The 141,359-nt window shown below is 42.2% G+C and overlaps 1 protein-coding gene and 1 long non-coding RNA gene across 2 annotated transcripts; one reads left to right on the top strand and one right to left on the bottom strand.

Moving 5' to 3' along the window:
* Nucleotides 1-27,895: 27,895 nt before the first annotated feature.
* On the bottom strand, nucleotides 27,896-56,659 carry LOC133367073 (uncharacterized). The gene is made up of 3 exons (XR_009758510.1): nucleotides 56,252-56,659; nucleotides 49,767-49,887; nucleotides 27,896-28,035 (listed from the first exon to the last, which is right to left on the bottom strand). It is a non-coding gene; the product is annotated as an uncharacterized LOC133367073 (long non-coding RNA).
* Nucleotides 56,630-120,342, top strand: DUSP22 (dual specificity phosphatase 22). Its single transcript, XM_061590781.1, has 7 exons — nucleotides 56,630-56,872; nucleotides 67,779-67,812; nucleotides 77,017-77,099; nucleotides 92,638-92,687; nucleotides 105,946-106,020; nucleotides 108,413-108,584; nucleotides 118,715-120,342. Exons 1-7 carry the CDS (start codon nucleotides 56,852-56,854, stop codon nucleotides 118,889-118,891), a joined length of 612 nt encoding a protein of 203 aa, XP_061446765.1. The 5' UTR covers nucleotides 56,630-56,851; the 3' UTR covers nucleotides 118,892-120,342.
* Nucleotides 120,343-141,359: the final 21,017 nt, after the last annotated feature.

The raw sequence follows: 141,359 nt of genomic DNA, 5'->3' as shown, positions 1-141,359 counted from the left end.
CACCTGAAGAAGATGAAAAGGAGAAATAGAGCTGCGTATCATCAGCATATTGCTGGAAACGCACTCCATAACTCCTGATGACCTCACCCAGCAGCTTCATATAGATATTAAAAAGCATGGGGGACAGAACTGAGCCCTGCGGGACCCCATACTGGAGCACCCAGGGACTCGAGTAGTGTTCCCCAAGCATCACCTTCTGGAGACGATTCTTAAGATAGGAGCACAGCCACCGCCAAGCAGTGCCTCCAACTCCTAACTCCACGAGTCGCCCCAGAAGGATACCATGGTCGATGGTATCAAAAGCCACCGAGAGATCAAGGAGAACCAACAGAGTTACACTCCCTCTGTCTTTCTCCCGACAGAGGTCATCATACAGGGCGACCAAGGCTGTTTCTGTACCAAACCCCGGCCGAAAGCTGGATTGAAATGGATCCAAATGCCTCACATTAGCAGCAGCACTCAGCAAAGACACTCGGAGAGCCTTGGGTTTCAGAGCATAACATGCAGTGGCGTCACTAGGGGGGTGCGGACCGCACCAGGTGACATCATCAGAGGGGGGTGACTCTCAGCTTTAATTTTAAAAAAATTAAGTTTCTAGGTGGTCCGGTTCCCGAGATATACATAAAAATGTCAGCTGTGCCCCAGTGGCGTCACTAGGAGGGTTCGGGGGGTGCGGACCACACCAGGTGACATCATCAGAGGGGGGTGATTCTCAGCTTTAATTTAAAAAAAAAAGTTTCTAGGTGCTCTGGTTCTCGAGATATACATAAAAACGTCAGCCGCCCCCGTTAAATCTTTTTTTAAACTACTGTATAGCACTTGTAGCTTTAACCCCGCCCGTTCAGGATTGCAGCCAATCAGTGAAGTGTTTGGTTGACCTGTGGCAGTGTCTAGTAAACCTCATTGCAAGGCCAGAAAATGCTGGTTCCACCCCACCCCCCTGTTTATCTGAAAATCTCATAAATTGGGTAAGTATATACATTTCAGTTTTTTCCCCTCTTGTGTGTAGGAGTCAGATCCTGGGCAGTGTTTTCAAAACCTTCCCAATACTTGCTTTTGTGGGGGTAAAAGCATTGCTAATCCCATGTCTCCAGAGTAAATCCCATTGAATTCAATAGGATTTACTTTTGAGTAGACATGGTTATGAATGTGCTGAAAATCAATGGGACTTTGGAGTGAATGTAAAAAAGAATTGTGTTTGTGTTCTCTTTCTGCCCCCCCCCCTCCAGTCCTATTTTAAAGCAAGTAGGCAAGGCTTACTTAGGTATTACAGTTTTTATTCTGTAGGAAACTAATACTGATTTTTTAAAAACTAATACTGATTTTTCTGCAATGACCAACTGGTTCGCCAATAAACTATTATATGGGCTGTATGTATTTATACATCTGCAGTGTGTGTGTGTAGTCTTTCCAACAACCCTGTGAGGTAGGGTTGGAAACCAAGGCAGCTCACAACAAGAAATAAAGCCATTTAAAATCCAATAACCATAAAGCAAGAATAAACAGTTGGAAAACAGCCTAAAGAGGCATGATTCTGAATTTTGGGTTGGGTGAATGAAGTTTATTTATTTATTATTTGATTTATATCCCGCCCTTCCTCCCAGTAGGAGCCCAGGGCGGCAAACAAAAGCACTAAAATCACTTTAAAACATCATAAAAACAGACTTTAAAATGTATTAAAACATCTTTGAAAATAATTTTTAAAAGCTTTAAAATTTTTTTAAAAAAAAAATAAGAAAAGGCTTAAAAACATATTAAAAAGCAATTCCAACAAAGACTCAGACTTGGATAAGGTCTCAACTTAAAAGAACAAGTTGAAAGAACAAGTTCCTTATCACTTGAGGCTGTAGTTCTCCGCACACTTCCCAGTTTGAGTAAGCCCCATTGAATACATTGGGACTTGCTTCTGAGTAAACAAACATTGGATTGCACTATAAATATATTTAAAGATTGTGTAATTCATACACATATTTGATAGTCATGTTTATATAAATATTTCTTCATACTGTGTCCCAATAAGTATTTGATTTCACACTATGGTTGTAGATGATTTTTTCCTCTACATTTTAAGTGTGCCCTTCTTCCTGGGGGTGGTCATGGTTCTCCGTTGTTTTCATCCTGAGGGGAGGATAGGCTGAGAGATGGTGAGTAGCACATTTAAGGTCTCTTCACCTCCCCCCCCCTTTTTTATTTGTATTTATTTCATATTTCTCCAATATCTTCCTCTGGCTGTTTTTATGTATTTTAAATATTTTTAGATTAAATAAATAGGAAATCATAATTGTGAACCTCCCTAAAAGCAATTTACCTATCCTTATGTTTTGGCAAAGTGATGGTGTGAAGGCATGCTGGTAGAACAAGAGACCATGTTTGAGGCATGTTATAAGGTGTTTGAGGACTTTGTGAAAGTACATATTTGGGAATGCCATCAGTGTAATCCTAAACACACTTAATAAATAAAATATCGAACTTGCATGTCACAAAATATATTACGGTCATGTCCATAAGCACCAGGAGGGTAGTCGCCCAGGGGATCTTAGTCCCTCTGCTTTTTTGGGAGCAGAGTCCCTATGTCTCCAAGCATCCTACAGTCAGCATGAAAAGGGAGTGTGTTAGTCACTGAGAAGAGTCTTCTAATAGGCTTCCTTGCCTTTTCTGCAGATTGGAGCCAATCAGAGTGAAAGGAGGTGAGTCAGCCACTGAGAAGACTCTTCTCAGTTGCTAACGCTCTCCACTTTCATGCTGATTGGCTCCTAGACATGTTTGTTGTTGTGAGAGAATGCATTAACAAAGATCTCATTCTTAATCCAGGAGCAAAAAAGGGTGTACGTGGCTGTAACTATCATGAAGGGACCCTGCAGCTCTGAATCTTCTACTAAACAACTGATAAATACCTATGTAACTTTGTGTCTGGAGACTTATTAAGAATCACTTTCCATAATTGTAAGGAGGTGTGTCCACACGCATGCATCCCAGGCACCTAAATGAGGGGAGAGAGCAGCATAGGGACATAAGCAGGTGTCTTATTCCAGGGGTTCCCAAACCTTTCTTCTACATAGACCACTTGAAAATTGCTGAGGGTCTGAAAGTATCTGAAAATTTACTGTGGGCATATGCAAGATAATTAACTCCCATTAGTAATAAGAGCAAGAATTTGAGCTGTGCGTATGATATTGTAATTTAAAGGTGTAATTTTAATTTTGCTAGTTGTTTATGTCACTACTATTGCCATTACATTCAGTGATATATGGAAATTACGATTTACGAGTAACATTAGTACAAAAAACATTACTAAGGATTCCGTATGGTCTGATATGGGAGGAGGTCCATGGGGGTGGCACCATGAGTTACCGCACTGGGTGACACCAACCCTAGTGACGCCAGTGATAACATGCAGCTCCGCGCTGTGAAATCTAATCTCTCGCAGAGGAGTAAAAATCCCCTTAAAAGCCAAAAGAGACTTCATTTCTTATATGATCATTGTTGCTAGATTGTGCTATGCATCGTAGTGGAAAAAGTCTTAGATTTCAGAAAAAGAAGAGTGGGAAGATGTATGGATATCATCATCATCACCATCCCTGTTTATTTGTATGCCGCCTTTCCATAACAATTTATGCACAAGGCGGCTCACAACATGAACAGAAAAAAGTTACACAACTCACTGTAAGAAATAAATTCAAATGGTCAATAAGTTAACAAAAACATCATAAAAACATACACTAAATTGATACATCCTTATAATTCCTAATAAAATCCAACAATAAAATACAGAAGCATAATCCCAGTAACAGCAAAACAAAAAACCGACCATCAGAAATTAAACTTTTACCCTATCAGAAGCCCCTAAACAACACCCCACAGTCAAGGTGGTCTCTGGCATCTTCAGGTAGTGATACCTTTTGCAGCTGCAGTCAGTCAAGGCCCCACCCTTCCAGGCCAGGTAGAAAGAGGCCAGCAAGCAGGGAGAGGGTCTTACAGCCAAGATGGATATGCAATGATGGTCACACTTACTAGTTACTTAAGCAGGAAAGAAGGGAGACAAAACTTCACACAGAGTTGGAGCATGTTTATTAACGTTTGGCACAGTAGAGCACATTCCTCAGGAGACTTAAGGTATTTATTTGATATGCTACAAAGTGAACATAAATAGCATGAATGCAAATCCCCTTTCTGCCAGCAGCAGGCGAGATCAGGGTAATCCTATAATGGATCATCTAGTAGATGCACTCCCACTGTGTGTGCTGCAGAACCAAACCAGCACTGCTATCCTTCACTGGAGAAGAATAACTGATTTCCCAGCCCTAGGTTGGTCTTGAAGTCAAGGAAATGGGTTTACAGGTTCTTTTAAAAAATAGGAATGGTTCATATGGAAATAATTACATGAAACCCAACCTCTGATTCTATCCCGTTTCACTTAGTCCCTGCATGCAAAGATAGTGCAGAGTGAAGAGGAATAATGAAGCCAACAGAAAGAACAACCACAAAAAAGAGAACATTTGTATCACTGATATATTTCAACTATTATTTATAGTACTATTCAGAAGTGCAATTTATAGGTTTCTCTTCCCAGATTGTCTTTAGTCTTTTCACCCAAATAGTCAGCATTTGCACTCGCCCCTCTTCAGCTGCGTACTCTGGTGCATAGCAGATCTGAGGGGCAAGGACACTGAAGCCACAGAAGTGCATGATCCCATGCTGGACTCAAAGAAAAAGCCACAATAGTTGACTTACTGATTAGAGCTGGGGTGGGCAGACTTTAGGCTTATCGGATCTTATTTTGTTCTTCCACCAGAACCCCAAGATTTACCAAACAGAAGCTGGTGCAAAAGGCTTACAGTCAGGTCAGGATGAAATAACAGGGTGCCTCTGAGTACATCATGAGCCTCAGAATTGGTTTTTGGTGCCTGAACTGATCTGAACTCGTCCTTTCACACAGGTGTCCATTCCTGGTTAGCTATCTTCATTTCCGCAGCCTAATTTTTAAAAAGTTGTTTTGTTGTTGCTATTGTTAAACAATTGGGAGTCAGAAGTACTTGCAAAAATCATGTTAGTATCAACAGTTTACAAGCAGCAAATTGTGTTGGTGGTAGCTTTTTTGGGGGGGGGACCATGATAACATCCTAATAAAAACAACCTGAAAAATACATAAATGTCCTCCCAACTCTGTGATCTCAACTAGGCCCAGCTGCTCTCCCTTCTTTCCACCATGACAGTTCTTCCCCCTGTCTTGCCGACAGCTGACTTTGGCCTAGCCTCCTTCAAAACCTGTGGAGGGAGGGGAGATAACAGGAAGGGGAGATTTCACAGCTGAACAGTGGGGAAGAAGAGGCTGTATGTGCAACTGTGTATGGGGTAGGGTGTGTGCATGAGAGAGAGAGAGAGAGAATCAGGTAGCCTTGGCCACTACCAGCTCTAGCCCCAGCCACTTCTTGGCCATGGCATGTGGCCCTTGGAAGGCTGGTAATGAGGGAATGTAGCCCTCAGAATTCAGAAGGTTCTTGCCTCTACTAAGCGATAACTTGTTTTGAGTGTTGTTTTACATAAATGAATCAATAAATGCTCTGATTTTTATATTTAGGAATGTATTCAGTGTGGTGTAGTGGTTAAGGTGTTGGACTACGGGTTTCAAATCCTCACACAGCCATGAAGCTCACTGGGTGACCTTGGGCCAGTCACTGCCTCTCAGTCTCAGAGGAAGGCAATGGTAACCCCCCTCTGAATACCTCTTACCATGAAAACCCTATTCATAGGGTTGCCATAAGTCGGAATTGACTTGAAGGCAGTCCATTTCCATTTTCTTGTCTGGGGAATTGTAGGTTAGTGGATCCCACCCTACATGCTAACTTTGAGTTATTCAGGGTTACATCCAGCTAAGTTTTGCCCAGAGTAGACCTACTAAAATTAATGGATCAAAGTTAAAACATGTCCATTAACTGAAATGGATCTCCTCTTGAGTATGACTAACACTGGATAAAGCCCTCAGTCCTTTTAATTACATAGGTTAATAAAAGGAGAGAGCCCAACCCTTTTCTCTATCAGCAGATGACTGAAGTAGATTAAGGAAAGTCTGGACTCAGTGGACCAGCGAAGTGACTGACTTGGTAACCTCCAGTGGCCAGGGCCCTGCAGAACATCACAGCGACATATTGAGAAACATAAAGGGGTGCTGACTTTTTACTTGCCAAATTACCCTTCTGAGCATTCCTTGAATGATGGCAGCCAAAATAGCAGCTTCCAATTGTTGAGTCACTGTTTGCTGCAGGCAAGGAAAATTGTGTCTAACCATGAGCAGAGTTGGCTACACACACTCAGCGCTACTGGGTAGCTTTGTTCCTACTTCAGGATACCATGCCAGGCAGATGAAGATTTTTCTTTTTTTAAGACAAGCTACATCAGTGCAAAGTAATCAAAGAAATCAGGCCTGAGGCCTGGAGCACAGCCAGCCTTCCCATTAAGGCAGAGGGAGGCAGCCTCCTCAGGCAGCTAATTTTGGAGAGGTTTTTTTTTTTAAAAAAACAGGCAACAAATTGTTATTCAATTTATTAGCGTTGTATTTTAAATTCCAGGGAGAGAAGCGTGGGGGATAGTCTGCTTCAGGTGCCAAAATTATTTGGCAAGCCTTGGGTACGATGCACCTTCATGGGTAGTGGAGAGAAGGAGCACCATTTGCTATTCCACCTCAGGCAGTAAATGTCATGCTCTGGCCCTACTCCTGTGATAGAGGTGCCACATTTATACAGCCATTGCCTGCATGGGCCACAGAAGATAACAGATTTCACCACTTACTCCTCCATTTGAATACATTCTTTTGTCTCCTCCAGTGGTAAATGAAAGTAAGGCTAGTTTATTCTGGAATGAAACAAGAAATAAAGTTTAAGTACACAGTTCACGCACTGTGAAGCATCATAGCCTTCAGACAACTTTCTTGCATGAAAAGGGTCAGGCTGAGGAAGCACTTCTGAACCAACCCACACACCCAAATTCAGTATGGATTGGGTAGATCTTTGCACAGTCTTAACACATGGACTTGTTTGTCTGATGGTAACAGAACATTCTCAGCTTTGGAACTTCCCAGTCAAGCCACACCAATTTCTTCTTTAACTTTCAATAGCATTCATTTCAAATCATTACTGGTTTCTGCTAGTAGTAGGGTATGATCTGCATATCTTAAATTATTGATATTTCTCCCTCCAATTTTCACACCTCCTTCATCTTGGTCCAATCCCACTTTCCGTATGATATGTTCTGCAAATAGATTAAACAAATAGGGTGATAAAATACACCCTGTCTCACACTCTTTCCGATTGGGAACCAATCGGTTTCTCCATATTCAGTCCTTACAGTAGCCTCTTGTCCAGAGTACAGGTTGCACATCAGGACAATCAGATGCTGTGGCACCCCCATTTCTTTTAAAGCATTCCATAGTTTTTCATGATCTGCACAGTCAAAGGCTTTGCTGTAATCTATAAAGCACAGGGTGATTTTCTTCTGAAATTCCTTGCTCCGTTCCATTATCCAATATACGTTTGCGATATGATCTCTGGTGCCTCTTCCCTTTCTAAATCCAGCTTGGACATCTGGCATTTCTCACTCCATATATGGTAAGAGCCTTTGTTGTAGAATCTTGAGCATGACTTTACTTGCATGGGATATTAAGGCAATAGTTCGATAATTACTGCATTCTCTGGGATCCCCTTTCTTTGGAATTGGGATATATATTGAACGCTTCCAGTTGCGTGTGCAACTGCACAACAGCCGATAAAGGTAGGATGAAACAAGGGAATGGCGATTCGAGGATCCTGCCTTGAATTGTGGAAGGGGAGCGCCGGGGCCCCGGGCAGGCTTGTGCCGAAGGGCCCTGGCATGTGTGGGGCCGGCCCTGGGCAAGAACATGGATAAAGGAGGAGAAGGAGGCAGCAGCAGAGTGGAGATAAAGAGCGGTGGAGGTGAAAGATGACAGTGTGTGTGTGTGTGTGTGTGTGTGTTTACTGTGTTTGCACTTGGTACACAAAGTGGCCTCCACCACCCTCTCTGGCTACTGTGCTGCATTTGTAGTATTTGAAATTTTTTGCATCTCGGGGGGAAATGTTTTCTTGGGTGAGTGTCCCTTAGTTGGTAGCAGGGCAGGGTCCAGGAGGTGGTTAAGTGAGAGAGATTGTGCTTGCTAGCTGAAGGGGTGTATGTGTTGCACTTGGTTTGACACGCAAAGATCTGAGTAGTGGCCTCTGCCTCCCTCCTCATCTCCGTTACCAGCGGAGAGACCACTATTGCTATCATATGGATAAAAAGAATCCATTTCATTCATAAGATCCATAAGACATTCTACTACCTCTGTATGTGTGTGTTTATTTTTAAGGTTGTTTTAGGCTACTTAGATGCGCAGCAGCCAAGACCAGCACCTTGTAGGCGGTTTTTTTTAAAAAAAGGAACTGAAATGTAATCGTAGTGATTACTTTTGAGAAAAAGCAAAATAATCAGTTACTTTCAGAGCAATTGCAATTGTAATGGTAATTACTACTTTTTTGGGCCATGTAATTCTAACTGTAATTTATTACTTTTTAAAATAATCTTCCAAGCTCTGGTTGAGCATTCATTCTGATTTGTTTGCAAGGAAGTCCTGGGCACCTGCTGGGAGAAAGGGCGGGATATAAATCAAATAATAAATAAATAATAAATAAATAATCAGAGGTCACTCCAAGCAATGTTTTGTTTTAATATGTCTTGTCTTTTGTTTTTAAGATGATTTAATTTGCTGCCCTGGGCTCCTTCCGGGAGGAAGAGCAGGATGTAGATTTAATAAATAATAATAATAATAATCCACACTTTCAGTTGCATTCTCCCATCACTTTTCCTTAACAGAAGAAGTCCTGTTTGTTTGTTTTTTGTTTGTTTGTTTCTAGACTAGCTTCCAGAGAAGGTTGCTCTAATCTTGAGCTCCTTGGAGGAAGATGGGATACATGCAACAAACAAGCAAATAAATACTGGAATTCCAAATGTACCATTAGAAATATTCATTTGAGCGCTGGGTGAAATATCTCCAGTTACAGAGAGTTAAAGCTGCCACTCTTTCTTAATCTGGCTGCTTAATAAAGGCAGGAATAACCAGCTAGTGTTTTCTCAACAGGAGTGAATGAATGAAGCTGATTTCTTGCATGAATAAATTATTAATGAAGTTTGAAACCAGTGCTCTGCAAGGGTGGGAGGGAAGAAAGTGGCTGGCAGAAAGTGGAGACGGAGGGGACAGAGAAAGTAGATTCTTAGCTGGATTGGAAATGGGGGTGGGGAGGATCTATGCAGCTGCTCTCTGGGAACCTGAAGTAGGGCTGCTGCCTACTTGCTTCCAATACGCCTGTTCTGCTTGTTTATTATTTGAAAAGAAAATAAATATTCTAAAGCCATCCTAAGTCTCCAATGTGCTCTCCCTCATCTAAAATGAAACTGACAGGATAAGGACTCAGAACTCTCCCTATGTTCAGTGGGGTTTGAAGAGGTGGGTGTGCATAAGCCTAAGATCTGTGGTCATATCCCTGCCCTGCACTTCTCATCACCAAGGTTGGGGGGATGGGGAGTGCTTTATAGTCCTGTCTCAATTCCTCCCTTTGTAGTTTTTTTTTTTTTAAATTAGTGCCTCAACACAGGTAAGGAGCTTAAATGCAGTTCTCCAACTAAAGAATGTTTACAAAAATGCACATATTAGGTGAAAATGTACAGAAAATGAATATATTAATGAAAATACCATAAAATGCAGTATAGGTGAAATTGCTTGCAAAAATGTGTACAATAATCAAAACTGCACACAAAAATGTGTTTAGTAGGAGAAGTGTACACTAAAATGCTGAAGAATTTTCATGAGGATTTTTTTTTAAAAAAATGACAAAGTGCTGAAGAAATGGAGAGAAATGAATTTAGAGATTGGAAAAATCAGAAACAGAGAACTGAAACTGACAGATTTTTCCATCCCTAGCCGGAGCTGGGGTTAAACTTGGGACCTTCTGCAAGCCATATGCTCTACCACTGAACTCCAGCCCTTTTGTTTAAAATAAAACAAAAGATGACAGAAGTTTGAGGGCAGACTGAGTTTGGGCCCTGTAAGGAAATTAGCCTGCTGGATGTCTCCTCAAAGGACCTATGTGGGAACAGTCAATGTTGTTGAGTGTGTTTAGGTTGTGTGCCTCCACCGGTGCTCAACCCCTTTGCTAGCAGCGGACAGTTGTTATGGGTATATAAGTACAGCGCATATAAAGCCCTTGAGATCTTTGCAAATATTTGCTTAGTGCCACCTGGTAGCTATATAAAATAAATAAAAAATCAATGGCTTTTCAGTGTTGCTTTATTAACACACCGACTGCTATAAGAACACAATGACAGTTACGCTGTGCCATGCCAAAGGTCTTATCTAGCATTCTGTTCCAGCAATGGCCAGCCAAGTACCTAAAGAAGCCCACAATTGGAACATTTATTTATATTAAAGATTTCTTATAAAGACATAACAAACTGGCTATCCTCTGTATACCTCCATGTCTTCTCTTTTGATTTTATGTTCAAAAATATTTTGAATACAGATACATGTTCAATATACATAAGAAATACTCATTAAAATGAAAGATCAAAATAAATAGATGTCTAAATCTGTTTTCACGAAATGAAAATACACCCACATGGCAGCTTACAAAATAAAATTGAGCACAATCAGCTAAACTCTCCCTCATAATCAAATCAAATAATTAAAAGAGATGTCTTAACCATTCATGTGTTTTTGCAAGAAAATATTGTAGAGTGTTTCTGTTCAGGATGCCAGCCATTCCATTCCCCTTCCCCAACATTCCGTTAGCATTCCATGGCCACTGAGCAACTGGGCTGGTTTTGGAGTTCCCTTCGAGTTTTTTTCCCCTCCCAAACTTTGAAGGTTCCCTCAAGCCTAGTGATTAAGGTTGCCAGGTTCAGGGCCTGAGACTGATCCTGTATCTTTAGGAGAAGAGAAAGTCAGCCAAGTGCAGGTGTTCTTGCAACCCTGTAATGGGAAAAACTACAAGGTGGAATTCTCCCTTCCCCCTGCACAACTTTTAAAAATACAGAAGACCTCTTGGAAGCTGGGCCTGGGTGGTGTCATTTTGACTACATAAATATTTGGCATTCACAGCCTGCACATTGGAACTAGAAGGATTGGTGTCACCAATAGTAGATCTATCAACATTCTCTGGGCATATGATCACAATATACATTGAAAGCACAACAAAGAATCCTGGAAATTGTAGTATGCTAAGGATGCTGGAAATTGTAGCTCTGTGAGGGGTAAATTACACCTTGCAGGGTTCTTTGAGAGAAGCCAATTCCTTTAAATGTGCTTTCAATGTATGGTGTGGATGTGAGTACACTTAAACAAAACCATAAAATAGATGATATTTCTTAATGGAACAACCATAAGTGTTTAAACAGGCTCCTTTTCTTTTAAAAGACAGGCACACACACACAAAATAATAATCACCGATTCTTCCCACATAGCCCATTAGCAATAAGTCACAATATCTATGGGTGCGCACAACTGATTGTCTAGCTATTTTTACTATTTTCTCCTATAATTTTTCTTTTGAAATAAGACTTTCTGAACAACAACAACAACAAAAAGACATAGCAGCTGAGGGAACAGCAGGGTTGAGCAACAGAGGAAAAGGAAGCAAGATGATGGGTGTATGTGGCTTTTTCTCTTTGATTCTGAGGTCAATTGTAAGAGGAACTTTGTGGCAAATATTAGAGTTGAGAAATCCTTAGCTTGGTAAAAATAAGAGTGCAAGCATACAGAGAACACACACACAGAGAGCATAAACATATTGAAACTCAGGAGCCAGATTCCATTTGGAACAGGATTACTTCAGTCTTATACATAGCTATTCAGCTGGTCGTCCAGGTTGAGTAAGAAATGCCTCCAGACAGCCAGGCAGGGAAACATCTGTAAAGTGGGACTGGGAAAGAGTTGTTATTTATTTCTGTTCAGGCCTCTGCATATCACAAATGCATATCGCAGGCATGTGTGGCAGATAGGTTAACAACTCGTATGCTTGGTGGGACTAATGGCTTTATGCGAAATGCTAACAGCATGATCCTAAGCATATTGAAGCTGAGCTTGAATCTTGGCAAGGCTGAGGCACTGTGGGTGAGCGGTTCCCGTGTCCGAGAACTTGGTCAATTGCCTGTCCTGGGTGGGTTCAGATGTAAGGTTGCACAACTTTTAAAGATACATAAGACTTCTTGGTTGCCAGGCCCAGCCCCAAGAGGCCTTCTGTATCTTTAAAAGTTTTCAGGGGGAAGGGAGAATTTCACCTTGTGGTCTTTCCCATTACAGTGTTGCAAGAACACCTGCACTTGGCTGACTTTCTCTTCTCCTAAAGATACAGGATCAGTCTCAGGCCCTGAACCTGGCAACCCTAGGTTGTACTCCCCCTGAAGGAGCAGGTACACAGCCTGGAGGCAACTCTGGACGCAGCTTTGTCACTGGAGGCCCAGGTAGCCTCAGTGGCTAAAAGCACCTTCCACCTGGTGCGCCTGGTGCAACAGCTACAACCTTTCCTGGACTGGGAGGCTTGGCCACAGTAGTTCAGGCACTGGTGACTTTCAGACTGGATTACTACACTGCACTCTATGTGAGGCTTCCCTTGCACTTGACCTGGAAACTGCAGTTAGGGCAGAATGCTGCAGCATGGCTGCTGATAGGAATGAGACCCTATCAGCATGTAACACCTCTGTCCAGGAAGCTGAACTGGTTGCTGATTTGTTACCAGGCTGAGTTCAAGGTGATTGGTATATAAAGCAGCTTGGAAACGGTTTACTTGCAGGATCGACTTCCCCCATATGTGCCCACTCAATCACTTCGATCTGTGCAACTGGCACTGTTAGACGTGTCACATAATATTCATTTTGAACTTGTAAGAAATAGTTCTTTTCATGTGGCAGCACCTACACTTTGGAATTCCCTGCCTATTGACATCAGGCAAGCACCTTTGCTGTATTCTTTTCAGTGCCTGCTTAAAACATTTCTGTTTAGGCAACCCTGTACAGATACATAGATGTTGATGTGTTTTAATCTCTTTTCAGTCTACTGCTGTTTTAATCATTTAAAAATGTTTTTAACTTGTTTTAAACTGTTCTAATTGATATTTTTACAATCAAAAGGTAAAGGTGTCCCCGCACTTATAGTGCGAGTCGTTTCCGACTCTTAGGGTGATGTCTTGCGACATTCACAAGGCAGACCGTATATATGGGGTGGGTTTGCCAGTTCCTTCCCTGGCCTTTCTTTACCCCCCAGTGTATGCCGGGTACTCATTTTACCATGGATGGATGGAAGGCTGAGTGGACATCAACCGCTTTTACCGGAGATTCGACTTCCTCCTTCCGTTGGAATCGAACTCCGGCCGTGAGCAGAGCTTCGGCTGCATTACCGCCTCTTACCACTCTGCGCCACGGAGGATCTTTTTACAGTCAAGTGATATATAAAGTTTGTTAAATAAATAAATGAATATATTTGTCGGTAAGTCCCTCCATTTTCAATATTGTTAACTCCCAAGTAAGATGGCATAGCACTGAAGCCCTAGTTAATGTGTTTCCATCACTGTACAGGAAAAAGTGCATTGCTTCTTTGACTTTTGTATAAAAATTCTTAGTATCTGAGGCTGCATGCACACGATATATTTAAAGGACATATCACCCCCCCCAAAGAATTCTGGGAACAGTAGTTTGCTAAGGATGCTGAGAATTATAGCTCTATGAGGGATAAACTACAGTTCCTGAATTCTTTGAGGGAGGGGGATGTGTTTTAAATGTATGGTGTGTATACAGCCACATGTATAACTCTGAAGTGCTTGGAGAGGTACATATACATGTTATCATTCTAATCTTTGTGGTACACCGGCTGAAATTCCCTCTTTTACACAACTCTTAAAAGGGCAGGAGTGCTGTCCTCTTTTGGATCCGGCCACCCTACTTATATCAACTCTGTAAGGCAGGCCAATATTATTTTATTGGAGATGCAAGGGCAGAAGCTGAGCAAAATAGTGGCATCTTAAGCTGCAATCCTGTATACATTACTCAGAAGCAAGCTCCACTATGCTCAATAGGACTTACTGCTCCCAAGTAAATGCAGACAGGATTGCAGCTTTAGTGAATTTATAGCAGAGATGAGAGCTCTATCAGGATGGAACTTCAGCTGTGCAGTGAAAGGACAATGTACACCTGTTAGACATCTTCCTTCTGCACAGTTATTGAAGGCACCAGAGCCTATGTTTCTGTTATTACGTTCCCCCACCCACCTCCATTCACATGCAGGGCTGCCAGCTTTTGAATTGGTCCCTGTAGCTGAGCTTTCTACAGACACTAGCATGTAATAACGTTTATTTTTATGCTATGTAAAGCTTCACCTAATTCCTGCATAAGGTACAAGAGCACATATAAATGGGAATGTCCTGAAACAAGGCAAGGTCTCTAGCAATTATGCCGTCTTTGAAAAGGGTCAACTTGCTTGCTCTCTTAAAGGTGTTGTTTTGTGGTTTCTGGCAACTTTTAGGGATTAGGGTTGCTACCTTTTTCTACTAGCCTTGATCCTATAGCTTTAACAGCAGCTCAGCACACAACACTTAAGCCAGTGGAGCTTTTCCTGCCTAAGAGTAGGGGAAATTTCTGCTAAATACCTGTGGGTTATTTAGGTAGTAGAGCCATGCCAATAAACAGTGGCAACACCAATAGAGCCCTATATGGTTAACAGATCAAAAATAAAGGTTAGTCTTGAACCTTGAGGTCTGGGTGAAATTTAAAGGAGGCAAATCTGTCACATCTGATATATTCTGGAACCTTTTAAAAGAAACTCCTGGCCACATCAGCCCCACAGTCCACTCCATGTCGAGAATGTCTCCAGAAAATAGAAGATGTCTCCAGAAGTGAGCTCTTTTAAGTGCAGCCTTACCTACTTCACAGGGTTGTTGTGAGGATAAAATAGGGAAGGGGAACCATGTGCATCACTTTGACCTGCTTGGAGGAAAGGTGGAATATAAATGTAGTGATAAATAAATAACAAACTCCTATGCTGAGAGGCACTCTGTTCTTTTGATTCTACCTGCATCGTGGTGTTCTAGCAAAAAGCACATTAGTTCTGGCAAGCCTAAAGTCTGCCCACCCCTGTCTTTGCTCCCCAACCTTCTCCCCCTCAAGGTGGCTTGTAGGCAGCTGGGGACAAAGGGAAGGAAAACAGCTGCGGATAAAGAACTGCTTGTCAGGGTCCCCCTGGACCTTTCAGTACAAAAGGTCATTGAAACTGTGGAAAAAAAACAGCAGCTCTTTGAATGCACAGTGTAAAAAAAAATATGAAAAGCCATCTGGGAAGAAAAAAAAGTTGCTACTGAATCACATTTTATTGCATACGATTGTTGCGGGGACAGTACCATATTGCACCTGTCAAGATTTGAATAGTTTTTTAAGAATGGGGAATCACCCCCTAAATTCCTTTCCCCTTGCATGTGATAGTGTTCTAGAATGCTGCAGTTTCCACTCAGGGCTGCAGAACTGTGTATGCACCACAGTGTTAATGCACACGTGGATCACACAGATCTGATTTTTCTATGTGCGCTTTTGTGAACATTTGTCCACATGGTGCTTTCAGTGGAACGTTCTCTCTATGCTTCCCATCCACATTAGTGGGCAGTGCCTGATGGGTAGTATTTGTAGTGTTTTTTGTTGTCCCCTCTCTTCAATTTAATTGTTTGTTTGTTTATTTATACCCCACCTTTCCTCCAAGGATCTCAAGAAGGCAAACATGGTGCTTTCCTTCCCCATTTTATCCTCACACCAATCCTGCGAGATACAAGTTTCCCAACATACCAGACTTGCCCCAAACAGTGTTTTTTTTTTTTTAATGTGTGTGTCATGCCTGGCTTCAATCATAGCCCACCCTCAGCAAACCTGAGGTCCATTCCAGAAACCTGAGGGCCAATGTGGGTGTTTTTTTTTAATGTGTATGTTGTGCCCGGTCCCACCAGCAGCCTACCAAGGAGTGCCTCACCAAGGGAAGTAAGGGGTGTGGTGCTAGATGGCACCCAGCAAAATGTCACCACATCAGTGGCGGCTGGTGGCTCCGTGTCAGTGGCACACTGGAATCCACTCCAGGTTTTAGCCTGAACTTTCAAGGAGAGCTCCTTGGAAGTTTGGACTAAAACCTGGAGTGGATTACACTGCCCCACTGACATGGAGCCACCAGCTGCCACTGATTCCACACATGAAAACCAAACAAAAAGCGCCCACCCACACAACATGCTTGTTGGAATATGTGGTTCAGCTCCAACTTGTGGGTTGAGGCTGCATGGGGTTAAAAAGGGTAGCTAGAGAGGAGACCTCCTGATTGCTATGCTATCCTTTGATCTCCTGCTGTCTCTCCCTTCCTGCTAGACCAGTGGTTCTCAAACTTTTTTGGTTCGTGGCGCACTGTAAAACATATAAAAATTTTCTGGCGCACTTAATGTACAAACTTAAAAATAATATATTTTAAACTATGAATAAAAATAACTTAAACTATAGAGAACTATTACTTACCCTATACAAATGGGTTTCTTCTCATTTTTAAAATATACTTTCATAATATTTGAGGCACACCTAGCCACCTCTTAGGGCGCACCAGTGTGCCTGGGTGCACCGTTTGAGAATCACTGTGCTAGACTGATATGCATAGCATGTTGACCACATCTCCTTCCTCCTTCCTTCTTCTTTGTCTTGAGAGGGAGAGCAGACATCTTCTCTTTGTCTCTCCCTCTCCTCCAAGCATGAGGGCAAACACTAGGCTTAGTGTTTGCATCTCCAACTTAGCTAGTTAGCTAGATGTAGAACTCTTTCCTATCAAGTATGTACTTCCAGAATGAAGTAGTTATTTCTTATCTTAAAGCTTAAAGTCTCTGTCAGACTAATTCCAGGGAAGGTATAATCTTTAGCAAAGATTCAAACACACCAAGACTCACTCAGACGCCCCATTCCCAGTTTTGCTACTCTGCAACAGCGATTCAGTATGTCCACAGCCGTACAACATGCACTTTTATGTTTGATCTCCCCCTTACCTCGTTATCCATGGGTAGGGAAAATCCAAATTAAACGAGGGAGAAATGCAGACTGCGATTTGAATGAACACAATGTTGTGTGGGGGACGTGAAAAACATGTGCACATGGGATGCATCACATCCACTTTAAATGTGTATACAGCCTAGGACCCCTTGTGGTCTTATTCATTTGGAGATAGCGCAGGAGAAAAATTGGAACAGAGACAGCATAAAGAACAGTGCCTACCTACTACTGAACTACAGTCCTTCCCACAGAGCTGGCACTGAGAGAAAAGGCTTTGCATGCTTTGCACACAGAAGATCTCATGTTCAGTCCCTGGCATCTCCAGGGAGGGCTGGGAGAGACCCCTGCCTGAACCCCTGAGAGCTGCTGCCAACCATTGTAGACAATACTGAACTAGATGGACCAATGGCCTGACTCGGTGTAAGGCCACTTCCTACATTTTTAATATCAAGGGGTTTGGTTTTTTTGGCAGCAGCACTCATGCCTTTTAGGTGTGTGGGTGGGAATTTATTTACATTTGACAAGGAGGCCAAAAGTTGGTTGTGTTTTCCCCCAGTCCCGACACACACACTTTTTTTCAAACATAAAAAAGTCAATCCACTTCTTCAAGTAGTGGGTTGACTGCGCTCAGCGGACTCTGGCCGCCAGTCTGTTTCAAAATGTGCCTCGAATGTCCCTGGAATGCCACTACGTGATGAATGTCTCATTGTTCCTAGGGACATTCCTGGGGGGAGGGGAGGGGAACATGGCCAGCCAGGCGACAGCAGAACTGTCAAAAAAGGCAAAAAGAGAATGAACACTCACTTTAAAAGTTGTACACTTTTTACAGCAGTGGTAGGGGAAGGTAAAAATTGGGCACTAACAGACTTGCTGTTTTCGGGGGGGGGATTCAGTCATATACTGGCAAATTCAGGTTGTGCAGTTAAGGTTGATTTGGAACTCTTGTGCAATAATACCATTACACGGGGGCGGGGATGCCAGGCATGGGAGGGGTGTGTGTGGGAGCTTTCTCTCTGCGATCCCTGGCAGTGTTGGGTTACAGGACCCAACATTGCTACAGATCGCAGAATAGGAACACCACCCTCCCACCCTAAGAAGGGGTCCTTCAGGGGTCCCTCTGGGCCTCAGGGGCCCTCAGCCAGGGCCAACCTGGTCACCCTCTGGCGCCAGGCCTGCACACACTGAACTTTTTGCAATGGGAACATAGGAATCAGTCCTTTGGTCCATGTGGCTCAGCACTGTCTACACTGACTCCAGGGTTTCAGGCAGCCCTACCTGGAGATGCTGGGGACTGAACCTAGAATCTTCTGCATGCATCTAACTTTCCCACAACAAAGCAGCATGAATGGTCAATAAGCAGTCGATATCATCTAGCATCCCTCCAAACTTTGTCCAAAGGTCTCTCTCTTTAGGATCGCACTTTTCAGTTAACTTTGTCATACTAATAGAAACTATAACAGCTGGAGGATTAATCTTCATCTTCAGCAGCCTTGAAAGTATGGAAATCCTAAGAAAAAGAATAGCAATAACAAAATAAGGTTCTGAAAATAGTTGCTTTCTCTGATCTGTCCCTATAATGTAATCATTGACTTTTGATGTGCAAATGATCCCCCCCGCAGGTTATCATGTAAATGGAGAAGAATAGATATATAATAGAAGGATTAAAATAGACAATTTATCCTGGTTTTGTGCAGAGCTTGGAAAAGTTACTTTTTTGAACTACAACTCCCATCAGCCCAATCCAGTGGCCATGCTGGCTGGGGCTGACGGGAGTTGTAGTTTAAAAAAGTAACTTTTCCAAGCTCTGGTTTTGTGTATATAAATAATAAAAAAGTTGGCAACACACTGAAATCTGAAATTTAAGAGTAATTCCCATTATACCACTCATGTACCCACATCCTCACCATGATACTTCACAGGGGTGCTTTGCTGTCTCCCATGACAAGTAGCTTGGTTAAAAAATGAATCTTCATTGATTTTCCTCAGACACTCCTTTACAGTACTTTTCTCAAACGCCAGCCACTAGGGGGAGCTATAAAGCCAAGCAACTGGGCACTTATGTACTTGCTGGAGTATGTAGACCATGCTACTGTCCCCAGTAATACATCAACTGAATGTATATACGGGTTCTTTAAAAATTATGTGTGTGTTTTACTATAGAAAAACACTTCATTGTCTAGCAAAACAGAGCTATCAAATCGTTTAACTTTTAATGTTAGAAGAAGGGATTGCTTTGCCAATTCAATATATCTTTAACTTATAAAAATCCTCTGTTGCAGTTTATTTATGTTACAAATGTAAATTGCTGTGTCATGATTTCCTCCCAAGGGAAGAGAGCAAAGGGAGTTGGCAGGAGATTTGGGGGGCCTTTTGGGGCAGGAGGGTTGGCCCCTGACCTGAAGCTGCTCAAACTTTTAAACCACAGTATATTGGATGCTTCAATTTTTGCAGCAAATTCTTCCTTGCAGGGATTTACACTAGTTTAAATGGTTTTAGCTGCTGTCTTTTATGCTTATTTTAGCTGTTGTTTTCTTGCTGGGCTTTTTGCTGTTGTGATTAATTTTATCTTTGTTTTAACGTACTGGATTTTTTTTTTGTAAACCTCCCAGAGAATGGGCACTATACAAATGGAGGCATAATAATGATAATATTTATTAATTTAGGGGATTTTTCTCCTTTCTCCTCATCACATGTGATCCTGTACACACACACACACAGAGTAAAATATAATTCAGTTAGAACAATTTGAACAAATCCATCTGTTATGTAAACTCCAAATTTACACACATGGCCTATCCAAAGGCCTGGAGGAATAATAAACAAAGTTATTTTGCTGCTGCATTAGGCAAAAATTAATTTAAACCCCCCTCATCGATTTTGTTTTATACAGAACTGTGTGTGAAATGGGAAGATTGAGTTTTCCTCCTAAAAAAGGTTTTCCCCCTGATTATAGATGGTTTTCCCTATTCCGTAATTCTATGGAATGAAGGAAAAGAAACTGTAATCAGGGGGAAATGAAATGTAAATTACCAATACACCTGAGACCATATTGCCTTAAGGGTCTGGGGCAATCTTTCCCAACCTGGTGCCCTCCAGATATTTTTGTCTACATCAACTCCAGCCAGCATGGTCAGTCGTCAGGCAGAGCTTGGAAAAGTTACTTTTTTGAACTACAACTCCCATCAGCCCAATCCAGTGGCCATGCTGGCTGGGGCTGATGGGAGTTGTAGTTCAAAAAAAGTAACTTTTCCAAGCTCTGTTGTCTGGGATAATGGGAGCTGTAGTCCAACACCTTTAAAGGGCACCAGGTTTTGGGCAGGCTAGTTGGGGGCATGTGGGGTGTAGTGGTTAGGACATGGGAAACCAGGGTTCAGATCCCTCTGTGCTATGAAGCTCACAGGGTGATCTTGGGCAGTTACCATCTCTCACCCTAACTGTCTCCCAGTTAACATATCTCAAAGAGTTGTGAGGTGAAAGTGCAGAGAAAAGGAACCATGTATGCACCCTTGAACCCCATAAGGAAAGGCAGGAAATGATTATGATTTGTTTCTCAGTTTACCCAGAGCCTCTGGAATTCTGCTGAAGCAGGTTGGCACTACAGCTGTCTATTGGGTTTGTTTATTTATTTATTTCATTTATATCCCACCTTACCTCCAAAGATCTCAAGTGATGTAGATGGTCATCTTCACAACGACCCTGTGAGGTAGGCTAGACTGAGAGATGGTAGCAATTGACTAAGGCCACCAAATGAACTTCATGGCTGAGTGGGGATGAACTTGAGTTTCCCCAGGACTAATTCCAATATTCTTAATCACTATCCTACATTAGTGCTGTGTACAAACCTGTCCTTGATTTTTTCAAACATTTTCTTCCCCCATGAAAGAGGCTTCTGTTTTTCTGCCTCATTCACAACTTCAGAATTTCTTTTATAATTCTGAATTATAATTTTATAGTACTGGTGGATGTGGAGCTGAGTTTTCCAAGAGTGATGTGTGTGTTTTTCTTTCTGCTTCACATTTCTCCAGTGCTCTGCTGGTAGGGCAGCCACTTACACATCACCCAAATAAGGTAGTTTTGAAAGCAACAAACAGAACTTCACTCAAGCTTGCTCTGGATCCCTATAAGGATTCCATTAATCACCTAAAATATATATATATGAGAGAAAGAGGGCACAGATTTGCATAACATTTCCATATGCTAATTTATATGTATAGATGCCAATTCAGAAATAATAATTATAATTTAAATCTAAATATGATAACCATAGTGGGAAAGACTGTCAGGGCCAGTGCCAGGGGTAGGTATTGTTGGACATCTGCCAAGGTCTCAAACCCTGCAGGAGGCCCACTATGAATGCCCAGAGCTTCCTGGCTCAGAGCTTTGCCTCCTCCTTGCTGTTACTGCCCATTCACAGGGTGGCCACTTATGCATTGCCAGAAAAGAGGAAAGGCATCATCCAAGAAGGGAGCAAAAGAGGGTATAGATTGCATGAAGTGCGGATATGCTAATTGATATCTGTAGATGCACATTTAGAAATGTGATCCTTGTGCCTGCTCATTTGGCTGTCCAGGTGTCAACTGTTGATGGGCAATGCCCAGCCCCTTCCTGCTCTCTCTTCTAAGGGTACTTGGACTGGGAAGCTTTGCAAATACAGGACTGGCCTCTGTAAAGTAGGTCCTATGGCTACCCCATCTGTTCATCTGCCCTCTCTGAGCATAGGGAGGAGACAGAACAGCAACCTTGCTTTGCCTTGCCTTCTTTCTCTGGGTGGTTGTCCATCTTGGGCCTGGAGGAAGAGCGCAAGTGAATGGGCAACAGGGAGAGAAGTGAGGAGAAGGTTGCCTGATTCAGGAAGGGGAGCCGACTGAGGGCATCTTGCTCAAAGCTCCCCCACCCCAAAAACCTTGAAGCTAGCACTGAAGACAACAACCAGGTGATCTGTGTTTCTGCTGACTCTATAGCCCAGGTGACGCTGTTGGCAACATCAAGGCCATTCCTTTCCCTTTTAGGTTTTAAAAAAAATCTTTAAACCAGACATGAATAGGACAACCCTTTCAACAGAGAGTGCTTTCAGCTATAGAACTGTTCTCTGACAGCTATTCAAATGGAGAAAGCCAAGGAAGTGGTCTACCAGATACCTGAGATCTGTGTATTCACTGATTGCGTTTGAAGGAAGTCATTTCTTTTACCTTTTTTTTTTTAAAAAAATGCTCTCCATTGATCACTTTCATTACTTTAAAAGTAAGAAAACCTTCTCACACACAGAACCTTAATATTACTATCAAAACTGAGGGATGGGATGTGCTTTGGTGCAAACCACCCTTTAGGTCTATCTCTGTCAATATGAAAGAGATGCCATTGAAATTACTGCACAGATGGTACCTGACCCTGAAGAAGCTCTCTTATATCTGTCCATGGGGCCTCCCCCACATACTAGACGAAGTGCCAAGGTACTGGCACTTATCTCCACATGTGGTGGGATTGCCACAAGGTACAGAGCTTTTAGGTACATATCTTACAAGAAATTAGCTGAATAATAGGCCAGTGGCTCCACCCTCCCCGCAGCTTGCCCTACTGAATAACTTTATTGTGCAGGATTTGGATCTACATCAGAAAGATCTGATTAGCCACCTTTTGGTGGTGACATGGGGGTTGCTGTTAAACATTGGAAGGACTGTTCAGGGGCCACCATTGTGCCCTGGTACAAAAACAGTGGCACTTAGCCTTTTTACATAAATGTACTAAACAAATACGGGCAGCAAGTGGCCAAAAGAAAAAAGACCCCTTTGAAATCTTTGTACTTTTCATTGCACAATTTTCAGGGGAATGTTATATGTTTTATATGCATTGTTTTTCTGAAATTCAGTGGAAATGGAAATGGACTGCCTTCAAGTCGATCCCAACTTATGGCGACCCTATGAATAGGGTGTTCATGGTAAGCAGTCTTCAGAGGGGGTTTACCATTGCCTCCCTCTGAGGCTAGTCCTCCCCAGCTGGTGAGGGCCTGCTCAGCTTGCCACAGCTGCACAAGCCAGCCCCTTCCTCATCCGCAATTGCCAGCTGGGGGAAAACTGGGCTCCTTGGGACTCTGCAGCTTGCCCATGGCTGCACAGGTGGCAGGGCACGTAACCCCTGAGCCACTCACTGTGGGGGTGATCTTTAGATGGCCCTTGACCTCCAGGAGACATGAGCAGGGATTTGAACTCACAGACTCTGGACTCCCAGCCAGGCTTTCCTCCCCACTGTGCTATACCAGCTGTCATCTGAAACCCAATAATAAAAAAAATACTTTCATACACCCACAAATAACGATGAACAGCTGTCAGGCACATGGTATGCAGCCTTCATAGCTCCTCATGCTTACAGGAAAGCCTAGCCAAGGATGTCATAGGGTTTTTAGGTGTGTGCACCTGGGAAGGCTGCAAAATGTAGACCACTGCAGAGAAGATTTGGAGAATGAAAGGAGGGGCACTTATAACCTCCCTTGACCACCTCAGAAGGTGAGCACAACAAAAATCCTGCACTCGGCTCTGGCTCCACCTACTGTTAGCCTCTTTGCTTTCTTCCTACCAGTCTCAGCTGGCACCACTGCACCAGCCACCACTGATAGTTAAAGCATAACTAATCCTTAGAATGAACTCTTCCTTAAGTATATAAGTGCCTTGCTGGATTGGACCAGAGCCCAGCATTGGTTTGCAATCATCCCAGCAATCAGTAGGCAGTCCAAAATTAGTTGGCTCCACCTACTGTTGGCCTCCTTAACTTCTGCCCTACCAGTCCCAGTGGCCACCAGCCTCCACTGGATGGCCCTGACTACTTTTGGCTCTGGCCTTGTCCACCACTGGCATGTGGTCACTGATAGATTACCCGCAAGGGAAGGTAGCCCTCAACAGACAAAAAAGTTTCCCCACCCGTTCTTGCTCAGCCAGCAATAACCAGAATAGTACTCTGCCTGTATGCTACCAGTCACTGGCATGGACATGTAACCTTCTATAGTGATCCTTTCCTTTCCTTTCCTTTCTGTCAGGTGATTATTGTTAAAAAACTATTAGGACTGAATGGAGTTTCATTGTAAGGCCTGGTATTGCTCAGTAACCTGTAAGCAGTGGAAGTTTTCTTTATCCAAATCACAGGATGACTTACAAAATGTTTGTATAAAGTGGTTCAGTAAAATAAAAGTTTTCGTTTACTCCTCCTCTGCATGCCATTGGTCTCTGGGCCTTCCTCCCAGGCCCAGTTTTAGCAGCCAGGGACCCAAGCGACTGCTCAAGTCTGGTGTGTCAGCTTGGAGGGGTGCCTGTTGTGGGCTGTTTAGTCAACTCTCCACTCAACACCTCAAACAAAAATAAGGCAAGTGGTTCATCTTCACTTGTAAAGTTAGCTATACTGACCAGTGTTGTGTTAAACATTTTTTATTAGCATTTGCTGGGGATGGGAGGAAATCCACCTAAGTGCTGCCAATTCAATCAACTGTGTGTGTTTGGGTGCTTGTGATCAGATTTGCAGGTGCAAATTCAGGACAGGTCTGAAACCAGCAAGGCCAGCCCACATCTTGTGAATGCACAGGATTGAGGGTTCTTGCTTCCTCCCCTTATCTGTATCTACTCACAGTCCATATATGTTAGATGTTAGCTCACCTAAGCTCGCAGGTTTCCAACAGCAGTCTGAGCAGGTGGAATTAATAGTTGGAGACCCGACCCAAGAATTGTTGGGCGGTATCAGGAAAATTGAATGGGGAATCAGACAGTGGAATATTTGTATAATATGCTATTTATTCATGTCTTGCACGCTACAGCTATTAAATGCACTCTAGGTGGCTGCAGCCATCATATCAGAAATAGAAAATAAGAATACAAAATCAGCATTAAGTAGGTTGCTGTATACATACACTTAACATCAGAGTATAAAACCTTGAAAGTACAACAAATCTTAGGTTACATTATATGAATGGACAAAGTCCAGACTTAAAATCTTGCTACAGAGTCAGAGTTACAAAGTATTTGGAAATACATACAATAAGATGTCATAGATGGAATACATCACACTTGCAGTTCTTCGACCAATTCTTCAACCATATTTTGAAAGGAAATATCAATCATTTTAAAGGAATTATTTATATTTTGAAAGGAAAGATCAATAAATGAAAAGAAATATTGATAAAATTGTTGCTATTAATATTAATATTCTAGAGGAAGATTTTATTTTTTAAAAAATCTGTTTTTGAAAATAGCCATAGAAAATCGCTACATAAAAATCTGATCTGCAACAATAGAGAGTAAGCAAATTAATGGAAAATTTGGTACCAAATCGGGCAAAATTCTAACACATCCCTATAGTAATACCACCCTGGTGTTTTTGCAAAAGGGTGGTACAGAAATACTTCTTTAAATTAAAAACAATAGAAATATTGGGAGGTGGGTGGGAGAGAACCTCTTTGTGTAAGAGACCCAGTCTGAAATCCTGGCTTGGCCATGAAGCTGACTGGGTAGCCTTAGGAATGCCTCCCCCTAATCTGCTACAGAAGGTTGTTGTGAGAATAAAGTAGAGAAGATCTGAAAAACACATGTTTCCCCCTTTATCTCTCTCTCTCTCTTTCTCTCTCTCGGTGTCCTCTTGATTATCCATGACCCATGAAATAACTGGGCTCCGGTGAGAAAAAAAGCTGCTTATTACAACGCAGATGGTACTTTCATTCTTCACCATTTGGTTTCACTGTGGCTGAGGTCTCCTTTCTTCTGAGGTTTCCCTGCTGGGTACAATATGACTGATATCAACAGTATTTTGTGTGTAAGCCCGTGTTTCCCAAACTTCTGATAATCAAGGCACACTTCTTTTCTGAGCTTACATGGAGATGCCTATATGTAGGTGCTTTGGAAACATTTATTTTCCAAGCATGGAAGTGTAAAAAATTAGCATGGCCTAAGTAAAATAAAGATCAGATTCAACAAATCAGATTGTGATTTGAGTAAACAATCCATAACAACAACAGGAATAGTAAGAGTTCATAGTGAGAAAACTTTATTATACAGTAAAGCTGGGTTTCTCACTATAGAAGTAATATTGGTTTTCAAGCCTTTCACTTACTCCATTGTTGCAAGCAATATAATAGGCAGCTGGTAATCCATTTTAATTTTGGGGTGGTTTTGATCGTATTATAATTGTTGCAAACTGGTTGACTTTTTTAAAATTAGATTGTGGTACACAAATATTTGTATAAATAAATAAATTATATAAAAAAAACCCAAACTCATTCTGCATAAGAAGATGCTGTATTTAAGCTTGCACTCCAATGCTCCGTGATACATCGCGTTAACGAGCAGTTTTTGAAATTTTCAGTTTTTACACAATTGCTGGAAATGTTCAGTAGGGCTATGGCATGGGGAAAAAAAGAAACTCTCCCCCATAATTGCCAACAGCTTCTCAAAATCCTTGGTGTATTTTTAACAGGTGCCCTTTGGTAATGTTTCTATAGAGGCGTGGTGGTAAAAATGGAGGGTTCTTAGGAGGCTTGGGAAGGATGCATAGAATAAGATTTCTTAAGTGTTTTACACACTACAGAAATGTGACATGACTTCTTAGTAATAGGATACAAACTGTGCCAAAATAAAAGTGCACAGAGCAGGCTAGAGGAGTATGTGTGGTGGCAGACAATGCACTGCCAATCATTTGTCTATTTTTATTTACAATATTTATAAACTGCAATTCCATCTAAAATCACAAGGCAGAATACAGACAAAAAACACCTTATTACAATAAAAAAAATCACATCATCTGGAGCTGATTGGCAAAGAATCAGATTTGAAAGGCTTGTCTAAATAATACAGTTTTAAAAATATGTTTAAAAACAAGCAGGGATGACTCCTGCAGAATTTCCACGGCCAAGGAATTTCACAGGGCAGGAACAGCCACGCTAAAGTCTCAGCCTCTAGTAAAGGCCAGCCAAACTCTCAGGGGCATGTGGGATCATTGGCAGTGCCCTGTCAGAAGACCTCAGCGACTGAGGTGGAGCATAAGGAATCAAGCTGTCCTTAAAGGACTTTGGGCCCAAGTTGTTTAGGGCTTTGTGAATTAACACATGAACCTCAAACCTGGCCCAGTAGCAGATTGGTAACCTCTGAGGTGTCACAAGTTTTCTTAAAATGGGTTGTACCTGACCAGCTCTGTCTCAGAATTATATTGGAAGTGGTGCTGTGGTGAAATCCATGCTCTAATATCTCAAAAGTTTTCTTCCTTTGCAAATGAGACTTCAATTTTTCTGCCTCATTCTCAAGGCCCTTTAGAACTTCTCTTGCATTTCAGTGGGTGCAGGATATCGAGCTTCCATTATTATTACAAGGTGGTAAACATTTCTCCAGCAGTCTTCAGCCTCCTCAGCTACCCAGCTTTCCTGATCAGAAAAAAGCCCCATGGGAGGAGTTATCTCACAATGTCTTCCCCTACCCCTGGGCTTTAATCGAAGTGTGGGCACTGGGGAAGGCTGCAGAGTGCAGACCACCAGTGAGATAATTTGTAGAATAAAATCACAAACATCTGTCAACCACCTTAAAAGTAAGGCAATCACAATGTAAACTCTGCACACCCTACCCATGAGAATTTCACCACCATTTTCTCTCCCCTTTGATAATTCAGAATGGACTTTCTCTTCTTGTTAATTGATAGAGAATGGTAAAACAAAACAAAACGCAGAAGATAAGCTGATTAAGTCTTTCCAGTTCAGAACACAGGTTTATTTAAATTAGGTTAGGTTTATTATTTAACACACAAGAAGAAACCTCACATGCTGTCCTATACCAAATCGGACTATTTGTTCATCAGGCCTAGTACTATCTACTCTGACTAGTAGTGGCTCTATAATGTATCAGGCAGAGATCTTTCACATCCTGCTGCTTGATCCTTTTAACTGAAGATTGATAAGGATGATGATTTACTTGTCCTTCACCGTAAGGTCTGAAAAAGATAACACAATAGAACAGAGGTTTCCAAACTGTGGTCCGTGGACCACTGGCCACAAGCTTCATTCAGGAGATCTGTGGCACGTTTGTAAAAATACAACTCAAAATCATATAGCATCTAGCAAAGCCATTGCAATTGCTACAACAGACAGAAAAATCATTAAGTGGTCCACCAATACCTTCAACAATTTTCAAGTGGTCCATGGGGGAAAATTATTGGGAACCATTGCAATAGAACAAATAAAGCCACTCCAAAACATCATACCATACAATACACACGTATCAAGAAACCAGATGATATATAACTGGAACACTAACAATAAGAGTTCAACAGTCTAAGGCCAAGGAGAAGAGATGAATCTTCAATGACCACTTAAATTTGTAAAGAGACGGTGCATGATGCACCTGGGTAGTTCCCTAGGGTAATGTTTTGTCATCCCCCCAAGAGGATATGCTAGGGATTAAACCTGGGACCTTCTGCATGCAAAGCCTGTGCTATACCACAGCCAGCTCCAGGTTCAAGAGAGCCTTTGACGAAGTGTCCTGTGGTGGGCGCATCTGGTGGCAGGCATCAGCAGCAATGCTCTGATCAGCCCCAGAGGTCTGCCATAATGCTCCCGACACACCATTGCTCTGGGGCATTCGTACCCCTATAGAGGAGGCACAGCTAGGCTTGTCCTAACAGGAAGAGACACGATTGAGATGGTGTGCAAGTGTCTGGAGTTATCGAACACAGTTATGTGCCACTTGGACACTTGGTAACAGAGGCATTCTGACTGATAGACACACTGACTTAACAGGAGGTTATATTTAACACCATCAACTTAAACCAGTATATTCCTTTGTGACACCCTATGTAAGAGGCTAGGACCTGAAGACCCTCCTCTTCTTTGGCTTCAAGGTTTCAACCCACCTTGTGGGTTTCGGTAGTCATGCTTGGATCGTGTGTGTGTGTGTGTGTGCGAGACCTTTCCTCCTCTCCTCCCAAAGAATTCTGGAAACGGTGGTTTTCCCCTCACAGAGCTACAAATGCCCAGCAATCCTTACAAACTACAGGTCGCATGTCAGGTCCAGGATGAGACTGAGGGACCAGACCACTGGGTGAAAGCAATTCAGATTTTATTAGAGTGACATCCACACAAACGCTGCGCCTTCTCATAAAGCGCCACTGACTTACAGATCCTGCGACATGGAAAGATAGTTGACAGAGCGAAGTGCACTTTCCCGCCCAACTCTTAAGTAGGACCCAAACGGGCGCAAAGCCTTTCACTCCGCCTCAATCCACCCTCAGGGGCCACCTGTCTCCCCCTCCCCCTTTCTTGTCTCTTCACTCATCGTTGAGTACGCGGTGAGGGGGGAAGCGCCGGCCCCTCCCCTTCTGAAGATTCCGACTCCGGTATGGGCGTAAGGGGAGGTCCGGGTGGAGGGGGAGGCGTGTGAACTTTCAAGGTTGGCTCTGAGACTCTGGCGCTCCCAGGATCTCCGTTGCTGGGCAACCCTATCTCTGGATATTCCTCTCCTTCTCCTTCGCTCAAGTCTGACAGGGGGCTCCCCTCCCCCTCGTCTTCTGACTCTAAATCCACGGGACCCCAATTCCACGTCCCGACATCATCCCCTCTTCCAGGCTGAGCCCCCCCCCTCTACCTGGCTTGGGATGGTGGGGAAATAACTCATGAAACCGTTTCACTAACTCTGGAGCGTGCACATCGACTTCATTTTCCCAACTCCTATCTGCAGACCCGTACCCTTTCCAATGGATCAAATACTGCAATTTCTTGCGTCTTATTCGGGAGTCCAAGATGTCCTCAACTTCGTACTCCGTCTGCTCATTTACCCTGATCGGAGCCCCTGGAGGTTCCACTGGCCGCAACTCACTGGGCGGGGGCTGCTTTGGTGAGCAGAGATCGATGAAACACAGGGTGTACTTTGAATGAATCGGGTAACTTCAGCCGGTACACCACCGGATTAATTTGAGTCTCTATTTCAAAAGGCCCCACCCTCTTATCTTGCAGTTTTCTGCATTTGCCTGGCATGGGGAGGAAACGAGTGGACAACCATAGCTGGTCTCCTGCTTGAAGGGGGGGGCCTTCTCTCCGGTGTAAATCGGCAGCTCGCTTGTACTCCGTCTTGGCTTCGTCCAGTTGTTGTTTCAGGGTCTGTTGGATGGCTTGTAACTCCTGTAGAAATTCTTCAGCGGTGGGCACCAACACTCCCTCTGAACTGCTAGGAAAGGCTTTAGGATGAAATCCATAATTTGCGAAGAACGGGGTTTGCTGAGTGCTGGAGTGTAAGGCGTTGTTGTAGGCAAACTCTGCAAAATGTAAATACGAAGTCCAGTCAGTTTGTTGATAAGAAACGTAACAGCGTAAATATTTCTCCAAAACGGCATTCAAGCGTTCCGTCTGACCGTCTGTCTGGGGGTGATGGGCAGACGAGAGTTTTAACTCCATCTGCAGCTGCTTCCAGAGCGCCCTCCAAAACTTAGCCGTAAACTGAGTCCCTGTTGGTCAGTGAAGCATGCTGTGAGACTCACAGACAGGGTTTTAAGCAGAGAGAGTGAAACCTGAAGCAGAAGGGTTAAGCTGGAAGAACAGAGCGCCAGGTTTGCCAAGGTCAGCAGCTGGCTGGGAAGTAGATAAGGCACAACTTGCTGTGTCTCAGTGTGGGGGAAAAGCTGTCTGTGAAGAGAACTGTGTCTACTGTCTTTGCCTAGTAAAGACTCTTACAATAAACTTGCCCGGCCTGGCTTATTCCTGTTCTATACAACTCTTGGATTCCATCCTTGTATGATCTATACACGCACGCGCAACAGGGGTTATGGGCCCAGCTTATCATACAAGGTAGCGGGTTCAAGAGACGTTGACGTGACGTTGTTGCAGAGAGAAACAAAGTGCAAGTAAGAGGCAAGTAAGAGTGGGCAACATGGCTGGAAACCTGTTATCCGGGATGCCGATGGAGAGGCTGAATGCTGTAAACTACTCCAGCTGGAAATGGAGAATGAGAGCAGTTCTGATTAAAGAAGAGTTGAATGATGTCGTAGAAATCCCCCCTCCGGCAGCTACTTCAGCAGCGTGGTTGAAGAAAGATGAGAAAGCGAAGGCTTTTATTACTCTGGGGCTGTCTGATTCACAACTGTTGCTGGTGAGTAATGAGCCGACAGCTAATCAGATGTGGGAAAAGCTAAAAGCCGCTCATGTGCAGCAAACTGCGGGGAGCAGGCTGTGCTTAGCATGGAAACTTTATCAGATGCGTTTTACAGATGAAGTGACTATGACAGAGCATCTGGCTGAATTTCGTAGATTAAATGCTGAGCTGCAAGATAGAGGAGTGCATCATAGTGACATTCAGATGGTCTATATCCTGTTATCTTCATTTGATCAAAAATGGGACGTAATGGTATCGAGTCTGGAAACTTTACCTGACGGACATCTGAATTTGGACTTTGTGGAACAGAAACTTCAACAAGAGTGGAATAGAAGACAAGAGAATAAGAAAACAGAGTTAAAAGAGACTGTGGCTGTACAACAACAACAACATCAAGGAAACAGGCAAGAGACTAGAATATGTTACTTTTGTGGGTCCCGAGGACATATACAGAGACATTGTTTAAAGAAGAGAAATAACAGGGACTTTGGAAGTCAGAGAACAAGCGTGAACTTTGTTACTAAGGAGGACAATAAACTCATTAACTCTAAGTGGCTTCTCGACAGTGGAGCGTCTAATTGCCTGATCACAGACTCTAGTTTATTTTACACTTCAAAGCCGATACAGGAGAAGATTTATCTGGCTGACGGATCGACTCAGGACACGATTGCAAGAGGCACACTCAGGTTATGTACTTTGGGAACTATATTAACAGATGTATTATTGGTTTCTGGTTTAAAATATAACATTCTATCAGTGAGAAAATTGGCTCAAATAGGTTGTAAAGTTACATTTGAAGGGGATAGATGTTTTGTGAGAAAGGATGGTGAAATATGCATGCAAGGGAAATTACAGAACCAAATGTTTATGGTTGAGAGCAAGCTTGATAAACCCATGTGTGCCTGGATAGGAGTAAATAAAAATAAACATGACAATTGTTTACATGAATGGCACAGAAAATTAGCACACGCACATTTCCAAAAGATACAAAACACCCCAAAGCATAGTCAAGATTTGAAATTAACACATTGTGAGCATGTAGATGAATGTGAGGTATGCTATAAAACAAAAATGACTGTGACTCCGGTAAATAAGAGCTGTGAAAGCACGACCACTGAACCTTATCAGCTCATACATGTGGATTTGGCTGGACCTTTTCAGTGCTCAAAAGGTGGAGCAAGGTTTTATTTAGTGATTGTGGATGATTTCTCCAGATTTACACATGTGTTCTTATTGAAAAAGAAAAGTGAAGCAGAAGAGAAATTAAAGGCATTTATACAGAGAACAGAGACACAATATGGGGTTGTTATCAAGAATATCAGATCAGATCAAGGGGGGGAATTTACCAGTAATTCATTTAAAACATATTTGGAAAAGAAGGGAATAATACAGAGTCTCACTGCTCCCTTCAGCCCATCCTCCAACGGAACGGCAGAGAGGAGGAACCGGTCATTGCAGGATTCAATGAGAGCCATGCTAGCAGATGCTGATATGAATAACACTTATTGGGGTGAATGTATTCTGTACACTGTTTACATTCAGAACCGTCTCATGCACAGAACAATAGGCATGTCTCCCTATGAGAAACTGACTGGAAGAAAGCCCAGGGTGAAACACATAGAACGTTTTGGGGCAAAATGCTGGGTACATGTTGCAAAACAGAAAAGAGCTCAGGCTGGACGCATTTTGGGATTTCAGAATTCATATTATAGAGTTTGGTTGCCTGAGAAACAACAAGTAGTGTTAAGCAGAAGCATAAAGGTGATAGATAAACCTTGGAGAGACAGTCAAACAGTTATCCTTGAAGGTGCAAGTAAGCAGGAAGCAGCAGATGTTCCTTTTGGGCAGCAAATTCCATTAAGGACTGCATTGACTGATCTTATTCACGGTGGCAAACATACTGTAAAAAGGCTGAGGAGTGAAGACATGGCAATGCAAGATACAGAAGTGCCAGGTACAAGTGCAGACACAGGTGCAGGTCCAAGTAAAATAGAGAGTGAGGAAGAAATGGAAATAGATAATGTTAGAAGGTCAGAAAGAAAAACGAAAGGTCAACCACCTCAGAGATTCACATTTAATGTTACACATAAAAATGATGAGACAGATGAAATTCCAGTAGAATGGGAAAAAGAAGGGCCAATAGATAAAGAAACAATGGATCTAATGTGGCAATTCTGTATTGAAGAATGAAATATAAAAGTGTTATCAAATAAAAGTGAACAAAACATTGTGAAACCTGTGTGAATAAAGAAATAAAGAAACAAGAACTGAACTGTAAATGTAAATAGAAACTGTAAGGAAACAAACCATGTACTGATATGTATTGTATTGAAAAGTTAATATTGTAAAAATGTAATGAAGAACAATGAAGTTTTGTAATCTGTGAGTCTCAGGTGGGGGCTGTTGGTCAGTGAAGCATGCTGTGAGACTCACAGACAGGGTTTTTAGCAGAGAGAGTGAAACCTGAAGCAGAAGGGTTAAGCTGGAAGAACAGAGCGCCAGGTTTGCCAAGGTCAGCAGCTGGCTGGGAAGTAGATAAGGCACAACTTGCTGTGTCTCAGTGTGGGGGAAAAGCTGTCTGTGAAGAGAACTGTGTCTACTGTCTTTGCCTAGTAAAGACTCTTACAAGAAACTTGCCTGGCCTGGCTTATTTCTGTTCTATACAACTCTTGGATTCCATCCTTGTATGATCTATACACGCACGCGCAACAGTCCCTCGGTCCGAGACCACACTGTTGGGCAATCCATGCAACCGGTAAACCTCCTTGATGAATAATTTGGCCGTTTCTTTCGCTTCTAAGGGCCCCGGGCAAGGGAGAAAATGTGCCATCTTGGTAAGTAGATCTACCACGACTAGAACGGCAGTCATCCCTTGTGACTTTGGTAGATCAGTTATAAAGTCCATGTAAAGGTCCTTCCAAGGCTCACTGGGGACCTTTAACGGTTGTAACAGCCCTGCCAGTTTTCCCGTTTGATGTTTAGCTCGCATACAAACCGAACAGGATTTCACATAGTCCTCAACGTCCCGGCGCATCTTCGGCCACTAAAAGTCTTTAGCTATATTCTGAATGGTTTTGTAAATCCCGAAGTGTCCTGCAGTGACAGAGTCATGGCACTGGCGTAGAATTTTGAGTCTTAAGTCTCCCTCTGGCACGACCCTGGCCGTTTTAAACCACAACAACCCATCTCGCCAGTAGAAATTCACCTCTGAGTCTGGATCCTGCCCCGCCTCGTGAATGTACTGCTGCATGCCTGTCCCTTCCCGTTGCGCTCTTTTGAGCTCTTCCTCCCATGAAGGTTGGCATGATCCTAGTGTTAATTTCTCCAGCGGGATCACGTACTGTGGCTGGTCCTGGGGCTCACTCTCCTTAAATTGCGGCTGCCTGGACAAGGCGTCGGCTCTCTGATTCTTGGCTTGGGCGTGATACGTAATCCTGAAGTTGAACCGGGCAAAGAACTGGGACCATCTGATCTGCCTCTGGTTCAGCTTCCTGGCCGTTTGCAGACTTTCCAGGTTCTTGTGGTCGGAACGCACTTCAATTTGATGGGAGGCTCCCTCCAAATACTGCCTCCAGTTCTCAAAAGAGTCCTTAATGGCCAGTAACTCTTTCTCCCAGACCGTGTAGTTCTTCTCTGCAGGCTTTAACTTCCTAGAGAAGTATGCGCAGGGGTACAACTCCTTTCCCTCGGGATCTCCTTGTAGCAAACCCCCCCCGATGGCAAAGTCCGAGGCATCAGCTTCCACTATGAAGGGACGGTTTGGATCAGCGAAGCGCAAAATGGGTTCGGTAGCGAATTTCTCTTTTAACTCCTCAAAAGCCTTCATAGCGTGCTCCGTCCATTGGAACTTTTTCTTTCCCCTTAAACAGTCGGTCAGGGGAGCCGTTCGTTTGGAAAACCCCGGGATGAATTTCCTGTAGAAGTTAGCAAACCCTAGAAACCGTTGCACATCCTTTTTCGTGACGGGTTGCCCCCAGTCCTTTATGCAACTCACTTTCCCTGGGTCCATCTCCACTCCTCCCGCTGAGATTCGATACCCCAGGAAGTCCAAAGACTCGAGGTCAAACCCACATTTCTCCAACTTAGCATACAGGTGGTTTTCTCTCAGTCTCTTTAACACGGTTCTTACGTGTCGGTCGTGATCCTCTTGATTCTCCGAAAACACCAGGATATCATCTAAGTAACAGATTACATACGTGTCCAGTAAGTCTCTAAATACATCGTTCATGAATTTTTGAAAAATTCCTGGACTTCCCGAAAGCCCAAACGGCATGACAAGGTATTCAAATTGACCGTAACACGTGAGGAACCCCGTTTTCCATTCATGTCCCTCCTTCATTCTGATTAGATTGTAGGCTCCCCGCAAGTCCAACTTCGTGAAAATCTTGGCTGAACGTAGCCGATCTAGCAACTCTGAGATTAAAGGCAGTGGATAGCTGTTAGGGGTGGTGATCTGATTCAGTGCGCGGTAATCATTACACGGCCTGAGCTCCCCCCCCTTCTTCTTCACGAACAACAAAGGCGCCCCGGCCGGAGACTGTGACAGGCGAATGAATCCTCGCTTCAGGTTCTTTTCCAAGAACTCTTTCAGAGCCACCGTTTCAGTCTCTGTGAGTGAGTAAATCCTTCCCGCCGGTATGCTGGCCCCTGGCACAAGATCGATCGTACAGTCGTAAGGACGGTGGGGGGGTAAGGTTTCCATTTCCTTTTCGTCAAACACATCTTTGAATTCCTCATACTTCGGAGGAAGCATCGCTGGCATGCCCTCTTGTATGGCTCCCGCTAAGGTGTTCTTGATTCCTTCTGGTTGGCAGTTCTCCTGACAGTACTGAGATGTGAACCACACCACCGCCTCCTTCCAACTTATTTTAGGCTCGTGCATGGTGAGCCAGGGCATCCCCAGAATCACCTCAAAGCTTGAAAGATCTGACACGTACAGTGAGATGAGCTCTTCATGCCCGGGAATTTGAAGCTTCAATTCCTCCGTGGCTTGCGTTACCCCCCCTGACTTCAGGGGTCTCCCGTCAATGGTCTCCATGGAAAGGGGGGTGTCCAGTGTCCAGCTAGAAATGCCATAACGCTTGGCCAGCTTTGCGTCGATGAAGTTGGTGGAGGCTCCACTGTCGATTAAGGCAGTAGAGTTGAACATCACTCCTCTGGCAGTTGTAATCCACACAGGTAGAACCAGCACTCCTTTGGAGGGAGGCTGGGTCATCGGGGGGCCTTTGTACAACGCTGCCCCCAGTCCACCGGCCTTCACGTGGACTGGGTGTTCTAGTTTTCCGACGGCTCCGTCTTCCCCTTCTTTAGCCCACAATCTCGGGCCATATGACCCGGTTTGGAACAATAGAAACATAAGCGTTCTCGGCGTCGTCTCTCTTTCTCTTCTTCCAAGAGCCTTGGTCTGGCCCCCCCCTGCCCTTCGGTCGCACTACCCGTCGTTCCCGAAGTGGAGGGATTCTTGCTGCGAGGCGCCGAGGCGGAGTATCTAGGGGCCTCCTGTCTCTTCTCCAGGCGTCTCCCCTCCAGTCGGTGATCGATCTGCAGGCACAGCCGAATAAGTTCTGGCAGGTCGGTGGGGGGGGCGGTCCTGGCCAGTTCATCCAGGATCTCCGCGTTCAGTCCGCTCCGGTACATGAACATCAGGGCTGCCTCATTATAGCCAGTCTCTTGGGATAAAATTTTAAACGCATTAGTATACTCGGAAACAGTTCCTTTTTCTTGTTTCAGAGCGCCTAGCTGCCGCGCTACAGTTTCCGCTCTTTGTGGGTCTTGAAACATCTCGGTCATTTCTTGTATGAATCCTCTGTGCCTTCCTAGGAGAGCATCCTTTCTCACCAGATACGGAGTCACCCACTTTGCAGCTTCTCCCTCCAGGAGGCTGATCACGAATGCCACTTTAGCCCCATCACCCGGAAATTCTGCATTCCTGACATCCAAGTATAGTTCACATTGAGCCACGAAGGTTGCCAACTGATCACTTTGTCCCGCATACTTTGGGGGTAATCCAATGGGCACCTTTACCGCAGCGGCTGGAGGGGCGGTTCGCATCCGATCGATCGTGGCTTTCAAGGCCTGATTATCCGTTTCCAGCGCCTTGACTGCTGCCAGCAAGGATTGAACATCCGTCTGTAAATCAGCCACATTAGTCCTCAAGAGTCTCACTTCTTCCGTCTCAGAAGTGGGATTTGTTCCTCCCTCCGCTCCCTTTGACATCTTGTCCTCATCCCGTGGAGAGCGATTTAGGTGGCTCTGTCAAGCTGTCAGGTCCAGGATGAGACTGAGGGACCAGACCAGCGGGTGAAAGCAATTCAGTTTTTATTAGAGTGACATCCACACAAACGCTGCGCCTTCTCATAAAGCGCCACTGACTTACAGATCCTGCGACATGGAAAGATAGTTGACAGAGCGAAGTGCACTTTCCCGCCCAACTCTTAAGTAGGACGCAAACGGGCGCGAAGCCTTTCACTCCGCCTCAATCCACCCTCAGGGGCCACCTGTCTCCCCCTCCCCCTTTCTTGTCTCTTCACTTGTCATCAAGTACGCGGTGAGGGGGGAAGCGCCGGCCCCTCCCCTTCTGAAGATTCCGACTCCGGTATGGGCGTAAGGGGAGGTCCGGGCGGAGGGGGAGGCGTGTGAACTTTCAAGGTTGTCTCTGAGACTCTGGCGCTCCCAGGATCTCCGTTGCTGGGCAACCCTATCTCTGGATATTCCTCTCCTTCTCCTTCGCTCAAGTCTGACAGGGGGCTCCCCTCCCCCTCGTCTTCTGACTCTAAATCCACGGGACCCCAATTCCGCGTCCCGACATCGCATGATTAATTCGCATGTGATTTAAATGTATGATGTGGCCTACCCTTCGTTTGCAGGGCTTGGTGCATGCTCATGAGCAGCATTGCCATTGCTTTGGGGTTTCCCCCCTACTCAGTGACTACCTTCGGGCTTTTCTTTTCATTTCCCCCAACAGATGCTGTTGGACTACACTGTGTTGGCTGGGGCAGAGGGGAGGGGTAGTCCAACAACAATTGGGGGGCACTAGGTTGACAAAGGCAGTATAGTGCTAAGGTGTCTTTGCATTTTGGTTCCTACAGAACCTGGCAGTTCAGAATTAGGACTGTTTCACTCCTATTGCTCTCTTTCCCAATTATTATCCAAGACACCTTCAGAAATACCCTAACATTTTGTTCTGCCATAATTTAACAATGGGTAGCATAGTCCTGCACAAGGTTTCTTATGAGATTTCATATTTCAAGCCATGTCTTATAAGTGAAATTAAACAGCCATGATTCTGATACCAAATTAATAGGATTACTATGCCAATTATCATTGATAAATGTATGGTACCCTGGAACATCATATGTTGATTTCATGCTGTTTTGGCATGGGGTAAATGCAATATCTCAACATAGCCTTACTTACTACTCACATTTTCCTAGAAGTAAATGTGACAGATGTTGAATATGTCCTTAATGTGACATTCATCATGCCAGTGCATGATTTTTATTTCCATAATAGCTAGTCCAGGGACCCCCATCCTAGATTGGGACCCTGCTGTGTGGGGTAGGGTGTTTTATCCCTTTGCCCCTGCTCAGCCCACCCCGCACCCTGCAATCGGCACAAAGGAAAAAGCTCCAGCTGGAGCGAGTCAGACGTCTCTGTATTTGGCCTAAGAGAATAACTCTCCCACTGAGAAATCGCCAAGAAGAGAGACTCCAGTGTGTCAAAGTCAGTAGTACAGTGGCAAATTCAGAAGTGCAGGGTGCCTTCATGTTAGCCACAGCCATACCTCCCCCCCCTTATTTTGCTGCTGGGTTGAGAATGAGATCCTTCTTAATGCCTTCTTCCACAATGACATATATCTCTAGGAGTCAATAAGCATGAAAGGGGAGAGTGTTAGCTGCTGAGAAGAGTCTTCTCAATGGCTGACTCCCCTCCTTTCACTCTGATCGGCTTCAATCAGCAGGAAAGGACAAGGAAGCATGTTAAAAGACTCTTCTTAGTGGCTACCATACTCCCTTCATGCTGATTGTGTCATAGGATGCTGAAGACATAGGGCCCCTGCTGGGCCCCTGCTCCCAAAAAAGTAAAGAATCTAAGACCCCCCGAGACCCTGGATGAGTACACCCTTGGTCAAAGTCCTTTTAATTCATGAACCCTTCAAGTGGTTTTCTCTCAGAGTTTGAAATCTTTATGACAACTAATGGCCTATAGCAAAAAGATGGTTTGAAAGAGTTGGGTTTTTTTGCTACTCGCTTAGGCCTCTCTTGGGAAATCGTAAGACAAGTGTTTCTGAGTGACTCTCCTGTGCTGTGGGGAACTCCCCTCTCACTGGGAAATTCAGGTGTAGTAACAAAAAAAGGGGGGGAGTCCCTGATAATGAGACCACAATGCAGAAGACCTCTGCAAAAATGGCCACGTGGATATGGAACTTTAGGAGATGTAAACAAGGACCTTTAAAGTGGTCAAATCTTCTTGCAGAGGATATAGTTTTGAAAAGCGGAGGAAAGAGGAAATTTGTAACAGTGCTCTTTGAAAGTAAAACAACACACAATATCATGTGTATTTCTATCAGTGTGAAAAAACGGTGAACATTTCTCCAAAATACATAAACATGCAATGATCATTTGTACATTACCAAGAATGTGTTCAGCAGACAACACCTTGGTAGCTTTCATTTATGCAGCATTGTTACTTTCATTTATGTAATATTATAAAATATAGGAAGCTGCCTTATACCAAGTTAGACCATTGATCCATCTAATTTAGCACTATCTACACTGACTCTCCTACCTGAAGATGCCAGGTATTGAACCTGGGACCTTCTGCATGCAAGGCAGATGCTCTACACCTGAGCTACAGCCCTTCCAAAAAGTTGTGTATACACACCCAAGGGGGATAGAGTGGAGATGAAAGCATTAACCCATGGTCCCCCATGCTCAAATACATGGCTCATATCCACAAGGAGCCATGTGTTCTGTATTGTGGGCCCAGTTTTATGGTCACATAGTACCCCTCCCTGTTGAACTTCTGGCACCTACTGAAGACTTCTTTTAAAAATTCAAGCAGCCATTTAAACTGAATGTTATAGTGTTAATTCAATAATAGGCAAAAAACGTTGCAGTTTAAGAACGTACCTATAGCCCACAGCTATTCTATCAAACTTTAAAAAGCAGGGAAATTGGGCAGCTATAGTAAATACACCAGGGGAGCAGGAGACCTGACCTCCTCTCTGAGATATTGGACTGCCCTACAAATTGGTCAAAATGCAAACACCATTTGGGTTGGTCTTTCACAGTCCAATCCACTTCCTGTGTAGCTTGGAAGAATTTGGTAACATGTGCCTCTGAGCATATGATGTGTGGTGGCAACACCTGCCATCTCCAAAGATGGAGAATTACATGTTTGTATGTTTGCTGGTGTTCTTACTTTGCTTCTTTCCTGTGTTATTAATGTTTCTACGGAGAATCTACACTAGAAAATTTTATTTCCCTCGTTATTCATCCCAGAAATCTGTGTCAAATTTATTTTTATTAATTTCAAAGTCTTTTTATCGGTCAGTGTCATATGATGGTGAAGACAGCCTTTTGTGTTTCAAATTGGAGGTTATGTTCTATTTCTATTTTGGGTGCATTAACAGTGGAATCTGGACCTGCAGTTTGATGATAAATCAGACTGATTCCAATATGTTGCTACTTCAGCAATGACTCTAGCTTGGAAAAAAGTGCTATGTTTAAACCACTTCATTTAAGGCAAGGTGGGCACAGGCAATTAAAAACATAGAGCACACCTAGAATTTTGCTAGAATATATTTCACCTACCACTGTTTTATCTTGTGCAAATTGAGACACTACTGAGGTCCACTGGAGACTATTCTGCAGAAGTCAGTGCCATTATTCCACAATTATGTTTGGAGTTTTTTTAGTATAAATTTTGCAAAGAGTTGCTGTACTTCCCATATTCACAGAAATAGAAACAAAAGAAAATGATTTCCTATAGGAAAGAGAAAGAGCATCAAAAGTACATAGGTCTCAGGGTATCAAAGGTATGTAGGTCTCAGGCTTTTGAGGTTAAAGTCAGCACCTTGGACTGGATCCAGAAGCTAACCATAACTGCAACCCCAGATGTGAGTATTCAAAACAAATGATGAGGAACATAGGAAACTGCCTTATTTATAGTAGTAGTTGTTATGTGCCTTCAAGTCGATTATGACTTATTGTGACCCTATGAATCAGCGACCTCCAATAGCATCTGTCGTGAATCAATCTGTTCAGATCTTGTAAGTTCAGGTCTGTGGCTTCCTTAATGGAAGCAATCCAACTCTTGTTTGGCCTTCCTCTTTTTTTACTCCCTTCTGTTTTTCCCAGCATTATTGTCTTTTCTAGTGAATCATGTCTTCTCATTATGTGTCCAAAATATGATAACCTCAGTTTCATTATTTTAGCTTCCGGTGATAGTTCTGGTTTAATTTGTTCTAACACCCAATTATTTGTCTTTTTTTGCAGTCCATGGTATCTGCAAAGCTCTCCTTCAACATCACATTTCAAAGGAGTTGATTTTTCTCTTATCCGCTTGTTTCACTGTCCAACTTTCACATCTGTACATAGAGATCTGGAATACCATGGTCTGAATGATCCTGACTTTAGAGTTCAGTGATACATCTTTGCATTTGAGGACCTTTTCTGGTTCTCTCATAGCTGTCCTCCCCAGTCCTAGCCTTCTTCTGATTTGACTGTTGTCTCCATTTTGGTTAATGACTGTGCTGAGGTATTGATAATCCTTGACAAATTCAATGTCCTTGTTGTCAACTTTAAAGTTACATAAATCTTCTGTTGTCATTATTTTAGTCTTCTTGACATTCAGCTGTAGTCCTGCTTTTGTGCTTTCCTCTTTAACTTTCAACAGCATTAGTTTCAAATCATTACTGGTTTCTGCTAAGAGTATGGTATTGTCTGCATATCTTAAATTACTGATACTTCTCCCTCCAATTTTCACACCTCCTTCATCTTGGTCCAATCCCACTTTCTGCGTAGAGATTAAATAAATAGGGTGATAAAATACACCCGTCTCACACCCTTTCCGATGAGGAACCAATCGGTTTCTCCATATTCAGTCCTTACAGTAGCCTCTTGTCCAGAGTATAGGTTGCGCATCAGGACCATCAGAGGCTGTGGCACCCCCATTGCTTTTAAAGCATTCCATAGTTTTTCATGATCTACACAGTCAAAGGCTTTGCTGTAATCTATAAAGCACAGGGTGATTTTCTTCTGAAATTCCTTGGTCCATTCCATTATCCAACGTATGTTTGCGATATGATCTCTGGTACCTCTTTCTTTTCTAAATCCAGCTTGGAGATCTGGCATTTCTCACTCTATATATGGTAAGAGCCTTTGCTGTAGAACCTTGAGCATTACTTCACTTGGGCTATTAAGGCAATTGTATAATTACTGCATTCCCTGGGATCCCCTTTCTTTGGAATTGGGATGTATATTGAATGCTTCCAGTCTGTGGGCCATTGTAGGTCAGATGAATTGTCCAAATTGGCCTAGGATGATCTACTCTGACTGGCAGTAGCTCTCCGGGATCTCAGGCAGATGGCCTCGATCCCACCACCTGTTAGCTGATCCTTATTTAACTGAAGATGCCAGGAACTGAACCTGAGGCCTTCTGCCTGCAAAGCTTGTGCTCTGCCACTATGCTGTGATCACTTCCCAAGAGGCTTCTTTTGTGAAAGCTCTTTGTTTTGTCAGTTTTAGCGAGGGATAAAACAGATGTGTGACATAGCAAAATGGAAAATAAACTGGCCTTTTAGTATCTGCATGTGGTGGGTTCAGTCTACAGACACTGAAACCGATGGTTGTTTTGGCATTCACATCTATCACGTTTCAACAGACTCTGCACATACAACTAGAATGATCTCCGCATCAATGCACCAAACCAGGGAAAATGTTGTGATCTTAAACAACCAAACATGACAAATTTAATACGTGATTGAAATGGAAGCAATAAACTGTCAGAAATAGCTGGGACTTGAACTAGGGGCTTTCTTATCTCTGCCCTGCTATCCCTTTGTGGTGAGCCACTCAAGACTAAAGAGCGAAGGCCTTAAGAAGGTGACAGACTTTTGTCAGAACAGAAAGCAGCAGTTCTACGCTCGCCCACTCTTTCCCTGAAGCTTGGAATCTTCATCAATGCCATCTAAGATGCAGAAAAAGTTTTAATATAACACACACATCAGCTAAGATTCAAGATTCAAAACCCTGTCTACTGCTGTGCCTGCTTAGATCAGTAATAGGAATGGATGTATCTATCTATTTCAGTTTCTCTCAGTTTTGCATTTTTCCAGGCTTTTCACTTCTTCACATTTCTGTATTGGTTGGTTTGTTATTATTATTTTTTTTTAAAAACTCCTCCTGAAAATTCATCAGAATTTTAGTGCATTTTTCCTAATATACATATATTAATGCAATTTTACCACATACAGTTTTGCAAGCAATTTCCCCTAATATAATACATTTATATGTTATTTTCATGAATATATGCATTTTTATGCACTTTACCCTAGTATATGCATTCTTGTACACATTACTTGGCTGGAGAACTGCACTGCAAAATTCAGAGGAGTGCAAAGCTCAGAGGATGGCTGTTTCAGTTCACATGTTGTTTTGGAAAGGGCAAATTAGGTAGGCTTGCATTTTAATTTAAACGTTGTTGTTATGTGCCTCCAAGTCGACTGCGACTTATGGCGACCCTATGAATCAGCGACCTCCAAGAGCATCTGTCATGAACCACCCTGCTCAGATCTTGTAAGTTCAGGTCTGTGGCTTCCTTGATGGAATCAATCCATCTCTTGTTTGCCTTCCTCTTTTTCTACTCCCTTCTGTTTCCCCCAGCATTATTATCTTTTCTAATGAATCATGTCTTCTCATGATGTGTCCAAAGTATGATAACCTCAGTAAAATTTAAATAGGAACCAAATTTCTCCACCAATCCTTGTCAGTACAGGGGGCTTTTTAAAGCATTCTATCTATGCAACTAATTTGATGAGCTAGCCAGAGTGGGAGTACTTAGAGATATGTTCCTGATGGCGATCCAGATTCTTTTCCTCCTGAGATACATCAGAGTGGCTTTAAGGCCATAGTGTTTGGGCATAAGCTGGAAAAGGTGCAGAAGAGGACAACCTAAATGGTCAAGAGGCTTCTGTATTAGGATTGGGACTTTTTAGTTAATAGAAAAGATGACTAAAGAGAGACATGATAGGAGATTTATAAAATTATGCATGGTATAGAAAAAGCGAACAGAGAAGAGTTCTCTCTCTCTCTCAGAACTCTAGGGGTCATCCAGTGAACTGATTTTATTTTATTATTTATTTATTTATTTATATTCCTCCCTTCCTCCCAGTAGGAGTCCAGGGTGGCAACTGATTACCAGGAGATTCAGGACTCCCACAAGATATGGTGCCGGCAACTAGTTTTGATGGCTTTAAAGGGGGGATTAGACAAATTCTTGGAGGATAAGGCTACTAATGGGCTATTAGTCATGAAGGATATATGCAGCCTCAATGTTCAGAAGCCATATGACTTCAATACCTGCTCCTGGGGAGCAACAAAAGGCCTTTATATCCTGTTTATATGCCTTTATATCCTGTTTGTGGCCATCTGGCTGCAGATGGGCCATTGCTCTTGATCAAGCAGGCCTCTTCTTATGTTCTTGAATGAATGAATGAATGACACTTTATTTTTATCCTGCCCTTTTTCCAAAACTGGAACTCAGGGCGGCTTACAAATAAAAACTACACATAGGTAAAAAACATACAAAAATATACAATTAAAATAGAATTAAACTATTCGTAACATTAAAACCATGAAACATACACTTAAGATACTAAGATAATTTAAAACATTACGAATAGGACCATAGAACAATACAACAGACCTTATGAGGTCCTATCTTAAACATCTTCTAGTCCAAAAGCCTGTCAGAATAAAAAAGTCTTTGCCTGCTGATGGAAGCATAGCAAGGAAGGGGCCATTCGTGCTTCCCTAAGAAGAGGGTTCCAGAACCTGGGGGCAGCCACTGAGAAGGCCCTATCTCGCATCCCCACCAATCGCGCTTGCGAAGGTGTTGGGACTGAGAGAAGGGCCTCTCCTGAGGATCTCAACGCCCGGGCAGGCTCATATGGGGAGATACGGTCTGACAAATAACCTGGACCTAGGCCGTATAGAGCTTTATAGGTCAAAACCAGCACTTTGAAATGTGACCAGAAACAAACTGGCAGCCAGTGGAGCTGTCGCAACAAGGGTTTGTATGGTCCCTGTAACCAGCTCCAGTTAGCACTCTGGCTGCAGCTCTTTGTACCAGTTTAAGTTTCTGAACAGTCTTCAAAGGCAGCCCCATGTAGAGCGCGTTACAGTAATCTAAACGGGATGTAACTAAGGCATGCATCACTCTAGTCAAATCAGGCGTCTTCAGGAATGAGCGCAGCTGGCGCAATAGTCTGAGCTGGGCAAAAGCACTCCTGGCCACTGCAGAGACCTGGGCCTCCATGTTCAAAGCTGAGTCCAGGAGCACACCCAAACTGCGAACCTGTGTCTTCAGGGGGAGTGTAACCCCATCCAGCACAGGCTGAATCCCTATTCCCCGATTTGCCTTTCGACTAACCAGGAGCACCTCTGTCTTGTCTGGATTTAATTTCAATTTGTTCGCCCTCATCCAATCCATCACTGATGCCAGGCACCAGTTCAGGACCAGGACAGCTTCCTTGGCTTTAGGTGGAAAGGAAAAATAGAGTTGGGTGTCATCCGCATACTGATGACTGAACCCCAAACCCCTGGACAACCTCACCCAGCAGTTTCATGTAGATGTTAAATAACATGGGGGACAAATCTGGGCCCTGAGGGACCCCATATGTCAATGGCCAAGGAGTCGAACAGGAATCCCCCAGCACCACCTTCTGGGTTTGTCCCTCCAGGAAGGAGCCGAGCCACCGCAACACAGTTCCCCCAAGTCCCATCCCGGCAAGGCGGCTCAGAAGGATACCATGGTCGATGGTATCAAAAGCCGCTGAGAGGTCCAGTAGAACCAACAGGGACAAACTCCCCCTGTCCAGCTCTCTGCGTAGGTCATCCACCAAGGCAACCAAAGCCGTCTCTGTCCCGTAGCCGGGCCTGAAACCAGACTGAAATGGGTCAAGATAATCCATTTCATCCAAGAATCTCTGGAGCTGGGCAGCCACCACACGCTCTATTACCTTACCCAGAAATGGAATGTTGGAGACTGGCCGATAATTACCCATTATAGAGGGATCCAGGGAGGGCTTTTTCAACAAACGTCTTAAGTTACTGGAGATAATTTTAAGTTGCTTTGATCCAGCAATGCTGGGTGGGGCAGGGGAACCTCCTTGCATTCATCACCAAGAGCTATGTGCATGGCAACTCTGGTTGGATTAAGGCCACATCACACTGTGGAACATTTGGTCTTCATTGCCAGCTCTGTCAATAACAATCATAAGGGGTTTTTTTTGGGGGGGGGAGGGGAGAGGGGTGTGATCCCTCTTTCCTACACTTGGCACTTCAGGTGTCATAATGATAGCCATCTGTTAATTTGGCAGGAAATCCTTGCACACAGCAGCTTGTGCTCAGTCTGCTACCATATGTGAGGATCAGGGCCACATATTTTTAATTGACCAATTTTAACCCTTTTTGAAATTTTCTTCCAAGATTTGTTACCTGCACTGAACCTCAGTGGGTGAGGCAGATTACATGCAATATAAACCAATGCACATTTATCTTTGTGTATATTCTCCCATCAATCCTTAGTCCTAAAATGTAAGCCAGTATCATTATCCCTGTATTACAGACAGAGGACTGAGCCATAATGAATTCACAAGGCCACTCAATGGATTTATGGCTAAGCACAGATTTGAACTCGGGCCTCCTTGGCTCACAAATTGTGTTCTTTTCATCACCTACAACGGTTTTATAGTAACACCAAAATTTCATACACAGCTGCTGTTCAGATGTGATATTAACTAATAAAGCTTGTATTACATTCAGGAAATTGTGTAAGAGTCCATATTATTTAAGAGTGCTATAGAGATGGGATTCTGATTTCATTGCACATCTTAAAAGCAGCAAAACTTAAAAAAATGTTACTAACAAAATTCTGAACATCTCTCAAGATGAAGGGGTGAATGGATGCATATTTATAGGGTATTGTAGTCATGTCAAAAGTAGAGATGGATAAGAAATTTGATTTGTTTTGCTTCTTAATGAGAAGCTACTTAATTTACACTTCTGAAACCAATTATGTGAAGTGAAACACAATTATCCTTGAAATTTGCACTTCTCTGAATTTTGCAATACAGTTCTCCAATCAACATGAATGAAAAATGCACATATCAGGGGAAAGGGTGCATAAAAATATATACATTAATGAAAATAACATACAAAAATGTATTTTATTAGTGAAATGTGTATATTAGTCAAATCTGCATACAAAATTATGTACATTAGGAGACATTCAGATTAAAATGCCGGTGAATTTCCTTTTTAAAAAATTCACAAATTGCTGTGGAAATGGGGAAAACTAAATTAAAGATTGGGAAAATCAGAAAATGAGAGAAACTGAATAGGAAAAGATTCTTCCATCCCTAGTTGAAACTGACCTATCTGATACAAACCTGTGACCCTCCAGATATTGCTGGAGAAGAACTCCTGCCACCCATGATCATGCACTAAGCTGCCTGGAGTTGATGCGGGTTGGAATCCAACACACCTAGAGGACCACAGGTTTTCCTTCTCTGTGATGCGGGCAACAGAGTTATCATGGGAAACAGAACTGAATTTGATAGGAAAAGTTAGTTTTTTGTGATTTTTTTGTAATTAGAAAAGCAAGCTCTATGCTTTACCATATACTCTTCACCATTTAATAACCCAATAAAGGGAAACACTTTACATGATCTTCAAAATTTAACAGTCTGCAGAATGTGTTCTAGAAATCCTTGTGCTGATTTTCTCATCTCCCAAGTGCTAAGAAGTAACTACTCTGTAATTTTATAAACCACAGCTGGGAAAGCCAAGGTATTTCTTTCTATAAAGGTGGCTGATGAGTTTCTGCTGAAATGCAAGATAAGCTCTCCTTCAGATGTAATTACCTGTGAATGCCACTTCATTTTCCATGTATGTAATTAATTTTGTTTTATTACAAATGCATTCACTTGAAGTACTATCATTTCTGGTAAACTGATAAAATAGGAACATTGTGACAGGTAAGAATTTCACAGAAACCATTAAAGAATCTTATAAGATAACAAATGTATTGCATATGAACAAATCAGTCAGATTAGTTGCAATGCTGTGCTGCTAAAATCTACCACTTTTTACTACGTATGCTATTCCAGCAACGTAACCCCCCCCCCAGCATTTCTAAACATTGCAGCACAATCCAGCCAAATTTAAGTACTTTAAAGCTACATTAATTTAATGGATGAGTTAAGCACATGCTTCAATTACTCCCACTGAAATATATTGGACTTGGGAAAAAATGAAATGAACTGCCTTCAAGTCGATTCCGACTTCTGGCGACCCTATGAATAGGGTTTTCATGAGGCTGAGAGGCAGTGACTGGCACAAGGTCATCCAGTGAGCTTCATGGCTGTGTGGGGATTTGAACCCTGGTCTCCCAGGTTGTAATCCAACGCACTAACCACTACACCACACTGGCTCTATATTGGACTTAAGACTGCTTAATTTTGACTGGAGTGTGCTCTTGATTTCTTTTATAGGTACTACAAGATGGTTCACATGGTCAGCCAAGCAGAAATCTTGTATGCATGGCTGGGTGTAGATATGTGCACACTTCCTCTAAGTGATACGATAGGTTATATGTGCATAGACTGGATTATGCATTATGCTCAGTTCCTGCAATCTCTCCATCCTTTTTGAGGTACAAGGATCAATGGAATACATATGTACATGGATGTATTATGTGTTCTGCTGTAATCACATTACATCATAGATTTCATGTATGATTCATAGCAGGTGTACATGTGCTCCTTAGACACACCAAATACATAGCATTACTGCTTGGCACATTTTGTGAAATAAGAAAGTACACAAGAAAGTAATTGTAGACAGGTAAGGCAAGTATTACCATGAATGTTGAGCAGATTTACCCTCACATAGCAGTTAGCTAATAAGGAGAAAAGGAGTAGCCAATATGGTACCCTCCAGATGTTGTCTGGACTACAACTCCCATCATCTCTGACCATTGGTCATGACAACTGAGGCTCATGGGAGTTGAGTCCAAGAACATCTGGAGGGCACCACATTGGCTCTCTTGCTCCTCACCCCTCCATTAGATGGTCTCTTGCTTCCAAGTCCCATCTAAAGAACAAACCTTGGCTATCACTTGTGTTTAGTGAGGAAACAGCTTAACCAAAAGACTGGGTTCAAATGACACAATGAGCAAACCTTAGCTCAGTGTGGTGCAGGAGCAAAAAGTACCAAGGAGGAATAAAGCGGCTGTGGGCTCCCCTCTGGGAACCCGCACGTTCATGTGGTCTCAGTAAGTCATAATTTGGCTTACCATGTCAAACGAACCAGGCGATAGTAGACATCCTGTGCTGGACATCAAAGTATGAATGCAAAATCTGTGCAAGTTGGGTTGGCATTCCCTTAAATGTGCTAGTTAACATTCACTGGCATATCTGAAAAGTGGGGAAACGTATAAGCAAATTCATGAAACTGATCTGAGGCTATATGCTCATATAAATGTTAACATTTGTGGCAATTAGAAACAGTCCCAGCAATATACATATTATATCCAGAGAGGTAGACATGTTAGTCCCTTGCACCAAAACCAACCAAGAGTCTTGCAGCATCTTAAAAAGTAACAAATTTGTTATGGCATACATTTTCCATGAATGCTTATGCCATAATCAAGGTGTTAAGTCTTTAATGTGCCACAACACTCATTGTTGGTTATATGTATTATATATGCATCTACAACCACACATACATATTACACTCAGACTGCAGTTCTATACTCTGGGTATGGAGATGCTGCTGAACTACGAGTCACATCAGACCTAGGAGGCATGGCCAGTGATGCAAATATGGAGAACCAAAGGCACCTGCCATACTCACTTACCTGGGAGTACACATCATTAAATTCAATAGGACTCACCTGAGTAGACATGTATAGGATTGTGCTGTAAATCTTGGTGATGGCACCCACGTTTTGGAATGCCCTCCTCCAGCAATCCAAGAAGTACAGCTGGTAATAAGTTTTAAACACCACTTTAAAACATATGTTTATCGAACCTTTCCTGCACTCCGACTCCTACACTTTCAGTTTTTTTGTGCAGTGCTGTTTTACTTTATGATATAGCTTTCCTCCGCCCTTACTTATTTTTTAGGACATTTTACTATTACTATTGTTCTTTTATTTTATATTAATAATTTCCCCTCCGATGTTCATTTATGACTTAAATTTAGTATATATGTAAATATTTCCTTTTCTCCCAGGCATTGTAGCATGTGTTTTTAAATTGTTTTTTATGTTTTAAAATTTGTATATTTGTTTTTATTGTTTTTAATTGCTGTAAACCGCCCAGAGAGCTTCGGCTATGGGGTGGTATATAAATGTAATAAATAAATAAATAACAGATACTGGCATATAAATAGCATATTCTCTGACTGACAACATTTTAACTGTCCCAGCACTCAGAGTACAACACTGAAGAGTTTTCTCTGTGCGCACACTTTGAGTTTTGAGGCTCTCTGTTCTCTCATTTTTCTCCTCTAATTAGACAATACTGTTGACGGGCTGTGCACTGAAAATTGTGTTGAAATGCACAACTGAATAAGCCGGCGAAACACACCTGTTTCACAACAGAAAAAACAGTGAAACTCTGAAAATGGTTCGATATGATTTCATCTCTGAAACTATGACAAGATTTCCTATTTCAGCACACTACTAAACCTACCTTTATTTCTATAGTGGCTTACCCCCAAATATTTGGTGAGATACTATCAGCTTATATTGAACAGCAAAATTACTCAGCAGCAGAAACGTTCCTGACTATGAAATTGCCTCTCTGCATTATAGTTCTGCTCAGAAATTCAATCAGATTAAGATAAGTTTCATTTTCTGCATGACAGTGACAAATAAAGGAACCATCGCAGCAGGTGAAATAACAATAACAATAATATAAAAGGATATTGTGAAATTTCCTGAAGTGTCTGCTTGCTTTATTTACAGAAATATTCAGTCAAGTGATTTGTTTGCTAGTGAAATGACTTAGCTGAGGGGGTGACTTTTTCCAGTGGAAAGCTGTGGCAGAAATTATTATTTTCTGAAGAAGCACCTTTGGGTGCCCTTTGCCATGTTCCATCTTTAGAAGAAGTGCTTCATGTATGTACAAAAGAGAAAGACTTCTCCAAGGTGGGGTCCTGACTGTGGAATACTCTCCGAAGCATGTTAATCTTCTTTTATTTTCCTGAAGCAAGCAGGCATGAGGAACCTCCAGCCTGTGAGCCAAATTAGGCCTGCCAGGGGTCCTATTCTGGCACACATGACATTTTCCTCAAGCCATGCCCACCTATCTCACACCTCACATCATATGACATTAGGTGTGGGGGAGGTAAATCTGTGGTTGCAGAGGAACATTCCAGAGTCCTAAAGGGTGCTCCTAATTCTTCCTTAGCAAATGGGGCTTTTATTCTGTGCCTTTTAAATTTGGCCCCAAATGCAAGCCCCACCCGGATTGGTTCCATTTGGGAGCTCTGGAGAAGAGCCTATCTGTCCTTGAATTTAAATTTAGCACTGACTGCAAGCCCCACTGACTGAGTCAGGAGCTCCCAATTGGAGCAGATCCCTGCCCAAAATGGGAAACGGCAAATTTAAATTTAGCACCGAGTGCAAGCCTTGCTTTCAGCAGGAACCTTTGCTGGGCCAGCTTTGATTCAAGCCGCAAATATTCTTCCTATGCTTAAAGGTTGGGCTGCAAAGGAAGAAGCGGGAGCACCCTTACGAGTGTGTGCTGGATTCTTTGAAGTTTGACAGCTGATGCCATATGATTGACAGGTAAGCGGCCCCACCAACTTTCAAAAGATCCATGCAGGATGGGCCAGATGTGGATCTAGCCTCCCGGCAGGATCCCATTCCCCAGCCCTGTCCTAAAGCATCCTTCTGCATTTTACCGTTGGTTTCTTAACTGTATTAAAACTTACTTAAAATTGGCTTGTGGGGCTGACTTGAATTTGTGATAGGCTTCAGAGAATCTGTATTCCTTCATCCCAAACTGCTCTGCCAGCTGTCTTCACTCATCCCAACATTCCTGACCATTGGCCATGTTGGCTGGAGCTGATGTGACTAGTAATTCAACAGCACTTGGAGGACCCCATGTTTTCTGTGCCTGCCATAGCTTCAATCACTGACACCGGCAGGGTTGGGAAAGATTCCCGCCTATGACCCTAGAAAGGCACTGCCGCTGCTGAGCTAGAAGGGTCTACATTCTTAGGCAGCTCCTTGTAGCGTTGTTAATGAAGTGAAAAGGGTCCCTGCTTTGCTCAGCCCCATCTTGATCACATGAACTTAGGCTATGGTCTGAAGGCATGAGGTGGTAACCTTGAAGCTAAGGAGGTCTGGGTGTGGTCAGTGCCTGCATGGGTGACTGCCTGAGAATCACATGTACACCCCCTTTGGGTTCCATGATGGAAGGTAAAATATAAATAAAACGAATTATATAAAATTATGTAAACCTTGTCAATCCTTTTTGCCACATCCCAATTTGTTTTAGGTGAAGATTAACTTTGGGTTCTTTTTCCAAGATAAAATTCAACACCGGTGAGCTATGATTTAGATCATCCTCCCCTCCAGCCAGTGCCACCCAATGACACAGGAAGGACAGAGGAAGTAACTGGACCATGCTTTGGTTTATGGCCTTTATTTTCCTAAAGGTGGAGATAAGTAGCCACTTGCTTGGCCCTCCCCATCCGCAGTGTAGGCCTTAGCAAGCTGAGGATCTTCACAGGCTATGCAGTCTATATAGTCACAATAACAATGTGATGGAGGTGCATCTCCTCCTTTGACAGGTCCCAAGCTTGGCTGACCTTCCTCTTTCCTTCTGCCCAATTCCTCAAGACAGAGATGTAAAACAGTGGTGGTTCCGATGCTACAATTGGCTGTAGCAATCAAGAGTCTGGCTAGGATCTTTCCTGTTTGGGATAGCACTGTCCCTTGGACTGCAAAAATAAAAGCTGGGTGTACTCTGGTTTCTAAGTGAACTTGGCTTGTACTAAAGAATTTTGAGGCTGGGGCTATAAATCAGAGATAGGGAATGTGTGGTCCTCCAGATGTTCTTGGACTCCAACTCCCATCAGCCTCAGCCAGCATGGCCAGTGGTCAAGAATAGTGGGCATTAAGAGTCCAACATCTGGAAGGCCACAAGTTCCCCTTCCTTGCTATAAATGGACGTGCACACACACACACACAGAGAACATTTGGAAGTCAATCAACAAAGTATTTTGGCTTGTGCTTTTTATCTCCCTTCTCAGCTGGGCAAAATTAGCTACAGTGCCTTTCTTGTTGCTGGAAGAATGCCTTATTCTTATCAGTGTGTGGCAGATTACTGAAGGATGACATTGCTATTTTGCTTAGTGGGCTGAATGTAGTCTCAGCTATCCACTTTGGGGCAGGGACAGAAGTGAAGCTCATTTAGTAAATGGCATTCAATTGGAACAACCATAGGGCTTCCTGAATGTGTTTCTTAATGTATAAAATCTATACCCCTCAGAGATACCTGGTTTCTCTCTAGTATCACCAGCATGGCTGTGCATTGAACCACACATGGTGCAGTGGTTGCTCAACGTGCAGCCAGTTATCTTTGAGCCTAAATTAAATGCAACAGCCCTATGAAACCTGCTTTGAGCTCCTTGGAGGAAAGAGAAGTACAAATATGACAAATTAGTACCTAATACTGGGTCCAGTATCCTAATTATACACATTTCCTTGATGGAATCTGAATAGGGCTTCTCTTGAGCCATCATGCAGTTTATTCCCTGGCTTGAAAATATAAACCTTGGCAGCTTATAAAGATTGCCTCAAATACAGGGCAAACATTCCAGCCCCATAAATTATTCTCTGGCTTGAATTTGAATCCAAGGTGGAGAAGAGGTCAAGTCCTTCCTCTCTCTCATCCACTTATCTTCCTTGTTGCTCCAATGATGGTGGGGCAGGATCCACTTTCCCACTTAAGGTGCTTGGCACCCTGCTACAACTGTGAGCCTGATACACAGGAAAATGTAGTTTTCCTAGTACCACCAACATCCTGGATTTCCAGCACTGATCAGGGAGCTTCTTTATTTAAATGCAGTTATATACCACTTAATATTTCAAAACTCTCCGCTCAGTGTCGGACTAGATGACCAACTCACTTATTCTATGAGTCCCTGCCAGAAGGGAGGGGGAGAGAGAGAGGGAGGGAGGGAGAGAGAGAGAGAGAGAGAGAGAGAGAGAGAGAGGGAGGGAGGGAGAGAGAGGGAGGGAGAGGGAGAGAGAGAGGGAGAGAGAGAGGGAGAGAGAGAGATCTCCCTCCATTTCACTGCAGCAAGGTAGGGAAACACATAGAGGAAGGGCCATAGCTCAGTGGCAGAGCATCTTCTTTTCATGAAGAAGGTCCCAGGTTCAATCCCCGGCATCTCCAGGTAGGGCTGGGAGAGATCCCTGCCTGAAGAGCCACTGCCAGTCAGTGTAGACAATACTAAGCTAGATGGACCAATGGTCTGACTTGTTATGAGGCAGCTTCCTATGTTCCTATGTAAGAGTGAGAGGACTGGTAAGCTCAATGAGGCATGCATGTATGTGCATGCACCTGCTGGGAACAGGATCAGTTTGCAGCTGGGCTCGCAAGAAACCAAGTCTCCTGGGGGAAAAAAATCAGTTTTCCAAATCCAATTCCAAGCTTGGGTGACTCTACTCCATCAGTAAGTGAAATCTGCTTCTGACTTGTCAGAACTCCACAATACTTTGTTGGCACTCCATATCAGTTGGTTCTTGGTCCCTTTGACCAATGCTCTATGAAGTTATTCAAAACAGGGCAGAATAATAAAACGATTGTCAAGAGGAGTGGCCTCTTTTATACTTGCAGATGCTTTTAAACAAAAAGGTAGGTTTATAAACTAGAAGACTGGCTTTAAAATGATGTGCTTCTATAAAGTGCGTGAGGAATCAGTGACCCTCCAGGACTTGTTGAGACTCCAGCTCACATCAGCCCAAGCCAGCACAGTCAACAGACAAGGAGTTGTAGCCCAGCAAGCTCTCCGCTCCCAGCTATAAACTATATTTTGGTTTTAAATAGAGTCAATTTTTTAAAGCACAGCACGTTTTCAAAATTGTTCCTATAATTAAGAGATTAAATACTCTTTGGTATACTAAGGACACCAGACAACCATTAGCAATAGTAAGAGACACAAATAATTTTTAAAGGCTGCAATCCTATGACCATTTACCTGGGCATAAACCCCACTGAATGAAGAGGGACTTAATCCTTTGTAAGCACGCATAGGATAGCACTACACTAAAGTTGAATATTGTATGATACATGAAAAATTGCTTGTGGACTTCCCCACTATTGCTAATGGTAAGCTATTTGGGGGGGGGCAGAGGAAGGATGTGCTAAAACTAATGGGATAACGGGAACATTGTACATACCCCTGCCGGTAATACTACTTTTAACACTATGAGGGCCATTTCTGCAAACCAACTCTCGTCTATCTGCAGTCCTTGAATACACCATTTCAAGGCTTCTGAAACTTTAGCTATAATTGGAACATCCAAACATATGAAATACAAGAAAATAATTTTGCAGACTAGCAATTTACTGGAAAAGGCCCAGTCACGAGGGCTTGAACTACTTTCTTACAAATCCTGTTTTGCATACATAGGAAAAATAGAAACATTTATATGCAAAAAGAAAAATATGTCGCGAAATTGGTCTGTAACTACTCAGAAATCATACAACTGCCTCCACCCCCACAGCGCATACAGAAGTACCAAACGTCGCTTACTCATCCTTCCAGGAATGAAAGTAGGCGGGGCTCTCACGGTATGTAGAGTGCTCAACAAGGTGCAAATGTTTGGTGCTGTGCATGCCGGGAGCGGTAGTTTTTGAGCCACATTTTTGCCTGGTAAGCGGATGAGGGTGAAAACTACGAGTTCCAGAGGAGCTAGCGGAGATATCTGGAGAAGCTTTCTCGGCGCCTGGATTCTAATCACAGGTGGGAGTGGTGAAGGCAGGAGGGCCGGAGCGAGTGAGACACGCAATTCCTGGCAATGCAGGCTTGTAACTAGTTCATCTGGGCTTTTATCCAGTGAAGTCCAGAGGCGGCCAAGCGGAAAAAATTCTGATCATAAGACGTCTAGGAGGAAAGTCCCAGACTCTCAGCCGGGGGGAGGGGCAGGGGGGGAGGGGGAGGGACGGAGAGGAAAAGATGCTTGTTGACTTTCCGCAGAATAATAATTAGCACTATAATATCCTATATATCTAACTGCTAATTCATACGGGGTACATTCTTTTCCCCCTCCCCCAGCATTTTTGATTTGCAGCTTCCCATCTATTAGGCTGCTTCCAGTCTCTGATGCTAAAGTTTCAGATCGCTTAGAGAGCCATGGGGAATGGGATGAACAAGGTAAACGCTGCTTATTCTATTTTTTTTTTTTAATTTGCGTTCGTGCTCGCGGGTGATTCACAAAACCGGCGACGATCTCCACCCTCCCGAACCTTGTTTTGAAAATAGTGCGTTAAGTAACACTTCCTTTCGGGGAACTTTCTGGATGCTTAATGACAAAAATGATCTTTTGGTTGGAAAACGAACTTGGAGGATGTATGCCCGTCTGTGTCTTGTGAAAACTATACGCACGTGCAGCCCAAGCACGTGTAGCCCAAGCACATGTGTGTTTACTCGGAAGTAAGCCGAACTGAGTTCATGAGGCTTTGCTGCAACTAGGCTGCAACTCTATGCGCTGTTAGCTGGGAGGAAGGTGCACTGAAGTGGGGCTTATTTCTGAGTACACAGGCAGAGGATTGTTTTGTGAGCCTGTATAGTACAGCAGCCGCTGTGTTTGGGGCTAGGATTGTCATGCCTGTTTTCGCGAGGAGCCCTTACCCTAAAGATAGGGAGGAGAGAAGCATTCGCCTCAAGTTGGCTCACAGATACGGGTCGGCCCTCCTACAACTGATCAACAGCAGCACATAGGTGTGCATTTTCACGGCTCGTTTCCTCCAGTATCTGCCTATTTCTTATTTGCATATGCAGACGGAAACGCTCCGGATAGTCGAAGAACTTGCAGCTGGGTTATTCGGCAGCGGGGTCAACTTGTGCGTGCTCGTTAAATCGCTCCGATATTCTATTCTTCATAGTTCTTCATTGTTTATAACGGGGGTGGGGAACCTGCAGAGTTCCAGATCTTGCTGGGCTTTCAACTCCCACTCGCCTCAGCCTGCATTTGGCCAGTGGCCAGGAATGATGGGAATTGTAGTCCAGCAACAGCTGGAGGGTCACAGATTCCCATTCCCAGGTGTATAATTCTTGATAGAAAGGAGATCCTGGGCTTGTCTCTTTCAAGACTGCTGATCTTACATGTTGCCAGTATTCTACCCTCCAAGCTGATTGGTGGTTCACATATGTGCATCAACTGCCCCCATTAATATATATTGTGTCGAAGTTGATATGGAACCTGCCTCTGTGGAGTAGCACAATCTCTGATGGCTCTTCATGCTGACATATGATATTGGAGTTACTAAGAGTTTGCCATTTCCAAATTGGAAGAAAAAAGGAAGGGGGGGAGGGAAGCAGAAGAGTTAGGCCGTGTTTCATTGTGTCTGCCTGAAAAGAAGTGGGGTGATGTGCATGTGTGAACTGTGCTGTAATGCCCACCTTACGATATGTTGTGTGATGTCTCTGTTAACGAAAAGAGGATTGTGGGAAGCTGCTTTACACTGAGTCAAACCACTGATCCAACTAGGTCAGTATTATCTGCACTGGTTGGCAGTGGCTCTATAGAGTTTCAGAAAAGAATATTTCCCAGCCCTAACTGGAGATGCTGGGATTTGAACCTTTCCATACAAAGCATATGCTCAACTGCAGTTCAGCTGTAGTTCAGTAGTGGTGGTGGGGAGCAGGTAATCATTAGGACTTTTTTCTGTGAAATTTCTCAGTATAGCAGTCCTTCCAAGCAGCTGTTTACATCAGCAAGCTATCTTAGAACTCTGTTGGTAGGCACATCGTGCCAGTGTAAATCTGGTTCATCAAACAAAGTTTCTTATGTAAACTGGTTTAGGATTGTAATCCATCTTTAATTTTATTTATTATTTAAAATACTTAGAATCCTGCCTTTCCCCCCGCAAAAATGAATTAAATGCACCTTACATGAAAGTACATCTTAAAGTAAATAAGAAATTTAGTACAAGATTACAAATCCAGCAGTATCAAATAAAACATGGATGTGGCTGTCTAGATGTTGTTGACCTACAAAGTTTATCATCCCATATCGTTGGCCATGCTGATTGGGGCTGAAGGGAACTTGAGTCCAACAACATCGGGAGCATCAATGAGTTTTCCATACTTGAAATAAAACCTCAGTAGTGGAAGTGAACATAATTAAAATAACAAGGGGAAGAGAACACTCGATTACAACACTCAGGCTGTGTGCACACCATGCTTTGAAATCCCCCCAGGAATCCTGGGAATTGTAGTTTATGCCATACAGAGATACAATTCCCAACACTCTTAACACCCAGGATTCTTTGTTTGTCTGTCCGTGTGTGTGTGTGTTGAATGTGTTTTAAAAGTATGGTGTGTATTAGTGTTGGAATGCACTGTCAATTTCAGTTCTGTCAGTTTCTAATTTTTCTAATCTTAAATTCGGTTCTCTACATTTCTGCAGCAATTTGCGTTGTTTTTTAAAATGAAAATTCTTTAGCATTTTAGTGTGAATTTCTCCTAATAAATACAGTTTTCCATGCAGTTTTGACTAATGTCCGCAGTTTTTGCAAGCAATATTTCCTAATACATGCATTTTTGTAAACATTGCTTGGTTGAACAACTGGATCACAAAATTTGGATAAGTGTGATTTTTGAAGGATGGCTCTTTTGGTTCTCATAATGTTTGAAGAGTGTGAATTTGATAAATTTGACGTTAAATGCAAACTGAATAGAATTCCTCCCCCATCCCTAGTGAGTACACAGCCTCACTTAAAAGTCTTCTGAAGCAGATGTCTTTGCCAGATTTCTAAAAAAATTGTGTCAGGGCCTGATGACCCTCCCATGGGAAGGCATCCCACAGTGGTGTTGTCTGCTGCTGGTAGCTGTCTGCTGGGCCCATATCTCATTGGCCAATGATATCTGGAACAAGGCCCTGGTGTTGAATGAAGCACACAGGGAGGAACATAGGAAGAAAGGTACCGGGTACCAAGCTGTTTAGGACTTTAAAGGTCAAAACCAGCACCTTGAATTGAGCCTGGTAGTGGATTGGCAACCAATGCAAGTCTGGTAGCAGCATTTCCCTAGGATCAAATGTAAATGAGAGATAGAGCTGGATGTTGGCCTACTTCTTTAGAACTGGCTCCACCTTTTATATGGGTGACTACACAACTACGCTCAAGCTGTACTACCACTCTAGCTTTTATGGATTTTATGCTGTTCTTGATGTTTGTGCATTTTGGGGTGGGTAGAATCTGTAAACTCCAGTGGAGCAGTGAAGCAATAAACTGTAAGTGGAAATGGACTGCCTTCAAGTCGATCCCGACTTATGGCGACCCTATGAATAGGGTTTTCATGGTAAGTGGTATTCAGAGGTGGTTTACCACTGCCTTCCTCTGAGGCTGAGAGGCAGTGACTGGCCCAAGGTCACTCAGTGCGCTTCATGGCTGTGTGGGGATTCGAACCCTGGTCTCTCGGGTCATAGTATAACCCTCTAACCACTACATCACTATTAAATTGTTGAATAGCCATCAACAAAAATTATGAGATGCAGTAAAATATAAGATTGGTTCACCTGTTAGGTTCTCTTGAAGGAAGCAGAGTCTGCGCCACTGAGCTGTATACATAAATTTCAAAAGTGTGGGGTAAGGGGGTTAGATCCCCCCCCAATCCTAGGCATGATCAGGAAACTAACAAATTGCTTTTGCATCAAGGCGAATTGCTGTTCTCTAAGTGCTCCATAATTTTTAGTTTGATTACTTACTAGTTCCTTTAAAAAAAAAATCAAGTGTACGGATAATTGTGAAAACTCATTGAGCGGTATAGTGAATGTGATAGTTTACCATTTTGTTTGCCATTAAATAAGCAAAGATGCACCTGAAAAATAGGTGATACTCATCCTGCCCTGATTACCTTGAACTCCCCAACATTCTTCAAAAACGCTTCTGGAATCCATGGCCATGTACCTACTTACCAGACATTTGCTTCTTCCATAGCAAAATAAAATTGTTAGCCAGGTCTCAAATGTGAATATAGTAAAACTGGCATGTGTGTGTCTTTTTTTGGTATGAAGAAGAGGAGTTGTTAATTTTAAGTATAGAGTTCTCTTTAATTTAAATGTTATTTTCATACAATTTTCTCAAAATAATTTGTTCCACGGCTTATAGGCCAACAAAGTTATATATGCATAAATAGAGCTTCATGCCATCAAAGTGCTTCTCCCTTGTTTAATAGTTATCCCTCCTGCCTCCCTTCCTCCCCATATCAAACAGTATGAAATTAAAAACCTGAAAATGCAAATTTTAAATGGCAGGGAGAAAAAGAAGGGAAAGTGTTGGTGCGTACTTCCTGCTTGAGCATACCAGGGTAGTGCTGTCATTATGAGCTCCTTTAAGCCTAAAGGCCTCCGCATAAGGATCCCCACAAATGCTCATTTTGATGTGAAGCTGTGCCTGTGTATGGGTGGGGCTTAATTTGGAAGATGGCTGTGGCCATGACAAGTCCCTCCCACATTGCCATTTGATACCTCCCTTTGTTTTTGCATGAACTTGGCACAAGCAGTGATAAGGCTATCCATTGCCCTGTTGTGGCCAGTGGAATGACTGGGCTTGTGAGCTGAATCTGCCCATATTTTTCAATCGGTATTTACTGTAATGCTGTGTTTGATGCCATAATTACATACTCGTGTCCTAAGAAGCTTAGAGACTAACTGCAAAGCCACATTCCCCTGGAGAGGATTTGGCCTCTCTGTATCAATGTCCTTAGTTGGTAAATGGAGTGTACCCTTTTGCCATAACCATGTATGGTGTAGACAAGAGAAATCTGCCAGCAGTGGATTACTTCAATTTTTTTTTAAAAAAACAGCCCTTTGTTCTTAAGCCAGAGAGGCTTATTTGCTTCCTTAATGTTTCTGACAAAGACAACCCCCAGAGACGGCTAACAGCTGTTGTTGCCACAATTGGATCATCTGGCTGTTGTTCACTCTTGCCCATTGTCTGACCTGTCTATAATGCTGCATAAAGTAGCTTGTCTGCTCTTGGAGCCTTTATGAAGCGGAATTGGTGGCATTTGCCCACATTCTTCCTCTCGCATATTCTTGTCTCTCCCACCTTTCCTCCTTCCTTTCCCCCCTTCCCCCACTGTCTGTTTCATCTTGTAAGCTCCCTGGGGGCGGGAACTTGCCTTGGTAACTTTGGCAAGTCATAGGAACATTAGAAGCTGCTTTATACAGAGTCAAACCAGTGCTCCATCAAGGTCACATTGTTTGCATCAGTGGCTCTCCAACATTTTCCCCCATGGACCACTTGAAAATTGCTGATGGTCTTGGTGGATCATTAAATGATTTTTCTGCCTGTTGTATCCATTGTAATATGCTGTGCTAGATCCTGTATGATTTTAATTGTATATTAATTGCTTCTTTTATTGTGTCTGATTGTGTTTCAATTTGCATTCCATAGAATTTACATTGTAATACCAGCAAGTACAATGTAAGAAATGAAAGAAGCAATAAAATACAAAATCGATATGAATATTTAACACTGACATGCTGGGAACCACCTGAAGCTCACTGACCATAGTTTTAGAACCCATGGTCTACACGGAATTGGCAACAGACTCTCCAGGGGTTCAGACAGAACTATTTCCCAGCCATACTTGGAGATGTGAGGAACCTGGGACTCTGGAAAAGAAAGCTTCTGCTCTTCTACTGAACTACAGCCCCTCCCCTGGGCCATCATATATACTGGTGGTATGACATAAATCAGGGATGGGGAAATTGTGGTCCTCTCAATGTCGTTAGACTCCAGCTCCCATCAACCCCAGTCTACTTGGCCAGTAGTCAGGGATGATGGGAGTTATAGTCATGCAACATCCAGTGGACTACAGGTTCTCCATCCCTGGTTTAAATAAAAATGCACCCAACAATCCCTCCTGTATCTAATCCTTATGGAAGCCCACCTTGCATTTTTGAAAGTCATGGTGTTAGGATGTGGGTGGGTGACTTCCCCAGTTTAGCATTCTACTATGGAGGGAAAAATGGATGTCAAATCACATGTGTTGGAACAACTCTAAATATGGGCTTATCGTTACCTTCCTCCTTGCTTCTGGTCTATTCTGTAACTGGTTTCACATTTATACCCATTCGTAACCATGTTAGAACTAAGTCTCCTTGATTTTAGCATAAATTACTTTCAGGTATGCTTAGGCTTGCAACCTGACAGCACAACCTGTGTATGTCAGTTCAGAAGGTGGTCTCATTAGTTCAATGAAAGTTACTCCGAGATAAGTAAGTATGAATAGAGTTGAGGCCTAATTTTTTTCCCCAGTCATGGGAGATTGGATGGGGCAGAATGAGCCGTGTGCCCTGGAGTGATGGATTTTCCATTATTCCTTGCAGTGCGGTGGAATTGTGGCACAAAAAGCTTTTCTCTTGTTGGCAATAACACTAGCATAATTATTATTACCAATGGTGCTTTAATTTTCCATTTTCCATCAAAAGTTGGCAGTGTGACCTATGTGGCGTCCATCCCACCCCTTTGTTACCTCAAAATACCTTTTTGTTCTTTCTGCTTCCCCCTCTTGACAGCTAGTGGGAACATTCACACCTCAAAACCTGGTGGGGCATTGTGTGTCTATATATGCTTGGTAAAGGGCCTGGAATTTGGATCCTGACTCCCTTGTTTCCTGAATATTGTTGCCCTTAAAAGCATATTAAAGATTTCAGTGCTTAGGAGAGGTGAATAGTAGCATTGGTCTCTTTTTCACATGAATGCACTTCTGTAATAACAGTGCTGATGTGCTAACAGGTGTTGACTTATATTCTCCAGGCCATTTACTCTGGAGTACTAGTATCGAAGTCTTTGGGGCTACTCCACCCCTCCTCCTGCCAAAAAGTTACGGATTTGTAATCTTACACTGCGGTCCTAGGCACACTTACTTAGAAGTAAGTTCCATTGTAATTAGTTGTCATTCCTCCTGAGTAAAATAAGATTGAGTGGTTTATTTGTAGTGGGTGACTTGGATATACTGAGCAAACCAGTTTGGACAGTGCAATTACATGCATTTCTGTTCAGAAGTAAGCCCCATTTGATTCAGTGGGATTTACCCTTAGGTAAGTGTGTAAATTATTTGTAGACTTAGTAGAATAGTAGAATTCTTAGTAGAATAAGATGGCAAACTATATTTGGCTAATTTTAGGGAATTTGGGCCTTTATGTAGGTCCATTGACCGTAGTCAATTTGCGATGATTTAAAAAGATCTATGCTAGTTGAGGCTCTTTCCTGTCGCTTTGTCTGATGTAAAAATTAAGTCTTGGGGGTGTTTCCAGTCATCATATTAGCAGCATGTTGGTAAATGCTGGTGGTCTGATTGCGTAGTAATTGTACACTCTACATTGTCTACATATATGTATGTTTTGTAATTCTTTCTGCTGGATATGATTAGCTTTGTGGGTATTGGTGGTTTCCGCAATGTTAATTCATTTGCTTTAGTTAAAGAGACTTACTTTTGACCCTCGCAAACTATGCCTGGGCAGCACTGAATTAAGTCCCATCATTACCCATTTCCAAGTTCTTTTGTGCCGTTAGCCACCTAATTGGCTAATCAGGATCACCATACAAATATTTGGACATTTTAAACCAAAGGAAGGTCACTTTGGAACTATAGCATTCAATAAATAGTCTATCTGTTTAACTGATATGGGATTTGTAGAAATAAAGAATCTTTTTTTTTATGTGAAACTTGTTCTCCAAATCAGAGGCATCTGTCAGTTCTGGCATTTTTATTTGCTAATGAGATTTAAAAAACAGCCCTTTATTGACAGACTCCTGGGTGAGGTACATGTGTAGTTAAAATCAAAGTAAGAATAATAAAATATAATACCGCACAAAAGTCACAAAACCCATGAGATATAAAATAATTAGCATTTAAAACCTGTAGTCATAAGCAGGTGATTCAGTACTGAGAACTGACTGACAAACTGTTGCCTCTTCCCCAAAGTCTGGGCAAAACGTTTAAGTGTCAAGACCATCCTTGGCTTCATTTCACAGTGCATTAGAGTTCGATGAGCATCACTCAAGGACACTGAAGTGTTTTTATGATCTTTTTTAGAATTGTCAGGTGGGATGGCTACTTACGTTTAGAGACTAGGCAAGCATCTTCTTGTGCTGACTTGTTGCCCTTTGCTATTGTTAATAGAAAGCACTGGGAAGCAATTCCTTTTTTCTCATGTGGGAGCATTTCCATGCCAGCCTTTTCCAAAGAAAGTGTGGTGTCGATGTGGAGGCGCCCTATATGGTGAGGATGTAAGGCCATCCATAAAGTATGGCAGGCATCAAGAAAAGGTAGCGAAGTTACGATGAAGGAATTGAACAATGGTTATAAACATGCGAAATGGGCCTTAAAAAGCATGGCCTACTTAGTGACAATCCCTGTGCTTTAGCAGGGTTAACGGGAGCGGTATAGCCAAGTCCTCGCACAAAGGCGTACCCTACGAGGTGTTACGGTGAGAGGAATGACACCCATGGTGGGTAAATAACTGGAGATGCACTCTAATCGACATATGTTTTGGTGCATATGCAGGCTATGCGCTTGCATGCCCCTTCAGAGAGAGGGGGGAAAGTAATGTGTAAGATATCACACTTGCATTGTTACAGTTGTCACGATCCGGTGGTAAAATATGACATGGAAAAGCTCCTGCTACTTTAACTGGCATTTTGACTGTTGTCGCTGGCCTATTAATAAAAAATTTCAAGTTGCATATTCCTTGCAAATGTCAAACCTCTGATATCAGCCTGCTTGCATTCCTGAAATGAGGAACATGTTTCCTGCCTCTTTCTGTGTCGTTGTCACAAGAAGGCTGATCTGGTAAAGATCATGAGAGGCCTGATAAATCTGTGTGTGTGCAGGTGCTTGTGTGCTAACCTCTTGTTAAGCCTGATTCATGCGGCTTACATCCTTTTAAAATTGTTTGCTTTCTGTTTGGAGCTTGTTCAGGGCTCAGGAATGATCAAAATTAGGTTCTGGTCAGCCTTGGGTGTCGAGTGGGTTGAAGTGACCATTCAGTCATATGGGGGATGCCACTGGTGCCGGTGGCAACTTGCAGGAGGGGGATATTCATCAGGGCTGTAGCAAAGGGAAGAAGAGTTAACCAACTCCCCCTCTTTCACATGCTACAATTCCAGTCGCTCTGTCTCCTTCCTCCCTGGCTGCTATTTAAATATGGAAAACCAAACAGCCCTAATCTGACGTTGGAGCTGCTGTTCTAGGCAAGGAGCTGTTTGTTTGTAGAGGCTTGTTACTTCTGATCCTCTCTGTGTCCTCGCCTTCCCCCCCCCCACCAAATGGTGTGAGGGCTGGAGATCCTGTGCCAAAACCCACGGCACATGATTACCTCCCTGTGCACAGCAGATGCCGCATAGCTGGGTTTCATTTAAGGTGGGCGTGCCCACGGCTGCTTGGTTCTTCTGAGCCCTTTGGAAAGAGAGACTGACTGTTAAACCACTCTGAGAATTGTATTTCTATGAGGGGAATGGGATCTTCCAACACTCTTCTTCACCAACTACTCTTCCCAGGATTCTTTGGGGGAAGCCATGCCTGGAATAATAGTGGAATAAATATAAGGTGTGAATGGGGCCAGGGTTTTTGTTAGAATAACATGGGGAGGAGCCAATTCGAGCTCCTTCGGGAGAAAGGTGGAATATAAATGCCCTGCAAATAGTAATTAAAAACATCTGAGTCAGCTTAAAAAGACATTGTCATTGCAGGAGGTTAAAAGCCCAGTAGATTTTTTTTAAAAAAAAAAAAGAAGAAGAAAAACCAAACAGCTCTAATCTGACTTTGGGCTGACAATGCCCTAAAACTCAAGAAATTGGGAGGCAACTGAACCTTGTTTGGGATGGAGTTCCACAGTCGGGGTCATTCTTGAGAAGGTCTGCCTGCATGCCCCCACCAAGTGCGCCTCTGAATATAGTGGTATGTGGATTAGGATCTTGTTGGTGGCACCTGGCTTATAGAACTCCCTCCCCAAAGGGCTTTAGCTGTGGAATGCAGGTCCATGCAGAAGGAGACGGCACTTTAGTTTTATTCTCTTCTGCTCTCATCCCTCTTTGAAGCCTTACCCTGTTATTTATATTTATAAATCCATGTCCTCTTTGTCTTTTTTCTTTCTTTTTCTCTTTCTCTATCTGTCAGTAAGAAATATATCCTTTACAGAATTAAGCTTTTTAAGAATCCCCCCCCTCCTAGTGAGAGCTTATAGCAGACCTGGTCTGATCCCATCTGGAAATCATACACTGGAAATGGATTGTCTACCCCAAAAAGTCTGGATGTAGGCTGGTCCTGCCTCACATACCCCCCCCCCAAGTGTATTAGCAATCCTGTTTCCACTGCCATTATAGCTTCTTCATGTCCTTCTACCTCTAAGTTGCCAAACAGAGACTTCAGGGTCCAGATTTGGCCCTTGGACCACCACTTGCTGATTCTTCCTCTAATTTTAAATGTTTAAAGGATAGCTTGGAGATGGCAGTGATGGCAAAGTAGTTAGTCCATGTTGAAGGACACACAAGTCAGGGCTGAGTCAGTGGGTACCTAAATGTCATTAAGTTCTGGAGGCTTAAAAACAAGGCAGAAACCATCCCAGTGCCAGCTTAGTGCCAGCCTCGAGTTCAAAGACAGGCTGTCTTAAGAAGCCCTTCGTGAGTTTTGATTTAAATTTAGCCATTGCCATTCCTGATCTAGCTAATCTCTCTCTCTCTCGCTCTCTCTCTCTCTCTCTCTCTCTCTCTCTGTGAGTGTGTGTGTGTGTGTGTGTGTGTGTGTGTGTGTGTGAGAGAGAGAGAGAGAGAGAGAGAGAGAGAGAGAATGCTTAGTTTAGAGGTTTGTTTTAATGGCTTTTCTTTTTACTGCTATTAAGCTATGGGACATTGGAACCAAAAAGAAAAGAAAATCACAGCGAAGTGTTAAAGGGTGGGGAACATTGCAAGGAAAAACATGTTGACCTCGCTATGTTTTCTGTACACCTAAACTGCGTTATGTTCCATCCTGTATGCAAATTGAACTGCGTCAGATTGTGATACCACAAGAGATCTACATTTGATATTATATTACTTTCTTGCAGATTCTTCCTGGCTTGTTCCTTGGAAATTTTAAAGGTAAGTTTAATCTCCTTAGCAGCTACAGTGTAGGGCTATGTGCTGCTTATAAATGTTGGGGAGCCTCCCACTGTTGTTGAACTACAACTTCAGCCACCATGTGTTACAACAAGAGCTGGAGGGTCACATGTCCCCCACCCCTGTCTTAAGGAGATGTGGCCAACAGTTGCTTGTGTGAAGAAAACACAAGTCCCTACCTAAATCTCTCCACTTTTATGAGCATCTTCGCTAAGCTGGCAGATTGTGTATCTGTCATCCCCTTTCCATTCAGTGTAGAGTATATCTCTGTGATCCTCAGAACCTTGTATTTAAAGGTGGCCCTTGGAGCCAATGTATACTCTGCCATTCCAAAGTCTGGGGAAGACAAAATAGGGTTTGCCAATTAAAAAAAAAAAGAATCATGGGGCAGAGACCATCAGACTCTCACAGAACAATATGGGAAAAGTTGTGCAGGGAAGGAGGTGTAATGCCAATCCCCCTTGCCGTGTCTGAGGAGGGAGAGCTCAGGACAGATGGGCCCCCCCACAAGCTGTATCCAGCCCACGGCCTGCTAATTCTCCACCCCTTTTCTATCACTACTACCTTCTCTTCCTACTCCTCCCTGTTGGTCTTTTTACTACCCTGCTTTTCTCACCTTAACAGAGCCTTTGCAAGCATTTGCAGAGAAATGGATGAACAATGCACATGCTGCAGTCTGCAACATAGGAGCTAGGGGGCAAGCTCCGCATCTGGTGCCGTAGTGGTACATGTGCATGGGCCACATAGCTTAACCATGTTCACCAAGTGAAAATGTGTTGCTTGCTTTCACACACACAAACTCTAGTTTAACTCAAAGAATTTGGCCCAAGTACCAAAATCCTGGCAAGACACTTTCCTCCCGTGATTGACTGTCAACCCAGAGTAAAACAAGGAACTCACTCTGGTCTTGTGCAGCATATTGTGTACCTACTATACATTTTGTTAAGTTGTTTGTCTATTCTCTATTCATTTAGATGCCTCTTAACATATCATAACCAAATTTTGCATTATGGTTCCTGAAATCAAGTAGCAGGTTTTTGACTGTTTGGATACAATTAGAAACCCTTTTGAATCAAGATGGTGGATTAAACCTTTCAAAACTACACAGACTTTTTGGTTTCTTAGAATTCCTGAGCAATGCCAGGCATGAGGCTGCTACTACTTATAAAAAGGCAGCTAACATTTTTGAAATATAAGATAATTGGAAATTCCATATTGATCAATCCATCTGAAGTAGTCTGCCATGCTTCAGTGAGGCCTAAAGTATTGTTGCACGCCTCCCCAATCTCCGAGCCATGAGATTTCAGGGGTCCCTGCGCTCGCCCTGGGTTTAGTTTCCTTGGGAAGAAGGTCAGCGGAGACTGTGGTGTCTTTATGAAATACGGTTTGTTTATTTACACACATTCCAACCTGAGCTTAGGATGGAGGGGTTCAAGGCATCAGCAGTCCAATATCCAGCTTTTCCATCAGGGTTACAGGAGGCATGCTAAAGCCATTGTGCAGAGAGCCAGCCTCTCTGTCTGCCTCCAGTTTCCAGCCTTTCGCCAGACACAACTCAAACTACAAGCCTCTCCTGGTCCCCAGGAGGGGGGGGGGAGGTTCTCCTGAAGGGTTTCAATGACAAAAGGATCTCCCTGGCCCATTCACCAGTTGCTGGGCACCTGAAAGACCAATTAGCAAACTTGTCATTCTATTAGCTTAACAAAAGAAACTTATCTGGCCAGCAGAGCCAGCCCCTCACCCCAAGGCACAGGGTTCCAAATCTGAGGCTGGAAGGGGACCCACAGAAATCATCCATTCCAACCCCCAAATTCACAACAGTATAATGGTAATAGAATATTCTTTTTTAAAGTTTGAGAGATCTAATTACCTACCACTGGAAAATAAGAGTTTATTTCTACATTTAGCTATCCTAAATCAATGTGGGTGCCTCCAGGTAACAACAAAACAAGTAACCTTTTTTTGTTAATATTATACTAGCCTGATTTCACTACAAACTGCAGAATGTGCAGGCCCTGTACAATGCATTACCTTACTCAGAAGAGAAAATTGTCTTCGGAAATGTCATCCACACCTGTCTGCTTAACTAGAGTGTTTGCTGCTGGTAAAACTTCAACTAGCTGCTCTTTTCACTGTAAAGTATGACTGTTGCCACTCTTGCTGCTACTCAACTGTCTTCTTAACTAACCTCGCTACCCATTTCCATGTAAAAGCTCATATAACATTGTTGCTACTGCTGGGGGGAGAGGGGTAAAAGGCAAATAAGTGGCAAAATTGGTAAGCAGTTTGTTAATTTCACTTCCCATTTGACTTTAAACTGTAGCTGGGAAGGTGAAAGGAAGAAAGCTATGTCAATATCACATCCCAGCCTCTTGCCCCTGCAATCAAAAAAGTGGCCTTGTCTGGAGTTACCGTTGCTATAGTGAAGGATAGGGAATCTGTAGCCTTTCAGATGTTGTTGAATAATACAGCTCCCATAATTCCTGACCATTGTTCACACTGAAGGGGCTCGGAGTCTAACAACATGTGAAGGTCCCCAAGTGTCCTATCTCTGAGCTGTGGTTTAGCATTATGGGTTTTATCCGCTAAGGTGAACATTCTATCAGTGCAAGGATTTCTCCTTGTACAGTGGATATTCTCCCCCTGTACACCCTCGAAATCAGTTCTGAGCAGTAGTGTAGTGCCAAATTCAGAAGTGCATGGTCCCTTCATGATACAGCCATACCCCTCCCCCCTTTTTGCTAATGGGCTGAGAATGAGATCCAGGGATTAATGCAAAGTTCTACACTTAGGAAAAACAAACCAAATGCACAGTTATAAGATGTGGGATACTTGGCTCAGCCATACGACATGTGAGAAGGATCTTGGAATTGTTGTTGATCACAAGCTGAATGAGCCAACAGTGTGATGTGGCTGCAAAAAAGGCAAATGCTATATTAGGCTGCATTAACAGAAGTATAGTTTCCAAATCGCGTGAAGTATTATTTCCCCTCTATTCAGCACTGGTTAGGCCTCATCTCGAATACTGCGTCCAGTTCTGGTCTCCGCACTTCAAGAAGGATGCAGACAAACAAACAGGTTCAGAGGAGGGCAACAAGGATGATCAGGGGACTAGAAACCAAGCCCTATGAGGAGAGACTGAAAGAACTGGGCATGTTTAGCCTGGAGAAGAGAAGACTGAGGGGAGATATGATAGCACTCTTCAAGTATATGAAAGGTTGTCACACAGAGAAGGGCCGGGATCTCTTCTCAATCATCCCAGAGTGCAGGACATGGAATAAATGGCTCAAGTTGCAAGAAGCCAGATTTCAACTGGACGTCAGGAAAAACTTCCTAACTGTTAGAGCCATACGACAATGGAACCAATTACCTAGAGAGGTAGTGGGCTCTCCAACACTGGAGGCCTTCAAGAGGCAGCTGGACAGCTATCTGTCGGGAATGCTTTGATTTGGATTCCTGCATTGAGCAGGGGGTTGGACTTGGTGGCCTTATAGGCCCCTTCCAACTCTACAATTCTATGATGCCTTCTCCCACAACTATAGAAGTCCCTAGGAGCCAAAAGGCATGAAAGGGGAGAGTGTTACCTACTGAAGAGAGTCTTCTCAGTGGCTGATTCATCTCCTTTCACTCTGATTAGCTCCTATCAGCAGGAAAGGACAAAGAAGCATGTTAGAAGACTCTTCTTGGTGGCTAATATACTCCCCTTTCATGCTGATTGGCTCGTAGGATGCTGGAGACATAGGGACCCTGCTGGGACCCTGCTCCCCAAAAAGTAAGGAGTCTAAGACCCTCCAGACCCTGGATAACTACACCTCTGGTTCCCCCTACCCTTTGAAGCAAATTTGGGGACAGCGTGGGGCATGTGGTGGGGGAAGAGAAGGGGGGAAGTCCCATTGTGCCAGCCGCAATCCTTGCACGCATGCAACTGTTTAATTCAACCCTATGTGAATGTGCTTCCCTTCACCCCTCTCCTCCAGTGCAATCACAAAGAGGAGACCGGAAGCTTTACTTTGATTTTCAATTAACCTCACTTTAGTACTGTGTCCAAACCTGGACAAACTGTGCTAATACTTGACTGTGGTTTACTGATGCAAGCAAAGTAATTTTGAACTATGGTTTATGGCGTGTTTCAATAAGCCATTGTTAAGATTTAGCACAGTTTAGGTTCAGACCTTCCAGTCTCATTGCAGCCATGCTGGGAGAGAGGCCTTGATGAGCCCAAGATTTTCCCAAGCTTGTCCATGTTATTCTAAGCCACAGTTTAGCATGATGTATGTACAACGTCAGCATATTTGCACCAACACCAGAGCGAGATATCACATGAGTACATATTTTCATTTGAAATAGTGATACTGGGAAGATTTCCCTTGTCACTTCTGCCCAGAGTCATTTTAAGGGAAAATAAGATTATGTTAAGAAACCCCATATGAAGTTTATCTCTTTTTACTTTGAAGCTGTAGCAGGGCATGCTACAATTTCAACTTCATGGCAGAGGAATGACATTTTAGAACAGGTCAAGAGTGGAGGCATGATGAGGTAATGAACTGTTACCAAGTACATCACAAACCACACCAGGCAAGACAATAGCACCACTGAAAAGGATTGCACTACAATTGCAATGGATGCTCAAAACATTCCAAACACCAGGACCTGGGGGAAAACCTGGTAAATATGTGGTGTAGCATGTAACCTTGACTGCATTATGGTTTTATTGGGTTTGGTGAAAAGTTTGATGTCTTTACTGTTACGCTACCTTAGGCAGTTTACTAGAAGGTGCTGGTAAGGGAAATAAATAATTAACAGATAATAATAAAGCAGCCAAGTAATAAAAGGCTGACCATGGAAACAAGGGCGGGTAATATGTAATATTAATTAAATAACATTGTGTTGTGGTTTTTGCATTTGTAAGTATGGAGAATATGACTCTGAGCAAATCTGCACTGCGATGCCAGCCCTTGGTGACAAAAGTCAAATACACCCAGCATGATGAAACCGAGACCTGGTATCTGTTTCCCGATTTGGTTCTTTTTAATTTCTCCCTTTGTGATTGAGTCGAGACAAAAGTTGGCTGATATTACAAAGTGAGTCAGCACTTCACCATTTAATTAAAGCTCTGCAACCTTCCTGCCTGTAACCTCTGCTGGTTTCTGCCTATGAAGTTGGCCTATGAAGTGTTGTCAGCTGTTTCTATGGAGGTGATATATATATGTGCTGATAGTTAAAATGCAGTAGTTTAATCTTTCAAAGGACTGCCAAATTAGCTTGCCAGGAAAACTGTTGGGAACTACAACAATTACAATAAGGTCTACAATTTTATTGGTGTCTGCATGCTAAGTGGAATGTCATATGCCAGTTTTTAAAAACTAAGTTTCTAGTCCTTACTGTTAAAATGTAAGATTGCTACATTTGAAAGACCTATTTTTAAATGTCATTTTTAGGATTCTTGTGTTTGTAAGGAACAGGGTCATGATTTTGAGACTAGCAGCCCCCGGCCTATTAGCCTCCCAAAATGTTCACTGGAATAATTGATATTTTAAGTCTGGTATAATGTTTGTTAGACAACGTCTAATTAACTTTGGGAAAATCTTGAATGAACACCATATTCTATGTGATATGAAAACTGATTATTCTATAGCATGTATTAAAACCTCAAAACAAAGGTGGGCACCAGGTGTTTGGGGAGGGTGTTCCATAATCAGGGCGCCATGATCAAAAAAAGGCCCTGCCACTGGTTGTCCAGATGGGACACCTGGAGCTGGTCCTGAGTTGCATTGACAGACTTTTTACAGGTGAAAGTGGTACTTAATTCCCCTCTTACAAACAGGGCTGTGGAGTCGGAGTTGGGAGCAATTTTGGGTGGAGTCAGAGTCGGTAGAAATGTACCGACTCCGATTCCAACTCCTTCATAAATGGCAAATGTATATTAACTAGTAATAACAAATTTACTGTAGTAAAATGGTAGCACAAGGCATTTCATCATCACCACGTGAATCCAGAGCTTGGAAAAGTTACTTTTTAAAATTACAACTCCCATCAGCCCCAGGGATTGGACTCGTGGGAGTTGTAGTTCAAAAAAGTAACTTTTCCAAGCTCTGGATTCACGTGGTGGTGATGAAATGCCTTGTGCTACCATTTTACTACAGTAAATGTGTTATTACTAGTTAATATACATTTGCCATTTATGAAGGAGTCGGAGTTGGACAGTAGAAAAATAGAGGAGTCGGAGTCGAAGGTCTGGCGTACCAACTCCACAGCCCTGCTTACAAAACTGGAGCTGACTGGGATCAACTATAAGGTTATGACCCCTATGTGAAGGGTACCAGTAGTCTCCTGGGATAGGCACAGCTCACGGGCAGTGGAAACATTTGTGAATTACCCAGTGATTGTGGGGAGAAAGATGAGTTCTGATTTTTTCTAGTCTCTGTGAGAATGGAATCTATTCATAATGTACTCCTACACCCACTTCATCTCTACCAAATTACATAGAGATAAACAGACTATGGAAATATTAGAGGAAGCTGCCTTACTGAGTCAGATCATTGCCCATCTAGCTCAGTATAGTCTACACAGTCTAGACTCTATGCTGCCTGGTAGCGATTCTCCTTGGTTTCATTCAGACAGGAGTCTTTCTCAGTCCTACATACTGATGCTGGGGACTGAACATGGATCATTTGGTGCATGCAAAGCATGTGCTCTGCCACTGAGCTATGGCTTTTCCCCTAGTTTCCAGGGACTGTAAATCTAAGCTATCCACAAATCCCAAGCTGATATTTGCTTGGTAAGACAGGATCATACATCTGCTCAAAATGACAAAATGTACTTAAAATGTCAAATGTGGATAGAACCTGAAAGGTATTTGTAAATCTCAGGGTATGGTCTGGAGGCACATAAGGCCTTGCTGAAGGTGAGCAGGCCTCGTTCTGGTCTGTGCCTCAGCTAGTCATCACTTGGAAACCACATGTATGCTGCCTTGGGTTCCATGCTGGAAGAAAGGTGGGATGTAAATGAAAGAAAACTAATGAACAAATCTTTCAAAGGAAGTGTTTTGGAAATGGTTTTACAGTATTCGGAGGGCTAGCAACAGCCTTTTCTTCCTTTACTGAAAAGAAAATGAGAGTAGTAGGGTTCCACTCTCTGACTGTAATCTGTTTAATATAGCAACTAGGAAAATGACCCCAAAGCCTTGTGCTGACTCTGCATACAAGAGCCTCGTTTTAAAACGAATGTACAGATTAACATGTATGTACACTTGCTCGGACCAGATGTTTATTTTACCCTTGTTTGGAATATCCTGACCTAGGTAATGAAGATATGATAGGAAATTAATACTGAGAACTGTGGCATGTTTGTAAATTCCAGGGCTATGGCTCAAAGTGTGGTGAAGATAACAGAGGAAGCAATGGATTTATGTGCTGCAGTACCTGTTTTCCGTTGGTAGGAATTAAGAGCTTGCAAAACAAAACAAAAATCCTAATGCCCCTTAATCCCCTCTGGTTGTACCCAAGCAAGATTGTGAGATCCTGGCTCAGAAAAAAGAAGTTTCTTTGGGCTATGTATTGTGTGGATGGTGCCCCTTTCCTGCTTCTAACCATATCTCTTGTGTCAGTTTTTTTTGGTTAAAAAATCAACTAAGACTGCAATCTAATACATGTCTACTCAGAAGTAAGCTCCATTGGGTTGAATGGGACATACTCCCAGGTAAGTGTCTATTGGATTGCAGCCTAAAGCTGGCACTGAGAGCTTCCTAACCTAATCTTCAAAAATTCCTTGCAGAGGTTTCAATTTTAAAAAATAATGCATTTTATCAAGAGGATTTGTATCCCACTACGTCAGGCTATTACCATTGCCTCAGAACAGCTAGCAAAGTTTTTAAAACAATGAAACATTCAAACCACAAATGCATGAAAGCAACCTTATGAGGTAAAATGTTCCATAAAATCAAAAAGGTCTTCATCTGGCACCATAAAGATATGAGGGTCGGCACCAGGAAGGTGAATACTAAAATTGGGGGACCACAGCTGGAGAAAGCATATTCCAAATTAATCATTCACCTTTCCTCTGAAGGTGGGGAGACCCACAGCAGATCCTCTGGGGCAATCTCAGTAGCTGGGGAGATGGGTGCAGGTGATCTTTAAGGGTTCCTGATCCCAGATGTTTAGGACTCTAAAGGTTAAAACCACCACCTTGATTTAAGCCTGGAAATGAATCAGCACCCAATGCAGTTGGCCTAGAACTATCAACTTCTTTTCTTCTTTTTTCTTCTCATCTAGTATGAATTAAAGGAAGACTTTTAAGGTCATCATTGGTCTTAAATCTAGATTCCCCCTCTATCTCCCGCATTGTGACATGAAATCTTTTTTAAATTTAACAGCAATCCCTTTTAATAGAAAAAATGAATAAGATGATCAGATTAACTGAACACTTACAGAGAAGAACTTTCCACTTAACGAACTGCTTTTATGCTAGTGGTTTATAATGGGAGATGCCAGGGATTTTCCCTTCTGCAAAAAATATCTTTCCCCCCAGCTTATGTATTCAAAAGTCTCCCCTGCCCTTCCCCATCATGAAGATGCTGTGACTGGCAAAAAGTTTGAGCTGCTGAATTTCAACCTACTGTGCAGCTTTTAAAGGCACCTGAGCCCTTCCACGTGATGGCAGCAAAACTAGAGGTTATTTATGTCTGGTTGTAAAAAATCCATTGTTTTTCCAAAAAAGAAATGACCCAACACAATTAATTTATTGCATTTATATCCCACCTCCCCTTCGAGGAGCTCAAGTTGGCATTCATGGTACTTCCTCATTTTATCCCCACAACACCCCTGTGAGGTAGGTAAGGTTGAGAAAAAACATGTGGTCCAACATAATCAAACAAATTTCAAGACTCAGTGGGGATTTGAACCTGGGTCTCCCTAATCTTACTCCAGCAATCCAACCATTGCATCACACTGGCTCTTCTGATAGTCATTGCTGAAATGAGATCATTGCTTATAGTCACTTTGGTCAGTGCACTGTCCTGTTTCAGGAAGGCATTTCTTTCCTTTTCCACTCTATTTGTAGCTCAGCAATACACTGCTAATCTAACAGAAGCATCTCTCAAAGCTGTGTTTTTGTGATGCTACATGCTGATTCAAGTAGATACAAATGAGACTGCTCATGATTTTCCTCCCTGATCTCCTTTTACTACAGATGCTCGTGACACAGAACAACTGAAAAGAAATAACATAACGCATATCCTTTCAATCCATGACAGTGCCAGGCCCATGGTTGAGGTAAGAGAAGAAACCTGCCATAGCTTGAACCACCACACTTTCCCTAGCCGCAATTCGTCTCTTAAACTCCCAGTTACACGTCTCCATTACTCTGTTTTAAATTTGCCCAATGTATAATGGTCAATGCATCATAGAGAGTGACATTGTAACCTGGCTTTTGTTTGTATGCTTTAAGTTGGATTCCTGCACTGAGGAGGGGGTTGGACTCTATGGCCTTATAGGCCCCTTCCAGCTCTACTATTCCATGATTTTGTCCCAATGGCAGTTACCTTCATGACTTGCTTGTGGATTTCCCAGGTTCATCTGGTTGGGCCACAGTAGGCAACCATCTGTGCTGGACTAGATGATCCTTGGTCTGATCCTTAGTTTTCAGTATCCTACTATTAGATGTAAAAGGCCACCATGGGTATCCTTGCATAGGACTTGGGTTCTTCTATAGGTGTGAAGCAAGGGTGGAGAGCCTCAGCCTCAGGGGCCAAATGCAGCTCTCCAGGCCTCTCAGTCTGGCTCTTGGGACTCTCCCTAGACCGCACCCCTCCCTGGCCCTGCTTTGTGCCCCCTTCAGATGCTTTTGCCTGGCTGGAATGTGTCCTTCGACTGTGATGATTTGGCGTCCTTACTTGCTTGGGGGCTGGAGGTCTCTGTGTGTAGAAACCTCTGACATTTGCTGGGGTGGAATGTAATGTAATGTACTATGAAAAGGTAAGAGTCTCATCTGTTGCTTTCTCCTTTTTTGACTGCAATCCTGCCCACCACTTGCCTGCAACTCCTGGAAAGTTTCTGGCTGAAAAGGGACCCCCCCCCCTCCCGGTCAACTGATGTAGACATCAGATTTTAAACGCTTCTGCCCTGTTATGTTAGCAGAACAAATAGGAAACTGAGAGTATTACCGCAGATCTACTCTGGTGTTTCATATTGTGACTTTTTCTCCCACTGCTTTTGAAATTTATATGTCACCTGGTGTGATTTCTGTTAAATATACGTTTTTTCTATCTACCTTTCCTCTGCATCCTCTTGAGATCAGAGAACACAGCGATTGATAGATTGATTGAGGCTATTGATTCCTTTTAAACACAAGTGACAGCAAGAATTCAGTGAAAATATTTATTAGCTGAAAGGAATCAGCCAGGATATTTGGAAATGCACCCTAACAAGATGACTGGATGTTTGAAGCCTGATAACAATATAAGAGCCAAACAAAACACAACCCTGTTCATGAAATTAGCCACTGTGTGAATGAGAAGGTTCAGGGGCCTCCGATCCAGGTCACCACTCCGATTGGGAGGGGGGGTTAAACCCTTTGTCCCTGCTGTGGTCCTTATCTGGATCAGGCTCTATATGCCTGATATTTAATCTAAAATATTGTCTTACCGCTTATATATCCAATTGATCACTGCGCTCTGCAGGTGAAGGTGTCCAGCAAATCCCATCTTATCAGGAGGTCCGTTACACACAATGTAAGAATTGGGCCTTGTGTGGCACCTATGTTTTGGAATCTCCCCCCCCCCCAAAAAAAAGATGTTAGACAGGCACTGTCTCTGTTGTCTTTTTGACACCTACTGAAGACCTTTCTCTTCCAACAAGTCTTTTAAGTAGAGATTTTTCCCAGTCTGCACTATATTAGAATTGGTTTTTTAAAATGTTTTTAGATGTTTTAATTGTTTTATTGCTTGTGTGTTTGTTACTCGGGGCTCCTTTGGGAGCAAGGGCAGGATAAAAAATTAATCAATTAGTACTAATGATATTAATAAAATTAATAATAATAAAAACATATTCTCGCAGTTGCATGAATGGTGTTTGGCTTAAATGTATGATGTGTGTTTGAGCAGTTTGGTGGTGGTGTCTGTCAATTGTTGTGCTGCAATTTAGCAAGCACAGTTCATTTTGCAGTGATCTGCAAGAACATATGAAGTTTTAGTTCTTAGGATTTAACTAAAGGATGCATCTGTGGTCAAGGTAGATTGAACTTGATATTGATACTTCACAGGTCTTGCTGGAGGTGTAGCATTGGTAGGAAACAATTATTTCAATTAGACACAAAGTTTTCTATTTATTATTATTTCCTTAAAGTTTTTACTTTGCTTTTAATATAGACATAACAAGAGGGTACTGTGGGGAGAAAGTTCAGCAGGTGGAAAATGGGTTACAGCAGACAAGGAAAAAGGGACTGATGTGAGGAAGCGAAGAAGAATTAGGGGTACAGTCAGGTTGGCAAGCTTTTAAGGCAGGCAGTTAAGCTTGTACATCAGTGTGTCTGCAGTCTAGATAAACGTTTGAGAGCTGTTGCCAATAGTAAGCTGCATGCTCATATGTGGAAAGGGCAGTCAAATCCTCTGTCTATTGAAGGCTTGATGATGGGAATTTGTCCTACCAGTGTTGGAGTACATGAGTCTTTTCACAATTGTGAAGGCTTGCAAGATCCATTTTCATCAGTTGTCTGGAATACGGTTCAGGAGTGTATGTGGACACCACTGAACTTCAGTGACATCTCTAAAACATAATTAATATGCTAGCAATGCTCTACCCAAAAGGGCATGATCACATAATACATGATAGTGATACAAAATCAGTACTATAGCACCAACACCTAGCAGAGCTGGATGGGGTTTTTTTTAAGAGACAATATGTCTCAAATTTTCAACATAATTTCTTTTGAATTAGCCTGAATTTCTAGTCAAGTGAACAAGACTTGCAGAGCTGAAAGCAGTACACCACTGCTGTTTATATATGTACCACACCAATTCCCTATTCTCTTCCTCTCTCATAGATTGCGCATAAAATTGAATTTCCATTCTCATTCCAAAAACTGGTCAAGAGTGTAATTTCACATTCAGCCCCATCCACTCCGCCAAAGGAAAAGTTTACTTACAGTTTAAAAGTTCGGGTTACCACAGATAGTCAATTTGTGTGTAGCAGTTGAAACAAAATTGGCAAGCTAACATGCACCAAGCTTCTCTGGTAACTGGAATTATTCCTTCTTTACATATGTCAGTGGACCCAAGTGCCATCTAATTAGAAAGTTGTACTTAATTTTCTGTGATTAGTGGCAAAGTTGAATTAGATGGCAGTTGGGTAAAAATCAGTGGGAGTTGTGGCATCTTTTTTTTTAATGTGGATTACAACCCCAGGTGTTCAAGTGCATTGCACTCAGAAATTTCAGAAGATCCACATGTAAAGATACAGGTGTCATTTGATTAACATGTGTGTAAAGGGTCTCTAGTTAAATTTTCATGTAGAATTCATATTTACAAAATTATTGGGGGAAATCCTATGCTAAGAAGTAGAAAAAAACCATTCCACCATAAAATCTACACATGCAGCTGGCAGGATAGTCCCACATAAGTGAAAATAATCAGCAAAACATCAACCTGGGCTTGGTATAGCTCTGCCTATTTGCAGGGGTTCATTCCAGGTTATAATGGGGATGAATTTTCACTCTTGATGCTTTATGCATGAATAGGGAACTCCAGATCACAGTTTTATTTTTGTAGTTGCTGGATGCAGTTTAAATCTTCACAGCTGCAGTTCTTTGGTGGATACTGCTGTAAATTTTATCACAGCTTGATCATATTTATCCATTTATTGTCAAGTTCGTGCTCTTGAGATTCAGAGGTTTCATAGTACAGGCTATTTAATTAAATGTTTTCCCATTTTGTATTTGTGATTTTTCTATGTGTTTAGCAGTGTTGGATTTCATTTGATTGGTATCAGTTCTCCCATTACCACCTGAATTTTAGTCCTTATTCTCCAGCTGGCTGCAGTACCTCCACCTTTTTTGTCCTCTGTGCACCAATCTCATTAAAGAATGAAACACAGTCAAAATCTGAAAGCAATTGGTTGAAATCTGGGGGAAAGGACTGGTTCCATTGATCTCTTCAGAGAAGCATTATGTTACAGTGAAATTAGCATTCTGACTTCATCTGAAGAAGGTGAATTCAAGAGTTTATTGTTGGGAATTTTCATGTGTCTTATACTTTGGTCTTATTAATCATCATCATTATTTATACCCCACCCTTTTTCCAAACTGGAACTCAAGGCAGCTTCCAGATAAAAATAAGTACATATCATTAAGAACCTATAAAAATATAAAACATATAAATATATAAAATCAGCATGGTCTTGTTCATTATTACTTCAGTAATATTGTCTGAGGATATATTTTTGCAAAGCGAGACCCCTAAATTATGATTAGTGTATTTTTGAAGCAAAGTCAATCTTAAGAGTGCAATTCAACAACCACTTTACTGATATTGGAATGAAACCTGTGCGTCAGGGTTGGTTATTCTTTGAGTTCTGAAATATTGCATAATCCTTCAGCCTTGGTGGCATTTTTTTTTAAATTTCACAATCTGTTTCCTTCATGCATTTTTATTAAATAAATATTTCAATGATGAAAACGGTACAATGGCTTTTCTTATTGCTGAAACCTTCGAATATTTTCAATAATAAAATGAGTCATGAGCATGTGTACTGTACTGTACTGGGTGGGCACTCCTTAAAGCAACTGAAAGGACAAATAAACAAATTATTGGGTTTTTCCACCCCTCCCCCAGTGTGGATCTGTAGCTATACTGGTCAGAACTCTTGATAACCTCTTGTTGTGTTAAGCTCAAGAAAACCTTGAGAAACCAACTGTTTCCTACTTAAGCCGTTTTGATAAAATGCCCCTCATCTGAAAGACGTGTCCATCCCTCATCTGTTGATGTGGCAAGTCAAAATAACACATGAAGGGGTTTTTTTTGGCTAACCTGAAAGAACTTGCCAGGTGTTCGAGGTTTTCTATTTGCATCTGTCTTCAAAATGATGTACCCTGAGGTTTTGTTTTTGGCTCTTAAAGTATTTCTTGGAAGCTGTCGTTGAAAGATTTGCATGAATTTAAATACCGAGAAGTTTAATGCCAAAAATAATGGTTTTCTTTTTCTCTTTCTCTTTTTTTAAAACTGCTTAATTTCAGTCTAGAAATTTGTGCTCAGGTTTGGACAGCTCAAAAGTCCTGCTTGGTTATTGCCCTTCCCATTTAAACAAGATGATTCATGTATCTCTGAAAAGACAGGCATCCAAGGTCTCAAAGTTACTGTAGTCTCAAAGCAAGCTTTCAAACGGGGCATTGATGTTAGTTCAGATCAGTTGCCCCTTATACTGAAAAAACACACAGTCTGATTCTAAAGATACTTGTACAGAATAGCATGTGAGTAAAAGCAAAGTGTTACATTTTCTTCTGTCAGCACACATTTAGAGTATTTGGATTACTAGTTTAATGAAATTGAATAAGTATTCTTTTAGTTGAGAATATGCATCTAAGAATGAAACGACTTATTTAATGTTTTTAATACAGCACATTCATTCCATCAGTTGTTTGGAAGTACAGAAATTACTTGTTGGCATTTCTTTGGCTTCATAACTCTAAAAATTGATTGTTCAGATTAGTTATCTTTGAGATTTGGAGTTTACTCTCCTGTGTTCATTTGTTCTCTTTTCTTTTAAAAGGACAATAAAAAAAATTGGGACCAGACAAAAAGAACGAGGTGTGGACCCTGCTAAGAATCAGAAATTTATCTAACAAAATTGTGAAACAGAATTTTCAAATTGCTGTGAGTCCAGTTGAGTTTTCAACCAGAGGCTAATCAAATGCCTTGTTAAAAGGCTGTTTAATTTCATGTTCTAGAAATTTTTAAACTTTTAATTATACATTTTGTATTTATATTTCCCAGATAAATTTAGAAGTCATTATCTGCTACATGAGGAATAAATTAACTAGCTTAAAATATTTACTGTCACAATTTTACTGTTAACTGAAAACGAATAAATGTGTTTTGGAAAATCTGGAATGTATGGGAAAACTTGACAGCTTTTCTTTCAAAGAAAAAAATGGGGGGATTGGCTTTCATCTGGGCAAATCCCTGGTGTGGCAATTTACCTAGCTTAGAGTTTTCCAGCACATTGACCTGGGACCAACGCAATGGTTGTTTGAGTAGTAAGAACAAATGTTAAGACATGCTGCAGACTCTGAAGTCTTTCTGCAGACTCTGGAGTCTCTGCTTTCATCTTTGACAATCTTGAAATCAGAATACTTGCGCTAGTTTTGTTAACTCTCCCTTTGTATCGGTTTAACTGTTCTCTTGACTTTCAGGGCCTAAGAAAAATAAAAGACTTGTCTTTGTGGTTACTTTTGGCTGATGAAATAGAAAACTGAGAGGAAAATGAATTGATTGGCTCCCCATTCTGGCAGGCGACTTCAAATGCCTTGGAATTTGGGAGAAGAGAGTCCCAGAATCTTATTTTAACTGGCATCTGGTTTCTGTTGGTTAATGTCTGATGCTGGATATTACACCAGCAACCCCGTTGTAATAAGTTTTGGAGTGAGGCTCTGTTGCAGGAGCCAGCATGTTGCAGAAGCCAGCATGGCCTACCGTAAGATTGGTTTCTTATGGTGCCAATTCACAGGTGAGAAAAACGCCTGCACAAAATTCCTTTGAGAATTAGCATGAAATTGTTCATGCCTGGTGACTTTGCATGCAGGCTTGCTGGTTTGCTTCCACTTCCTGCCATACATGCACTAATCCTATTTTTTATGGTTGTATCCTGCCCTTTCCTTTGTGAACTTCAAAGCAACTGTAATGAAGCTCTCACTGGACTCCTGTCTAGGCATTTCTGATCATGCTTGCTTAGCTTCAGTAATACTTAGGGATCAGGTGGTCCCAGACCATTCATGGTGCACCTGCAATGAAAATCCTGTGTGTAAGGGTGGCTTTCCTTGTTACATCGACAAATGCATGTTTCTCAAACATGCGCCCACTAGTTAACACAAAAGTAGCCAACGTTATTTCTTCTTCATTAGATTTCTTACCTGGCCTCCTCCCAGGGCAGGTTGCAACCATTTAAAATGATGATGATGATTTTTATTTATTTAATTTGCATCCCGCCCTTCGTCCCAGCAGGAGCCCAGGGCAGCAAACAAGGCACTAAAAATACTTTAAAACATCATAAAAACAAATCTTAAAATACATTAAGACAAAACAGCATTAAAAACATTATTAAAAACTGACTGATGAAATTTCTCCCGGGCAGGGAGAAACGTAGAGATCAACCTCAAAAGCCTGTTTTTGTTGGGAGGACTGGATTTCATTAATTTATGAGAAAAGGTCCAGCCAGCAATGCCGGACGGACTTCCGAACAAGCTCTATCTGATTAATGCGATACGTTTATCTTTTCTTCAAAGAGAAAACGGACTAACAGGCAAGCACCCTTCTTTCTTTTTTTTACTTGGTTTAAATTGTTGCAGCAAAAAGAGATTTGTCAAATGAATCAGCTTTAAAGAACTTCTGGGTGAGCTATGACTCTTCTCTGTTATTCACGAAATTAACAGCTTATCTCTGTTTCTATTGCAAAAAGCTGTCCTGGAAGTGCATTCTAAAGATATAAACAGAAGAGGGATTTCTATTCCGAGGAACATTATATTGTCTGGGACTATTCTCTTTTTGGTCTATTTTATTTTGACGAATCTGCTTCTTCACAACGCCACTAACTGTTTTGATGCTGGGAACTAAATTTGTTTTGTATTCTTGAACATAGAGAGATAAGGCAGGCTGCTCTGTTTATACTGTGATGTCATCAAGCCTGGAATATTAACCCAATTGTTGCTGAAATAAGAAGTGGTTCTTCTTTATTTTTGTTTTGTTTTGTTTTTGTGGTTTTAAAAATGGCAGTCAAGAAAGTGGCTGAGAATCTGGAAGTAATTATGTTTCAGAAAATAATGGATGAGATTGAGATAACGAAACAAACCCTGCGACAGGGCAGTAAGGAGCTGAAAATGGAACTGAGCAAAATGACGCAGGAGCTTAAAGAAATAGGGGATCCTGTGAGAGAGGAGAATGAGATCAGAGATGAGAAAAGAAAAAATAAAGGGAAGATACAAGCCCTGGAGATTGGAACAAATGTGGAATTGGAAAAAGATCTGGAGTTTATGGATATTAGAAATAAAATCTACTGTTTGGAATTTAACGTTATCTCTGAAGAAATTAATGAAGATATTAGAGATAAAGTTATCAATGGCTTGGATAATCTTCTGGACTGGAATGATGTGATGGAGCTTGATATAGAGAAAATCTATGGAATTAACTGCAGCCATGTGACAATGGAAAAACTCTCAAGAGATGAGCCAGTGCATTCTGTAAAAAAGAAGAACAGAGATATGACTTTACAACAATATTTCAGCAACTTATTCAGAATGGATGGCAAGAAAATATTTGGGATAGAGGAAATTCCCATCAGACTCTTATTATATGACTATGGCTATGACAGCAAGATTATTATGGAATACTGATAATGGAAGATTGGACACTGAAATTACTGGACTTAACACGACTATTGAAGATGGAAGATGGAATTAATATGGATAATGGAATAATGGCTATTGAAATTATTGGACCTAACAGATTTTGATGAGATGGATTAATCGATATGTTTATTTGGACTATGGTTATGACAATAAGATTATTATTATTAACGAGATGGATTAATCGACATGTTTATTTGGAGAAAAATTGATAGATATATTTCTTAAAGAATTGAAACCTCTCTTTGACTTTTTGTGGAAAGAATAAAGTAATGTTTATGAGATTTGATGATTAATTAAGATAACTACTGGAGGAAAGTGATTTTATAATATAATTTAAAAGACAGGATTGTTATATATTGTAGACCTATAACTGATTTGATCTGTGACAAATGGGAAGTCAACGTTTTATTTTTTTGTTTAATCATTTTTGTTTTGTTTTGTTTTTTGTCTTTGAATGTTTTATGATTTTGTTTTGTATGTTTTATGAAAATTTGAATAAAAATTATTGTAAAAAAACATTATTAAAAACATATTAAGCAATTCTGACAATATTAAATATTAAAAATAAAATATTAAAATCAGTTAAAACGAATTACAGTCAAGAAAACAGAGCGGGCCCTATTCTGCCCATCAGTCTCACTTGTCATCCACAATTTTGTTAAGCGCTGGTGTTAATTTAATTTAATTTAAGCACCCTCTTAATTGATCAAAGGGGTTTTAATCAATTAATTGAATGAACATAGCAGCCCTAATCTTTGTTTGTTTTAAACAGGTCATAACAAGCCAGGGAACATATATTAAATATGGCTTAACAACATACAAAAATGATTCTTGCTGTGTCTGCCGTGTAGCTAGACCAGGATTCCTACAGTAGCAAACTGCATCCAAGTTACAAAACTCTGGTATCTCTGGCCACAACTGCAGAGAGAGTGAGCTTATATTACTATGATTCTCTTTATTCTTGTTTAAAAAGCATATTTTTGGCCATGCCCTGCTGCATTATTGTTCCAGCTGCCAGACCAGATACAAACTATCTTGAATAAAGTGGCCAATGCTGTAGATCATACCATTAGCCCACTTCTTATTTTACTGGGCGGCAGCTCTCCAAGGTGTCAAGAAGAGCTCTTTCCCTGCTACCTCAGTTGCTACAGACTTTCTACCTGCAGCTCATGTCCTCTATCAGATCATGCCATTGCCAAACCAGGCAATTAGTAATTCTAGCAAAGTTATTACAGGTTTCTGAAAAATACAGACTGCAATCCTAGGTACACTTATCTGGAAATAAGCTCTCTTGAACTCACTGGGACTTACTTCTTAGTAAAAATCCTTGGGGATCACTCTGTAAGGCTGTGATCCTAAACACCAATTTTCTTTTATTTTGGTTAATATGTTGGAGTTGGTTAAAGTATAATTGTAGGAGGTAAATATCTTTGCTTGGGGAGAGGTAGGGGAGGGTGTATGGGAAAATATATGGGGATTTGCTGTGTGCCAAAAAAGTTACTTATCTTAAATAACCAGTTAATAACAGCTGCCACCATCACCACAACAAAATCATGTTGATAGGGGTGATCAAGGAGACATAGTATGTTTGGATTTCCAAAAAGCTTTTCACAAAATCCCACACCAAAACCCCCTGAGTAAACTTCACCATCATAGATTAAGAAGGCAGATCTTGTTATGGATTGGTAACTGATTTAAAAAGCAGGAAGCAGAGAGTAGGAATAAATGGACGGCTCTCATAATGGGGAAATTTAAAAATTGGGCTCACTCAATTATCTGTACTGGGTCCAGTCCTTTTTAACTTATTCATAAATGACCTAGAGTTAAGGAAGAGGTGGCCAAGTTCATTGATGACATCAAATTATTCAGGGTGATAAAAACAAAATGAGATTGTTAGGAACTTCCAAAATATATCTCCAAAATGGGTGAATGGGCAATGAAATGGCAAGTGTGATTCAATATAAGTGAACACCAGTACACATTGTGGCAAACAATCCTAGTTTCACACATACACTGAAAGGTTCTGAGCTGGTGGTGACTGGCAGGGTCTTGGTCATGGTGGACAGCTCAATGAAAATGTTGACTCAGTGTGTGGCAGTTGTGAAAAAGGTAAATTCCACGCTAGGGATCATTGGGAAACAGAAAATAAAATGACCAGTATCATAATGTCTTTCTATAAATATGTAGCATGGCCATTTTTGGAATTCTATATACAGTTCTGGTTGTCCCATCTCCAGAAATATATTGTAGAGCTGGAAAAGGTGCAGAAAGGAGCAACCAAAAGGATCAAGGGCTGGAGCAATTCCACCTCTAAGGAAAGGTTGCAAAGCCTGGGCCTTTTTAGCTTAGGCAAATATGGGGGCAGGGTAGGACATGCTAGACGTGTGTAGAACAATGCATGTTGTGAAGATAGAAATAAGTTTTTTCTCCCTCTCTCAAAATATCAGAACCTGGGGTCATCCAGTGAAGCTGGTGAGGGATCCAGGGCAGACCAAAGGATACTTCACACAATGCAAAGTTAAACTATGGGATTATTTATTGGAACATTTGGTGATAGACACCGATTTAGATGGCTAATGGGATTAGACAGTTCACGGAGAGTCAGCTATCAGTGCTAGTCATGATGACTATGCTTCCTTCAGGATCAGAGGAAACCTGCCTCTGAATACAAGCTGCTGAGGAACAGCAACAGGAGAGGGCTATTGTGTTCACGCCCTGCTTGTGGACTTCTCAACAGGCGTCTGCTTGTCCACTTTGGGAAACAGTATGTTGGACTAAATAGGCCTTTGGTCTGATCCTTCTTCTCTTCTTAAATGATTGGTTTATTTATAACCTCTATATCAGTGGTTCCCAACCTTTATGAGTATGGGACCCCCTTTGTAAGCTCAAAAATTTTTGTGACCACTCGCCCCATGCTAATTGCAATTTTAGTCCCTGTTAATTGAAAAAATGGTGCGTGGCAAAATCATATCTCCAAATATCCCTTTCCAATAAAAGGTCCCTGCAGACAGGGAGGTGTTGCTTTCTTTTCTTAATGCAAAAGTTCATCAAACTAGTATCCCTGTCCCACACACACATAGTCTGAAGATGTACAGTCCTGTCTCCCAATGTCAGTGGGTTACAGTGTTGAACTAAGAACCAGGTTCAAATCCCAATCCAGCCATGAAGCCCACTGGGTGACCTTGGACCTGACACAGTCTCTCAGCCTGATGTATCTCACAGGGTTGGTATAAGAATAAAATGGAAAAGGGAGGGGACCATGTACACCACCTTGAGCAGCTTGGAGGAAAGGTGGGATATAAATGCAATAATTAATAAATAACTACATTTCTGCTGCAATACCAAGATCCCAGCCTCAGCCAACCTGCTGTGCTTTTTTCCCTTTTCTTTAATAATAATCAAGAAGCAGCAATGTGTTGGTGATGGGGATGCTAGATTGTGCACTGCAGACAACAGGTTGCCCAGATTGTTTTATAGGCAGACACCTGCCTTCAGCGTACCTGAAAGACCCTCTGCCACTTCAGCAAAAGTCCTCCCCTCTGGATTGGAGCAAGGGGGAGGTGCTGTCTGCAGCAGCAGTGGGGAGCAGATAGCATCCGTGGAGGGAAGGCTTTTTTTAAAAAAAAAATCATTTCTTTACTGTTCATGGCCTGCCCAGATTACTTCATGGCCCCCCTGGGGGTCACGGCCCCCAGGTTGGGAACCACTGCTCTATATTATCCTCCTAGCCTCTTTCAGTTGTGCAAGCTCTTCAACCTCTTGAGAAAAAACACAACCACCCTGTAGCGTCTATTAAATATTTTTATAATACCACAGAATTACCCAAATTGGCACTGCCGTTCCCCTAGTGTTGTAACCGAAAGACCAGCTGGAATCAGTGGGGTCTCTTATTCCACTGTCATGTGTTCTCCAGCCTTGCCTTTTATATTATCTGTGCCTTGAATCAGCTACATTGGAAGACTGTTGTTTCCCCTTTTCTCTTGCTCTTTTGATTGTTTTTTCTTTTCTTTTCTTTTCTTTTCTTTTGGCTTTACAAAGTCAGATTTCCTTTAGTCTTCCACACTTGCTCCCAAAAGCTCCCGAGTAATTTTGCCCTGCGTAATGAGCAGCAGTTTTGGTGTTGTGTATAACATTTTTTTGGTAAGCCAGAACAGTGGCTTGTTGTTGATTGTTCTGATTTAGCTAAAGGTCGTGTTGGGACAGTTCTTAGATGTCTTGTCTGCTGGTGTGCACAGGAAGGATACTGCTTTTGCTCAGCTACAACAGCAAAAGGAGCACTGCAATACTGAACACACCATTTCTTATGTAATTGAGTTCATCAGGTGACCTGTTGCTATTTTGTTTCTAAAAACTTGTTTTTAAGCAGTACAATTGAAATTAATGCTACTTCAGTTAGGCAAGCTTTATATTCATAATTAAAACTCATGCACTTAAGTATTTGACTTAGCAGTGCTTTAAATGTGCAGGGAGCTGCTGTCTGTATAAGAATTTCTTCCTGAGTCCATCAGTGGTGGTGATAACTGAATGGTCTGATGCAGTGTACCACTGCAGATGCTTTCAGACAACCCATTTCTTGAGCATTCATCCTGATTTGTTTGTACAAAAATTTGTGTGGAGGTCATCCGGTGTCGACTGAGCTTTCATTCTGATTTGTGTGAAGATGGTTGCTGTGGCATTCCCCAAGTTGTGGAACTCCCTCCCCACTGAGGTGCGTCTAGCAATTTCACTGTACAGTTTTCAGCAAATGCGGAACTTGTACCTCTTTACCTTGGCCTTTGACACCTGAGATGCATATTTTTAGGACCCACCCTATTTTGTGATTTTAGGCTGCTCTTAATTGGTTTTTAATGCCGTATTTTAAAATTGTTATAACCTACCCTGGGACCTCTGGGTGAAGGGCGGGTAATAAATATTAACAACAACAATAATCATAACATCATGTCGAGTAATTGTTATCCCACAGTTTCAAGAGCATTTTCCCATCACTTTCCTTACTGTAGAAAAGTGTTGTTTGTGTATGTGTTTATGGGGGGAGTTGGAAAGTGGGTTTGTTGTGCAAGAGCATCAAATCCACTTTCATTCAGCAATCTGAATTTGCCAGCATGTGACTGTATCCTACAATAGTGAAAATATGGAATTGTCTTTCACCGCGTATACACCATGCATTTAAAGCACATTTCACCCCTCAAAAAATCCTGGGTATTGTAGTTTACCCCTCACAGAGCTATAGTTCCCAGCACCCTTAACAAACTACAGTTCCCAGAATTCTTTGCAGAGGGAATGTGTGTGCATGGTGTGTGTGCACCCTTACAAACAAGGAGGGAAAGGTAATACTTCAGTGGAAGAGAACATGATTTGCATGTAGGAGGGGATGAGCCTTTATGTAGGGAAAAACCCTTGTGAGAAACCCTAGAGCATCCTTCCCCATCCTGGTGCCCTGCAGATGTTGCTGGACTACCACTCCCATAGTTGACCATGCTAGTTGGGACAGATGGCATTTGGAGTCCAACAACATCTGAAAGTCAACATGTTGCCTGCTCCTGCAGCCAACAGTCTTCCCCAACCTGATAGTCTGACCACTGTTGTCCACGCACTGGTAATCTCCAGGCTGGATTACTGTAATGCGCTCTATGTGGGGCTGCCCTTGAGGTTGGTCCGGAAGCTGCAGCTGGTGCAAAGTGCAGCGGCAAGACTGCTCACTGGGGCAGGGTATTGCCAACATGTCACCCCACTGCTGAAAGAATTGCACTGGCTGCCCATTTGCTACTAGGCCAAATTCAAGGTTCTAGTTTTGGTGTACAAAGCCCTATACAGCTCAGGACCAGGATACCTGAAAGACCGTCTTATCCCTTATATGCCCAGTCGATCACTGCACTCTGCAGGTGAGGGCGTCCTGCAGATACCATCTTATCAGGAGGTCCGTTCTGCACAACATAGGAAATGGACCTTTAGTGTGGCGGCACCTACCCTGTGGAATTCCCTCCCCTTAAATATTAGACAGGTGCCATCTCTGCTATCTTTTCGGCATCTTTTGAAGACTTTCCTCTTTCAACAAGGCTTTTAAGTTGAGACTTATCCCAGTCTGCGTCCGTGTTAGAATTGCTTGTTAATATGTTTTTTAAAATAATGTTTTTAACCCTTTTTTAAAGATATTTTTAAAGTTTTTTTTAGATGTTTTTAATGTTGATTTGCTTTAATGTATCTTAAGGTCTGTTTTTATGCTGTTTTAAAGTGTTTTTAGCGCTTCTGTTTGCCGCCCTGGGCTCCTGCTGGGAGGAAGGGCGGGATATAAATCAAATAATAAATAAATAAATAAAATAAACCTGGTGCCTCCAGATGTTTTGGATTGTGCTGGCTGGGATTCATGGGAGTTGTAGTCCAAAAAATCTGGAGGATGCTAAGTTGAGGAAGGGTGGTCTAAAGTGCTGCCAGTGTATGTAGAAAATACTTAGCAAGATGAGTCAAAGGTCTGTCTTTGCTTAAGTTGGCTTCTTGTAAAGGAATGAGCATCACCTTTGTGTCCAGGTTTTGAGTTTTCAAATGTGTCTGGCTGGCTGCTGTTAAAATGCTGGCCTAGATGAGTCCCTTTCTTGGGTTATACACATCTAGCAAAATAATTCTTAGGCTATGTTTCTCTTTTTCTTTTTCCACTGAAAGGCCCACTTCTACCTCTTTCTGAGAGTTATTTTGGTAAGGGCTGATTAAGAAAGTGAATACATCTTAATGTAAGGTGGGAAGGCTTCAGCTCAGTACTGTAACAATCTTCAGAATGAAAACGTCTGTTCAAAAGAAATACCCATTCTACATTGTTACCCTTTGTTTTCCATTACATATTTAACCACTTAAATATAGCACTGAAAAAAATATCTTCCTCCCAATGAATGGGATACGTATTATCTACATTCATTTTAAGAAAGTGAGAAAGCTATGTGATGTAACACGTTAGCAATTTATAGCACTATAGAATGGACAAGAAATGTTTAAACGACAGACATAACTGACAAGCTGCACCCAATGTTTCCACTGCAAAGATTTATTTTGACGTGTTTGTATCTTCCTGCTCACTATCAGATGCTTTAAAATGTGGCTGATGGAACCAGATCTTAAAATGGCTTCCATGGAGCAGCACCACTATGGGTGCATTCTGTTTAAACTTTCTCTTCCTTTATTTTCTAATTTCTTTTCTTTTTTTTAACATAGGGAGTGAAATATCTGTGCATTCCTGCTGCAGATTCACCTTCACAGAATTTGTAAGTATTTTAAAACAATGGCAACACTAGACAAGTAAACAATAGTCCTGGTACTGTTTAATGTGGAATGGCTCCGCCTTGGATATGTAATTACGTTTGACTTCCTAATGACTCCATTTTGCTTTTTTATTTTACAATAGATATTGTGTCTGAAAGTCCTACTGCTGGCTATAGGTTTGTGTATGTTCCAGACTCTCTTGAACCTAGAGCTCTGAATGCAGATCTCTGTCTCTGCCATGAGGCTTCCTGGGTAGCTTTGGCAAGTTGATTTCTCAGTGCCTGATGGAGATTTTTGTAAGGATAAAAAGAAACAATAATATGGGCTCCTTGGGGGAGGTATGCCAGGATAGAAATGTGGTAAATAGTGGAAATCAATAACATAACATTTGTGAGCCTCACTGATGGCCACAGTTGTCTTAAAACAGGTCTCCACAAATTGTTGACTCATCAAGCCAAATGCAATCATGTATGGTGGTTTGCTAGATGTTCTATAAACCTCTCTCTCTCTGTCTGCCTGCCTAGAAAATGCAAGAATTGGCAGGGGCACTTGGCAGGCCACAATACCTGGCTGGGGAGCTGCATTTGGGTTGTTATTTCACAGGTTAGGTTACCCTATCTTAAAAAATGAAAGGCTTTTCCTGATAATTTCAATGCAAAGGTGTTCAGGCTGTCTTGCATCTGAAGTGCAATTGCATCAACTTCATAAGAATATTTGGACGTGAACCAAGTTTTTCTTCTAGTCTTCACTGTTTATACTTACGAGAGGTGAGGCAGGGGAGAGGAAGGGGGGGGGGTTCAGCCACTTCCTGGTGATTTGTTTTATAGAGAAACAAAAGTAGTTTCAAAGGGCCTGCCTGGTGCCTACGGAAGGAAACATAGCACTGCCTTTTTCTGTCAGATCAAAGCGCTGCCTCTTTGGCCCGATACTTTCGAGAGATGTTTTTAGTATATTTGTTTCTTTCGTACAATGGAGAGATCCCAAGTATGGCATCTTGAAAAATGTATTGGTTGATGATTTCAGCTCATATTTGGGAATACTGATCTGACCTTTTCCCATTTGGTAGTGGTGGTGTTCCTTATATAGTGCTATCTATGTCCATTGAGCTTCACAGAGTTGTAACAGTATTGAGATAGCCAGAAATGAACATTTCCTGTATCTGTTGATCCAAAGATACAGCGCCATACTCGACTGGGGCTTGGTACGTGGCATCTTTTCATCTGTGTTTGCTGGTAGTTTCCAAGAGACTATATTATGCAAAAATATTATTGCAAAAGCTAAAGGTAATAGAAACATGGTCAGAACCCTAAATGCAACAATACAGCGACTAGTACATAGGGACAAAGAGAACTATTACAATAGTTATTGTATAGAAATAGAAGAGGACAACAAAAAGGGAAGAACAAGAGCCCTATTCCAAAGATTAGAGAAATGAAAGGGAAATTTAAACCACAAGTAGGGATGTTGAATAATCCAGGGGAACACACCGACTGACCGAGATGAAATAAAAGGAAGATGGAAGCAGTACACTGAAGAACTCTATAAAAGAGATGCCAGAATGACAGATTCATTCATGGAGGAACCATATGATGAAGAACCAGAAATTTTAGAATGTGAGGTAAAAGCTGCTCTTAAAATACTTGGAAGAAACAAATCACCAAGAACAGATGGCATACCAATAGAGTTGCTACAAGCTACTGAGACTGAATCTGTCCAAATGTTGACACAGATTTGACAAGAAATATGGAAAACTAAACAATGGTCCACAGACTGGAAGTGTTCAGTATATATCCCAATTCCAAAGAAAGGGGATCCCAGAGAATGCAGTAACTATCGAACTATTGCCTTAATATCCCATGCAAGTAAAGTAATGCTCAAGATTCTACAACAAAGGCTCTTACCATACATGGAGCGAGAAATGCCAGATGTCCAAGCTGGATTTAGAAAGGGAAAGAGGCACCAGAGATCAAATTGCAAACATACGTTGGATAATGGAATGGAGCAAGGAATTTCAGAAGAAAATCACCCTGTGCTTTATAGATTACAGCAAAGCCTTTGACTGTGTAGATCATGAAAAACTATGGAATGCTTTAAAAGCAGTGGGGGTGCCACAGCATCTGATTGTCCTGATTCGCAACCTATACTCTGGACAAGAGGCTACTGTAAGGACAGAATATGGAGAAACCGATTAGTTCCCAATCGGAAAGGGTGTGAGACAGGGGAGTATTTTATCACCCTATTTGTTTAATCTGTATGCAGAACATACCATACAGAAAGCGGGATTGCATCAAGATGAAGGAGGTGTCAAAATTGGAGGGAGAAATATCAGTAATTGAAGATATGCAGATACCATACTACTAGCAGAAACCAGTAATGATTTGAAACGAATGCTGTTGAAAGTTAAAGAGAAAAGCACAAAAGCAGGACTACATCTGAACGTCAAGAAGACTAAAGTAATGACAACAGAAGATTTATGTAACTTTAAAGTTGATAATGAGGACATTGAACTTGTTGAGGATTATCAATACCTTGGCACATTCATTAACCAAAATGGAGACAATAGTCAAGAAATCAGAAGAAGGCTAAGACTGGGGAGGGCAGCTATGAGAGAACTAGAAAAGGTCCTCAAATGCAAAGATGTATCACTGAACACTAAAGCCAGGATCATTCAGACCATGGTATTCCCGATCTCTATGTATGGATGTGAAAGTTGGACAGTGAAAAAAGTGGATAAGAGAAAAATAAACTCATATGCAATGTGGTGTTGGAGGAGAGCTTTGCAGATACCATGGACTACGAAAAAGACAATTGGGTGTTAGAACAAATTAAACCAGAACTGTCACTAGAAGCTAAAATAATGAAACTGAGGTAATCATACTTTAGATACATCATGAGAACACATGATTCACTAGAAAAGACAATAATGCTTGGAAAAACAGGAGTAGAAAAAGAGGAAGGCCAAACAAGAGATGGATTGATTCCATCAAGGAAGCCACAGACCTGAACTTACAGGATCTGAACAGGTTGGTTCACGACAGATGCTTTTGGAGGTCACTGATTCATAGGGTTGCCATAAGTCGTAATAGACTTGAAGGCACATAACAACAACATATTATGGTCTAATACAGGGATGGGAAACTGGATCTGGCTGGCAGACCACATCCTTATCTTTCATAGCTTCACCACACCACTGGCCAAATTTGACAGGTGGACAGGGCGTCTCATCTGTCTATCACCTGACATTACAGTGTCAGGGCTCTTTGCATGGGGCTTGGAAGTTGGCTGTTCCTGATAACAGGCTCTCTCTCAGAAGTATCTTTCTATGTGTTCATGGCCTCTCTGCGGTTCCTCTTGGGTCATATTAAACTTGTTAGAAGATTTTTTATATATTAGAGTAGTTGGAAGACTTCTTTCAAAAATAATTTGGAGCAAAAAGATAGATTTTTTTTTGTACCATTTGAACAGCTTCCAAGTACAGATTCACTGAGTTCAGATGCTTTTGGATGTCTTTGAGACGTATCACTTTGAACTGAATTATGTGGGAAGATTTCAGCCGAATTGTGATATGATCCCTGTTTCCTAATGAGTCTTGCTTATGGCCTCCCAAACTGGTTGCTGAATGAGTTACTGGCATGCAAACCTTCCCGGAAACCAGACGTGCAGTTGCTCGGCAAGCAGGCGAAATGATAAGATAGGAGCAGAGAAGCTGCCTTCTACTGAATCACACTATTAATCCACCTAGCCCAATGTTGTCCAGCAAAGGCTCTCCAGGATTTCAAAGAGGAGTTTTTTCCCAGCCCTACGTGGAGATGACAGGAATTGAACGTGGTACTTTTGCATGCAAAACATGAGCCTAACTACTGAGCTACAGGCCTCCTCTCCTGGCTGTTTGGTTCAGTGAGTTCCCTTGAGACAATATGCCTGTCACTGTGGTTACTGTAGTAGTAGCAGTCTTTGCATATGTTCGACCTGTTAGTTCTCCCCCTAAGTGCAGGTCTCCTGTGCTCTGGATTTCTCTGGATATTCCATTTGTCATTTGGCTTTCTCATTTTTGCCGTGGCTCTGGAAGGGCACAAGCATTTAGTGTCTTCACAAAATGGCAAGAGTGAGAAAATGGACTTCTTACAGCTGTAAGAATGTAAGAGCCTTGCTGGATCAACCCAGTGGCCCATCTAGTCCAGCATCCTGTTCTCACAGTGGCCAACCAGATGACCACAGGAAGCCTGCAAGTAGAGCCTGCGTACAACAGCACTTTCCTGCGATTTTCGCAACTGATACTCAAAGGCGTGCTGCCTCTGACAGTGGAAGTAAAACATCACCATCATGGCTTGTAGCCATTGGTAGCTTTATCCTGCATGAAATTTCTAAGTTGCAAATGGGCCCCACAAAAAGGGGTATGTGTGAGCAGACTCTTGTAATTTCCCAAGCCACTCTTGTCAGTTAGAGCCAAAAGGCTAAGAAAAATGGAATCTAGCACAGCAGCTATAAGAATCAGGAAGTTCACACTGAAAACATTTGTGGGGATTTCTTCTGTGTTGGGTGCAAATGTTTATTTCAGACCGAGGTGTGGGTGTTGGAGAAATATCCCCAACTGTGTGGGGAGCTGCTTCAGATAAGCATCTAATACTATGCTTAGGGTATCTGTGTCGAGGGGTGGGTGGAGCACTATATGCCAAGTAGGATGTGTGTAGAGATGTAAAATTTCTGAAAATTTTGAAGCCATGGAAAAATTTATTTATTTATTTATTTAATTTCATTTATAAACCGCCCTTAGCCAATGGCCCCCTGGGCGGTGTACAACATAAAATAATAACAATAATCAACAAAAATCGCAAGATATAAAATACAGATACATAATAGGACTACCTAATGTTAAGGTAATTAAAACATTAAAATACATCCAAATGAATTAAAATGCCTGGGAGAATAGGAAGGTTTTGGCCTGGCGCCGAAAGGATAACAGCGTAGGCGCCAGGCGTACCTCCTCGGGGAGACTATTCCATAATTCGGGGGCCACCACCGAAAAGGCCCTAGATCTTGTCATTACCCTTCGAGCTTCTCGATGAGTCGGTACTCGGAGGAGGGCCTTAGATGTCGAACGAAGTGCACGGGTAGGTTCATAGCGGGACAGGCGTTCCATCAGGTATTGCGGACCCACACCATGTAAGGCTTTATAGGTCAATACCAGCACCTTGAATCTGGCCCGGAAACAAATCGGCAACCAGTGCAAACGGGCCAGAACAGGTGTAATATGTGAGGACTGATTGGTCCTCATCAACAGTCCGGCTGCTGCATTTTGCACTAGTTGGAGTTTCCGAACCGTCTTCAAGGGCAGCCCCACCTAGAGTGCATTACAGTAATCCAATCTAGAGGTCACTAGAGCATGAACAACTGAGGCGAGGTCGTCACCGCAGAGATAGGGGCGTAGTTGGGCTACCAATCGAAGATGGTATTCCGAGCCACCGAGGCTACCTGAGCCTCAAGTGACAAGGAAGGATCGAAAAGAACCCCCAAACTATGAACCTGTTTCTTCAGGGGGAGTGTAACCCCATCCAGAACAGGATGAACATCCTCCATCTGTGCAGAAAAGGCATTCACCAACAGCGTCTCAGTCTTGTCTGGATTGAGTTTCAGTTTATTAGCTCCCATCCAGTCCATTATCGCGGCCAGGCAACGGTTCAGCACATCAACAGCCTCACCTGAAGAAGATGAAAAGGAGTAATAGAGCTGCGTGTCATCAGCATACTGATGGCAACGCACTCCAAAACTCCGGATGACCGCACCCAGAGGCTTCATGTAGATGTTGAAAAGCATGGGGGACAGAACCGATCCCTGAGGGACTCCACAATGGAGAGTCCAGGGTATCGAGCAATGCTCCCCAAGCACTACCTTCTGGAGACGATCCACCAAGTAGGAGCGGAGCCACTGCCAAGCGGTACCCCCGACTCCCAACTCCGCGAGTCTCTCCAGGAGGATACCATGGTCGATGGTATCAAAAGCAGCTGAGAGATCAAGGAGAATCAACAGAGTTACACTCCCCCTGCCCCTCTCCCGACAAAGGTCATCATACAGGGCGACCAAGGCTGTTTCTGTGCCAAAACCGGGCCTAAAACCAGATTGAAACGGATCTAGATAATCGGTTTCATCCAAGAGCGCCTGGAGCTGGCTGGCAACCACCCATTCCAAGACCTTGCCCAGAAATGGAACATTCACTACCAGTCGATAGTTGTTCAAATTATCTGGGTCCAAGGATGACCTCTTCAAGAGAGGTCTCACTACAGCCTCCTTGAGACAGCGAGGGACAACTCCCTCTCTCAAGGAGGCATTGATCACTTCCTTGGCCCAGCCGGCAGTTCCAGCCCGGCTAGCTTTTACTAGCCAAGAGGGGCAAGGGTCCAGTACCGACGTGGTTGCACGCACCAGTCCAAACATCTTGTCAACTTCCTCAAGCTGCACCAACTGAAACTCATCCAATAATTGAGGACAAGACCGTGATCTAGGTACCTCAATGGATTCAACTGTCCTAACATTAGAGTCGAGATCCTGGTTTTTGTCTGGGTTTTGGGGGAAAAATAGATTTTTTTGGAAAAATTGAAAAAATGTAGTATTAGCACTTTTTACAGATTAAAATCACTTTGTTACTTCAGGAACATAAAATGTAATTATGTACAAGTTGATTTGGCATAAAATTATCACATTTGGTATATTAAAAGTACATTTTATTCAAACAATTATTACAAATTGAATTTATTTTTTAAAATGTTTACTTTTTTTGTACCAAATGGAGCTGTAAGCTCCTGAACTGTAAGGAACCTCTTTCGTTTTTCCAGTTTATGAGGAGCAGGCATAAAACAAATTTTTTAAAAAACAGAAGAAACATTAACATTAATAACAAAGAAAATTATTTATGTCTCCGCTAGTCCTCCACAGTGTCAAGCAGACATAAAGTACCCATACCCATAAAAAGAACTGAGAAAAGGGGGGCAAGATTCAGTGAAACATTTTATTCATCATGCTAAAATAAAACATTCCATAATCCTTTTTTTTTTCCTTCAATTTTTCCAATTGTTTGGAAGGGAAAAAAAGGCTTCGGGGGTAAAAAATGGGGGAAATTTTTTCCCCTGAATTTTTCCAGTTGTTTTCTGGGCCTTCACATCTCTACATGTGTGCTTATATACTCATTCTCCCACTAATTTTTACAATAACTCTATAAAGTAGTATTTATTATCTCTTTATTACAGATGTAAGCTTGGGCTGTAGCTTGCCTAAGGCTACCCAGTGAGTTCATGATCAGTCCAACAAGCTTCAACTTGAACAAAGGGGTCCTGGCACATAGAGCATACTCCTAACCACTGTATTGTATGATGTGTTGCCCAAAAGCATGTGCACACCCCACATTTCATAGCCTTATCTATGGCTGCAAAAGTGGGAGGCAATTTGGGAGATTTGTGCTGATTGGGAGAAAGGGGGTAGACTTGCCAGCTGGATCTCTTTGTGGCAGCCACTGGCTGGTAGCCATTCTCCCCCCCCAAAAAAAGCATTCAGATGTCACTACATGATGACATAGTGTTTCTCTGACGGAGTAGCTTTCAGTGGAGGCTGCCATTTTTTCCCAGAAGCTCCTGTTGGACCAGTGTTACATCACCATGTACAGTCGTTCTGAGGCCCCATCTGTACTATACATTTAAATAAGTATAATGCCACTTCAAACAATTATGGCTTCCCCCAAAGAATCCTCGGAAGTGTACTGTAGTTTGTTAATGGTCCTGAGAGTTGTCAGGAGACCCCAATTCCTCTCACAGAGGTACAATTTCCAGAGTAGTTTAGCAAATTCCCTGGGAACTTTGGGAATTGTAGCTCTGTGAGGGATATAGGAGTCTCCTAACAACTCTCAGCACCCTTAACAAACAATATTTCCTTGGATTCTTTGGGGGAAGCCATGACTGCTCAAAGTGGTATGATACTCCTTTAAAGGTATAGTGCAGCTGAGGCCTGGGACCTTTTGGCAGGATGTCTGCCAATTAGTGGGTGCTGGGAAACTTCTGGACAATGTTGAACTCCCTTCTCCCAAGTTTTTCCTCTGAAATTTGCTGGGGAGAGGCATTGCTTCCCTGAAATCTGGGCCTAAAGTTCTCTGTGTGATGACTAATACACAGGCTAACTTCTATATTTGGCAAAAGGCAGCTAATATCTTTATTAGCATTAATAATTGTTATTAATATTTATTACCCACCTTTTACCCAAAGGTCCCAGGGCAGTTACAACAATTTTAAAATACAGCATTAAAAATAACGTAAAACCAAAAAATAGGGTAGGTCCTAAAAATATATGTCTCAGGTGTCAAAGGCCAGGGTAAAAAGGCATCTTCAGCATTCACCTAAAAATGTTCAGCGAAGTTGCCAGATGCACCTCAGTGGGGAGGGAGTTCCACAACTTAGGGGCTGCCACACAGAGTGCCCTCTCTTGGGCCACCACACCTTGAGCTTCTGAGGGTGGCGGAACTATTATTTATTTATTTATTGCATTTATATAACGCCACATAGCCAAAGCTCTCTGGGCGGTTTACAATAATTAAGAACATTAAAAACAAGTATACAAATTTAACCATTAAAACCCATAAAAAATGATAAGCTAGTTAAAAACACATGTTATTCAAATGCTGTTAAAATGCCTGGGAGAAGAGGAAAGTCTTGACCTGGTGCTGAAAAGATAACAGTGTTGGTGCCAGGCTCACCTCATCAAAATCATCCCATGATTTGGGGGCCACTACTGAGAAGGTCCTCTCCCTTTTTGCCAGACTCCCAGCTGCCCTCAGAGTAGGCACCCGGAGGAGGGCCTTTGATGTTGAGCGTAGTGTATGGGTGGGTTCATGTCAGGAGAGGCGTTCCATCAGGTATTGTGGTCCCAAGCTGTGTAAGGCTTTGTAGGTTAAAACCAGCACCTTGAATCGAGCTCGGAAACATACAGGCAGCCAATGCAAGGGGGCCAGAATCGGTTATATATGTTTGAACCGTCTGGTCCCTGCTACCAAACTGGCCACTGCATTTTGTACAAGCTGCAGTTTCCGAACCATCTTCAAAGGCAGCCCCATGTATAGCGCATTGCAGTAATCTAGCTTGGAGGTTACCAGAGCATGGACCACTGAAGCCAGGTTATTCCTGTCCAGATAGGGGCATAGCTGGGCCACCAACCAGAGCTGGTAGAAGACACTCCATGCCACCGAGGCTACCTGAGCCTCAAGTGACAAAGATGGTTCTAGGAGAACCCCCAAGCTATGAACCTGCTCCTTCAGGGGGAGTGCAACCCCATCCAGGACAGGTTGGACATCCATCATCTGGTCAGAAGAACCACCCACTAACAGCATCTCAGTCTTGTCCGGATTGAGCCTCAGTTTATTAGCCTTCATCCAGTCCATTGTCGCAGCCAGGCACCGGTTCAGCCCATTGACAACCTCATCTGAAGATGAGAAGGAGAAATAGAGTTGCATGTCATCAGCATACTGATGGCAATGCACTCCAAAGCTCTGGATGACCGCACCCAACAGTTTCATGTAGATGTTGCACAGCATGGGGGATAGAACTGACCCCTGTGGAACCCCATACCGAAGAATCCACAGGGCCGAGCAATATTCCAAAAGCACCACCTTCTGGAGCCGACCCGCCAAGTAGGAGTGGAATCACTGCCATGCAGTCCCTCCCACTCCTAACTCAACTAGTCATCCCAGAAGGATACCATGGTCAACGGTATTGAAAGCCACTGAGAGATCAAGAAGAATCAACAGAGTCACACTCGCTCTGTCTCTCTCCCGACAGAGGTCATCATACAGGGCGTCCAAGGCTGTTTCCGTGCCAAAACCAGGCCTGAAACCTGACTGAAATGGATCCAGATAATTGGTCTCATCAAGAGTGTCTGCAGCTGGCCTGCAGCCACTCGTTCAAGGACCTTGCCCAAGAATGAAACATTTGCCACCAGCCTATAGTTATTAAGATTTTCTGGGTACGGGGAGGGTCTCTTCAGGAGTGGTCTCACTACCGCCTCTTTCAGGCATCCAGGGACCACCCCCTCTTGCAGAGAGGCATTAATCACTTTCCTGGCCCAGCCGGCTGTTCCATACCTGCTAGCTTTTATTAGCCAAGAAGGGCAAGGATCCAATACAGAAGTGGTTGTGCAAACCTGTCCGAGCAGCTTGTCAATGTCCTCAAGCTGTACCACTTCCCAAAGGGCCCCCTCTGCTGATCTGAACACCTGAGAGCATCTGTAGAGAAGGAGGCAGTTGTTCAGATATTTGGGACCTAAGTCACATTAGTGTGAGCACCTTAACTTGAGGCCTGGAAACAACCAATGCAGCTCTTTAAAAACGGGTTATATGAGATCTAAAGTGAACCCCCGCCAGTAATGTGGCTGCTGCATTTTGGACCAGTTGAAGTTTTTGAGTCATCTTCAAGGGCAGCCCCACGTAGAGCGCACTACAATAATCAGAGCATGGAGTACTGTGGCCAGGTCATTTCTGTCCAAAAGGGCCCAAAGCTTGCAAACTGCTCCTAGCCACTGAGGCCACCTGAGCCTCCAGTGACAGTTGGATCCAGGGTTACCCACAAGCTGCGGACCTGCTTCTTCAAGAGGAGTGCAACCCTGTCCAGAACATGCTGTCTCCTGGACATGAGAATTCTGGACACATAACACCTATGTCTTTTCAGGATTTAGCCTCAGTTTATTGGCCCACATCCAGCTCATCACTGCCTCCAAGCAGATGGAACAGAGAGATAGAGTTGGGTGTCGTCTGCATATTGATGGCATCTCACTCCAAATCTCCTGAAGACAGCTGCCAGCGGCTTCATATAGATGTTAAATAGCATGGGGGACAAGATGGAACCCCGCGGAACACCACATGACAGCTCCCATGGTGCCAAAAAGTAGCCTCCCATAACCACTTTGTGGAAGTGGCCCTGGAGGAATGAGCAGAACCACTGAAGCACAGTGACCCCAACCCCACTTCCCTGAGATGCTCCAGAAGAATACTATGATCACCAGTATCAAAAGCCACTGACAGATGTCATCGGCCAGGGCAGCTAAGGTAGTTTCAGTGCCATGACCAGGCCTGAAGCCAGCCTGGAATGGATCCAAGTAATCAGTTTCCTGCCACCACCTTCTCAAGCACCTTGCCCAAAAAGGGGATATTTGCCACTGGGCGATAGTTGTTTAACACTTCTAGGTCCAGAGAGGTCTTCTTAAGGAGGGGACATACCACCATCTCATTCAAGGCAGATAGTACCTTCCTTTCCTCCAGTGAAGCATTAATCACTCCCTGGACCCTGGAAATGTCTGAAATGTTTAATCTTTTTGTGAATATGAGGCTAATATACATAGAATCAAAGAATTGTAGAGTTGGAAGGGTCCTATAAGGCAGCTGAGTCCAATCCGCTGCTCAATGCAGGAATCCAAATTAAAGCATACCTGACAGGTAGCTGTCCAGTTGTCTCTTAAATGCCTCCAGTGTTGGACAGCCCACCACCTCCCTAGGTCATTGGTTCCATTGTCGTACCCACCGCTCTAACAGTTAGGAAGTTTTTCCTGATGTTCAGCTGAGAACTGGCTTCCGATAACTTCAGCCCATTATTCCTGTATCCTGAAATGATCAAGAAGAGATCCTGGTCCTCCTCTGTGTGACAACCTTTCACATACTTGAAGAGTGCTGTCATATCTCCCCTCAGTCTTCTCTTCTCAAGGCAAAACATGCCCAGTTCTTTCAGACTCTCATCCTAGGGCTTTGTTTCCAGTCCCCTCATCATCCTTGTTGCCCTCCTCTGAACCCGTTCCAGTTTGTCTGCATCCTTCTTAAAGTATGGTATCCAGAACTGGATGTAGTACTCAAGATGAGTCCTAACCAGTGCTGAATAGAGGGGAACCAATACTTCACGTGATTTGGAAACTATACTTTTGTGAATGCAGCTAAAATAGCAATTGCCTTTTTTTGCAATTGCATCACACTGTTGGCTCATATTTAGCTTGTGATTAACAACAACATGTTGCCTAGCTTTCTAAATAAATCATCAAAAGTGAGTAGCCCACCTGTCCACGCATTTGCTTAAAATTCAGTCGTATGCTTGCTGCTTTTGCCGTGTTCAGAGGTGTATAGGATTGTAGCCTAATCTATCTCCTATTGCCCCGAATGGTTCAGGTCGCTTGTAATATGTGCTGGTACTTTACTCCCAACATTAAGTGCATCTTGAACCTGAGCACTTGGAAGTTAATTTTAAAGATATAGAAAGCTTGAAAGCTGGCTCTTCTAGGTTTACATTCGCTCACAAAAAGACCATGTGATGCACAATTCTGCTGTAGTGTTGTTTATTAAATTTATTCGTTGCTTTTTCATTTGAAAAAAGTCTCAAAGCAATTTACAAGTTAAAAAGACAAAGATATCATAAAAAAGCTGTAACACCATTCATAGTAATAAAAGTGTTCATCCACCAACACCCAACTAAAAGATGAACACCAGGAAGAGGCCAAAAATCAAACCACACTGAGTTCCAAATGCTTGAGAAAACAAGAGTACCTTTGCCCTGGTGCCTAAAAGCTGACAACCTTGGTGGTGCTCAGTATGCTTCAGTTGCCATCAAAATATTTGGTTGCAATGGCAACTACGTATCTCTAAAAGACGATGACTGTTAAGCAGAGCTTGGAAAAGTTACTTTTTTGAACTACAACTCCCATCAGCCCCAGCCAGCGTGGCCACTGGATTGGGCTGATAGGAGTTGTAGTTCAAAAAAGTTCAAAACAACATGCTTCTGTGTGAATCAAGAAAGCCCTGGCCAGGGAGCACATACCACCAGCTCCATCCGTGGCCTGAGAGAACTGTTGAGCCAGTCCCTCCTTCATTTTCCCTGCGGCTGTTTAAGATCTGCGTGTGCTGAGGGAAGGCAGAAGCAAGGAAGCCCAGCCCAGGCAGCTTGTGCCATCAGCTGCTGAAGAGACCATCAGTTGGCCTGAGAAGTCTCTGTTGCTCTATATTTTATTCTGCTTACTTGTTTTAGTATCTTAAAATTGTAAACTGCCTTGGGTGCCATGGCAAAAAGGCAGTATATAAGTGTAAGTGAATGAAGTGTAGGTGAATGAAAAAAGTAACTTTTCCAAGCTCTGCTTTTAAGAGCCTGTTAAGGCTCTTCAAACCTCTACATTCCAGAAGGCAAATTAATGGGGAAGGGGATTAAGAGATTACTTACCTTGAATTTGGCTAAATTGAGGCTACTTCTCCTTTTTAAGGACCAGACACTTCAAGGAAAGCATTGAATTTATCCATGAGTGCCGACTTAGAGGTGAGAGCTGTCTTGTTCACTGGTACGTATTTAATTGAAGACTTTTCTAAATTTGACTATTCACGCTTTCTTTATGGTAATTATGTGCCTCATGTGAGACCTGCCATGAAACGGTACAGTGTGGAATTCTGCTGTTTAGTGTTCCAAACAGTAGGGCACACCATTTAATTTCCAGCTGGTTTTATGGCTTTTTCCTGACAGTCACTTAGTGATCTATAGCCACTGAGTTTGTTCAGTCCTCATTGGACTGTTTTGGGGGTCTCCTCCTTTGGTTTCCCCCCATAAAGAGCTTTTGTAATTCTGTAAATCTTAGGATTTCTCCCACAGATATCTCCTCCTTGTGCGTGGATGGTGTTGGCTTGCCTCTGAATTTTGGAAAAGGAATAATTTGAGATGATAGGGAGGCAGTGAGAGTGCTTTGGACATGGGGTTGTATGCAGTGCTGGTCCTCCTCAGAGTAGACCACCCATTGAAATTAATGAACACTCAACATAGGTTTCTTTTCAATGGGTTGTCTCTGAGTAAAGCTTAGTTGGCTACAACCCAGGCTTTCAGCAATGGTAGCTCCTATGACCCATCTCTTCTTTCAGTTTGTCAAAGACAGCTAATAATGCTGTTGGAAACTGTCAAAGTTGCTCCTTTGCTGGGTGAAGGAGGAGTAGAGCTGGGCCAGCAAAGATCATGGGGGAGAATGGTCAAGCCCCATCAGATTGATGCTTAGCCAAATGGGACTCCTGTGCTTGGCTTCAAGCCAGTGTTTTGGGCACAGGTTAGGGCAGATAGAAGGTGTGCCCCGTTAGGTTGCCATACCATCTGACAGCAAGCACCTCTTTGCTCCTCAGCCTTTCCATTCTCAGTCATTATCTTGCCCGCCTCCCCCAAAGTGAATTTCTAGGTTGGGGAAGGGATTGTGTCTCCGAGGCATTGCCTTCCCCTGCCATTTATTGGACTGGGGAGAGGAAATTCCTTCCTTCCTTTTGATGTGTCCAGGAAAAATGTGGAAGTGACAACTGGACAATCCCCACCAGCCTGCCCCCAATGTCACCGCATCCCGACTGTGCATATAGGTGCTTCACACAATAGGGAGCTCCAGTTGTGCATCCTTCCAAATTGTGCGGAGCATCTGTGTGTGTACAGGTATAGGCATGTAGTTGCCCCTTTCAGACTGTCTGCTAATGCATGAAGGGTGGGGCCAGCTACCATAATCCCATGGCACAAGTTTATGCATGAAGGTTGCAACTGAACATGACTTATGCCTTTTGTACAGCTGATGGTATGAAAAAGAGAGACTTGTCTGCTATTTGCAGATACATAGATATGCAGAATAAATTTGCCAACTTTTGTCTTTCTGCACAGTCCCATTTGCCATTTCACTAAATAGACATTTTCAAAATTAATAGTGCTAACCAGTAGAAAAGCTTGATCTTTTTAGATGCAAGTCATTTTAGTTTAAATCGGGGACAAAAAAAATGGATGGCCTGCAGGTCAAAAGAGCTCTTGGTGCAATATTGTCTGTCCCCAAGAGAAGATGCATCAGGTCTACGGACACACTCAGAGTTGCACACGTTTTCTTTCTAGCACATTTTTTTCACATGTGTAGCTCAAAGTTTTTAAAAGAGGGGGAGGAGGAAAGGCACTGTGCAGGTTGCACTCCTGATACTGGTAACTCTACTAAAACAAATGTTTGCATTGGGTCCATTTTGCACCTAAATAGGTTATAAGAAAGGCATAATGGGAACTATTAAGAATATACTTTCCCCAGATCATAATTCCTTCCTAGTTTTGTAACTTCTAGTTCCTGTGAAGGCTTTTGAAATATCTTGACATATCTTGAATGGTAGCTTTCCTATTTCCTGGCACTGCTGGTAATTATAAGCAGATGTCATTCTCCACCTAGATAATTGCCTCCTCCTTATGTCTTTATTGGCGTATCTAAACTACATACTTAAATGTGTTTTAACTGTCATTGTTTAGTCCCCCCAAACCTCTAAGAATTAGAGTTTTTGAAGGGTGGGGCATCTTCACCAAACGACAGTTCCCAGGATTTTTAGTGCAAATTAATGTCAACCGAACTGGTATAAAGTTGGAATACGTTGTGGTGTTTTCCCACCATGTTTTCTGTAATGTAAAAAATGGTATTTTGGTAACCGTTTTGTGTTCCTCTGACTAGCAAGCCGTGTCCTGCTTTTAAAGGAACAATTCCTCTAACCCTTACCATTGCATTGTTTTGGGAAGGATGTCTTGCTTTGAAACTTGCTAATTTATATATTATGTCGAATGGGAATTACATATTTATTAAAAGAAACATTTTAAAGAAAAGATGTCCTTTCTGCCAAGCCCTCAAGTCCAAGGTACACTTTCAGCTTATTTGTACCTGCATCTATCTGTTTTCCTGCATTTGGGTGGCAATACAGCCTTGCTGGAGTTTCTAGGAGTGCAACTTTGGTTGTGGCCTACATCATGACGATCACTGACCTTGGCTGGGAGGATGCACTGTCAGTTGTGCGAGCATCAAGATCATGTGCCAATCCGAATGCGGGCTTCCAGCGACAGCTTGAAGAGTTTGAGAAATCTGATCTTGCTCATGTAAGTATGTGATATCCATAAGAGCTCTGAGATAGATAGGCCTGAGTGGATCAGCCTATGTTCTAGTAAATATAATAAATCAGTGTTGGCAACCCTTAGGGAAACTAATTTAAAAATCTTACATCGGTGGTATAGGATGCTGGTTCAGATTCCTCGTATCTCTTTGTTCATAAGTCTCCATTGTTGGTGGGGCTGCCCCACCCAAGGGTACACATTTTCATCTTTGGTGGGTATGCCCTCGCGGTAGTATGTTTTCGGCTATAGTTCATCAGGAACTTTGTAAGATCATGAAAGAGGACACTCACTCCTCATATGTTTTTATCATCTTTATTTATGGGTATCAATTTAGATCTGAAGCTCAAAACTCTTATCTCCTTGTTACTATTTGCTGCAAGACAGACGATAGTACAAAGGTGAAAGGAATTGGATGGACTTGATAAATCAGCATGGTATAGGAATACATGGCATATTGCAGTTATGGAGAAGATTCCTTATGAAGTGTGATTACTGTAGGGACTGGCAAAACCTCAAGTCTTTAATGCCACTTGGTGAATGTTCACTGATTATGTTACACAAAATGATTTGCAAGATCATATATCTAACGCTTCTAAATCCATTTGGATGACTTGAATCCCTCGATGTTTAACATTTTGTAATACGCATGTGATAAATTGTTATCTGTATTATTCAACCCCAGCAATTCCTGTCGATTGTGATGTTTTGCATCATTTCTTACGTTGTAATACCGCTTTGGTTATATCCTTGTAGTCAAAATTATATAATGAAAAAAGAGATATCCTTATGGGCTCCACCTGAACTCAACGATGGAGAACCTTTTCAGCCTCAGGGCCACATTACCTTCTGGGCAACCTTCCGGGGGCACATGGCAGTAGTGGGTGGATCCAGAGGCAAAAGTGGGGAGAGCAATGGATGTAAATGTTACCTTTGGACAGTAGGCCAGAGTCTCCTCTCGCACCCATCTCTCTGTCCTCCATCTAGGCAAGCAAGAGATATTATGGGAGTTCAACGACACGTTCCAGCCAGGCAAAAATACTCAAGGGGGGAAAGCATGGCTAGTAGGGGGTGTGGCCTGGGGAGAGTTCCAAGGGCCAGACAGAGAGGCCTGGAGGGCCACATTTGGCCTCCAGGCCTGAGGTTCCCCACTGCTCTTGGAACTCATGCAGTGATTTTCACATCTATGAAAATTGGTCTGGTTTCCATTGAAGCAGAAATGATTCTGCACCCATTTTAACCCTTTGTTGAACAGGTTTGGGGCAAGAAAGGAAGAGGCCCACTGCATCTGTCCACACCATTCCTTCCATTTCTTTCAACACACACTACTTACAGAACAGCATCGTGATGGTTCCTGGATTTGAGTGGAATGTTCTTGGCGTTGAATTTTGTCAGACAGAAATTTTGTCTGCTTCAGACTAGAAAAAAAGGTGTCCATTCCATGGGGCATACAGCTTGCTCAGCTTGGGGCCTGGTGTACAAATGTCCTTGCTTTGTTTGCATGCTTCATTCTGAAGAAGTCCTTCAGTTTGGAGAACTGGACACTTATTTTATGTAGATCAATGTATTGGCGAAAGCCATTGCGCCAATCAACCTGTTGGGTAAGTGATTAATAGCAGGACTCTATGCAAGGCAATGCTTGCATGAGATAAGGCAGAGTGACTGCCTCAAGTATCAGATTTTGGGCATTAGCATGGGAGCTTAATCCTAACCCATGAGAACTGGGTCACATCCACACCATACATTTAAAGCACTCATGCTGCTTTATCAGTCATGCCCCCTTTCCCAATCCTGAGAACTGTAGTTTGTTAAGGGTTCAGGGAGTTGTAGCTTGTGAGGGGTAAACTATAGTTCCAAGGGTTGTTTGGGGGAAGCCATGTCTGTTAAAGTGGTATAAGTATGCTTTGAATGCATGGTGTTGATGTGACCCTATTTCCTGGGTACTTCTCCTGCACAAACCCAGTTGAAGATGAATGGGATCTGTGCCAAGAGGGCTGTAGATGAATTTGTGGAAGATAAGAGATGCTCTGTGGGCTTTCTGCTTCAAGTGCTTCAAGCACCACGGTAAGCTTGAACTCATTCTGACTCTTCGGTAGGTAAATGTGACTGGAAGAGCAAGAGGGAACCATATTGCAACTCCCCTCCCCGTGTTGCTTAATGTTTTTTCACCATGTGTCTCCAGCCATGAGGGCTACAACTGGATTTTTTTCAATGAAAGCTTCTTCTGCATTCTTTGCATCCATCGTCAGATTCTGCAACATCTGGTGTAGAATTGCACATAGCAGACTACTAGCCTTGCATTATACTCTCCTTAGCATTAGAATTCATAGATTTACAGTATACTCATTGTGCAAAGAGAGCTAAATGGCCTAGGTAAATAGTTTTGCCTCAAATTACTTGAATTAGATGTCTCCCTTGTTCTTACTGCCATTTAAATAGATGAATTTGAATGGATTTAAATGGATGAAACTGAATGGCATTGACATTAGTGTATCTATTTTGGCATTCATCTATCATGCGGGGAGTCTTCATGAGCAAAAGAGGCTTCCCATTGTGCCCTCAAACTCATGGTGGGCTCTAAACCATGTCAAAATAATGTGCTGGAGGGAGTGGGGCTTAGCAACATCTCCCTACTTCTCACATGTTTAAGAACACAAGAAGACTCTGCTGGATCAGGCCAGTGGCCCATCTAGCTCAGCATCCTGTTCTCACAATGGCCAACCAGATGCGTATGGGAAGCCCACAAACAGGACCTGAGCATATCAGCGCTCTCTCACCACTTGTGATTCTACCTGGCCAAGTTCAAGGTTCTAGTTTTGGTGTACAAAGCCCTATACAGCTTGGGACCAGGATACCTGAAAGACCGTCTTATCCCTTATATACCCAGTCGATCACTGCACTCTGCAGGTGAGGGCCTCCTGCAGATACCATCTTATCAGGTGGTCCATTCTGCACAACATAGGAAACGGACCTTTAGCGTGGTGGCACCTACCCTGTGGAATTCCCTCCCCTTAAATATTAGACAGGCACCATCTCTGTTACTGTGCCTATTGAAGACCTTCCTCTTTCTACAAGCCTTTTAAGTTGAGACCTTATCTCAGTCTGCTTCTGTGTTGGAATTGCTTTTTAATGTTTTTAAACCCTTTTTTTCAATATGTTTTTAACCTTTTTTAAAAGATGTCTTCAAAACTTAAAAAAAAATTTTAAGTTGTTTTCTTTTAATAATAATAATAATAAAATTTTATTTGTTAATCGCCCATCTGTCTGAATTAACGGACACTCTGGGCGACGTACAACAATACAAAATACAATATAAAACAATATACAGTCAACAAATCACAACATCAACATCAATTCATCTAAAACCATCTTTCAATTAATACACTATAAAAACTAGTCCGCCCCAGAAATCCCATAGGCCTGCCTGAATAGCCAGGTCTTTAAGGCTCGGCGAAAAGCCATCAGGGAGGAGGCATGTCGGAGGTCAAAAGGAAGCAAGTTCCAGAGGGTGGGGGCCACGATTGAAAATGCCCTCTCTCTGGTCCGCACCAGCCTAGCTGTTTTCACCGGTGGGACCGAGAGAAGGTCTTGTGAGGCTGATCTTGTTTGGCGGCATAATTGGTGATACTGGAGGTGTTCCTTCAGATAAACTGGGCCAAAACCGTGTAGGGTTTTAAAGGTCAGTACCAACACCTTGAATTGGGCCCGGTAAACAACTGGTAACCAGTGTAGATCTACCAACACTGGGGTGATATGATCCCGGCGACGGCTCTGCTTTATCAAGCGTGCCGCCACATTCTGTACCAGCTGCAATTTCCGGACCGTTTTCAAGGGTAACCCCACGTAGAGCGCATTACAGTAGTCTGAGAGGAGACCAGGGCATGTATCACTCGTGGGAGCAGATGTACAGGAAGGTAGGGTCGCAGCCTCTGTACCAGATGTAATTGATACCAAGCTGCCTGGCTCACTGCCGAAACGTGAGCTTCCATGGACAGCTGGGAGTCAAGAATGACCCCTAGGCTGCGGACCTGGTCCTTCAGGGGTAATCTCACCCCATTAAGCACCAAGTCTAAATTTCCCAACCTTCTCTTATCACCCACGAGCAACACCTCGGTCTTGTTGGGGTTTAGCTTCAGCCTGTTCTCTCCCATCCATCCACTTATGGACTCCAGGCATTTGGACAAGGTATTCACAGCTAACTCTGGTGAGGACTTAAATGAGAGATAGAGCTGAGTGTCATCCGCATATTGGTGACACTGCAACCCAAAACTCCTGATGATGGCTCCCAGCGGTTTCACATAGATGTTGAATAGCATGGGGGAGAGGATAGAACCCTGTGGCACTCCACAATTGAGAGTGAATTGAAAGCATTTTAAAGTCTGTTATGATGTTTTAAAGTAGTTTTAGTGCTTTTGTTTGCTGCCTTGGGCTCCTGCTGGGAGGAAAGGCAGGATATTATACATCAAATAATAAATAAATAAATAAATAAATGTAGGTATTGGAATACATTTATTTATTGGCAAAAAATTCTATACCGCCAATATTAACAGTGCATGTGGGTTGGGGGAACATGGCCGTAAACGTTATAAAATCAACAATAAAATTACATTCATAAAACAAGTACCAACCACATCACAAATACATCAACGTAACTGGATCAGCCTTCAGGGAAAGCTTGGGTGAACAGATGAGTTTTAAGAAGGCGCCAAAATGTCAGTGCTATAGGTTACTGTAGTGAATGGTCTTACTGGGGGTGGAGGGGGTGCATTGTTTCGCTTCCAAATACAGAAAGCCAGCTCTCATCCTCTGAGTGAGGCCTTGGATTTCTGCCTCACAGTCCTACCCTGATGGCAGTATGGATCTGAAATGTAAAATGTTCTCTAAGCCATATCTTGAAAGTGAGGTTGCACGCACATATATATCCATCAGCACATTTTGAGTAATTCAGTTCATTTATGTCTGTTTACTCCCTGAACTGGCTCTTTTAAAAGAGAGACAAATGTGCTTTGTTGGAATATGCTTGGTAGTTCTGAATTTGCAGCTGTATTTGAAGCCATTGTATTATTCACCTCTTAAGTATTTATCTCAAAAGCTTACCATTTCCCAGCGAGAACTGGGGTCAATGGGAATATAACTGACTTTACATAACAGACAACAGAGGGACTTTCCAGATTGGTCGTCTCCCTCCTTAATTTGAACCCTTACAGTCATTTCTGTTCTGATAAGTTTAGAGTTGAAACTATTGTCCTTGCATTACGCAAATCGCTTTTAGGAAGATCATAGCATAGATGTAGTGTTGGTGTTTTGTTAAATAGCATTTAGGAGGAAAGTCTCTAGAGCTTTCATAGAAAGGAACATGCTGTCCTGCAAAATGATATTCTAACACGTGGGGGCCCGTGGACCTAATTAGGCCTGCCAGGCCATATCAGCCAAGCCATGGCTACCTACTCTACACCCCATGTCATGTACGTGGGACAGAGAAAAACCTGCCTAAGCCCTAAAAAGGCATCTCTGATGAGTAGTGCCTGCAAAACCTTATGCAATGTGCTGTGCAAGATAGCACTTGAAAAGGGGCTGCTCAAGGCCCAACAATCAGCTGATTGTTGGATCTTGCTAAGTCCCTTTCAAAATGCTAAATTGCGGAATGCTTTGTAAAGAGTTCTGCAAGACAAGTGTGGGCCTAAAAAGTCACCTGATGTCATTGTGTCATTATTGTGACATTGGGTGATTGACAAGTGAGCAGACTGATAAACTCGCAAGGGGCGGGGAAGATAACAATCCGGCCCACTGGCCAGTTCCACTTCCCTGCTATATGGGATGCATACATTTTCTCCTCTGGATTATGCTTCTGTTGTTGAGAAATGAGCAATTTGATGTTGATCATTAAAGCACACAACCCTAATCATGTTTAAGGAAGAAGTTCTTAGTTCAGTGGGACTCCCTAGGAAGTGTTTTTAGGATTGCAGCTCTGATCCCTACCCTTCCTTGCCTTTTCAAATCACCACTCGGTATAACGTGACTGTGAAGGGTGTCTACTTGATGGATGAAACACAATTTAGCTTTCCCCTTTACCCAGTGCAACATTTTTATATTAAAAAAAATGTTTTGCTTTTAAGTGGTCTACTCAGGGTAGACCGGGGTAGCCAATGTAGTGCTGTCCAGATGTTGTTGGACTCCAGTTCCCTTCTGTCCCAGACAGCATTGCCAGTGGCTAAGCATGATAGGAGTTAAGAGTCCAACGACACCTGGAGAGCTATCCTATGAGTTAGACCCATTGAAAAAATTGACTTAAATTACTTGGATACCACCTTTAATTCCCCCTCCCTTAGTGCTTTCTAGGGTAAGTACTAGGGATGGAAGGGTCTGTCTATTCTCTGTTTTGCATTTTTCCAGTCTTAAATACAGTTCTCCATATTTCTGCAGCAATTTGGCACTTTAAAAAAATTCTCATGAAAAATTTTCAGCATTTTAGTGAGAATTTTGCCTACTATAACATATTTATGTTTGCAGTTTTGACTGATGTTCACTCTTTTGCAAGCATTTTCTCCTCATATAATGCATTTGGTATGTTATTTTCAGTTGTATATTTATTTCTATGCAAACTTATCTCTAATGTATGCATTTTTGCAAACACTGCTTAGTTGGAGAACTGCATCACAAAATTCAGATAAGTGCGAATTTTGAAAGATGGTTGTGTAAAGTGTAAATTTGATAAATTCAGCTTTAAATGCGAACGGAATCTTAATTTCTCCACCATCCCTAGTAAGCACTGTTTTTCTCATGTAGCCCTTTCAAGTGGGTAAAAAGAGGCCTACTTTGACTGAGGTTGCTTCTCTCTGCTGTGTTTAGCCATTTCAGAACTATTTTTTCTTTTATGTGATTTTTTTAAAAAGGATGCATGCTGTCCCTTCCTGTTCCCACAAGGAAAGCTATTTCCTGTTTGTTTTATTTAAAGGCCACATTACAGCAAGGCTTGCGTCCACCTCCCACAACCAGAAAACGCTATTGCTGCAGGGTTGGATATCCTAGTATGAGAGTAATTCTGAGAGAGAAGTTGCTGCCTTCACTCTTTATGCTGATCATTACCACCTTTATAACCAGCGCTTTTACCACACTGTTATTTGTATGTCATATTACTGTGTAGTATAAAAGAGGCTGCTGCAATCCTAAACACACTTGCTAGAGTGTGAGCCACACTTAACATAATAAATATAGGAAGCTCCTTATACCAAGTCAGACTGCTCATCCATCTAGCTTAGTATTATTTTAATAACAGCTCTCCAGGATTTCAGAGAGATATTTCCTGTCCCTTTAGAGAGATACCAGGTTTTGAATCTGGAACCGTCTGCATTCAGACCATATGTTCTTATAAGATTCTTATAATGACCAGCTTGGATGGAAATGGGCTGCTGACAGGTTTTTTGTTTTTGGCTCTTGAGAAAGATCTTGGTGACTCAATTACCCTCCTGGAAATGGCTGTATTGAAGCTGGAAGTTTTGGACTTTACAGAATGGATCTTGGCCTAGCTGGATCTGCCAGCTTTTTGTCACTCCCACCAGAGAATGCCAGCTTACTAGGACCCAGCTGATACCATTACCCCTAGAGGTAGAGAAGGATGATAATTCCCTTGAATTTGGATTTTGCACTGGATTTTTTAATGGTCCGCGTATTCTACATCTTTGCAGAGGGACCCTGTTTGCTCTGAATTTCAGCAGCTTCCCCCGACATCAGATTTTGTTCCCTCTCAAATATTAGCTCAAATGCACTGTTCTTTTATTGATTTTATGCACAGCAATGCATCTCTCTCTCTCACTCATTCACTCCCCTCCACTCGAATAATCCAAGCTCTAAGCAGGGAGGAAGCAAGCCAAGCCTATAATAGTAGAGGAAGAGGAGAAAGGAAAGACACTTTCTTTCCAAAATATTGATATTTTCTTTCTTTTCTCACAGAGCAGTTGGGTTCAAAAGCCTCTGAGGGAAAGGGAAGGCCTGGCCCGGCTGATGAAAACAGAAGTAGCAGAGATGGCAGTTCCAGATTAGTAGAGATGGGTGGCAAGCAGCCAAGGGGCAAGGTCTGGGGAGCCATAGGCATACGTTGACAGTAGCAGCCATGCCAGGCCTGCTTAAGGCTGTCAAATTATAGACAATAGGATGAGCAATACTACTCATCTCCCTACAGTGTACTTTATTCTAACTTATACTGTCACAAGAAGCAGGCATATATGTTGCTGATGTGTTCAAAAACTGTGTGACAGAGTCTGCAAGTAATGATGCAAGCTTGCATCAGATAACCATGGTTACATTTACATTTGCATTTATTTATTGAAATGTATTTACATTTCACTCTGAGGACAGCTTCTGGTAGTTCTAAGAAAGATCTCTACCCATCTTTTGACCTTTTGAATAGCACCTAATGTCATATTACATGTTTGCAGAGCCTACATATACCATTTTTGCCACAATATCAGATGGTCCATAGTGCTTATGTAAAATGTTTTTAGAATGGCCTTGCATTAAACAGAACTGAAAAGAATTTGGGTTGGTTTCCCCCCCACAAATTCAAATTGGCTAGATAAAAATCACTTTTTATTCAAATTTTAGTTACCTGGATTTAAGTCACTTAAGTATATAGTGATTTTTTTAAAAAACCCTGTATTGATGATCCAATTTTGAATGCACATTTTCAATTTGCTTCTGCTCTTGAGGAAGAAGCACACTCTGACCTCATCTGTTATTTCACAGGACAAAAAATCTCCTTTTAAAGTGCTGCTTCCCATACTGTTTTCATAACTTTTAAATATGTTTTGTATGGATGTGAAAGTTGGACAGTGAAAAAAGTGGATGAGAGAAAAATCAACTCATTTGAAATGTGATGTTTGAGGAGAGCTTTGCAGATACCATGGGCCGCGAACTAGTCGAATAATTGCATGCTAGAACAAATTAAACCAGAATTATCACTAGAAGCTAAAATGATGAAACTGAGGTTATCAAACTTTGGACACATGAGAAGACATGATTCACTAGAAAAGACAATAATGCTGGGAAAAACAGAAGGGAGTAGAAAAAGGCCAAACAAGAGATGGATTGATTCCATAAAGGAAGCCACAGACCTGAACTTACAAGATCTGAACAGGGTGGTTCATGACAGATGCCACTGGAGGTTGCTGATTCATATATGATTGAGGGCCTTTTTAGCTGTTCACTCCTTTTTAAAAAGAATTATGCAGTTGGAAGGGGACATCTGGCCTGACCCCCTAATTGATACAGGACATCCAGAGTAGACCATCCCTTGCACACCTCTAACCTAAGAGAGCCCCCCCGTTTTGTAACTGGTTGCACAGTTCAGCTGTTCTCACCATTAAGAAGCTTCTCTTAATGTTCAGCTGAAATCTACCAACCTGTAACTTCAGCCCACTAGATATAGTAAGAGTGCCTTTTTTGTCAAGGGCCATATTTGTTTGGGCTGGTCTGTCGGGCCATGTGTCAGCTGTGGATGGGGCAGAAGACAGAAGTTGGGGGCCAGGGCCAAAAAGTGGGTGGGGCTACTTTTTTTTCTTCTCTCTCTCTTTGATGCCTTCTCTCCCCCCCTTTTTCCTAGTCCAACAGGCTGTTGAGGGAGGGACAGATTGCTCTTGCCAGAAGTTTGAATGATCGCTTGCAGAGGGCGTTTGACATTAGGCTGAGGGCTGCATAAAATTAAGTGGAAGGCCACACGTGGCCCGTTCATGATATATAAAATCATATTAAGAGAACTCCGCACCCCCGACCCAGTGTGATGCCTGGGACTTGCAGTGGCAGAATCATTGCAAGCTAAGCAACTGGCTTAATAGATTGTGGCATTTACAGATGTGTTGTACTAACTCACAGTTACTGTTAATAACTGAATCTCAGAATCCTTGCTATTTTAATTTATGTAGTAAATTTCTATCATGCCCTTTCTCCTAAAGGAGCGCAGGGTAGCATTAACAAGTTAAAACAGTTGGATGTAAAATAAAATAAAATAAATAAAATAAAACTTATTTAAAACATTTTAAAACCATCAAAAACATGTTTGCCTTATGCTTGTCTTAGATATTTTAAATGTTTTGCATTGTTATTTTCCCCTCCCATCCTTCCAGGTCAGAGAGTGGCTCAGAGCAGAGTATGGTGAAAGCCCTTTGCAAGACAAACAAGAAGCCCAAGATCTTCTGCAGAAGTTCAAAGCGCATGCAGCAGCTCAGTCAACTACTTCGGGAAGGCACTGGAATGATAACTTTGCATCAGTGGCCTCCTTGTCAATGCCTGCTCCTCAGTAGGGGCAGCTAATACAGCATGCCATCAGTGATAACAGGAATGCATTATTTGTCAGTGGTTGAGTTCAGGTGACATAATAAACCACCGTGATGTGAATGAACCATGAGTCTTAGGCTCGCACATTTTCCCTTTCCTTTTTCCCCGTCACAGCCACAAGGAGAATAGTGGAAGCTTCCATTTTAGAGTAACCACAGCTTAGCTTGTGTCTGAACTCTCATTTATGATAAATCTTGACTATGGTTGGTTGAAAACAGTCAACTTCATAACTTTCATAAACCACAGTTTGAAGTTCGATTGTTTCTAACAAACCATAGTTAAGATTAACTGCAGTCTCTCCAAGTTTGCATGACATAAGAAGTCATGGTTAATCAAAAACAGAAGTGAAACTGCCAAAGTCCTCCTTGTGGCTGCACTGGAGAGGCGGGGGGGGGAAGGGACATACACAAGTCCAAGTTTCTTAGGTTTATTTCCAGCACAATAAACCATAGTTTAATCAGCCAGTCATTAGGTAGGGGAACTTGTTTTTGTGCCCTCTGGCACATGCACAAAGAGGGCTTGTTTTGTATGTAATGGTTCCATGATGGGATGTCTTTGTTTTCTTAGTAAGCATATCTCTCAGACATGTGGAGCAGGACTCCAGAATTCTTGGCATCACGCTCACAGGTTGACATTAGCTTATATTATGTGGGCACCAAGACCCACCATCTCTTCCAGTGGCTGTTTAAAGAGGCTGCCACTTTCTAACTGTAGAGATACCAAATTATGTTCTATGTATCGTTCCCTGTTCTTCAGTTATCCATATAATCAGGGTTTGGCACAGCTGCACTTTTCAAAAGTTTCTGGATGTTCTACTGGCATGTAATGCTGTAATAAAGGGTAGTGCTCATGCTGTGGGGATCCTTGTGCTCAGCTAGAGCTCTGGTTTTACTGTTGCAAGTCCTTCAGCTGAAAAGGCCAGCCATATTTCAGGGTAAAAAGCAATGTCTCTCTTCAGCTGAGGAGAAATGCTGCAGCCAAAGCAGAGGACACAGCTCTAGCTCTGTGCATGGTCGTTTCTTCTCAGAGATGTCCTCCTTAAATGACTTATTGAACAGATATCTTGGAATGTATGGCTAATAAAGTTGTATGATTTACTCTAGAGTGAAGCAAAAGTATCACTGGTAACTTTTGTCAGGATTTATTGTCCTGGCTTTCATCTCAGAGAAGTTGTTCACTCAAATTATTTTTTACAGACAAGGAGTAGAGGGATCTGAAAGTATATTGCAGATGAATATAGAGACAAAAACTGAAGTTATAAAGTCTGTTGTGCTGTATTAAAGTTTAAAATATTATTGTCACAGTACTACTGAAATAACCTTTCTTGTGTATTAGTCAACTTGATGAGGTTGTATCTTTAATTGCCTTCCCAATGGCATATATTCAATAAAAGCTTTAGTCTTTTTATAAATAAAAAGTCTGTCATTGCTCTCTCTGGATAAAAATAGTTGTGATTGACAACAGTTGTTTGTGATGCTATTGAATGGTCAGCTTGAGTCTGCTGTGGATTTGGGCCAAACCCACAGAGGCTTTTGAGCTGTATCTCACATTCAAGGAACACCACCCATCCTAAATCATCATGGCAGTGAAAAGTTCTCCAACAAAGTCAAAATGTGGGGGAAGCCCCCTCACGAGATCATTAGGACTAGAATTTCTTAAGAACATTGCAGTTCTAACAGTTGGAATATCAGTTGCCTGTAGTAGTAATATTAAAGTTATATCTTATATTCTAATAGTGATCTCAAGTGTATACCCACACCATACATTTAAAGCACAGGGCTTCCCCCAAAGAATCCTGGGAGCTGTAGTTTACTTCTCACAGAGCTACAATTGCCAGTACCCTTAAACTGCATTTCCCATGATGCTTTGGGAGGAAGCTGTGTGCTTTTAATGTATGGTGTGGATGTGACCCAGTTCTTCACATTGAAAAGGGGCATGGCTAGCTGAATAGGAGCACTCTGCATGGCAACATTTTACTGCAGGTCACACTTCAAACGCTTTCGTAGTCAATGTACTTTAAGTACATTATCTCAATAATCTTTTCAGCAGCCCAGTACGGCAGGGCAATCTCCCCCCCCTTTATATTGCAGTTGGAGAGGATGCACGATAATGTGAGAAAAATATTCATTTGATTAAGACCCATGTAGCAAGTTCATGGGCATGGCAGAGTCAAAATTTGAACTAACTTCTAGGTCGGGATGTCATAGCTCAAGGTGGCTTAAAGCACATCTTGCTTCAAACTGGTTTCTAAGGCGAATGAAATCCTTTGGGCTCTATCACAAATGCCTAGCCTCTCCCTTTGTACTTGTTTGTTTTTAATTTGTACTTGTTTTCATTGAGGTTTTTTAACCCACCATAGGGCCATTAGGTAAAGGGTGGGCTATAAGTACGGATAATACATAAATACATTTTCATAAGCCTCACATGTAAAAATGTGCTACTCCCTTAGCTCACTCTTTCTCAGTAGATCAGGAGTAGCCAATGTGGTGAGCCCAGGTCTTGTGAACTATAACTCCCATCAGCCCCAGCCAATGCGGCCAATAGGGGTGGTGAGAGCTGTAGTTTACAACATCTGGAGGATACCATGATGGCTATCATTACGGTAGGTAATGAAATACTGAGGTCTAAAAGAGAGGGGATCGTTTTCTACTAATAAACTTCCCATTGACTGGTTGGCATCATTGTCAGGTCACAGAATGTTGAGCAAGACAGACTGTATACATCACTTGGCATGACAGCCCCTCTGACTTCTCTGGCTTTTCTAGAAGTGGTGGTGGTTATTTAGCAACAACAAAAAGCCCCTCAGAGAAGCACATTTGACATGATTTTTTCATTTCTGAAAATCAAATATCATGGGGCACAATCACAGTGATTTGTCCATGAAATCATGTTGTGGTCGTCTATCTCATACTTGCTGAAGCTTGCTACCTCTGCACTTAAACTTGTTTTAATTTGGGTGCAATGCTGTCTTAAAAAGAAGCCACTGGCTGTCTGGCCTGCCATCCCTACAAGTGCTGCAGCCTGGGTTGTTAGCAAAAAAGCTAAATGGATTAGGAGGACCAAGCAGAAGAGAGAAATGAGCACAGGCAGGTGGTCCTTGAGGTCAAGGATATCAAGAACAGAACTAGTTTTGGTGGTAGTGGTGCTGCTCAATTAATATTGTGTGGGTTTCTGCTCCTTTTCTATATGCAACTTTTGAAATCTGTGCAGAATGGTATTGCCTCTCCTGATAGACATGTCCCATTGGTTTCTGGAATGCACCCTTCAAAGTATTGTATAGCAGTCTTCGCCAAACTGGTGCCCTCCAGATGTTGGGAGTTGTCCAAAACATCTGGAGTGTACCAGGTTGGCAAATGTTATGTATCTTCCCAAATCTGAACTAGGGAACATCTGGCGTTAATGCAGCTACAGGCATGAAACAGTAGTACGGCTCTTGAAAATGCAGGCCCTAATTCTTCACAAGTATGGGATTGTGTATATATATATATGTGTATGTGTGTACATGTGCACCTGCGCACAAAATGTAGAAACTCATAAACCCATATTTTCATTTAGTGTGAAGGCTTGCCCACCTTCTGTGACAAACCATCCTTGACTAATAAAAGAAAGGGTGGCGGTGGGGGAGGACCAAGAGTTGATTATTCAAACAGGAGTCAGGATAGCGAGTCATTCAAGATATGTAGATGACCCAGAATGTCATTCTTGGATGTCATGGAAAAGAACATGAGGGGGGAAAGATCACAGTCACTGGCCACTTAAGGCCTACACTCAAAAATTCCACACTCTTTATGTCCCTCTCAAGTTATCTCAGCAAGAAGACAACTCTCGGGTTCTGGTAGATTTCATGCTTGCTGGAAGGAGCTGAATGGCTTCTGCTGTTGAGGCTTATGCAATGTCCAAATGCCATGAAATGAATAAGGATCAAACCGGCCTAGGTTAACCGAAAGCACAAGGTAATGGAATGCCACATTTCTTTTCCAGCACTTTGATATTTTTGTCATGTTGTGCTTATGTCTCCCACAGAAATCAATAGAATATAAAAATTGATGCCTGTTTTGTTTAAATCTCTACAGCTCCTGATTCTTAATGTCTCTTGTGCTCTGTGTGCTGTGCCATCAGAGGTCAGGGCTGCAATTTGAACTCCATTTACCTAGGAGTAAGCCCCACTGAACTTAACAGAACTTACTCTGAGTAGACAGCATCTCTGCAGAACAACACCTTTACAGTTATAGCACATCTGTCTAGAAGGCCAGCTGTTTAACAGTATTCAGAAAGTGGATAAAAAGACGTCATCCCATCATGCTTTTGATACTTAAGATCCATAGTGTGTGTGTGTGAGAGAGAAGGAGAGCTTGGGGGAACATTTAAAGTCGCTATTACTTGTACCCATGTTGAGTTTGCATTTGTTATAATTGTGGTTCTGTGGTTGTTTTATTGGAATGTAATACATTTCATTGTCTTTCTGCTGTTTATATTGTATACAGTAAGAGACTTGAGGGCTCTTTGTAAACCAAAAGGTGGAAAAACAAATATGTCAGTCTAAACTATTTGGTAGTCTGGGGCATTTTTGTCCCAGATTATGAGAAGGAGCAGGTTGTAGTTTGATCAGATTGTGCAGAAAAGGTGCACATCATGAAAGCCAGTGTGGTATACAGGTTAGCATGTTGGACCTAGTCTGAGAAGACTCGGGTTCAAATCCCAGCTAAGCCATGGAGCTCACTAGGTGTCTTGGAGCAGGTCACTTTATCTCTCAGCCTAAGAAACCTCACAAGATTGTCGTGAGGATAAAAGGAGGGAGGGAGAGATTCTTGAAGGAAGAGTTGGATATAAATGTAATTAATAAATGCTATTCATCATCATCACCATCTGCACACTCTTAATCATTTAATGTAAGTGAAATTGCACCTTCATTTCCAATTTGCTTTCAGTATTAATTCTTCCATATAATTCTGCCATCTGTTAGGGTGGTGGGGAGTTTTTAAAATTCCTTATCAGTCTAGAATCTACATACTTCTATCTTCTCCATATATCACAATGGCAGTTTAGTGAAAAGCACTGCCAGACTTGAAGATGCTCGTTACTGCAAACAACAGCAAAGCTTCTGTCAGCCTTGCAAGCTGCGCTGAGCCTGAGGTTTAGCTTTTTTTAGTGAAAGCTTGTGAAGGCCCCCCAGTGGCTGTCTCTATTTCTTCCTTTTTTCAAGAGATTCCTCTGGGTGACTCTAGAAGAGGGAAGAACAGTACGATCTGCCAGCCTTGTTTGCTCAGGCACTGAATTTGGGTCTGCTTTTTGGTTTTGGCTTATCTTTTGCTTTTCTTGTACTTTGCTGCTGCTGTTATTCTTTGTCAGTCTGGAATCCTTTTGGATGAAAGGCTGCTGAGAAATTTTAATAAATAAAGGTTTCTAACACAGAGATAGGAGAGCCAGTGTGGTGTAGTGGTTAAGGTGTTGGACTTTGAATCCCCACATAGCCATGAAGCTCACTGGGTGACCTTGGGCCAGTCACTGCCTCTCAGCCTCATGAAAACCCTATTCATAGGGTCGCCATAAGTTGGAATCGACTTGAAGGCAGTACAATACAGAGATCAAGACTCCTTGTGGGATTTTTTTAAGCATTATCCTTGAAAAGGTGGATTGTTAGTATTTTTTTTAATCCATGTTTAAAGTTGGTGAATTAAGGTAGTCATTCTCGACACACACATGATGGATTCTATCCAAAGCAGCAGGATTTCTTTCCAAATAGGTATTTAGTGACTGCCCTTCAGCATTCAAACTGAGCTAAGTAGGACTGCCAAATGACCAGCAAAAAGGGCCTAGTTTGCTCTTGCAACTTTAAGCAGAGAGTGGGAAGAGTGGCAGATATTGGCAGCGGAGACCTTTCACAACACTGAAATAGCAGCAGCATCTGTTAACATCTGGAGAGAGCAAGTTGCTATTAGGAAGAGGAGCAGGAAGCAGTAAGAGTTGGCATCTGGAGACTTTACATATGGGAAAACAGTGCTGTGAGAAAGCCTAGGTAAGCAGGTGCAAAGGATGGCATATCTTGCCTTGTACCTTGTTAATAGTTGTGTGGAAGAGGGAAATTAGGCCAGCAGTTTGTCATGCAAGCCGGTGGAACTGCAGCTGCTGTGAAATTCCCCTCCTTCCTCCTCTAGTAAAGGTACAAGAGCCTTGTCCTCATTTGCATCTGGTCTCCCTTGTTATACAGAGATCAACTCTATGTTCAGGCGTGGACAAGCAGAAGAGAAATAATAAACAATTATCCCCATCAGCCAATGATGTAGTTGTCCTGGGTCTATTGTGGAGCAACTTCCAACATGTATCACAAAAAGGACTCAACAAACACCATGTTGATTTGATTTGGGAGTCAGTGAGGTAATTATAGCATACTTGCATCATCATGTTGCTATCCAAACTCCTGTTCAAAGGCAGGATCATCCATCCTCCAAAGATCCACCTACAGTGCGGTTTTCCACTGCAGGGTGCCATAAGCAGAGAGTAGGAAGATTACAGGAGGGTGCTTTAAAAAGCAGCTTAAGAACATGGAAGCCAGCCAGCCATGCATTACGGAGGAAGGCAAAAGGCATCCTGAAATTTCTCACCACTGGCAGTTGTACACAGGGCATAATTTCTTCTCAATTTAAATAATGGTGATCAGTTGAGTCCTGATTAAGAACAACAGTATTTACAATTCCTGTTTCCCAATCAAAAAGTAAATGTTGATGTATGGAAAGTTCTGGAGACTCCATGAGATTTGGGCATCTCAGCTATCTGCTGACTACGACTTGCTTAGATCAGAGTTGGGCAGATTGGAATCTACTGGTAGAGCTCTGGTGATTTGCAATAGATCAGCGAGGTTTTTCTGACTCCCAGTTGCACAACAGCAACAATAAAATGGAACCGACTGCCTAGGGAGGTGGTGGGATCCCTTTCGCTGGATGTCTTCAAGCAGAGGCTGGATAGCTATCTGCGGGAGATGCTCTAGCTGTGGATTTCCTGCTTTGAGCAGGGGGTTGGACTCGATGGCCTACAAGGCCCCTTCCAACTCTGTGATTCTATGATTCTATGACTTCTTTATACTTAAAGCTGCTGAATGGGGGAAAAAAAGGCAAACCAGGGCTGGATTTTTGTGTGAAAGGACTGTGAGCTCAGTTCAGTTCTGGTACTGAAAATAAATTCCTAGGCTCAGAATGTGCTTAGAGGCACCCTCTTTATTAATTCTAAATGTATGCTTTCTGCACCTGGCTATGCTTGGTAGATCTTGGAGATCAATTAAAAATAATACAAAATCTGCCTACACTTGGCCTATACCAGGTTTGTGGAACAGGATCCAGTTGGTGGGCCAGAGCCTGAGCTCCCCCCCTGGTTGCCCCCCCCAGTGTTTTTGGCCAAATCACACCCATTTCCCTCACACCTGACATCATATATATATATATATATATAAAACATCAGGCACGGGAAACTTCAAGCCACAGCTAAAATGAAGGATCAGGAAGATGCCCCAAGTGTACTCTCAATCTTCTTTTCCATCAAAAAGAAAAAAAGCACCAAACTCATAAAGTATTGACTTTTGGATTCAAAGAAAGAGAATCAGGAGTCAACTTAGAGAGCGATCCTAATCCTTCTTCTTTTTAGCCACGGCTTGAAGTTTCCCACAGCTGACATCATATATGATGTCAGCTGTGGGAAATGTGGGTGCGATTTGCCCAAAAGGCCTGGAAGGCTAACCTTCAAGGTCCACCCCTGTGTAGATGGTGATCTTGCTAGCAGCTACACCTTTATTTTCTAATATTATCTGGGAACCATAGCTATTGGCTCTCCAGTTATATCCAAAGTCCTAAGGCAGGTCAAAACTAAATGTGAGTGCTCCCATGCAGCTGTGGTCTTCTGGGTTTATTTTATAAAATTTATTTACCGCTTGAATGTAAAGATCTCTAAGCAGTTTACAAAAAAACTAAATTGATCAATAAAACAGTTAAAAGCAAACAATTAAAAACACATTTAAAACAAAACAGCTACTAACTAAAAAAAATTAAAACAGAGCAACCTCTGTGTGTCTGGATAGGCTTGCCTAAATGAAAAGGTTTTAAGGAGGTGTCAAAAGAAATATAGGGAAGTTGCTGCATCCATCCTGTACCAATAGCTCTGACTCACATGAGTATGGCACCAATATACCTGGGAGACTCCGTGGGAGTGGTACCTGCCCTGATTGCTTCAGTGCCAGGGAACCTCCAGTATTGAAATGGACATTGAAACAAATGGGTAAGTTCTTTGCTCACCTGGAGCTCCAGGACTGCATCAGAACCCTGTACTACTATTACAGAACTGCCATCATCCTCCCTGCATACTTTTTTCAACATTGGAGGTTTGGCTTCCTGGTGGGTGGCTACCAGGGACAGAGCTTTCTCTGGAATGGCAGCTGCCTTATGGAATGCTCTACCAGTTGAGGTTCACCAAATCCTGTCTCTTTGTTGATATAGAAGGCTAGTAAAAATCTGAGTTATTTGCAAAGTCCTTGGACTAAATATTTCCCTATTTATTTTTAGGGCTTTTTTGTCTTTTATCCCTAGGTATTGTGGGTTGTATTCAACTAAATCCTACTTGTAGTAGATCCGTTGAAATTAATGAACCTAAATTAGTTGTGTTTATTAATTTCAAGGGGTCCACTCAGCCACAAAGCTCATTGGTTGAACTTGGGCCGTTTGCTGTCTCTTGGCCTAACCTACCTCATAGCATTGTTGTAAGGATAAAATGGAGAAGGAAGAACCATTTGCACCACTTTGGGCTCCTTGTAGGAAAAGCGGTATACAAATGTAATACAGACATACATACGCTTGAGTAGGGCTAGCACCCTGTCTATTGCTTTTATTATAGTAACATTAAAATTTTCATTATTTGTTTTTAGCTTTTCATGATTTGTTAGTCATCTTGGATTCCTTTTAGATGTAAGTCAGGATAGAAATCAATATTAGAGTTGCCATCTTTTATCCTGACCCTGCCTCTGTGCCTAAGAGAATGCCCAGCAGACAGCAATTAAACAAGCACAGCATTTCCTGGTATGGACTGCAAATTTTCGGTGCTGTGCTGCTATTAAAGGCCCAGGACAAAGGTCAGTAAAAACAGCAAACACTAGGAGATGAGGATTATAGTCTTGATATAAAAGTCTAACATTAAGGTGATCAGATGTCAAGTTATCGCTGCAATAATGAGCAGCGGAAAAAATATTGGCAGGTGCAGCTTGTTATGCAGAGGTGCACCTGAGGAAATTCCCTCTTCTATGCAGATATCAAAAGTACAGGAAACCTATTCTAAATGGCATCTACTATTAAGGTTGCCAACTTTTCAGCCTTATCCTGTAGCTGTGCTTTTAATAACAACTTGGTATGTAGGCATTAACAGGTGATCATGTTTGATCTGGCCTAGATGAAGTATGCAGAAATATCACAGGGCTTGGGTAACTTATCCTCAAGCATTCTGTAATTTGTTTTCATGCATATTTGTTGATATATATATTTTATATATTTGGTTTCATTTATATATATATATATTTAACTGGTTTGTGAATGGTAGCTATGGTTTATCTATAATTTTATTTGTACACTGTTTGGAGAATTTTTCGATCAAGCATTTATAAATAAAATAAATCTTTGTTATGATTATCATCATCATAATTAAAAATAAATAAAAATACTTCTCAATTTTGCTGTAAGCAGGGTCTCAGGATACCACCAGAAGATTATGTCAGGCATACTGGAAGGGACTTAAAGGTTGCTAACTGATATTATATGTAAAAATGCTGCTTGTTTGCATAACAGCCACCAACTATTGCAGGGGAAGAAGAGAGTTGTTCAGTCAAAAGCACACAAGGCCATATGTGGCTATGTTCAAGCATTTTGATCAAAAGCATTCCAAAAAAGAAAAGTAACAACAGTGGAGTTTGATATAGCTTTGGATCCAACTTTGCTTTACTGGGTATTATGCCAGATCATCTTTGAGGTGTGCTCCATACTTGTATACTCCATCTTTTTCTCCTGGCTACCAGCCAGAAATTGCTATGCATTGGAAGGGTAATCATTACTCTCCATAATGAATTGGCACAAAAGGATGTGGAAGAACTACTCATGGGCAGCAAAGTTGCCTGCTGCAAAGCTATGCTTTTTGTCTGTTATGCTGAGAGTGGGACTATCTTGGTCAGTAGTCAGTTGCTTTCCTGAAGTTCAGCAGGTCTGAGTCTGGTTAGTGCAGGAATCTTGTAACCACAACATCCCTGACAAATGACCGTCTAGTAGGAATGGAAAGATCTGTTGATTTTGGTGCTCTCAGGTTATAATTTTTCCACACTGAAATTTAGTACTCCACATTTCTGTAGCAATTTGCAATTTTTTTAAAAAAAACCCCGCATTAAAAGTCTTCTACATTTTAGTGCAAATTTTTCCTAACTCAGACATTTTTGTATGAAGATTTGCACATTTCTTGCAAACAATTTATCCTAATATAATGCATTTATGTATGCTATTTTCACAAATACATTCATTTTTATGAACAGTTTCCCCTAATATATGCATTTTTGTAAACATTTTTGATTAGAGAACTGCATTGCAAATTTCTGATGTGTGAATTTTGAGGGATGGCTATGTTTCGGTTCTCATATTGTTTTGGAAAGTGCAGATTTGATAGATTCAGCCTTAAATGCATGCTGAATCAAATTTCTCCCCTATCCCTACCATCCAGCACAGGAGATGAGGCAGTCCAATCCATGATCAAGCAGTCTCTTCCACTATCAAGCAACTCTCTAACCCTTAAGAAGTTTCTCCTGATGAAATCTACTTCCCTGAAAAATCTCTTCTCCAGGTTAAACATACCCAACTCTTTTAATTGTTTGTCCTGTTCTCCAGACCCCCTCCTCACCATCCTGGCCATTGTCCTCTGGATGAGCTCTACCTTACAAGCCATCTCATAGATAAATAGCTTTTAGTTTCTTAAAATAGGACTTCAATCATCATCAACTGGATGTCTCCTCTCCATTTCAATACTTTGTCAATGGACTGATTGATTGCTTCCACTATTTGTAAGTCTGATGCAATACCCTTCTCTACCCTCTTTTAACTGAATATGTTTCCTTCCCCCCAGTTATTCTCTGTATTTTTTTTAATAAATATGTTGTTTAAAACAATTTAAAGAGAAGCACTCAGCCATGCTCGTAGCTCAGCTTTTTGAGTATCCTTCCTGTTCACAGTGAGCAACCAGGCGTTCAGCAGCGTTTTTCTTCACGAAGAAGAGAGGAAGGCGATTCGCTCTGGGCTTTAGCGAGATGCAGTTAAGATTCTATCAGCTGTCAACAGTCGTTGCAGCTGCTTGTTGGAGAGGGAAAATTGTGGGTCACTATTAACTGTCAGACAAAATTCACAATATGTTCAGAACCAATGTATTTCTTTCTGTAATACGGAAATAGTGGGGCAAAGGAGTTACTGATCTTACAACTGTGTTATAAAATTCAAAAGGGCTTTCACTGGATCTGAAAATCTGGATGCGGGTATCAGATTTTCTAAGCTCAGCATGTGTGTATGTATGAAACTTTCAAACGTATTCCTCTTTCTGGCTGCAACTTGATGTACTTGAATTTAACAAAATTCAGAGGAAGCATCCATTGGATCAGACTGCACATGTTAAAAGGTTGTTTGGCTGAAACATGCTATGGTGGGATGGTAACAATGCTGTGGAGTTTTCTGGGAAACAGCACCTGCTTTGCATGCAAGAGGTCCCAGGTTCAACCCCTGGCAGCTCTGGGTAGGGCTGGGAAAGACCCGTGTCTGAAGTTGCTACCAAGCAGAGAGAAAACTATGAACCATTGCTCTGACTTGCTGTAAGGCAGCTTTCTATGTTCCTAACAGAGACTACAAATGAATGCATTTACTAGAGCACTTGCAGGTATTTTAATTGTAAGCTTCTAAACCACGATCCTCCCCCCCCCCCGACCAAGACAAAAGGGGAGGGTTTTGCATGAAGACACCAAGGATGGTGGTTTCTTATAGGCTGATCACGAGCAGGTTGACTGAAATGTTCTGCTGAGTTTAGTGGGATTTACTTCCTTGCAAACAACCTGCCAGCCCTTTAGCAAATGGCTGGGTAGTGTAAGCCAATGATGTATGTTTTAAAATCCAGTTTGATGAACCCTGATCACGTGGAACATTTAACCATTTGAGACTTTCTTTAAAGCAACAACATATACACACACATATATACACACTCTTTGTATTAAAGGTATAGCTCTAGGTTTTATCGAAAGAGCATTGCTCCCCCAAAGTAACATATATTTAAAAACATAAGTGATACACATACAGTTACCAGAAAGCTGGGATTGGCTGTAGCTGACAATCAAATATGTACTTGATAACAAACCTGCCTGTGTTGCCATGTAATATATGAAATGGCCCATTGTTATGATACTGTGATAGCTTGTTATGACTTTTGTATTATCTTGAGACACTGAGGACTGCATCTGCACAGCCATGTTTAGAAGCACCACCACCACTGCCAGCTTAACCTTTCCATATATCTGGATTGCAAGTTGGCTTGTGATGATCTAAAAATACTTTTTGAACTTTTTGAACTTTTCACAAAATGGGAATAATGCTGCATATTTCTATCCCAGCTGGTTAGAAAAAATCAAGGATCCCTCCTCCCCAAACAATGGCCACGTAAACTTGTTTTTATTTTTAATTTCCTCATTTTTTTAATGCTTTCATGATATGTCAGTGGTATTCCCTCTCTCTCTTTTTATTCAGTTTTAAAACAACAGAATTCCTGCTCTTGCCACTGCAACAGCTAGGATGTCTAGGGGCTCATCTGTACTGTGGTGTAAAATTGCTAAACATCCACGTTTTCATCCTTCTGTATTGTCACCTGGTCGTCCAAACCTATTACAACCATGTTTAGAGGATTCTGACTTTGAAGCATTCAGTTTTAGACCTAAGCATTGCAGCTTATTTATTAATACATATACATTTTCCAGGGTTTACTGCTCGGAAATGACATACTTCTTGCTAGATTCCATCTAGATTGGATCTATTAGATTCAAATGTATGCTCAGTCATGAAGCTTACTGGGTAGTCTTGGACCAGTCATCATCTGTCAATCCAACCTACCTTGGGTTAGTGAGAGGATGATACATGCCTCTTTGATCTTGAAGGGATGCAGATGAGACCATTTTTTAAAAAATGGTTTTGTAAAATAAATGTCGACAGCCTTGTGATCTGATGAAAATATTTAAGAAATGTAAAGTCTACAATTAAAATGTGCAGTTTTCTTATAGGAAAAACATCACTTTCACTGCTTATCATACTTATGTCAAACTGAGTATATATTCTCTTGACATTCATTATGAGACAAGGTTTGTACTAATATGGCCCTTCTTGCCTTGCAACTTGTGCATCAACATGCTGTTTCCTAAATAGCTGTTGAGAACAGTGACTCATTGTTTTCTGTAAAGTATTGGATGAATGCAGTGGTCCCTTGTGGACTTAGATTTCCTTCTTCATGGGCTGTGCTCTACAGTTACTCTTTATGAATGTATCACCACCCACTCGCATCGACACTGAGTTAATTTCTGTTTTCTATGTGAGTTTGACATCTTTCTTCTGGGAATTGTTCTCACTGACACAGGAGAGAGACACTTAGACCAGAGGGAGATTCAGACCACTAGCTAAGGGGTAAAACCGCCACCGTATAGTGACAGTTCGTTTGACAGTTCACTATCATTCAGAATATATTGAAGATATTTTGGTGCCTGAGGTGGAAAATCCAATTGCTGCCCCTGTCCTTATGGTTACAAAACAAAAACAAAAAACCCAAACCAAATGGCATTTAATGGCAGCCAAACTCTGTCCCCTGAACGTGCAACCAACAGGAAACTGCACCTGACATTTGCCATGTAATTCTGCCCTTGTTTTGTTTTTTAAAACCAAACAGCTTGTGTTGGGCCCCCAGTCTGGATCAGGAGTTTAGACATGGGGGAGGTTTGTTGGGCTTTATCCTCTTGCCGCATGCTATGGGCCTGATCCAGATGAGGGCACAGTTTGCATTGCTAAAAAAGGTGCCATCGAAACAAATAGAAACACTGGATAACGCAACATGTTGGGATTATCACTCACGTCCTGATTTATTTATTGAAGATATTCATATACCACCTTTCTTCATCTGAGATTTCATGGCAGTGGACAGGCATATATGATCACAGTCCTCTAACCATGTGACCCACATACTCTTTCATTTGCCCATACCTCTTCCTGGTGCCACACTCCTCACAAAAATTACCAATACTTGCAAAAACTTTAGACCCTGGAGTAAGTCTGCACAATGTGAGGCATGTTCAGACTGGTATGTTACAGTTGCTTGACTACTGGAACTACTGGTGGACTTGGCCCTCCTGCTGCAGATTTCACAGTGGATAAAGTCGCTTACTGCTATTTCCTCTGTGATGATTGAAAAGAGACAGTGCAGATAGTTTGGAGTAAAATGTATCTACTGCCCAGCTAGTTGATGAAGTGCAGTTTTCAAAGGTGCAGGATGGAAGGCACACTCTTCAAAGCTTTACATTCAACATTTCTAATGCCTCTATCTGCTTATGTTGTGGTACTGCTGATGGTGGCATTAGTAGTGCCAGGTTCTGTTGCGATAGAGCAGGAATCTGCTGGTGCCAGGCTTACCAAGTCTGCTTCTTAAAAACTAGAAACCCCCAATGTATTGTACATTCACAAAGCAAGAGTACATCCCTAGGATCTCCCAACTATGAAGGGATCCTAAATATGTGTTACAAAGCAAGAGTGCATTCCTAGGATCTCCTATTGTATTTATGGAATCCTAAGGACAAGCTTTTGGTTAAGAAAGACCTTGCTGGACTAGACCAAAATCCATCTAGTCTTGCAACTATCAGGAGTTAGCTGGTCTACCAGATATTAGCAAATGGTTTTGAGCTTTCCTTGTGTTATTTCTGTTTATGATTAATCATTGTTCACAGAAAAGAAAGCAAAGGCCCAGGCATTTGTGACATGAATAAGCATTGTTGCCAACATAGGTTTTCTGTTCACATTACGAACCCAACTAAAGCAAGAACCACTGGATTGAAGTCATTAGGATTATTCCCCCACTTTCAGTTAATGCATATTACCACTATTCACAAAGTGATGCTTTCCCTGCTTTTAAATATCACACACGCTCCCTCCAGCTAATGTGGGAGAAAACATTTTCCTGCTTACCAGTCCCAGATGCAGGTCTATAGTGACTTACTGCTGGCTGCACATGCAGTCCTTTCATGGTGTGGTTGAGGACAGTTGTCACAGTGTGTAATCTCTCCTTTCTGCTCCATCATCACCATTTCATTCATGTTCCCATCTCTCTGGTGAAACTGACAAGATTTGGGGGAAATCCTCCTCAGTTTTCACCAAGACCCCTCTATTTAGTCTAGTCTGGTCTCTGGTGAAAGCGACAAAGTTGGGGGAAATTATTGTCAATTGCACCACTGTGTTTTGTTTCCTTAATTGCTATCTGTACCAGCGTTGGTGCACATACTGCCCCTTTGGAAGAAAGTGCCAGAGAGCAAGCAGGGAAGAATGAAGGAATGGCCCTATTGCAAATGAATTGGGTAAGGAGCCACACTGGGTCTGTTGTTGGGACTAAAGAGACACTGCAATACACTGAGGAGAATTTAAAATGTTGTGTGAGTGAAAGAGTGTGTGTGTGTGAGAGAGAGAGAGAGAATCCCAAATGTGTACAATCCTGTGGAGGGAAAATGATAGATGAAGAACTAAAAGCATACTTCAGATGGAATGCATCCATTCACAACTGACACAGAAAGCATAATTGTGTAAAAATTGATTAAAATGTCATTTAAAACCTTCCTCCCTGCAGCCCATCTATCAATAAAAAAAACCCTGAGACAATGGGACTTTCACACATGCATAGCAACAGCCGGGGAGAGGCTTGAAAGTGACAGGTGTGAGATGAGAGAGAGTGTTCCACTATAAACGTAAATGAGTTTAACTGTGAGTCCCTTTCCCAGGCTAGGAAACCAAGGTACTGTAATTCTATGAAGGGCAGTGGTGGGGAACCTTTGTGGCCCTATAGATGTTGGACTCTAATCTGCCTCAGCCAACATGGCCAATGGACAGGGATCATAGGAATTATAGTCCAGCAACATCTGGAAGGTCACAGGTTTCCAATCCCTGATGAAGGGGACTAGATGAGAAATGAGAATTCGCCACACCTTCACCAAAATGAGAATTCTAAATGAGAATTCTCCACACCTTCACCAAACTACAGTCCCCAGGATCTAAGCTATTGGAATAAGCTATGACAGATAATATGGTATTGAACTGACTCAAAACTTTGTACTGTAGACATATATCTGAAACTTCCCAAAGAATTGTCTTGTTCTATGTGAAGCTGCCCATCTACTCAGGGGAAGGGCCATGAGCATCTGCTTTGCACCCAGAATGGCCCATGTTCAATCCCTGGCAAATCCAGCTAGGGTTGGGAGAGGTCCCTGTCTGAAAACCTGGACAACAGCTGCCAGTCAGTGTAGGCAATACTCAGGGAGATGGACTAATGGCCTGGCTCAGTATAAGGCAGCTTCCTATGTTCCTATGCTTCCTAGCAGTTAGGAAGGTCCTCTTGCGTGTCCCATTGCCACCTGAGGAATGGTTGATATGAACACTGAAGGCTTTCTCTGTGGCTCTGCCTAGGCTGTGGAACAACCTGTCCAGGGAGATCTGGCTGGCCTTCTTCTTGGTGATATCATCACCCAAAGATCTATTTGTTTCAGTATGATTTTGGCTTTCTGGGGGGTTATGCTGTGAATTGTTATTCTGCTGCTGTTTAGCATTGATTGTTTATTTATTTGCTTTGTTGCTGCTGCTGCTGCCGTTATTGTTAAGGTACTGTTTTTAAATGTGCTTTTGGTAAGCCACCTTGGGCACTTCTTTCTTGAAAAGTGGAAAGGCTAGTTCTAAATGCTTTGAAATTTAAAAACATTAACATATCAGAGATGCTCACTAGTGCTAGGGATGGGGGAGAAATGGGATTCAGTTCACATGTAAAGGTGAACCTATCTAATTCGCACTTTCTGAAACAGTACGATAACTAAACACAGCCATCCTTTGAAATTCACACTTCTCCAAATTTTGCAGTGCTGTTGTTTGGCCAAGTAATGCATACAAAAATTCATATACTGGGGTAAAGTGTGCATAAAAATTCATATATTAGTGAAAATGATGTACAAAAATGCATTATGCGATGTATATTTTAAAGATCCACACTATTTTTGTGCTTGTAAGTTGTTTTACGTTGTTTTAATCCACCCTGGGACCTCAGAGTGAAGGACAAATTAAATGAACAACAGCGACAGTAGTAGTAGTAGTAGTAGTAGAAGTAGTAGTAGTAGTAGTAGTTAGGAGAAATTGCATGGCAAAATATGTGTATTAGAGGCAAAATTAAATACAAACATGTGCCTATTAGGAGAAATTTACATTAAAATGAGGATTTCTTTTTTAAGTGGCAAACTGATGTGGAAATGTAGAGAACTGAATTTAAGCTTGGAAAACTGAGAAACGGAGAGAAACCAAAATGGACAAATTTGTCCATCCTTTCTAGAGCCTGCTTAGTACCACAGCTTCCTTGCCAGAATTGTATAAAAGGCTCCCAGCCTGGAGAGAAGGAAGAGGGTAGGCAACTCAAGAACTCCCCTTAACCCCAGAGAATTCTATAGGTGGGTTAGGTGGGGAAGCCCTGAATGAGGCTTAATATTCGAGAAACAGCATATCTAATAGAGGACAGCTGGTACTGCACAGTGACTGAGAGTGCGAGCAGGGAAGTCCAACCCAAGCAATAGCTCAGTCTCTCTAACTGTAATGTGAAAATTTAAGAACTCTCCTATCTTACAAATCTGGTGCTAAAGATTGCTGACTCAGGGGTGGGGAGCCCCAACTCCCCAGATATTGTTGGACTCCAACCCCCATCAGTTCCAGCAAGCAAGAATAATGGTCAGGGGTGATAGGAACTGCAGTCTCACAATATCAGGGGAAAGCACACAACATCCTCATCCCTGAAGTATATTTCCCATCATATAATAATGTGTTTTTGCACGTTATTTTCACTCATATATTCATTGTCATCCACACTTCCCACTAATATGTGCATTTTTGTAAACATTGGTTGGTTGGCAACCTGCACTGCAAAATTCGAGTAAGTGTGAATTCTGAAGGATGGCTGTGTTTTGCTTTTCGTATTGTTTCAGAAAGTGCGAATTTGATAAATTCGCCTTGAAATGTGAACTGAATTGCAATTCTCACCTATCCCAAACACAAATACATAAAAATATAATCACTGCAAACAGATCAAAGATCATATGAAAGAAAAAAACTGTTAAAAGTATTAATAATACCTAGACTGTATCTAATTTCCATAACTTTGATAAAAGGGGGGCAATAAATTTAGGTAGAAGTCTCTAGAGTGCTGCTTACCATTTCTTAAGCAGACATATTTGGTTAATTCTGATATTTCAGATAATTTCCAGGTCCAGGTCCTCACTATTTTTTTTCTGTGAAATGTATGCATTAGTAAAAGTAATTTTTGGTTGAACAAATCAAAATAGTAATTCCAATCACAAATGCCAGCACTTTAAAGAGCAAAACAGGGAATGGCATGGGAGAATGGCTAAAGATAGGCTTTCTTAATTTCACCTTTTCCCTTCTCTTCAACCTACATAACGGCAAATATGCAAAGTACTTTATGCAGTTAAAAGCAAACAAAAGCAGTGTGTGTAGAGAAGGATCGCGCCTCTTATTAGCAGGGGTGGCTAGCCTGCAGTCACCATATCTAATCTCCAAGAGGTTTTTGAGCCCTCCCATCTCCCAAAATTTGTCATTAGTCCTCCTCAAAGCCCCTCCAATTTTTTAAATTTTAATTAAAAAAATAAATTACTGACTACTCCCATAGATCCCCAATATCATACTGTGATGCCAAAAGATTTCTGGTAGTCTGCAAAGGACCCCCAAATGTGTCCATTTAAAAAAAAAAGTTTTAAAAAAGTATATGTATAAATAGAAGCAGCCTGGGGGTGGGCAGATTGTATACTTCTGAAGAAGAGATAGGAAAAAAGGCATGTCTCTTGGAGGCTATACATACTGACTGGCCAGAGAATATGCAAAATGCAGTTGAGATATGTATATTCCCCAAGGCCTATACATTTGCATATTATGCATGTTGGCTGAAGAATGTACAAAATTTAGTCAATACACACACATTCCACAAGGCCTGATGGGGATTATGCATATTGGCCAGAGAATATACAAAATTCAGGCAATCTATATACATTTCCCAAGGCCTGTATAGTGACTGGGAAATGTGCACAGTTCCTTCTTCCTGGAAGTTTAATATGCACATTCTCCATGAGGCCTTGTAAATGTGCACTGTGGCTGGTTGTTATGCACATTGACCACTCAGCTTACATTGTCCTTAACATACACACTATGGTGGGTCCCCTGCTGTGATTCTGTGATGCCAAAAGGTTTTTGTGACTTCCATTTTTGTCCTTACTTTTTTTTTTTTTACCATGCCCACTTTAAAACTTCAGCAACGCTCATTTTGATATGTAGCTCTCGAAGGACTGACCACGGATCAATTTAGCCCTTGTCCCAAAAAAGGTTAGTCACCCCTGCTCTTTCATAATGTCATGGGTTTATACCAGAGCTTGAAAAAGTAATTTTTTTAAACTACAATTCCCATCAGCCCCAGCCAGCATGGCCACTGGATTGGGCTGATGGGAGTTGTAGCTCAAAAAAGTAACTTTTCCAAGTTCTGGTTTATACTGAAGATAGGTCACTCAGGCATATCTTCAATAGAATCCAGGTGTGGCTAACTTATGGTCCTCCACAGGTTGTTCTAGTACAGTTCCCATCGGCCCTGTCCATGGATCATGATAGGTGGGGCTGATGGGAATGGAGTCCAACAACATCTGGAGAGCCAAATATTAGCCCCTTCCCCCCACTATAAATGTAAGAACAATCACCCCTCCTTTCCAAGAAACCTTGGGAAATGTAATCTCATGAAGGATGTTAGCGCCTTACCCAACTATAGCTCCCAGAATTCTTTGGGGAAAGCCTTAACAGCAAAACTGGTATGAAACCAATATACATACATAATATAAATATACCCATAGATACCAATTGTCTGGAGAAAGAACTAGTAGGTTTAATCAGGAGCTTCCAGCCCTACTGTTTTACAAAAATAGTAAGACAGGAAGGAATTGGAGGTGGTGTCGGACTAGCACTAGGGAAACCCAGGTTCAGATCTTCTCTCGGCGATGAAGCTGGCTGGGTGACCATAGGACCAGTTACTATCTCTCAACAATCTCACAGGGTTGCTGTGAAGATAAAACAAGCAGGAGCAATGTATGCCATCTTGAGCTCTTTGGTGGAAAAGTGGCACATATGTAATAATAAAATAAATCATAGGTAAATATATGGATTTGGGGAAGGAGCCATTGTTTACTGGTAGGGCACCTACTTTGCATGCAGAAGATCCCAGATTTAATCCCTGGCATCTCCAGTTCAGATGATCGGATAGCTGGTGAGGAGAAAGGCCTCTGCCTCAGAGCCTGGAGAGCTACTGCCCATCAGGGCAGAGAAGATAATACTGGGCTAGATTATGAGACAGAGGTGACTCTGAATACCAATAGCAGGGGGACATCAGCAGGAGATGACTCTTGCCTTCATGTCTTGTTTAGGAGCTTCCAAGAGGCATCTGACTGGCCACTATGAGAAACAGGATACTGGACTACACAAATTAGCCTTAGCCAACCTGGTAGTCCAAAACATCGGCAGGGCACCATGTTGATGAAGGCTGACATAGGCCTTTAATTAATTAATTAATTAATTAATTAAATTTATATACCGCCCTAAGCCCAAGGGCTCTCTGGGCGGTGTACATAACAATAAAACAATCAGAAAATATATAAATACAATAATATATTGGTCTGATCCAGCAGTGAACTTCTTCAGTTCACCCCCCCCCAAAAAAAGTAGTCACTTAGCTACAGCTAGAACAGAGTACCAAGAATTCCATTCCCTTTGGGAATAATTTTGTGAGTTTTCCTCTCCCCAAAGAGAATATTGAAAGAAACTACATCAAATTTCTTAAAGCCACCAAAATTTCAAAAGAAAGTCATGACTGCTTAACTTGTAAGTGGTGGGAAGTCCCAGGGAAATTGCTCAGGGGAGGGTTGCACATTTCTGAATGCCGGGTCTGCACAAACCCAATGTATTCACAGAGGACCCACCAAACCCAATGTACTCCACCAGTTATGCATGCTCAGCCAGCCAGGTGGTTTACACCCTTCCTGTTTTCATAGTCCTAGGTAAGTGGCAAAATCAGGAAGTTTATCAGGTCCCCAAGTGGGCTGCCTGCGGGCTTGGTGAGTCACAAGCTATGCAATCTTGTGTGCATGTTTTCTATGGTTTATTATTCCTGATGAAGAATTTGGCTTGTCATGGTGCAGTATTTAAATTATTATTATTTATTGCATTTATATACTGCCCCATAGCTGAAGCTCTCTGGGCAGTTAACAACAATTAAAAACATTAAAAACATTAAAAACAAAATATGCACATTTAAAAACACATTTTTAAAAAAGCACATGCTAAAATGCCTGGGAGAAGAGGAAAGTCTTGACCTGGTGCCAAAAAGATAACAGAGTTGGCGCCAGGCGCACCTTTTCACAAAAGTCATTCCATAATTTGGGGCCACCACTGAGAAGGCCCTCTCCCTTGTTGCCAGACTCCCAGCTGCCCTCAGAGTAGGCACCCGGAGGAGGGCCTTTGATGTTGAGCGTAGTGTATGGGTGGGTTCATGTCAGGAGAGGCGTTCCATCAGGTGTTGTGGTCCCAAGCCATGTAAGGCTTTATAGGTCAATACCAGCACCTTGAATCGGGCTCAGAAACATACAGGCAGCCTATGCAAGAGGGCCAGAATCGATTTTATATGTTCGAACCATCTGGTCCCTGTTACCAATCTGGCTGCCGCATTTTGCACAAGCTGCAGTTTCCCGACCATCTTCAAAGGCAGCCCCACGTAGAGTGCATTGCAGTAATCTAACTTGGAGGTTACCAGAGCATGGACAACTGAAGCCAGGTTATCCCTGTCCAGATAGGGGCATAGCTGGGCCACCAACTGGAGTTGGTAGAAGACACTCTGTGCCACCAAGACTACCTGAGCCTCAAGTGACAGAGTTAGTTCTAGGAGAACCCCCAAGCTACGAACCTGCTCCTCCAGGAGGAGTGCAACCCCATCCAGGACAGGTTGGACATCCACCATTCGGTCAGAAGAACCACCCACTAATAGCATCTCAGTCTTGTCTGGATTGAGCCTCAGTTTATTAGCCCT

The sequence above is a fragment of the Rhineura floridana genome, chromosome 1, assembly GCF_030035675.1.
Source record: "Rhineura floridana isolate rRhiFlo1 chromosome 1, rRhiFlo1.hap2, whole genome shotgun sequence".
NCBI lineage: Eukaryota > Metazoa > Chordata > Lepidosauria > Squamata > Rhineuridae > Rhineura > Rhineura floridana.
Note: the sequence above shows the minus strand (reverse complement) of the source record. Positions and strands in the feature narration are given on the sequence as shown.

Bases quoted from the DNA above. Each gene is read 5' to 3' on its own strand.
- DUSP22 (XM_061590781.1), top strand. From the start codon at position 56,852: ATGGGGAATGGGATGAACAAG. The intron at 77,100-92,637 runs GTAAGAGAAGAA...TTTTTAACATAG, and splicing joins GTGCCAGGCCCATGGTTGAG to GGAGTGAAATATCTGTGCAT. The intron at 108,585-118,714 runs GTAAGTATGTGA...CCATCCTTCCAG, and splicing joins AGAAATCTGATCTTGCTCAT to GTCAGAGAGTGGCTCAGAGC.